Source organism: Columba livia, chromosome Z, assembly GCF_036013475.1.
Source record: "Columba livia isolate bColLiv1 breed racing homer chromosome Z, bColLiv1.pat.W.v2, whole genome shotgun sequence".
NCBI lineage: Eukaryota > Metazoa > Chordata > Aves > Columbiformes > Columbidae > Columba > Columba livia.
Window position 1 is genome coordinate 11158834 of NC_088642.1, and position 135919 is coordinate 11294752.

General features: G+C 54.5%; 8 protein-coding genes across 27 annotated transcripts; 6 read left to right on the plus strand and 2 right to left on the minus strand.

Annotated features, from left to right (window-relative positions):
• The first annotated feature begins 13964 nt into the window (after window positions 1–13964).
• Window positions 13965–15903, plus strand: LOC135577428 (avidin-like). The gene is made up of 4 exons (XM_065047184.1): window positions 13965–14172; window positions 14302–14494; window positions 15211–15319; window positions 15594–15903. The coding sequence occupies exons 1-4, from the start codon at window positions 14101–14103 to the stop codon at window positions 15799–15801; spliced, it is 582 nt and encodes a 193-aa protein (XP_064903256.1). The 5' UTR covers window positions 13965–14100; the 3' UTR covers window positions 15802–15903.
• A 7818-nt stretch (window positions 15904–23721) lies between these two features.
• Window positions 23722–25867, plus strand: LOC102083921 (avidin). The gene is made up of 4 exons (XM_005508091.3): window positions 23722–24173; window positions 24698–24911; window positions 25299–25419; window positions 25686–25867. Exons 1-4 carry the CDS (start codon window positions 23847–23849, stop codon window positions 25783–25785), a joined length of 762 nt encoding a protein of 253 aa, XP_005508148.3. The 5' UTR covers window positions 23722–23846; the 3' UTR covers window positions 25786–25867.
• A 1777-nt stretch (window positions 25868–27644) lies between these two features.
• LOC102095780 (avidin) lies at window positions 27645–29522 on the plus strand. The gene is made up of 4 exons (XM_005508071.3): window positions 27645–27845; window positions 28367–28577; window positions 28684–28816; window positions 29267–29522. Exons 1-4 carry the CDS (start codon window positions 27780–27782, stop codon window positions 29298–29300), a joined length of 444 nt encoding a protein of 147 aa, XP_005508128.1. The 5' UTR covers window positions 27645–27779; the 3' UTR covers window positions 29301–29522.
• Window positions 29523–32374: 2852 nt separating this feature from the next.
• On the minus strand, window positions 32375–40169 carry CREB3 (cAMP responsive element binding protein 3). 6 transcript variants are annotated; one of them, XM_065047183.1, is made up of 11 exons: window positions 40065–40169; window positions 38678–39055; window positions 37850–38099; window positions 37504–37768; window positions 37193–37305; window positions 36896–36988; window positions 36217–36323; window positions 34722–34790; window positions 34483–34567; window positions 34268–34349; window positions 32375–33884 (listed from the first exon to the last, which is right to left on the minus strand). In XM_065047183.1, the coding sequence occupies exons 3-11, from the start codon at window positions 37985–37987 to the stop codon at window positions 33520–33522; spliced, it is 1317 nt and encodes a 438-aa protein (XP_064903255.1). In that variant the 5' UTR covers window positions 37988–38099; window positions 38678–39055; window positions 40065–40169; the 3' UTR covers window positions 32375–33519. The 6 variants fall into 6 exon arrangements, with proteins under 6 accessions (XP_064903255.1, XP_064903253.1, XP_064903251.1 ...); XM_065047181.1 differs by having other exon boundaries at window positions 37850–37987; window positions 40065–40167; XM_065047179.1 differs by lacking the exon at window positions 40065–40169 and adding an exon at window positions 39706–39844 and having other exon boundaries at window positions 37850–37987.
• On the plus strand, window positions 40129–76944 carry TLN1 (talin 1). 4 transcript variants are annotated; one of them, XM_065047175.1, is made up of 58 exons: window positions 40129–40274; window positions 46072–46235; window positions 49014–49111; window positions 49335–49464; window positions 49695–49847; window positions 50102–50244; window positions 50653–50780; window positions 51268–51328; window positions 51607–51711; window positions 52029–52184; window positions 52423–52524; window positions 52750–52826; window positions 53008–53188; window positions 53885–53998; window positions 54334–54442; window positions 54937–55145; window positions 55263–55361; window positions 55558–55608; window positions 57800–57967; window positions 58251–58545; window positions 58647–58813; window positions 59161–59289; window positions 59641–59754; window positions 60434–60547; window positions 60695–60829; window positions 60978–61106; window positions 61215–61317; window positions 61393–61601; window positions 61696–61815; window positions 61980–62177; window positions 62514–62653; window positions 62746–62839; window positions 62993–63082; window positions 63259–63381; window positions 63565–63708; window positions 64040–64201; window positions 64290–64430; window positions 64685–64866; window positions 65577–65709; window positions 65823–65924; window positions 66049–66219; window positions 66383–66532; window positions 66656–66757; window positions 66884–67003; window positions 67303–67449; window positions 68384–68550; window positions 68791–68974; window positions 69215–69340; window positions 69614–69730; window positions 69810–69995; window positions 70094–70201; window positions 73135–73240; window positions 73380–73504; window positions 73794–73919; window positions 74452–74514; window positions 74774–74956; window positions 75612–75737; window positions 76350–76717. In XM_065047175.1, the coding sequence occupies exons 2-58, from the start codon at window positions 46106–46108 to the stop codon at window positions 76479–76481; spliced, it is 7677 nt and encodes a 2558-aa protein (XP_064903247.1). In that variant the 5' UTR covers window positions 40129–40274; window positions 46072–46105; the 3' UTR covers window positions 76482–76717. The 4 variants fall into 4 exon arrangements, with proteins under 4 accessions (XP_064903247.1, XP_064903250.1, XP_064903249.1 ...); XM_065047178.1 differs by having other exon boundaries at window positions 53008–53116; XM_065047176.1 differs by lacking the exon at window positions 40129–40274 and adding an exon at window positions 45918–45989.
• Window positions 76945–81296: 4352 nt separating this feature from the next.
• TPM2 (tropomyosin 2) lies at window positions 81297–95283 on the plus strand. 12 transcript variants are annotated; one of them, XM_065047187.1, is made up of 9 exons: window positions 81297–81549; window positions 82463–82588; window positions 89071–89204; window positions 90257–90374; window positions 90496–90566; window positions 90797–90872; window positions 91536–91598; window positions 91912–91981; window positions 92299–95283. In XM_065047187.1, exons 1-9 carry the CDS (start codon window positions 81436–81438, stop codon window positions 92379–92381), a joined length of 855 nt encoding a protein of 284 aa, XP_064903259.1. In that variant the 5' UTR covers window positions 81297–81435; the 3' UTR covers window positions 92382–95283. The 12 variants fall into 12 exon arrangements, with proteins under 12 accessions (XP_064903259.1, XP_064903258.1, XP_064903262.1 ...); XM_065047186.1 differs by having other exon boundaries at window positions 94979–95283; XM_065047190.1 differs by lacking the exon at window positions 90797–90872 and adding an exon at window positions 91329–91404 and having other exon boundaries at window positions 93770–95283.
• A 3969-nt stretch (window positions 95284–99252) lies between these two features.
• On the plus strand, window positions 99253–104862 carry LOC102096497 (gamma-secretase subunit Aph-1b). Its single transcript, XM_005508075.3, has 7 exons — window positions 99253–99498; window positions 100887–101057; window positions 102512–102585; window positions 102756–102878; window positions 103212–103339; window positions 103587–103710; window positions 103948–104862. Exons 1-7 carry the CDS (start codon window positions 99386–99388, stop codon window positions 103983–103985), a joined length of 771 nt encoding a protein of 256 aa, XP_005508132.1. The 5' UTR covers window positions 99253–99385; the 3' UTR covers window positions 103986–104862.
• Window positions 104863–105584: 722 nt separating this feature from the next.
• Window positions 105585–122878, minus strand: LOC102096687 (carbonic anhydrase 9). Its single transcript, XM_065047198.1, has 12 exons — window positions 122662–122878; window positions 115416–115445; window positions 114000–114170; window positions 111452–111594; window positions 109634–109726; window positions 109299–109365; window positions 108789–108946; window positions 108505–108646; window positions 106428–106451; window positions 106230–106250; window positions 106009–106102; window positions 105585–105878 (listed from the first exon to the last, which is right to left on the minus strand). Exons 1-12 carry the CDS (start codon window positions 122786–122788, stop codon window positions 105815–105817), a joined length of 1134 nt encoding a protein of 377 aa, XP_064903270.1. The 5' UTR covers window positions 122789–122878; the 3' UTR covers window positions 105585–105814.
• Window positions 122879–135919: the final 13041 nt, after the last annotated feature.

The window sequence follows — 135919 nt, forward strand, 5'->3', positions numbered from 1 at the left end:
GCCAAAGGCTTTACTGAAGTCAAGGTAGACCACATCCATCGCTCTGCCATCATCCATCTACCTTGTTACATTCTCATAAAAGGCTATGAGGTTGGTCAAGCATGACTTACCCTTGGTAAAGCCATGCTGACTGCCCCTAATAACCCTCTTATCCCTGATATGCCTTGAGATGGCACCAAGGATAAGCTGTTCCATTACTTTCCCATGGACAGGGGTGAGGCTGACTGGTCTATAATTACCTGGGTCCTCCTACTTGCCCTTTTTGAAGACTGGAGTGACATTTGCTTTCCTCCAATCCTTGGGCACCTCTCCCGTTTCCAAGACTTGGCAAAGATGATGGAGAGCGGTCTAGCAATTACTTCAGCCAGCTCCCTCAGCACCCACGGATGCATCCCATCTGGACTCATGGATTTATGGATGTCCAGACTACTTAATTGCTCCCTAACCCGGTCCTCATCGACTAAAGCAAACTCCTCCATTGACCTGGCTTCATCCGGGGTCTCAGGGGTACAGGGCTCCCCAGGACAGCCTCCGGCAGAGTAGACAGAGACAAAGAAGGCATTCAGTAATTCTGCCTTCTCTGTATCTTCTGCCACCAGGGCACCCACCCCATTCATCAGTGGGCCTACATTGCCTCTGGTATTAGGTTTATCTGCTATGTATTTGAAAAAGCTCTTTTTGCTGTCCTTGACCCCTTTCACCAGGTTTAATTCTAAGGAGGCCTTGGCTATCCTAGCTGACTTCCTACATCCTCTAACAGCAGCCTTATATTCTTCCCAAGTGGCCAGCCCCTGCTTCCATGACCTGTAAACTCTCCTCTTCCGCTTGAGCATACCCAACAGATCCCTATTCAACCACGCAGGCCTCCTGGCTCCCTTCCTTGACTTCCTACGTGTGGGGATGCTCTGATCCTGAGCGTGGAAGAAGCAATCGCTGAATGCCACCCAGCTATCTTGGGCCCCTTTACCTTCAAGCAGTCTTGCCCATGGGATTTCCCCCAGCAATTGCTTGAAAAGGCCAAAGTTAGCCCTGCTAAAGTCCAGGGTTGAAATTCTACTTGCTATTCTGTTCCTGCCACACAAGATCCTGAACTCCACCATCTCGTGGTCACTGCAACCCAGGCAGCCCTCAACCTTTACTGCTTCGACCAGACCCTCCTTGTTAGTGAGGACGAGATCCAGCAGTGCACCTCTCCTAGTTGGCTCCTCCACCATCCGCATGAGGAAGTTATCATCAATGCACTGGAGGAACCTCCTGGACTGTGGCTGGCTGGCTGAATGGTCCTTCCAGCAAACATCAGGGAAGTTAAAATCACCCACAACAACCAGGGCCTGTGACTGTGCGGCCACTCTCAGCTGTCTGTAGAAGGTCTCATCAACTTTCTCAGCCTGATCTGGCAGCCTGTAATAGACACCTACAACAGTATCACCCCTGCCAGCCTGCCCCTTAATTCTGACCCATACACTCTCAACTCGCTCCTCATCTGCTCCTGGGCAGAATTTGGTACATTGTAGTTGCTTTCTCACGCAGAGAGCAACTCCACCACCACCACGCCTGGCTGGCCTGTCTTTCCTGAAAAGGGCATAGCCATTCATGACCACATTCCAGTCATGTGAACTGTCCCACCATGTTTCTGTAGTTGCCACCAGATCATCATCTCCCCACCGAACACAGGATTCTAACTCCTCCTGCTTATTCCCCATGCTGCGTGCACTGGTGTACAGGCATTTCAGGGACCAAGCAGAGCACACCAATTGCTCCCTAGGAGCATAGGAGGCCACCCAGTCCTCATCAGTTTTAGAATGTTGCCCCACTGGGACAAGCCCAGCTACAACCCCATCCCCCTTCGAGCCTAGTTTAAAGCTCTCCAAATGAGCCCAGCTAATTCCTGCCCCAGCATCCTTTTGCCCCTGCAAGATAAACCTTTCCCTCATAACATTGTCCAGACTGGAGTCTTATAAAACCAGCCATTATCAAAAAATTCAAAGCCCTGCCTGTAGCACCAGTCTTGGAGTCAACCATTTAGAGATTGAATTTTCCTATTCCATCCCACATCATCACTTGAAGATGGAAGGAGTGAAGAGAAGATCACTTGAGCCCCTGTGTCTTTCACCATCCTTCCCAAGACCTTGAAATCGTTCTTCATTCCCCTCAGACTATGGGAAGCAGCTTCCTCCCCATCTGTCTGGAAGACCAGCAGCGGGTAGTAGTCTGTCGGGTGCACCAGTTTGGGGAGCTCTCTAGCGATATCCTTGATCCGGGCTCCAGGTAGACTACAAACTTCCCTAAGATGAGGGTCAACTGTGCATATTGGGCCCTCTGTTCCTTTCAGAAGGGAATTTCCTATTACAATCACCATTCTTTCTTTCTTATCAGAGGCAGTCTTAAGTTGTGAAGTCAACCGCCTCTTCCTGTGTGATCTTGTAGGCAGGCTTGGTACCACCTCCTCACCTACCTCTTCTTCAAGATCCAAGATACCAGCAAGATCTAAACACTTTCTGTAAGAAGCAGTATACCAAATAATTTATAAAGCGATGTTGAACAACAAACAGAGTATTACAAGAGTCACTACAGTCATGATAGAATGTAGCATAAATTTTGAAGCTCCAGTTGCTGGCAGAGACCACCAGGACACGACTTCCTACCATTGATATTTTCCATCTTTCTTCACACTTTCTACGATATGATGTATCTCCTCTGCATCATGATGGATGGTATCTGGGTTTTCTGTAGACTTATTTTAGCAAATGTCTTAGGTCATCATGTTGCAACACTTTTCTCCCCCATAAAGAGACTTGTTCCAGCAGTGGTGAGGACATATAGCCCTTGATCAAGACAAGAACATTTGTCCCCTAGGCAGGAACATAATGCTGGCCTGTCTACTGATCACCAGATGAGGAAAGCCAGTTCATTTCTACTCACTGCCTTTGTGATCAAAGCAACATCACTTGTAATCAAGGTGAGAACATGAAATCATCTTGTCTTGATATCACCAGGTGGCCCTGGGCCTGTCTGTAAAACTGCTTGCCATCCTGTGACTAAATTCATCCATCACCCCACAGAGTGTTGGCATGGTCACATCTTCCCTCTGTGTCTGTGTCTGGGAATGTAGTGCAAGATTGGCGAGGAGGTTGGTTAACTGTAAATACACTCAAGTGACTTGCAGCTGTCTGTTGAAAAAGCACATACATCACACTGATTATTTTACTGACCTTGTGTGCTTGATGAGTAGAACCTCTTTGTTAGATAACATGGGCCTGTGAGAAACTCTAGACAACTTATCACTATGTCTGAGATTCCTGTTTTGTTGTAGGAAAGAGTAGGAGGCTGCATCTGCCTGAAGCCTTGAAATACAGGCAAGAGGAGCAGACCCAGTGATCTTCTAGCCAGGGCTGAACTGACCAACACTTGTGTCCCCGCTTGTGTTACTTCTGCCTGGGAGCTCAGGTGCTACTTCAGAGATCCCCCAGTAGAGTGGTAACTAAAATAAAACTTGGTCTTTGCAATGCATTCATGCCCTCTGGCTCTTCTTGAGACGTACCTGTGTATGTGCACACAGTCTATAAACAGTCCATATTCCAGTTTTAGATTTAGGGAAATTTTTCACATTTGGTTAGCATATCTATATGTAAAAGAAAGAGATGTATTTCATTCTATCACATGTGGTCCAACAATATTTTACACACAGGGAGGCTTGTAATTTGTTTAGCCACTGTTCAGAAAGTTCTTTTCCCTAGGTTTCCCGTGACAGAGACTTTTGATTGGATCTCTTGGTTTTCGTCAGGAGGGCTGTCAATCAAAGACCTCACTTTCAGTTGCTTAAGTTCTAAGCAATAACTAAATCTTCCTACTGTTTCACCCCCTTTTATACACTGCTCTACTCCTTTACTTACCTCTAGGGATGAACGTCCCCTTATCTTCTGAGGCCTTTTTTGCTTAACGAGGCCTGGAATTCAGAAGTTCACAGCTTGCAGATCTTATGCTAGGCAAACTTACATTATGCTATGCAAATTGTATGTGTTCAGTTTCTAAACAAGTTCTGTAAGAACCAGTATACCAAAGAATTGAAGAAGCTAAGGTAGTCTATTCCCTTAACAGCCATTTTCCAAATTATGGTATTGTGGCTGTGCACTCCTCATGTCCTGCTCCCCTAAGCCCATCCTGAAAGCAACAGAAACTTCTACACCAATAGACCAGCATGGTCATGCAAATACCTCATGTCAACACACAAGGTCCTTGAACAAAGAAAGGCCTTGGCTGAGAGAAGTTTCTAGACCACTACTATAAATGACCACAGCTCACATTCAACCTAGGGTATAAATGGAATTTGCTGGAGACATTTGTTGAGTTGGCCTTTCTCGGACAGCCAGTCTGCAGTCAACGACTCCCCTCCTGAGACTGGGATGGCATGTAAGGCAAGTTCCTCGAGGACTGAGACACCTTGCCTTATTGGTGAGTCCTCTTCTAGGTACCCTTGAGAGTCTTTACTTTTTATGAATAGGAAGACAAACATTTTGAATCATCATTCTAGAGTTCTGGGATCTGATCCTTTGAGTCAGAATCATCTATGTAGTAACCAAACTCCTAGACAGTATCTGAATCTGTGTTTTATAATAGTGTCAGACTGTTGAATAATTCCGGATAAACCCCATTTCTAGCTGGTTCTGCATTAAACAGTTCTGGTTAGAATAAAGTCTGTTTGGAGCGTATCACCTGCTTAAATTCATTTTTGGGGAGCTCCTGCAACATTTAAATTAGCATAGTGGGCAGAGAACCAAAACTGGAGGAATTATTGTGGAGCCACAGCTGTAATTCTTCTGCCCTTGTATACAGTAGGTGGAAGAGAAATGAATCAGTTCTCAGGTCATCACAACCACGTGTGCTACCCTGTGTGCTATTCTGTGTGCCGGCCTGTGTGCCAGCTTAAAAGAGATAATTGGAGATAGACTGTATAAAGTCAGAATAGCAAAGAGAGAGCAGACACTCACATAGGAACCAAGGGCCGAGATTGTGCTGGCACAAGTGGGGCAGCCCCCCGCATTGCCTGAAGTTGAAAGTTTATGTGAGTGCAGATTCCAAGGATCAGGATGGAGAAGTCTGGGGAGACTCTGAGAAAAGTAGTTCCAATTACCTGCAACCTCTTATTAAAACAGGTGAGAAACCCTGAGCTATTGCCTGTGCAGCCCAGGGACAGGTCCTCAGCTTAGTGAATGGAAAATTCAGTTTTCACACAGAGTGGGACAGATGGAGTCTGCAGTGTTGTTAAGAGATGGTGAGACAGGTGGGTAGTGGAGACTCAGAGTGAGTCTAAGAAAAGGATTGTTAGAGTCAGCGGAGGGAATACAAAATGCCAAAGATACGTTTTTCATTATTTCCCTAAGGGAGGAAGGCAAACCCCAATTTGCCTTTCTCTGGGAAGGGAGACAATACACTTCTGCTTGGCTTTCACAAGGGATAAACACTCTCCCACTGTTGCCCACAATATCTTAGCTGTGCTCCTTGAGACTGTGAAAGTGCCATTGGACATTCACATATCTTAGTATATAGATGACATCTTGGTGGATGGACACAACAAGGAAGAGCTTGGGCAGGTAGCTGAGACTATCAGGAACCTAGTGACAAAACACTGAATTAGATATTCCACCTTCCAAATGCCAAGGTCCTAGGCAGGAAACAGAATTCCTGAGGGCTTGGTAGATCATGGGAGCTATTGCAGCACCTGCTGATGCCCTGTCGGGCATGGAGAAGTGGCAGACCCCGGAAATCAAAGCCAAGGTTCAACAGCTGTTGGGCACATTGGAGTACTGGTGAAAACACCTACCAGGACTTTTGGTGATTGCCTGCCCTCCATATGACCTGCTTTGGAAGAGGAGGAAATGCAATTGGAACTCACAGCATAAGAAGGCCTGTAACATTCTGAAAGACAAATTTAAAATCTGTCAGGGGCTGGGCCTGCTGCACCCACAGGATTCTTTCAAGGTAGAATGTGGCTTCTCAGAGCATGCTTCCTGTTGTGGCACATTGCAAAAGAGACCACAAGGGCTGGACAGACCCTTGTTGTTTTATCAAACAGTGCGAATATTGCATGAGTGGTTTAGTTCTCTACCTAACCCTGAGAATATTCAAAGTGACAACAGAATCCCTTTCATGGCCACTGTGGTTCAAGGTTGTTTTTGAGGCAAAGGTATTAAGTGGATGTTCCATACACCGTACCAACCCCAACGCAACAGGATGGCTGAGTGAACTAATGATATCATGAAAAACATACTGATATTTCATGACCCGTTTGGGCCACAGGTCTGACGCAAGCAGTCCTTATTGTTAAAATCCACTGGGGGGGGGTCATGGAAGCTCTCAGATCAGGGCATTTTGCCACAAGAAGCCACCAATAGACAGTGATTCTATGTCAAACAATTTAAAGAACCAGCCTCCACAGAAACACACCAGGGAAAACCTATCATGGTGAAGCTGCCTTCAGCTGGCGTTGTGCCCACAAGGCTGGCAAAACCCAGAGGCTTATATGCCTGAGAAGCTCTGGACGGGTGTTGGAAAATCCATTGAATTAACGCTTGGTGAATAAACCCTGATGTCTAGCCAAAAGCCCCATTTCTAAGCCTGAGATGAGTTTTGTATTCTCTTACAGCACTATGGAGAAGTTGGTTAACTGGTCACTCCTTCTAGCAGTGGTGACAGCGGCCAACTTTGAAACTCTAAAGTGTTATAGAAGCCCTGATGGTGCAGGGAAGGCTGGAAATACCAGTGTTCAAATCTAGAGATGGCATGGGTTTTGGAAAAAGTTATGGGGAGCTATGGTAGCTGTCCAGATAAAGAAACTGTCTCTGATTACCATCAAAACAAGTTCAGGTTTATTAACATGTATGATGATGGTAATGAACTCGGTTCTGCCAGAACAGAACTTACAGATACAGAATTGACTTTGTACACCTGTAAGGGGGACTCTGTATTAGGGAACCACCTCTCTTTCTCTCGCTATGTCTATGACTCAAATCTTTTCCCTTTGGAAAAGAGTGAATGTGACAAGCTGAACAAGGAATCTTTGTCTTTAAATGTATCTGTGCTGAAGAGCTATTTAATAGGTTGCAAGAGATAATGCAGAATAATACCATAAGTGTAGCAGAAAAACCACTAGTTAGCATGTGAAGTCTTGGACATGTCGATAGAGTGCTGTGTTCACATCCTGAATGTATGGATGCCACTTCAGGACCAAATCCACAAGATGAAGAAACATCAAAGGACTCAAAGGCAATTGTTGCCACACTGGGGACTAATTAGTTGGGAAAAGCTTTGATGTGTTTGGTTTTCCTTTTGTCAGGATGGTTAAGCAGGCTTATGCAAACCTAGGATAGTGCTTCCTCTTGCTGCTTGTCATTGATTAACTATTGATTGATATTGTATTATTGCTTACTGATAGTAGTTCTGATAGTTGGTAGATAACTGAGAAATGGTGGTTGGTTGACCAAAACATCACTCCCTTATAAATTTAGAGGCAGGAGGTGACTGTACCACCACTCCAGAGAGACCAGTTGAACCATGACTGTGGTCATGACTGTTGTGTGGCAGAAGCACTTCCCTCTCACCCTCGAAACATCAGCCGATGGACCACTGTGATGATATATATGCCCCTTTGCCAACAGACAGGGCCCTTGAACAATGGAAGGCCTTGGCTGAGAGAAGTTACCGGACCACTACCATAAATGACCACAGCTCAGATTCAACTAGAGTATAAATGGAGCCTGCTGCAGACATGCATTTGGGTTGGTCTTCCTTGCAGAGGGCATCTGCATCTTTTTTCCCCCTCCCTCTTCTTTTTTTTTTTTTTACTTTTTGAAGGATGGATAGCTTAGAGTTTTGCCAGTCTTGGGTGGGATGCAGTATTAGGTTACAGAAAGCTGAAAGCCAAAAAAGAATGCAACAATGCACTCTGAAATGCTGATATAATCTGTCACATAAAGTGATTTATAAGAGCAATCTCTGTCATGAGGAAAAAAAAAAGTGTGATTGAGCAAGTTCATTTGTAGTTCAAAAGCTAGGTAGCAATGAACATTATATAAACAAGAAATAAAGTTTAATAATTCATTTATAATTCTTCCATTAGACTGGGATTACATCTAGGGAGAGTTCCTTGAGGACTGAGATATCTTGCCTTATTGGTGAGTGCTCTTCTGGGTATACTTGTGAGTCCTCATTTTTGATTAGTGGAAAGACGAGCATTTTGAATCATCGTTCTAGAGTTATGGGATCTATTTAGTCTGAAGCAGTTGTGTAGGAACTGAACCCTTCACCAATATCTGAATCTGTGTTTTATAATGTGGTCATAGTGAAGAATAATTTTTGATAAACCCGATTTCTAGCTGATTCTCTGTTAAACAGTTCTGGTTAGAATAAAGTCTGTTTGGAGCTCATTGCCTGCTGAATTTCATTTCTGTGGTGGCTCCATGGTAGCATTGAAGATGAATTTGTTCAGTATATTTCCATACTGGCCACATCTTGCATCAGGCAGACCTGGCACTTCCCTGACTGGGCAATGATCCAGTTGATCAGAGTCTCAGGTACAATCATGGGGTGCCTGATTGTCCCATCTCACTCTCTGAACATGATAAGAACAATGTTGGCTTGCCTTGTAACCACTGGGTGAGGAGTGCTTAATTATCCCAACTCACTCCACCCTTCGATCAAGACAAGAACATTTGTCCCCTAGGCAGGAGCATAGTGCTGGCCTGTCTAGTGATCACCAGGTGAGGAAGACCAGTTCATTTCTGCTCACTGCCCTCATGATCAAATCAAAAACACTTGTAACCAAGGTGAGAACATGATTATGGCTTGTCTTGAGACTGCCAGGTGGCCCTGGGCTGGTCTGTACCACCACATTCTACCCTATGACTAAAGTCAATCCATCGCTCCACAGAGTGGTGGTGTGGTCGCTTCTTGCCTCTGTGCCTATAAAGAGATAATGGTGTTGTCACAGAGGCACCCTGAAGTTAGTTTAGGGGACAACCGGGTCCAAAACAAACTTTTATTTGGTAAAAAAAGGTACAGCAGATTCACCAGTGGAAGATCACAGAGTCACACAGAATCACAGAATGTCAGGGATTGGAAGGGACCTCGAAAGATCATCTAGTCCAATCCCCCTGCCGGAGCAGGAACACCCAGATGAGGTTACACAGGAATGTGTCCAGGCGGGTTTTGAATGTCTGCAGAGTAGGAGACTCCACAAGCTCCCTGGGCAGCGCTCTCCAAAGTGACTTGAATACAGGTTCAAATATCAGCTGAGGTAACTATTTAGGTGCAGCAACTAGTAGCACTAGAGATGCACAGTGTGCATACACGTGGCTTCACCAAAAACAATGCCAGAGCCGTCCCTGAGTCTGGGAAAAGTATACACTTGCCTGAATCTGGCAAAGAATTATTAAAGAAAATACACGTGCTTATATTGAAGCACAGAGTAAGCACTCACGATCCTGTGAGGAATTGAAGAAAATACACGGGCTTATATTGAAGCATGGAGTAATAATTCACCTACACGTGGAGATGAGGCAAATGGCGTCCCTGTCCCGTGAGGGCTCTCGGTGGCAGCATCTGGCTCGTGATCCAAGAGGTCCACACAAAAAGGGGGAGCCTCGATGAGAATCGCGTTTTATGTAGCCTGATCAGATCTGACTGTAGGCATTCCAGAAGCTTCTCTGCACCCCCACTCTAGCTGTGGGGTACGCCTGAAGCTTCCTAGCATCAACCACACTGGCAGTGGGTGCCCAGCGACTCCTTGGCGCCTCTGCGCTCCCTTCTCCTCTCTCTTAATGACCCTGGCCAGCAGGCTCTGGAGTCAAACAAAAGAAGCTGTTAGTCTCAAGCAGCAGAGAGAGTGCGTGATGTGTCTACACCTTCTGTATCGAAGGAAGGGAGGGGAGAGTGAGGGCGGTTTGCATTCTGTCACAGGGTTGGACTCGATGATCTCTGAGGTCTTTTCCAACCCAGTCGATTCTGTGATTCTGTGATTCTGTGATTCTGTGATTCTGTGATTCTGTGATTCTGTGATTCTGTGATTCTGTATTCCAATTATATTTTGGTTAGCAAACATATGTATCTGTATAAGAGAAAGAGACATGTCATTCTGTCAAACGTGATTCAACAGTACTATATTCATGGGGAGGTTTTGTGGATTTTTTAGCCATTGTTCAGGAAGTTTCTTTTCCCCAGGTTCCCCTTGGGAGAAGTTCAGGCATGGATTCCAGAAACTCTTCTTAAATAAATAGTTTATTCACAAAATACAGTGCAGGTCAGGTCGACCTGGCTGCTTCCCAAAGAGGGGCCTCAAATTAAAATAACCATAGGCAATTATACTCCCACAATTCAGTCCTCCCACCCCCCTTGAATCACTTTGGACCAATTGCATTATTGGACTCTAGAATCTCATAGAATCATAGAATAGAGTTGAAAGGGACCTTCAGAGCTCATCTAGTCCAACCCTCCTGCAATCAGCACAGACTTCCTCACCTAGATCAGGTTGCTCAGAGCCCCATCCAGCCTGGCCTTGAATGTTTCTGGTGCCGGGGAACTTCTCTGGGCAACCTATTCTATTTTTTCAAAGCCTTTATAATAAAAAAAATGTTTATCGTCTCTGGTCTGATCTACCCTCTTTTAGTCTAAAATGATTACCCCTTCTCCTATTGTAACATGCCCTGCTAATAAGTCTGTCGCCATCTTTCTCATAAACCCCTTTTAAAAGTCAAAAGGCTACAACAAGGTCTTCCTGGAGCCTTCTCTTCTCCAGGCTAAGCCCATCTGTCTTAGCCTGCCCTCACAGGACAGAGGTTCCAGTCCTCAGATCATTTCTGTGGCTCCTCTGGCCCCTCTCCAACAGGTCCATGTCTGTCCTGCACTGAGGACTCCAGAGCTGGACACAGGACTCCAGGTGGGGTCTCACCAGAGTGGAGCAGAGGGGCAGAATCACCTCCCTCCACCTGCTGGCCACACTCCTTGAGATGCAGCCCAAGATACGATTGGCCTTCTGGGCTGGAAGTGCACATTGCTGGCACTTGCTGTCATTGCTGTCCAGCTCTCCATTTACCAGTACCCCCAAGTCCTTCTCTGCAGGGCTGCTCTTGATCCCTTCATCTCCCAGCCTGTATTCATACCAGGGGTTGCCCTGACCCAGGTGCAGGACTTTGCACTTGGCCTTTTTGAACCTCATGAGATTCACATGTGTTCTCTTTTCATGCTTGTCTAACTCCCTCTGAACAGCATCCCATTGCCCAGGTGTGTCAAGTGTGCAACACAGCTTGGTGTTATCTACAGACTTGCAGAGGCTGCACTCGATCCCACTCCCTATTCCATGGAAGAAGACATTAAACAGTACTGATCCCAATACAGAACCTGAGGTACAGCACTTGGCATCAGTGTCCATCCAGACATTAAGCTGTTGATCACTACCCTCTGGATGTCATTCAGCCGACTCCTCGTCCACCAGACAGTCTCCCCATTCTTCATTGGATCTCTGTTTTTGTCAGGTGGGCTGCAAATCAAAGTCCTGACATTGAGGTGCTTCTACTGCAGCTGGAGAAAAATAAGTTCCTGTCACAAACCAAAACATCAAAAGTCACAGGATCATAGAATGTCCTGAGTCGGAAGGAACACACAAGGATCAAAAAGTCTAACTCAACACCCTGCATATGACAATCCCACAGTTCACATCATGGGCATCATCCAATCTCTTCTTGAATACTGAAAGGCTTGGGGCCATGACAGCTCCCTGGGAAGTGTGTTCCAGTGCTCCACCACCCTCTGGGTGAAGAATCTGCCTCTAACATCTATCCTAAACCTTCCCTGGCACATCTTCCTGCCATTCCCTTGGGTTTGATCAAGAGAGCAGTGCCTACCCTTCCTCCTCCCCTTGTGAGAATGCTGCAAACTGTGATGAGGTCTCCTCTTAGTCTTCCCTTCTACAGGCTGAACAAACCAAGTGACTTTAGCTGCTCCTCATATGGCTTCCTCTGCAAACCCTTCACCAATTTCATAGCCCTTTTCTGGACACTCTCCAGTAGCTTTATATCTCTTTTATCCTGTGGCACCCAGAACTGCACGCAGTGCTGCAGGTGAGGCCGCACCAGTGCAGAGCAGAGCGGGACAATCACCTCCCTGCCCGGCTGGCAATGCTGTGCTGGATGAACCCAGGACACAGTTGGCCCTCTTGGCTGCCAGGGCACACTGCTGGCTCATGTTCAACTTGCAATTAACCAGAGGCCCCAGATCCCCCTCTGCAGAGCTGCTTTCCAGCATCTTGTTCCCCAGTCTAAATGTACAGCCAGGGTTGCTGTGTACCATGTGTAAAATTTGGAACTTGCCCTTATTGAACTTCATGCAGTTGGTGATTGCCTGGTTCTCCAATTTGTCCAAATCCCTCTGCAGGGCCTTTCTGCCCTCGAGAATCTCAACAGCTCCTCCGAATTTTGTGTCATCGGCAAACTTACTTCGTATTCCCTCAAGTCCTTCATCTAAGTCATTTATGAAGATATCAAGAGTACTGGCCCTAAGATGGATACCTGTGGGACCCTGCTAGTGTTAGGTCACCAGGCTGACATGACCCAATTTACCAGAACCCTTTGAGCCCGGCCTGTCAGCCAATTGCTCATACACTGCATTGTGTGTTTATCCAGCTGTGTGCTGGACACCTTGTCCAGGAAGATACTGTGAGAGACGGTATCAAAGACTTTACTGAAATCCAAAAATACCATACCAACAGGCTTCCCTTGGTCAACTGAGTGGCTAACCTTGTCATAGAAAGAAATTAAGGTGGTTAAGCGGGACTTTCCCCTCATCAACCCTGCTGGCTGGGGACCAGTGACTGCACTGTCATTCAGATATTTTTCAATAACTCCCAGAACAAACTTCTCCATGATATTGCCAGGCTCAGTACATGTTCCAGATTGATTGGAAGTTTATTGTTCACACAGCCATGGTTCTTCAATCCAGGGTTATGGGGGCGCCCAAGTCCATCTTCTGTGTTGAAGACCAAGGTAAGGAAAACATTAAACATCTCAGCTTTGTGTATGTCCCTGTTAATAAAGTGGCCATGCTCATCAAGTAATGGGCCAATGTTATTTCTAGTATTCCTTTTACCATTAATATATTTTACAAAGCCTTTTTTATTGTCCTTCACAGAACTGGCCAGCTTCAATTCTAATTCTTCTCTTTTGACTTAGTTTAGATGACACTCTGTTCTTTTGCTTACCTACACCTACCCTTATCTTCCGAGGCCTTTTTTGCCTAATGAGGCAGGAAGCTCAGAAGTTCAGAGATTGCAGCAGTTATGCTAAGCAAAGTTAGTTATGCTAAACGAATCCTGGATAAGCATTTTCTAAACAAGCTCTGCAAGAAGCAGTATACCAAATAACACAATAACCTAAGGCAGCCTGCTCCCTAAACACCATTCTTCAGACTTCGATATATAAATCAAAGTTGAAAACAACCGTAGTGTAACAAGAGTCACTAAAATCACAATAGGGTATAGTATAAGGTTCAATGCTCCAGCTGCTGTCAGAGACTGTCCCAACAGGATTTCCCACCATCTGTGTTCTCCATCTTTCTTCACTCTTCCTAGGACATGACATACCCTCTCTGCATCATGATGGATAGTGATTAGGGATTTCTGTCCATTTGGTCTGAGGTTTCTTTAGCAATTGTTTCATGTCTTCATATTGCAACACTTTTCTCACCAGTGTGAGAGTCATTCCAATAGGGGTAAGGTGAGGAGCACCAGTTCATTTCTACTAGTGCCTCTGTGATCAACGCAAGAACACTTATAGCCATGCTGAGAACATGGCACTGGCTTGTCTTGAGATTGCCTGGTGGCCCCGGGGCAGGTCACCATAAGGAGGCATCATTTCAGCAGGTGGTTGTGGGAATATCTGCATGTAAACTCCCTCTCCTACAACTAGGAACTGCCAATTTGGAAACACCTAGATTGCACAACGCCCTGGCCAGAGGTGCCATCCACAGCAATAAAAAGCCGACAGATAAGACACATCGGCAGGGCCCTACGAGGAGCAGATCCCTGTGTACGCCAGCTGTCTGCCCACTACAGAGATGGTGCAAGTGACTTCCTTCCTTCTAGTGCTCAGCCTGGCCCTGGTGGCTCCCGGCTTCTCTGAGAGAAAGGTAACCAAGGGCTGGGATGCATGGGGCAGGGTGGCAGGGGTGCTGTGGCTCCTGGGGGTGCCCGCTCCTGCCACCCTGCTCAAAGCTGCGCTGTGCTGTGGCACCAACATTGAGTCACCTCCACCCCAGTGGGAGCTGGAAGGCCACTGGATCAACGGCATGGGCCACCTGCTGATCATCGGGCCTGTGGATCAACAAGGCAGATTTAATGGGACGTACATCGTTGACAAGCCATATACACTGAAAGGGTTCCAGCATAGCATGAACCAGAATAGCCAGATATTGGAATTGGAATTGGAATTCACCGTCTACTGGTCATCAGGTGCCTCTCCTTTTGCAGTTTCACTGTTGTGTTCACAGAAATCTGCTCGGATGTCCCAAATGCCTTATCTATATTGTTCCCAATGGTCCCCTGCCTTCTTGTCTTCCCTCTGATGTACCCAAAGGTCTTTTCTCTTCCCTATAATGTCTACCATGGTCCCCTGCCCTTTCTGAAATGTCCCCAGAGTTCCCCTGCCTTCCCTGTGGTGTTCTAAATGTTCCCCTGCCCTTCCTGTGATGTTCTCACAGCCCCTCTGCCCTCCTTGTGATGTCCACAGAGCTCATCTGCCTTCCCTCTCATATCCTCACTTGTCCCCTGCCCTTTCTGTCCTATTCTTAAAGTGACCCTGCTCATCTTCTGGTGTCCCCAGTGCTCCCTTGCCCCCTATGTGGTGTCCTTGATGCTCTTTTGCCATCCCCTGTGATGTCCCTGATGACCTGCTACCTCTTCTTATGGTATCCTTCACACTCCCCCATCCTTCACCCCAGAGTTCATTGGCATCACATAGGATGCCCTGGGGGCTGAAACCTGCTGCTGTCTGCCCATCTCCATGTGAGACCCCCAGCCCTCTGACCCCTCCTGCCTGCTTTCCCCATCACTGCTGTCCCCAGAAGGCAGGGACAAGCTGGGTCTACTGTCCCTGTAGCTGGGTCCTGGCTCAGCACTGACGTAGAGCCCCAGGCACGCTCACCTCCACCACCTGCTTCATCCCTCAGACAAGAAGACCATTTTCAAAAGAAACTCCTTTCTGAATTACTGGGGGAATAAGGTTCTGAAGACCACCTGGTTCCTGATGTCACACAAGCACCGCTGGATAACAATCAGGTTAACCTCTTGTCCCCGCCGCATGTCTCCTGCACATCCCTGGGGTTAGGGCTCTTCCACCCGGCACTGCTGAGCACTCAGCAATGCTGCTGCCAGTGTGGGGGTGACCAAGGATGTGGTACTCATGCAGGGGTCCTGGGGGTCCTGCCAAGGTGCAAATGCTGCTGGGGGGTGGGACAGGACTGGATTCATGTTACAGCACTGGGAGGGTGCATTTGCCCTGTGCAATGGTGTATTTCCCACCCTTACATGTCTTTCCTCTGTGTCCCCACAGGAGTGGCACATATTACTTTGGCCGCCTGTGCACATGCAAGAAGGATTGCCCCGGGGTGGATTTCAATGCTGAAGGAAGCACCTGGGATACAAACCCCATCTCCTGCTCCACCACAGGCCTGCACTCACAGGAAAAGTTTGGCAGTTTTGAGACTGGTGAGGGTGACTGGGATGCAGACCCCATCTCAGGCTCTACCACCTGCTTCTAATATACAGATTCCATCTCCTGTCCCACCACCTGTTTCTAATTAGCACACCCCATGTCTTGCCCCACTACCTGCTTCTGATAATAAAGCTTTGCTGCAAACACATACCCAGCTCTTGTCATGTCATTGCTCAGTGCCCATGTTCCTCTCTCCTCAATGGCATCCCATGGCCTCTTCCGTCACTGTTCCCAAGGCCCAGTGTGTGTCCCTGCTGTGGCATCCCTATGTCTAAGGCTCTTCCATCACAGCCCCGACCACCCCACCATGCTCTCTCAGGACTCCCACCTTGCTCTAAGAGCAGGACCCTGCTCAGCCTGACATGGTGCTTGGTGCCTCAGCTGCCACCAGGGTGGCCCTTGGCAGAAGGCCCAACATGGGCAGCTGTTGCCCAGCTGCAACCCGCTCCACTACAAAAGAGGCCAAGCAGACGTAGGGTGGCAGCATAGGCAGGGCCGGTGCACCACTCACAGCCACCACAGATGCTGTTGCTTCTGCCACAGGGAGCCCGCACTGCTGCTTACTGCTTACAGTGCCTGGCCAGGGGCTTCCCACTCCTGCTGTGCCATACTTGTGTTGTTCCCAGGGTGCAGGGTGAGTGGATGAGGGGCTGTACACCTTGGCTGTGTCGTACTGTGCCATGCAGTGCTGTGCCATCCCTAGTGTGCAGTGTGAACAGCTGAAAGGCTGCCTGTTCCTGCTCTGTTGTTCTCTGCTGTCTGGTGCCATGCTGTGCCTGCTGTGCCATGCCATACCATGCTGTGCCATACTGTGCTTTGCCACTGTGTGTTTCACAAGGCTGTGCTGTGCTGTTCTGTTCCTTGCTGTTCTGTGCCATGCTCTTCCATGCTATGCCATGCTGTTCTGAGTTGTGCTCTTTGCCATGCTGTGCCATGCCATGCCACTCCAGGGTGCAGTATTCATGACAAAGGGAGCTGCCAGCTCTGACTGTGCTGTCCCCATGGCACTGGTACAACCCCTGGTCCACAGTGTGATCTGAAGGGTCTGTGGAAGAATGACATGGGCTCCAACATGACCTTTTCAGTCCTGGATGCAGCTAGGACCTGCTTAGGCTCCTACCACACTTTGTGGTGGCCACCAAAAATCAGATCCTGGTGTTGCCCTTGCAAGGGGCCCAGAAGCACCCCAGTGACAAAGAACAACCCACCTTTGGCTTCACTGTGCATTGGCAGTTTGCAGGTACAGCGGTACCTGGCATGGCACCCCAGGGCAGCCAGAGATGCCCTGCCCATGCTCGGAGCAAGGTTCCCTACAGCTAGTCGCCCCTACTCCCTGTAGCACACAGAGAAATCCTGGCTGCAGCCAGAGACCAGCTACATATACTTGCTCATGTAATGGGATGTGATGGCGGGATGGCTGTGTCTAGGACAGCTGGCAGGGGTCTGTCTGCCTAACGAACATGGCAGGAGCAGTGCTCATCCACCTGTCCAGGCGATATAGAAACAACCAATCTGGACAATGTTGCAGGGAGATCTATCTGTCTGCCCAGGGCACGTGGCAGGTGGTGTCCGTTTGTCCGTCTGCCAGGTTCAGCTGGCTTAGGGTCCCCTGTCTGGAGATGCAGGCTCTGAACCCCTCTGCCCCCTTGGACTCCACCAGACTCCACCACAGCTTTTGTGGGTCAACACTTTGTGGATTGTCATGGCAAGGAGACACTGGAGAGCACGTGGCTCCTGTGGGAAAAGGTCCTGGAAAGACACCAGGTGAGCCCTGAACCTGCCTTCCCATCCCACAGCCCTTCCTCCCCTTCTGCTGACAGGACTTTCCTTGCAGGGTTGGCACCTTCATCTTCATCCACATCAAGTGATAGGGATGGGGATCGGAGCTGCCTGCACCCTGCTGTTCTGTCTGCATCCCCAAGGCTCTCTGTTGCACCAGTCTCAGGCTGGGCTCCCACCTGCTCCCAGCATCCTGTCAGGGAAACACACCCTGACCATGCCCAGCTTTCTCCCAGTGCCTCTCAGTGCCTCCTGGCAGCCTGCTGGCTGGGGCCACCTTCCAAAAGTTGGCATTCCCTGCATATGGTTCTTATTAAACACATCTCTGCCTGGCAGAGAGCCATAGCTCATGTGACCCTGGGGTGCAAGAAGCCACTCTGGAGCAGGGAGAGATGGGGGATGTTGTTTTGGGGGTCTGTGAGGGGCAGGGCTACAGAACAAGGGGAGGAGAGCAGCTGGGTAATTCCGTTTCCTGACCATGGCTTCAGGCCTCAACAAGTGCCTTCTTGTCCATGTACCTGTTTGGGGCACCTGCAGAGGTCCTGTGGTGGGTGGAACTGGGCAGCATCTTTAGCACAAAGCAGTACGATGCCACATGGCCAGGGGCCGGGCTGTAGGCTGCATGCAGCCAGAACACTCGCCTGGCCTCATATGGCATCTCTGCATCCCAGTCTACCTCTTCTTCCCATTAAACTTCATTTCCAGCTACCGCTCTGGCTGCAAGGCTTGGTCCTGGGTACACAATGAGGAAGAGCTGGGTAGCAGATCCCACAGAGGGGTCCATGGTCATGAGTTGGGAGCCAGGGGTGTTGGTGTGGCCCAAAGTTCAGACTAGATACTTGAAGGACCAGGGTGAGGACCTGGGCTCCAGGGACAGCTACTGGGCACACTGGATGGCTAAGTCTGGATACTGGAGGGATCCCTGTTGTATCTATGTACATATGCATGTATTTCATAGTAACTGGCTCTCACCCCATCAGGCAGAGGGTGGAACAGGATAAGGCTCATTCCAGATGCTCAAATTCACTGTAAAATATTACCATTACATTATGCTTTATTATAACAGCTCATTAGGAAAGAAACCAAACACGTCACATCAAACAAATACCTTTGCACGGACCTGTCTACTATGTGAACTCACTAACTTATCACTTCTGTAACTCATGAAGATTCTAACTCAGGAGTTTCCTAATCCATAATGTGCAGCTCCTAACTCAGGTATCCTGAGCACACTGGGGGAAATTCTGTGGTCAGGGAGAGGTGAGAAGGGCTCAAAGGAGTGTGCTGTCTGGGGTCTGCCTGGGGACTGCTGGGGAAAGATACTGGGAAGCAGCAGGGACTTGGGGCAGTGTCAAGGCCTGTCCACCATCCTCTTCCTCTCATGGTGTGCCCACCCTTCCCCAGCCTTCCTCAGCATCTGCTCCTCTCCCTCCTTCCCTGCTGGACTCTGGGACTGCTTTCATCTCCCCCAGCTCCTGGAGAGTGCCCGGACCACAGCCTGTCCAGTGTATGCTTGTACTGGCTGAGCCCAACAGGCTGTTGTGCCTGGTGGTTCAGATTTCAATAAAAAGACATCCCTGCACCCTCATCCTCACTGCTGCATCATCATCCTCACCCCTGCACCCTCATCCTCATCCCTGCATTCCACACACAGCTCCTCAGTTCAGCCCTGTTGCACAGGGGCATCCCTGGCACTGCCCTGACCACCTTGTGCTTGTTCGCATGCTTACCCTCCTGAAATGCCTGATGTGGCTGTCACCAGAAGCATGAGTGGGTCCACAAAAGCTTCTCCAAAGGGACTGTGAGGTTAAAGCCTTGGGACTCCAGTGGGTATGGGAGGATGAAGCTGAAAGCTCTGGTGGGAGGACCCCACCGGGGGGATGCAATTCCATCCAGAAGTTTGCAGGACCATATGGGACCCCTGGACAGTAAGACTTGGTTCTGTCCTTTTGTCACCCCCACAGCCTCCAATTCAATTTCTTGAGGTGTCCTAAAAAGACAGCTGATGGGATAAAAGATGATCTGAGCAGCCTGCTTGCTAAATGGGGGAACAGAAAGTAAAACAACAGAGTTTACAGGAAGCAAACACTGATGGTGTCACCACCACTTCCCCACAAACCACATTCCGCAGCTGCCTCAAACTTCCCCCATCCTGGTCCCACCTCCCAATGGCCTCATCCTTGATCCTTCTGTGGCTGTTCTGCTTCCCGAGAGCAACAGTCCACCCTGCCCTGATCCTGCCCCAGCATTTCCTGGCCTTTTGCTATTACCTGATACCTTTGACCAGGGCTGCCCACTCCAACCTGCAATGCCCTGGGGTTTTCTTGTTGCTGCTTTGTCAGCTTCACCTCTTTCACCTGTTGAATCCATGGAGCTGCTGCAGATCACTATCCATCCCTGCACACAGGCCCTCGCCCTGACCTGGTGACTCCCTGTTCTTCTGTCTGTCCCCTGCAGTGACCAGATGCCGTTTTGGTACAGGGGCTCCTGCAGGGCAGGGGCGAAGCCCAGGCACAGCCCTCAGCCAGAGGACACTGGGACTCCAGCCAGTAACACCCAGGTTGTGCTATGTCACCAGGATGCTCTAGTCAGCCCCATCTACATCCCTATCCCCATCTCCATGCCTGTACCCATCCCTGTCCCCATCCCAGCCCCCATCCCCATCCCCATCCCATCCTTCTCCCCATCTCTCTCCGTGTCTCCACACCCATCCCTCTCACCATCCCTCCTTGCCTGTACCACCCAGGACTTTCTGGGAAGGCATTGGCATAGCCAGCCAGGTCCGGGTGGGCAGACCCAACCCAGTGAGATCCAGGGTTGTTCATGTCCCTGGGAGGGATGTGTATGGGGATACCTTCCCTGGTGTTGTAGGATCCTGAGCAGCAGGGTCTCCTTCAGCCTCACTGCAAACCTCTCTCTGTGAGGAAAACCAGCCTTTCCTGCTATATGACAAACCTTCGTCGTGGTCATGGCTACTCATATCCCACAATGCCTTCAGAGGCACGGGGAGCTGGAGGAGGCAGTAGGCACCTTGCAGTCATGCAGAGCATGTGGCTGCTGCCACAGCTGTGTTGAGCGAGTGCTCACACATAGTGTTCTGGTTAATAAAAGAAAAACTCATTTATCGGGATCTTGGCATGGGGTAATGCTTACATAGGGGATCAAATCCCTCAAACAATCAGTGACTGTCAAAACGGAGAAGTATTTGCTGTTGCAGGGATCTTCCAGAATTTACATGTCTTAACCACATGTGGAAGGCTGTCCTACACAACCATTTCTGCAGAGACTGTTCTTATCGACTGTTTACAGATATCTCAACACTGAGCATGTCAGTGCTCAACACTTGTCTCAATCCAGCTGTTGTCCCACCTAAGCAGATTGAGCTAGGGAGTTTACAGGTCACTCAAGGTCTCCATGGCTTGTCAATTCAGGTGTGTGCACAGGCAAAGGCTGGTACACTGCCACACTGCAGTGATGACAAAAGAATAAATTTGATTTTCAGGCCTATAACTTCACTTAAAAGTGAAGTCCCATAGTTCCTATCCCCTCTGCTGCATCTGCGTTATCGTCACTCCTGCCAGTCCCCTTGTTGGGACCACACATCTTGCTCTTCTCCTCTACCTCTATCCTTGGCCCAGCTCTGGCTGCAGTCTTGCCAAGCATGGGTCGTCATCTGGGAGGGTGGAGAAGCTCCTTCGCCAGGTTCCCAGCTCCTCCTGGGGCTGGATGGGAGCCGGGGCACCCTCCCAGGTGCAGTCTGCCTCCCTAACCCACGACTGAGCTCATCATACTTGATGGTCCCCCTGAGTGGATGGGGGACCTATGGCTTGTCCAGCTTCCCCTCTGCAGCTGCCAGGCGTCCCTCCTCCTGCTGTCCTGACCAGGCTGTGCTGTGGCACCAAGTCCTCTCTGCTCCAGTGTGTGCTGACCAGGCACTGGATCAATGACCCGGGTTTTCCAACATGGCCATCAAGGATGTGAATGGATAAGGGAACTTCGCTGGCTCCTACCACACGACCATGAGAGACACCTCAGACAAGTTCCTTGTGTCATGGCACTAGGGTCCCAGTATCACATGATCCAGAATAGCCAGCCCACCTTTGGCTTCACCATCAACTGGAGCTTTTCAGGTGTTTCTCCTTTCCCAGCTTCCCCATTGTGTCCCCAGAGCTCCGCTACCCTCCCTGTGGTGTCACAAATGTTCTCCTGACCTCCCTGATATGTCCCCAGGCCTCCCCTGACCTCTCTGTGCTGTCACTGATGCACTTCTGCCTGCCCCTGCAGTGTCCTTGCTGATCCCCTGTCTTCCCCTTTGGTTTCCCAAACGCTCCTCCATCTCTGCAGTGTCCTCAGAACTCTTCAGCCCTCCTTGTGGTGTCCTTCATGGTCCTCTGTACTCTTATGGTGTCCCCAGTCCTCCCCTATCCCCAGCACCAGACCTGCATGGCTGATGGCACTATCCTGGTTCCCACTTCTGGCTCTTGTCCAGGCAGGTCCTACCCAGGATGAGGTGGTGCAGAGCCAGTAGCAGGCTCAGCTGGGCTCACCCCCCACTCCCTATGTAGCTGGCTCCTGTCTAGTGTCATGTCCCCAGTCCCAGCAGGATGGGAGGCTGGGGAGTGAAATATCACCCATGCACAAGCAGCCTTTCCCACTCACAAATGGGCAAGCTGTTTGCCTGAGAGGGAAAGTCCCATACCAGAGCACTCTCCCAAGTCCCACCCCCTGTAGATTCCACCACTGCCTCCAATGGCCAGTGCTCCATGGACAAGGACAGGAAGATAATACTGAGGACCACATGAATCACACAGAGGAGGCTGACAGCCTCGAAGATGACTGGAAAGCCAATGGTGAGTCCTGGGCAGAGCAGCTCTGCAAAGGACTTCTCCACCACTGCTCTGTGCTGGGGCTACATCCATGGATATGAGGAGCAACTAAGCCGTGTCAGGAGTGCTTTAAGTCACTTGGTTTGTTCAGCCCGGAGAAGAGGAGACTGAGGGCAGACCTCGTCACAGCTACAGCTTCATCACAAGGGGAGGAGAAGGGGCAGACACAAATCTCTTCTCTCTGGTGACCAGGGATAGAATCCAAGGGAATGACAGGAAGATGTGCCAGGGGACATTAGGAAAAGGTTCTTCACCCAGCTCGTGCTGGACACTGGAACAGGCTCCCCAGGGAGGTGTCAAGGCCCCAAGCCTGACAGTGTTAAAGAAGAGATTGGACAACACTCTCAGACACATGGTGTGAACTGTGGGGTTGTCATATGCAGGGACAGGAGTAGGAGTCGATGATCCTTGTGGGTCTGTTCAAACTCAGGACATTCTATGATTCTATGGAGACCCTAGGGGGAGCATTGAGCTCTGAGCGTGGGTGTTGGGAGCCAGCTGGGCAGCAAGCAAGGGAGAACAGCAGTGGGACCCCAAAGGCTTTTGGACTAAGTCCTTGGGATGGGAGCTAAAGGCAGATACTATAATCTTCTAATTAAAAACTAAGTGCAGTTCGCACACGGGCATCGCCACATCTCTGGAAAGAGGAGAGTGGTCCTTCTGGTGTCTTCAAGCCTGAGGTAGATGTGTGTCTGGTGAATGCTTGAAGCAGATGCTCATCCTCTGTGCAGGGCAGGGGCCAGAGAGATCCCTTCTGATCTGGACACAGCCAGGTGCCAGTTCTGTCTTCCCCTGAAGCATCAGCAGTGACATGTTCACCTGACTGGAGATAAATCTTGGAGGAGGTAGCTATGTCATGTCCCTGTGCAAGAGCCAGGTGGTCTTAGGACCCCCATTCACCTTCCCATCCTTCATATAGTCTTGAACCATTAATGACCCCTTGGGATGGTTCAGGCTGGTCTCTGACATGGAGCTGTACCCTGCCCAGGCTCAAAGCATCACGCACCATGCACAGGGCATCCCCTCCCATGGGGATAAGCAAATTTTAATACCTACGTATCTTCCAGAAAAGCCCTTCTGCACTGTGAAGAGGGATTAATTCCGGGGTGTCCAAGAGCTGCCCCTGCAGTAACAGTCACAGCTCCTAGAGCCAGTGAAAGCCCAACACAGCCAGGAGAAAAAACAGCTTAGAAACAACAGAAGAAACTTGCAATGCAGGAGGAGACTGACATGAGGATGAACTCGCATGGGCAGACACACCACCCTTCAGCACAGCAGAGAAGAGCTGGTCAGGCTGTGCTTGCTGCAGCATTGTGTTTGGATGGCAGCACTGGGATGGTGGCAGCAGGACAGTGCCAGGCTGTGCTGACCCCAAAGATTCTGTCACAGAGCAAAAAATGGGCTGGCAGGGCCTCTTGGATAGTGGATGTGCAGATCATCCCTGCTCCCCTTCCTCTCTCAGCAGTCATGCTCATCCCCACATTCCTGCAGCACTGCCCAGGTCACACAGACCTCCTCACCTCACTTATCCTGGGCACCTTGCCACCTGGCCACCCCCCTCATGGCTGCTAGCCTGGCACCTGCTGTGCCCACAGGACTCCAGTTACAGCCCTATAAAGGAGGCCAGGCAGGGCACAGAGCTGGGAGGGAACCGTGCTGGACAGTTCACAGCTCCACAGCCATGGGGAGCAGTGCTTTCACCCTGGTCCTTGTCCTGGCCCTGGTAACATGCGTCACCCCTGCAGAGAGAAAGGTATGGGGACAGTTGGTGGTGGGGATGTGGCAGACATGGCACTGGAAGGCAGCATGGGCAGCCAGGGGGTGGTCTCTATTAAATGTCATTTTAAGCTCGGACAAGCAGGAAAGCTTTGCAAGTACCTTCTCCAGACAATGGGGAAGGTATCTCTGAGTGACCCTCACCCAACCAGTCACCATCTCAACAAAGCTTTGCTCCCACAGGGAGACCATGCCCAGAGCATCCCCTCCCATGGAGTCTGTGCTCAGGGGCACCATTCATGGGGCATCCCTTCCCATGAGGTCTGTACCCAGGGGTACAGTGCACAGGGCACCCCTTCCTGCAGGGTCTGTGCCCAGGAGCACCACACGTACTGACAGGCTGGGATGTGCCTTGCTGCACCATCCACTCTGCAGCCAGCAGCACCTGGGGGAGCATCACCCCAAACTGGGGACAGGGAGAGCCATGGCCTGCAGTTGTACCTGGGCGGTGGGAGGGATGGGACCCACCTCTGCACTGTGTTCTGGGCCTTGTCCCTTCAGTGTCAGCTCAGTGGGCTGTGGAGGAATGAGCAGGACTCGCTGATGGAGATTTCAGCAGTGAGGGACAACGGGGACTTCCAGGGGAAATACCTGACGCGGGTCACCCTCACCGGCAGCTGCGCCTACACCTCCCCACTGAAGGGTGCCCAGCAGCAGCCCACTGATGGGGTCTGGCCCACTTTCGCCTTCACCGTGCACTGGGACAAGTTCTCCAGTAAGTGCTGGGACACCCAGGGTTAACACCAAGGGGTCAATGGGAGCCACTTGCACAGCCAGCAAGACTTTTCCTTTGCTAGAAAGTCTACTGGGTCATGCTTAGGTGCAGCTAAGCAGAGGAAAGCAGGGGTGCTTGCCCAGCATGGGAAATACTGTATTTGCAGGGGTCAGCCCCTCTGCACTCAGAGTCTCTACATACACCCCTGCTGGGCAGCACAAGGTGACCATGGTGAGTCCAGACCCCATTTGGGCATGGGGATGCGGTGCTGCAGAGCCTGGCTCCCCTGAGGGAGGCGCTGGGGAAGGGCAGGTCCTTGGGGAGGGGGAATCAGCTGGTGAGCAGAGGTGTCATCCCCATTGAACCTCCACCAAACGCTTCCCCCAGACGCCACCACCGCCTTCACGGGGCAGTGCTTTGTGGACACGGGTGGAAAGGAGACACTGACCACCATGTGGCTGCTGCGTGAAGCCGTCGGGTCCCTCGAGGAGGACTGGAAAGCCACAAGGTAGTGGGGGGACACTGGGGTCAGTGGTCCCACAGAGGGGGCCTCCCCAGGACCCCTAAGGACAAGCATCCACCTGGGTGAGGGGAGCACCCCTGGGAACCCCACAGCATAGGTTTGCAGTGGGTTTGCCAATGCCTCCTGGCTAGGGGCTTGCCCTGGCTAGGGGCATCTGGCAGCTTCTTGGGGTGAGTTGGGGGGCATTTAGGGACACCCCTGAGTGGGCTCTGTCTGTGAATTGTCCTACGGGATCTCTCTGCTTTCTGCAGGGTAGGCAGAAATGTCTTCACACGCAAACGCACCTCGAAAGGAAAGACCCTGCTGAGCTTGTCACAATCCTGTGAGCATGCAGCTTCACCCACCCCATGACAGCACCCTCCAGCTACAGACTGGCCCCACCAAGGGAAGTAAAATCAGTCTCTCACATTAAAAAAAAAAAAATTAAAAATCATGTCAGTTCTGGTGATCTTTTTTAAAAAATCTGCCCTCACTTCCCCTCTGAAGTACCTTCTGTCTCCATGGGTCCTCCTGCAGAGGGGAGGGCTCACTGCTATCTGCTGGCCACCGCTGTCCTTTCCCAGGGACATCTGGATGCCCTTTGATCCCTCTCATCTAGCTCCCTGGGCTCATTCTCCACCTCATCCTAACCCAAACTTCCACCCCGAACCACCACTCCCCGCCTGCCTGCCAGTGGCAGAGGTGGTGTCAGCATCCCAAATCCAGACGACTACCTTGCAGCATCTTCATATCCATCCCCACCAGACACATTTCCAGCCCCAGGACTCCATGCTCCATAGGGCTGGGTGATGGAGGTAATGGCATTGGTAGACGTGAGATGTCAGTAAACTGCTTCCTTTGCACAACACGGCACCCGAAGTGAGCACAGTTAAAGCCCCTGCCCCAATCCATCCCATCCCACTCGTCCTCCTGCATTAGAAACAGGGATTTTACCATTCTGTGCTGCTGCATTTTGGCAGTGCCACTCTATCTGCCTTTGTGGACACCTGCCAAGCTTAGTCAGCTCTTCCAGTGCAGGGTTTTTGGCAGGTTCATCGGTGAAGATGAAGCCTCTTGAAGTAGCGTTACAAATATAACCCAGGGCCAGGACCACCAGCACACGACTGGTACAGTCTGTCCAGCCTGGCTCATCCCCAGCAAAGTCAGTGCACAGTGTCATGTGTGATGTGGAGCAGTGGCTGCCACCTCCCTGGCACCTCAAGCAGGGCAGCTTGTCCCTGCCAAGCGGTGTGGAAAGGCAGGGGCTGGTGTCAGACTGAATGGATGGAGTATGGAATCCAAGGCAAGAGCCCTGAGGGGGGATTTCTCAGGTCGTTGTGATAAGCCAGTGAGTTTGGGACTGTATAAAAAGTGACAGTGAAGAGTCTGTGTTAGGAGAGGGGTGGTTTCCACTTGCAACAGACTTTGGGGCCATCCAGACCATAGGGAGAGGTGCTCAGCAGCAGCAGGGTCCTGGGGTGTGCTGGGCACTGAGCGGTGTGACCCCAGGGTGGGACTCCACCACCCGCAGTACCTGCATCGCAACCCTGCTGCTATTCGGTGCCCTGGACACTGCTGTCCTGGGGACGGCATGTGTTTATGCAGCTGAATCCCACCTTAATTTTCAGTTGCCCACAACACCATGCCTGCTCCAGGCACTGCAGTGAGCAGGGAGGCAGCTCAGGAATTCAGCGACAGCGCACACTCTATTTTGTACATCCAAAGCCCCTAGGAGCAGCAAACATAAGAGGTGCAAATACAAAGCTGGTCAGCATGCTGGGTGTTCAGCAAATACGTTTGCTTGGGCACCAGTGCCTCCCTGTGGTCACTTCTTCCTCTAACTCCTCTAAAAACAAAACCAGCAAAATTAGCAGCTGGTACCCAGAAGATTCTGGGGAAACGTTATTGCTGCTAAAGTAGGAGGCAGGGCGAACGTCCTGTTCCATGCAGTGCTGCAGCTGCTGCCAGGGATGCCATGGCACCAAGTAGGTGACACCCTGGTCAGGCAGTAGCACCAGTAAAGCACAGAGCTCTTAAATGTTTACACAGGTAATAATTCCCAGCCTGCATGCACTGGAGTCAAAATCATGAGGAAGACAGTTATGTTTTCCATGCTGCTATAAGGGCCTTAAAAATGGCCCAAGCCCCCACCTCTCCCCACAGCCGTGCTCATCCCCACATTCCTCCAGCACTGCCGAGGTCACCCAGACCTCCTCGCCTCGCCTGTCCTGGGCATCCTGCCACCTGTCCACCCACCCCATGGCTGCCAGCCCCGTGCCTGCGGGGCTCCAGTTACAGTCCTATAAAGGGGGCTGGGGTGTAGGGTTGAGAGGCAGCTGTGCTGTGTGCTTCACAGCCCTGTGGCCATGGGGATTGGTGCCTTTGCCCTGTTCCTCGCCCTGGCAGTGTGTGTCACCCCTGCGGAGAGGAAGGTATGGGGATGGGTGGTGATGTGGATGTTGTACAGGCACCCTGCTAGACCCCAAAGCCTGCTGCTGGGGCTGCAGTGCCCAGCAGGGAGCTAGCACTGGGATACTGGTACTGGTGGGACCAGCACTAATGCAGTGCTGAGGGAAGACACGGAGGGGCTGGGAGGGAGGAAACACTCCTGCAAGGATGCTTCTCGCTGTGGGAATCCAACCAGAAACAAAGCCATGCTCCAAAGAAACCAGATTTCCCACCAAGTGTGCTGGGAAAGCAGCGCACCCTCTGCTTTAGCATTGGGGGGGGGACCTGCTCTCCTCTGGACAGCCGCAGCAGACAGCAGATGGGCAGAAGGCAATCAGTGCACCAGGTGCAATGCCCTGGTCAAGACGGCGATGCTGGTTGCACCAGCTTTGCCCAGAGTCTGCACCACATTCCCCATCCCCGGGAAGAGCCGAGGTGGTGGGGCAGGAGCAGGGTGCCTCCTACACCTCGTGGAGCAGCCCAAGCCACAGTGCTGGCCTTGTAGTGCCTCCTCTCTGGGTCCTGGCGGAGTGACACCGGCTGCCGGATGGTCGTGTCCATCCTCAGCAAGGACGGTAGATTCTCCGGTTCCTACCTGCCGGGGTCTGCAGCCAGTGACCCCCAAATCCTCACCTCACCGCTGGAGGGGTCCCAGCAGGACACGGGACTGGTGCCACAGCCCACCTTCTCTTTCACCGTGCACTGGCGGCTCCCAGGTAGGCAGGAGGGGACTTTGGCCCTGCAGCAGGGATGCCAATGGGACCCAGAGGGGTGGCTTTGTATCTCTCCATCCTGGCTCATGATCCCCTTGGACTCTTCCAGATTCAGAGGCAGCACGGACTACTGCCTTCCTGGGCCAGTGTTACATCAGCACCAATGGGGAGGAGACCCTGCATGCCGTGTGGCTCATGCGAGAGGTGTCTGACAGCCCCACCGAGGACTGGAAAGCCACCCGGTGAGAACCAGGTCCCAGCCACCTCTGTGCCAAACTTTCTTGCACCCTGGAGCTGGAGAGGAGAGAAATCCTGTGGGATGAGGGATGGTGGGATCAGGAAGGTGAAATGGGTTTGTCACTGGTGATGAGCAGGTGCTAAGGAGCATCCCTGTGACCTGGCCAGCTCCTGCATCCCATGTGTGCCTCAGGGTGGGTGACTCCAGGACAGGATCTGGCCCCAGCCAAATCCCCCAGGCACTCTCCTGCACGCAGCAGCAAGAGAGCAGGACGTGATGCCAGCACCCAGTGCAGCCTCTACCACAGTGTGCTGGTGCCCTGGGCATCGCACTCAGCACCCAGTGAGGCAGTGGAGGACATGGTGCCCCCACTTTGGGTTTCCCCTCTGTACACAACAGCACAGTGTAGGGGAGCCTGGCTGGGTGAATGATCCCAATTTCACGTTTCCTGCAGGATTGGCACCAGCATTTTCACCCGAATAAAATAACAGCAAGCAGGAAAATCCAGGAGGCACAGGACTGCGAGGAGATGGTGGTTTTCCCAGCCAAGCTCTGCCTACACCGACATGCTGCATTTCAGCAATGCTCAGCCCACAGGTTGATGCTTTCCCAGGCAAGTTCAGCCCAGGAAGAAGGCTGGGCACCAGGTACAAAATAAAAGGTTACTGTGGGGATGCAGAGCTTGGCTCTGGTTTCTGCCCTACCTTAAACCCACTGGGTTTGTCTTGCCTCACAGTGACCCTCCTGGAGAGGCTTCATGCAGCATCACCAAGGGCAGGAGGGTCCCTGGGGATGGGAGCTATCCCATGTTCCCTCCCTGACAGCATAGAGCAGTGCTGCACCTGCAAACCTGCTGCTGTCCTGTGAGTAACTTGTCCCTCGGGGTCCCTCCCAAACATCCCCAGGGGTGTGGGGAGGCTGGGTTGTGACCAGGCAGTGGGATGATGCACAGCCTCGCTAGGACAGCATGTCCCAGGGCTGCAGGGCAGGCTCCAGGCAGAGCTCTCCCTGTGTGAGCAGAGCAGAGGAAGTTTCTTGGGGACCCGAATACGTGGGGCAGCTGCAAATAGCTTTTGCAGAGCCGGCAGCCTCCCATTCCCAGCCCCGGCGGATGCACTGAGGTGGCCAGCTGCCAACCCACCCAGGAGTGGGGAAAGCTCCCAAATGGCCTGTCCCAAGACAGCTGTGTCCCCTGAGCAATACACACACAGGGGTCTCCAGCCAAGCCCCTGCTATACAGCATGTGGCCAGGGAAAGGGAAGAGAGGATAGACACATCTGGTAACAGCTGGGTTTTTTTGAGGCATCCCAGCCCAGCCTCTCCAGTTCCTGCCTCAGACACTTTGCCATAGCAGCTCTGACATGACCAGTTCCTTTGGGGGTTCAGTAGTCCTGGGGCTAAGGTGCCAAGTTTCGAGAACTGGGGGAACGTGGTGACTCCCCTGCTGTATTTCCTGCTGCTTTTTTAACCAAGTGCTCAGATTTCTGCTAGTTTTTCTGTTTCCACCAATAACCAGCAGCTGGTGCTGGTGGATAAAAATAGGACGGATGCTGACTGTGGGATTTGGGTATGCCTGTCTTCTGCTACCGACTGAAATTCCCACCTCTCTGAGAAACCCTGGTTCCTTTAAGAAAAGGCAAAACCTGATCTCTTTAATGCCATGAGCAGGACGAGTTTTGTCCTGGCCACAGACCCCAGGCCCTTGCCAGCAACAGGAGACAAATTTCATTTCATACTTTTGTAACTTCCAATATGTTACTACCATGGAAAGGAGATGGCATTATCAACACTGGTGGAGTCACCAAACAAAACAGAGTTTCCATTTGGCAACACCCGTATGTGACCTGCTGAGGGCTGAGCAGAATATTTTGCCCTGAAAGGCTCATGTTTCTGGTCTGTCAGCATGTTCCCATGATGCTGACACGGGCACCTGCTGCAACCTGTGCAGGATACAGGTTGATCTTGGGAATGGCTGAGGCAATGCAGCGGGGAAGGCAAGCAGAGACCATAACACCCACCCAAGCCAGAGTGCAGGGCTGTGTGTGCGTGCAGACATCACCGATACACACACAGCTCGCGCTCCGATCCCTGCAACATGCAAGGGAAAGACGTCATGGATGGTCTGCAGCGAGGGTGAAAGGCATATCAGGCTCCTCTTGTTCCTCTTCCTGAGGGAAACAAGGTGCAAGCCTCCTTGGCCAAAGGACTTATTCCAGGCATTTTTATCATGGCTGCCCTCTAACCCAAGGTGTAAGGGCCCAGGCTGAGCTTCCTTCCTCTCACCAATTCAGAGCTGATCACCGTGGGACCAGCACAAGAACACAGAAAGCAATGAAAAACAGCAGCCCTGAGCCAACAGGGGCTGAGACCATTGAGCAGCCATCCTCAAAACTCCCAGCAGGAACATGCGTTCAGCTGCATTTGATGAGGAACCCGCTGCACTCACCCTGCTTGTTACCCCAGAGCTATCTATCCTCCTGACACTTGGCCAAGAAAGCCCAGCCACTGCAGAGCATGGTGCTGCCTCCATTACCCCTGGCCAAACACCAGCTCTGGTAGCTACTCCCTGCTTTTCTGGCAACACCGTGTTTTATTCCATGTGACTTATACAACATCGATTAGTGCTTGGCCAGGGACTCCAACTGATATCGGTGGCATTACACATCCCAGCCTTGCACTGCAAAAAATGAAACTGAAGTGAGGACACAGTCCTAGACCTTCACACCACACAGCTCCTGGGGAAGGGTCCAGTGTTTCCCCTGGGATGCTCATGGGCTGCCTGGCCCAGGCATGGCAGATCTGCCCCTGCTCCTGTTTCAAGTGTGCTGTTACCTGTCCTGAGACAGGGCTCATGGGTGAGCCACCCCCGTGCCTGTCTCCCCTCCCTGAGCAGAGACACAACCTTCAATTTTATATTTCATTCACCTGTACAAGTACCCTCTACTCCCCGAGTGGATTGCAAGCAGTGATGCCTGCACCCACCTCCTCGATGGGCCCTCATGCCCCCAAACTCCACACTGCGTTCTGCAGCCTGACCTCAGGCTCTGTCTGAGCCTCCCATGGACCCAGTGATCACAAACCAGCCCTGGTTTAGCAAATACCCTGCATGCAAGTCCCTCCCAGCTGCCCCTGGCCAAGGGGACGGGGCTGTTGCACCACTCTGGCTCTGCTCCACTTCCTGCGATTGTGCAGCTCCCCGTTACGAAAGCAGAGGTGGGGGCAGACACTGACTCCTCTTGCTTCCTCTGGGGGAAGCTGCTCGTTTCCGCTGCGCTGGGGGCTCGAGTACACGCAGGTCACACATGGGTGCTGCATGCTCACAACACCCACTCGCCCCCAAAAGCGGTTCAAGAGTGTTTTCACACCCTTGAAAGGTGGCGAGAGCAGAGCAACTGCCCCACAAGCTTGCGCTGTTCCTTAACAAGCCCCTCTGCACAGCCACAGGAAGGCAGCGCACGTTCCCCTTCGCTAGGCTGTGAGAGTGATCATCCACCAGCCTCCCTTTGTTTCCTTCCACAACACTCCCAGCCCCTCACCACAATAACCAGAGGACACAGTCACACACACATCATTAATATTTACTTACATGTTATTAATAAGGAAATCATTATTATCCTGATCTAGTTGAAGTCCCTGTTCATCACATGGGGGTTGGACTAGATTATCTTTAAAGGTCCCTTCCAAGACAGACTATTTTGTAAGATTCTATGAAATGTCCTGAAGCAGGACAAGGAGGGATGATCAACAGGTACCACTAAGTTGCACTCCAGGAAAGGCACCGCTCACCAGCTCAAAGTGTCCCTGCTCAGCCCTGGGGAGCAACCAGAGCCAGGTGACCACATCACTGGGCAGGGCAGCAAAGGCCAGGCACACGAGGACACAGCTTTTAAACTGTCCCGTGGCCAAGAAAACCTTCACAAGGGCAAGCAGGTCTGCGGCTCTCCGCTCCACAGCCCCTCAGCAGTCCCATCTCATGCACACCTTCTCCCTCAGGCCCAGAAGTCCTGCTCCCAGGGCTGTGGGAGATGAAAAGCCCAGCTCCTACAGATGGGGAAGAACATACACGGCTTGGGAAGGACTCCACATTACCTTCTCTAGCCAGGCCAGGAGCTGTGCCTGTGGCTCAAAAGCTAGCAGGAACAGGCGACATGCAGGGTCTGTCGCAATGGCAGGATCACTCCCTGTGAGGACACTGAAGGTCAGCTCACTATCTCACATATAGGAATCATGCAACACTGCAGGATTACAAGGAAGGGAACAAGGGACAGATGCTTGCAGCCACCAGAGGCAGCAAGAAGTGTAGGATGCAGCCTGTTCACCTCAACCTGGGCAGGGAAGAAGCAGGGCAGCAGTCTCCATCACCAACTGCATCCAGCCAGATGAAGCACAGGCACCTCAGGCCCATCTGCCTTCAGCTTTCATGCCACACCCCTTCTCTGCAGCCCCAGGCTGCAGGCCACATCAGCATCCATTGCAAAGCTCCCAGCATTTCCTACCCCATCTCAGATAGAGTCATGCTATAGATATACAGAGCATCAGAATAGGCCAACCCTAAAACAATTCCTCCCTGGTAAACCCTCTGAGCTGCCACTGATCAGGAGAGTATTCAGAAGAATCTGCTTTGATAGATTATCTGCTAACGCAGCTCTGTTTGTCCTGCCTGGCAGGGTGGCTGGAGTCACCCCAAGAGGCAGGAGGTGGCAGGGGTCACATCTCATTGGCATGGTGCTGCTGGATGACAACTCTGGCAGCACCTTCCATCCACTCCTGCCTCTTGGCTTTCCAGGCCGCCAGCATCGCTGCCTGCAAAGAGTCGCTCTGGGAAAGCTCCTCCTGAGGCTGGGGAGGGCCCAGCTCTGAGCCCGCTGTCGCTGGAGGGTCAGAAGACGAGTTGCTGTAGAAAGAAGATCTGAGATCCGGGTTAGGTGGGCTCTGCTTCTCTTCCCATGACTGACTGAGGCTGCCCAACAACGAGGGGTCCTCAGGCTCTGGAATGAGCCCCTGTAACGCAGCCTTCTCCTGCACTTCAGGTGCTGCCTGGTTCGGGAACTCGCGGATCTGCCGGGACAGCACTGCAAGAAAGGTAGAGCCAGCCCTGTCATTCCCAACCTTTCGCCATCCTGCTCTGAGCACAGGCCATTACAGAGCCCATAGAGAAGAACACACTGTTCAGCCACAGCTGCCTTCTCCCGGGTGAGATGGGGAGAGCAACGCTGCACAGCTTGGTAATTAAGACAACTAGATCCCTCCAGTTTCTGGTATTGCCCCTGCAACAGGGCTGAGGAAGAGTCCAGAGCTGGGTCGAGACAGCAAAGCCAAACCTAGTGGTCACCCCTCACAAGGGGCTGCTGGGTTGGAGGCCCCCATCCGGAATTCAGGCTGTCTCTGAGGAAGGTGCTGTGCGTCAGAGGGCAGCACATCACCTGGAGCCACATCTCAGCCCCCAGGCACTCACCTCTGAGCTCTGGCTGTGGCTCTCTGCCGCCCAATGAGCAGATGTTGGGGGAGAGAATGAAGCAGAAGGACAGAACCAGAACCTGGAAACAGGAGAACAGCAAAGACCTCAGCAAAGGACATGGATAGCATCACCAGCCTCAATAAATGCCTCTCTCCCAAACTTCTAAGTACAGTAGAGACCCCTTCCCAGACACTGGGCCCGAAGCCACTCACCATGGTGCAGCTTTTTGCTGTGGCAGTTTTGGTGGTTGACTGGATCACCAAGGCCTGCAGTTTCCGCAATTGCTTGAGCAGTGACCTGCATGAGAGCAGGCAACACCAATTAATACAGTGGCTGAATCAAGTCCTGCATGTTTCTCTCCTCCCCCTTTGCAGCCCTGGACAGGCCACAATCCCAAGAAGAGGAACAGTGTTCCCCACATCTCCTGTCACACCCAACAATAAGAACTCACATGTTCTGCTCCTGCAGCAGCTGCACCTTCTTCTCCAGCCTTTGGTTCTGAGCTGTGCAGGCTGCCACCCTTCCCAGGAAAGATGAACAGCATAGGGGAAGAACAAAGAGGTTTTGTTAGCCAACCGCAGGGACTTCACCAGAGTCTCTCCTCAGGTAATCAGCCACCTCCTCTGGGTGGCTGAGGTAGATAGAATTGCTCCTGGAGTCTACTTGGCACCACCCAGAGCAAAGCCCAGAGAGTAATATCTCACACCAGGTTTGGGGAAGGATGAGCCCCGCCCAGTCCCCCAGAGAAGCACCAGGCTAATCCCTAAGGATGCTCACTCCCAGTGACACACCAGCTCTGCAGATCCACAACATCGGGCTGTACTGCAACACATGCCTGACCTGGAGAATACACTGGAATTTGCAGGCCAACGCCTGGCTTGAACAAAGCAAGCTCTGGGCCATCTCCATGCCTAAGAGAGCAGGGCAGGCTATGCTTCAAGCTTCTGAGCCCCCTGAGGAGAGCTGCTGCCCCACAGTCAGGCTCACTTTCCCCCCAGGGTTGGCAAGACTCCAGCAGTAGCACAGCACAGCTGCTTGTGACCAGCTACTCTCTGCTACTGACAGCTGGTAATGTCGTTAGCACAACTAACAAACTTTCATCAGGAGAGCACCATTCTCTGTGATCAAGAAAGTCAAATATTCATTCCCTTCCCCTCGTTATCAGGCCCTGAAGGTCCTGTGCACCAAGTAGACAAACCAAACAGATTTCTTCCTCCCCTCCCTACCAGCCTCAAGGTTCCTGGGCGCCAGGCCGGTTACTCTCTTCCTTACCAGCCTTGAAGGTCCTAGGCACCTGGCCAGCCCGGTGTTGTTGACGACCCTGTCACAGAGCAGGGAAGCGTAACAGCACACAGAGCACTGTCCATAAAATCAAGCAGTTACAAGTCCTAAGGGGAAACTTGGACCATAACTGCTGCTGGACAATGAGACACAGGACCCCCCCAGCCAGGGACAACTCCACCATCATCAGCTTCCTCCCACGACTGAGGGAGTAACTCATATTTCTTTATATAATTTTTCAGTCTGGATTATGATCATTATGTTGATACAGCAAACCATGTATTAAGATCTAACTTCATCAGTAGAGGGTCCAGGTGATTAGAAATGATAAATTAAGTTTTATTAGGATCTAGATGATTAGGAATTATAAGTCACAGGGACATGGTTTAGAAATAGGCTTGACATTACTAGGTTAATGGTTGGACTTGATGATCTTAAAGGTCTTTTCCAATCAAAATGATTCTATAAATTCTGTATTACACTACTAATAGATTGCACTACATTAATTCTGCTTGTAGAAATTTTGTGCTGTTCTAACCATAGTATGTCAAGAACATTAAACTTAAATTGAAACTACAATTTAGTGCCCTCATCATTCTTCCAAGGATCCCTAACAGAATCTTTCTGTGTCCCCAGCGTCGGGTGACACTGTTGTGTACCCATACCGGTTTTCCAGGCCGTCCACGTAGATCTTTTTCCTGCGACGACTATTCTGGGCTGATTGCTTGTTCCGGATCTTCCGACGTACTTTCTTCAGAAGCCGCTCTTCAGTCTGCAAGGATCATTTCTCATTAGCAGCAACCCCAGGGCACTGGCAATCCAGCCCTCACAAATCCTGCACACATTTCTGTGTTCGACCCATGTGCTTTTGTCCTCTGTCCCTCCCACAGCGCTGAACAAACTGCGGGAGCTGCAAGGCAAACCCCGGCCTGCTGTTGCAGCCAGCAACTTCCCTGGTATAGAAAAGTGAGGTAAACCTAAGGGAAATGAAAAGCATGCAGCTCATAAGCCACTGAGCAAGTGGGAAAAAAAACAGCTGGAGGCATTTGTGGTGCAACTGCCTCCTGCAAGCAGCCGTGAGTGGTGAGACTGACAGCAGCCAGATCTCACCGCTCTCTGTATCCACCCAACTAGCAAAGCAGAGGCTGCTGTGCATAAGGAGTCCCCCGAGCCCTGAAAGGAGGAAAAGGACATCAAACCCTGCCACACCCTGCTTTCAACACAGCACTCGGGCACCAATGCTCTCATCAAGGCACTATCCTGTGTCTTCAAACCCTGACTCTGGTTGAAGCATTCAAGTGGTCCAAGCCTGTTTGGCAGTTACAGGTTATAGCAAGGACTCACTTTGGTTAGTGGTAGACAGGTTGGTAATGAAACACCTTCTTTCTCCAGGAGCTGCTTCTCCTCCTCTGTCAGTACCAGCTCTGGGAAGTCAGACTAGAAAACAACAAAAATACACCTGCTTAGAATGCAAAATAAAGTGAGTCCACCTCAGAGCAGAGAGGACAAGCACACAGGACCAGGACCAACGCTCCCAAATCAGCATCATGCTTCTTCAGAGATATGCCCCAGAAGAGACAAGCCAGGAGAAGAGATGTGAGCAGAGCAAAGGCTGGGGCCCACAGGTGTGGCAGTCAGTACCTGCACAATGGCTTCAGGCACAAGCTGGGGTTTGGCATCCACAGCAACAGTAGTGAGGAAACCAGAGCTCTGTTCCAGCGCCTTGTCTGAGCCTTCCAAATCTGTCCATGGCCCTGGGGAAGGAAAGGATCGTGGGCCTCAGTGAAGCGGCACCTGAGCTTTGAGTAGCATGAAATCACAATTTTACAGCGGCAGAAAGACACTAAATTCAGATCTCTCCATCACTGCCTGGCAACCACCCAAAAAACTCCACCGTCGGACTGTTTTTCTGCCTGTACCCAGGACAGAGAGAGCCCATGCACACCACTTACCAAGGTCAATGGAAACATCTCCTTCTGCCATTTCAGACCTCACACTTTCCAGCACAGGCCAGTTCTGATGGAGAGAATAGTTGTGATCAACCTGCACAATGTCTGAACTTCGAGGGCTGTCGGCAAAGTCACCGCTGGAGGTATGGGACAGCTGCTGATCCTCGTAAACACTACTGTCAGTCGTATAACCCTGCAGCGTGACTGGTTCATCTTCAAAGGGGCTCAGCAGTGAGCTGATGAAGTCATCCATCTCCTTGTCCAGCAGCTGTGGAAAAAATATGTTACTCAGCAGGGACCCAAACCTCCTGAACCACAACCCAACAGTGATTCCTCCCAAAGAACTCACCCCAGGCTCTGGCAGGCCCCAGTCTTCCAGCAGACCGTCTTCCTCCCCTGGGATTTCAAGGCAGGGAGCATCATCCTTCAGGAGGAATTCAAGCAGGTCCTCATCTGCCAGGGCAGACAGTTCCTCTGGGGACGACATCTGAGCAGGACACCCAAAGTGAGCACAGGCTCCAGGGCAGACACCAACACTCCTTTGAGATGTCCCTCAGTCCCTGCAGACTAAGCCTCCATGTGCAACAGCTGCCAGGACCCTGCAGAAACAACCAGCCCACGAGTATCTACCCAGCAAGCCTGTTGACCAGCACTGATGGCCCCACCACACCAGTTTCCCCACCAGACTATTGGGACCCAGCCACAGGATCGATGCTCCACCCAGAGTGCAAAAGCTTCAGTGAGGAGAAGGAAAGTGGAAGGGCCGCAGACCTTATGCCACGGAAAGCATGCAAGATCCTTCTGTTGCACTGAAACCCAAAGGTGTTGTACCCCCAGCATGCAGCCACTAGGACCTGCCTCCTGCCACAGGCAAATTACTAAGAGAAGTCATCACTAACTAAAAGGTTAACTAGAAGGGTTTTATTAGTGATTAAACAATGATCAAATTATAATTAATCAACAACTGAATGAAAATGAAATGGTAATCAAATGGTGATTAAACAATAATTCAATGCTAATTAAACAATTATTTAAGTGATTATTTAAACAATCACTCACGCAGCTGTCAAACACTCCACTATTCACTACACTTACAATAAAGCTATAGCTATACCTATCTATATAACTGTCACTAGCATACAATATACTTTTAGGTTGAATATAAAATGCCACCTACCTCGCTGCGGATATCAGACACCCGATGAAGGGTCGGTCAGCCTCGAGCAGTGACTCTGAGAGGGTCCCCTGCCCCAGGGGAGTTCACCGCAGTGCAGCTCACTGTCGAACCACTGAGCCTGGTGGGCTTGGTGAGGCCACAGGCATTTATAGCGTGAGGCAACAGCCTGGTTTTCAAACTCAGCCTTGTTGTTTGTGCAAAAGTGCAGCTGGGGCAGTTTTATTTTTGTCTAGTCCCAGCTCGGGACGCTGCTGTTATCTCCTGATAAGACATGGCCTCGAATCCTTGGTGCCTGAGGAGATGCTGCCTCATGGGATTTTCAGGGTTTGCAGGGCCACGGCAGGTTTGGTACCAGGGTCGCCTGCATGTTTGTGATGCCTGAACCAAAGTACTGCTGTCAGTCAGGACCTTCACGTCTCCCCATTCGCTCTGTTAACCTTTCACATCTAGCTAGCAGGTGTCACATTCAAATAAAATAAGAAAAAAAAAAGAAAAACCACAAACCCAAAACCACCCAAAAACAGGCAGCCAGGGCAGACCCCAGCCACCGGGAGCTGGAAGCTGGTGTGCAGGGCTGCCCTGCCAGGGGTCATGGCCAGCGGCAGGACACGGTGCAAGGAGGAGAAGCGGAGCTGGGCAGGGCCCGGGCAGCGCCACGGACACTGGGGACTGTCTGTGCAGGGAACGGGCGCTGGGCAGGAGAGGGAAGGCTGAGGAGGGGACAGCAGCCGGCGGGAGAGGAGCCGCTCCCCAGCCCGGACACCCACCCGAGGGACCTCTCACAGACCCAGCCCTGGGGCTGCAAGCGCGGCGCCGGCCTGGGGCACAGCGGCAGCCGGCGGGCCCCGCCGGGCAGCACAGCCCAAGGCCTGGCAGGGCCGCGGCCCCGGGCGCCCCACCGGCGGGCTGTCAGCGCCGCGCCGCCCCGGGGCAGCTCGCTCCTTGCCCAGCAGAGCCTCCCGGCCGCGGGTGGGGCGAGGGCGGCGGTCCCAGAGCAGCTGGTCCCGAAGCCCCGGGCCCGTCCTCACCTCCGCGCAACACGCCCGGCCACGCCGCTTCCACGGCACCAACAGTGACGTCACCCGCCTCCCGGCAGGTCCCGCGCGCTCGGCAGCCCCGCCCCTACCGGGGTGACGCGGCGGCGCCCGGTGCCCATTGGCCGGTGGCGTGTCGGTGGCGGGAGCGCGCGACGGGGCGGGGGCACGCGGCGGCCGGGAGCGGGGTGAGGTGGGGGCGGAGGGGTCGGGAGTGACCCGAGCTTGCGGGGGCCCGGAGGCGCCAGGGTGTTAGCAGCGGGCAGAGCGCGGCCCCGGGCAGAGCGCGGCCCCGGGCTGCGGGCGCTGAGCTGTGCCCAGCCCCGGGGCGCAGGGTGGGGCTGCGAGAGTACCGAGAGACGCGTAGCCCCGGGCTTGAGGCCGGGGTGCGGGGCGGAACCGAGCGGAGCGCAGCTCCGGGACTCCGTGCCGTGTCGCGCCGCCCGGCGGCGCCCGCTGCCCCGGCGCATGCGCGGCAGGGGGCGGTGGGGCGGGAAGCGGGCGGTGCCGCCCCGCTTTGCTCAGCCTCGGCGGGGCCGCCGCGCTGCTCCTGCCCGCGCAAGGTACGGGGACGGGGGACAGGGGAGACACGGGGTCCCGGTACCCAGGGAGGGGGTCCTGGGACACGGGGTCTTGATGACTGGCAGCGCCCTGGCTCCCGGGGGGCTACCGGAAACGGATGTCCGGGAGGAGCCCCCCCCCGTCCCGGTTACCGGGGGTACGGGGGGGAGTAGCTTTCCGGTTGCCGGAGCCTCCGTGCTTCTACCGGGGCTTGTGGCCCGGGCTGCGGTGACCCCGGGGGCTTCCGGGAGTCGGTCACGGCTTGCCCGGGCTCTGGGCCGCGCCCCGGGGCTGGCGGCACCCGGGCACTGGCGCCATCGGGAGCCGGGGCAGCGCGGTCAGGCACGGGCGGGCCGTGCCGGGCCCCGTTAACCGTGGGCCTGTCCTTGCCCTGCCCCGAAATAGCCACCCTAGGCCTTGGCCCAAAATCTCTGTTTGCCAGGCCCTGGCCAGCATCCGCACCCCAGGGGCCCCCGGGGACCAAGTGGGAGAGGCTGTGGCTACCACTCCTCGAACCGGGGTGGGGGGACGAACTTTGGTACCGGCTTGGCACGGGGGCGATGGTGTCCTCCTGCCCACCCTGCCTGTACTGGGGGGAAGTGAGTGGGAAGGGTGTCTCTGGCCCGTGGTGCGGTTTTGGGTGGGGACGCCAGAGGACATGCTCGCCACGGCTGCAGTGGAGCCGGGGCAGCTCAAGCAGGCAGCTCCCGCTGATCATCCCGGGACAGGCAGCTGGTCGTGGCCCCTGAGGATGAGGCACTGCGGTGGGACATGTGGAGCTGGGGTCTGTGCTGTGGGGCAGGACTGACCCCCATTGGCAAGAGTGTGGGTCACCACCGTGCCCTGGCTGCAGCACCTCACTGGGCAAGGGAAGCCCTGCCCCGTCCTCTGCCCGTTCCCTGCCAGATCCTGCCCGCACCCCCGTGAGCTCCCCAGCCCTTTGAATCTGCCGGCAGGATGTCTACATGCTTCTGCTGTGGCTTCATCGCTGGCTGTTAGACCCATATTTGGTAGCAATAATTGTTTACTCCCTTCTCCTCTCTCCCTGTGCCTCGCTGCTGAGAAGGGGAGGGGACATAGTTTTGGGATCTTTAGCTTTGCCAAAGCCCACAAGTTGCCCAGTGTAGGGTCCAAAACCCCCCCTGTATACCATGGGGTGAAACTCCCTAGTGCTATATGAGCAGGTGATGGTTCATGGGGACCACTGGCCATGGATGTTGCTTGCCCACCAAACAGCGGTGGTGGGAGCTTAGCGCATACTAAAGTGTCGCATCCTGGAAGATTTTGAGAAGCAGCAAGGCTGGGGAGGAGGAAACAGCATCCTCTGGGGCACCCTCCTTTTTGGAGTTGAACCTTGTTGACTGCTGGACAGAGATGCCCGCCAAAACCTGGCTCTGTTCTCCTTTCACTTTCCCGTTTCTGCCTGGCTAGTGGCTCAGCAGCAGGAGAGTCACTTCCCCTGGCAAGCGTGGGTGCCCAGTTCAGGTCACCTGGTGGTATCTAGAGGCCATGGTAGCACCCACTGCTCCCCAAGCACCACTTTTGGGGTGTGTGCTGGAGGGCTGCCTCACGAAGGACGCAGGAGAGGCCACAGGTGAAGTCACCAGCCAGGTGTCCTGCCCTTGGCCTGCCTTGGCAGTGTGCAGTCTGGGGTTGCCACCATTTTTGCCCCCCACCTTTGGAGGTGCAGTGATGCCTGTCAGGAGCAGACATGTGTGGGGAAACACTGGTGATTAACGGCCAGAGCTGCTTCACGTCAGTGTGGGTGAGCTTGCAGGCAGGATGCGGCTGTGATCCCCCAGCCCTGCTACCCGTCGCCTGCTGGTTTCCCACACCAAGCAGGGCAAGAGGATGCTCCCATCCCAGCTGTGGGCAGCAGCTGGGTGGTCGCAGGGGTGCTGTGGGACCGGGGCTGGCCTTGTGGTCTGCTATGTTCCCCAAGAACAAGCTCAGCCCCAGCTGGAAGAAACCATTTTACTGTGCAATGCGGATGCACAGCTGGGAAAGAGGAACTGGGCTGAATCAACTCAGCAGCACTCAGCACCATCCCGGGCTGCGGCTGTTGGCTCAGCCTTCCCATTGGCACGGGGCTCAGCCACCCATGCCCCAGTGCCTGCCGTGGCTGTGTGTACTGATCCCGTACTGGAAAACCTGGCTAGAGCCAGGTTTGCCTTCTTACTGTGTTAACTTGTGCCCTGTTTCATCGTGCTGTTGTGCAGATGCTGCCATGCATGGCCTGGTACCTGCCCGGCTGTGCTGGTGGCTGTGCTGGCCAGACACACAGCCTGTGGAAAACCCCACAGTGAGGCAATTTGCAGCTGATAAAGCTTCCTGCAGCCAGCTTGCAGCCTGGGGGTGGTCAGGAGTGGGGCCTTTCCCAAGTGAAATTAGGCATTACCATAAAAAAGAAACACAACACACCAAACCTAAACCTAATCCATAGTCTCCCTTAGAAAGGGCACATTTAAAAAGGCAAAATTGTTACATTTGAAGATTTGCAGCTTGTTCTGGAAACTCATCATGAGTGTGCCAACAGCCTGCTATCACTTTTTTTTTCTATTTTTTTCTTTTTTTTTTTTTCTTTTTTTTTAAGATATAAAACCTCTGTAACCGTTCTCGCAGTGCCGATGCAAATATAGCAGTTACATCACGTGACGGAAAACTTGCTCTCAGTGGTCCCGGCAAGGACACGGTGGTTCCCCAGGCCGGCGGCACTGCCTGCCCGCAGCCATCCCTGCCTGACCCTGCCTTTAAGCAGAGCCTGGAGAGCTCCATCACCTAGTGTGGGGTGGGATGGAGGAAGCCAGGACAGCTCCTGGGCTGGGTGGCACCCCATCAAAATCCCCTGCCCCTCATTTTGCTATCGATTGGCTCAGGAGCGTGCTGGTGGCTCAAAGAGTTGCACGCAGCTTGGTATAAAATGCAGAAGTGCGTTAATCTGACTGCCAGCTCACTGCTCCAGTGCCTTATCTGCCCTTGCATACCAACAACCGATTGAGAATGTGTTTGCTTGCTCTGGAGATGAGCCAGCACAGAAATTTGGTGTGTGTTCATCACAACTTGGTTTGTTTGGGTTTTTTTGTTTTGTTTTGTGTTTTTTGTTTTTATTTCCACAGGGACAGCTTGAATTTCGCTGTCCTTTTCCTTTGTTTTTCTGGTTTGCAGCACTGGGCTCCCACGCTGTCTCATCCCTTATGTCTAGTCGGCTTTTCCTCCTCCGTGTGGTACCCAGAGGGGAGAGGTCTGTGTTGGTGCCCTTGCAGGAGGCAGCAGATTTGCAAACCCGGTGTGATTAATTGTCGTGTTTGCTGACAAATCTCTCCAGGGTTTGAGGAGGTGTACTTCTTAGGCAGCAGAGAGCATTTCTACTTTAGACATTGATGTCAGCAAAATTCAGCTGCTGGAGCCAGAACTGTTTCCCTAGACTATGGGAATTAAAATGAACTGTCTCCCTTCCTTCAGAGGACTTGCTTGATACTGTGAGCAACTTCCCTACCAAGCTGTGTTGTTTTTGTAAGAGCAGGAAGGCTTGAGCAGTCAGTCATCCTCGTGTGGGGTCTTGAAAAGCACAGTGGTCCCCATGAAGGATGTCCTAAGGGGAGCCTCTGGTGCAGGGACTGCTTTCGGGTGGCTTTGGGAGGGCAGAAGGAGGCTGCAGAAATGGCAGACCATGGCCTGGCTCCTCTTGGTTCCTCTCTGCTGTCCGGTGTCCTCCCCTTCCCTTCCTCCATGGTCTCTGACCTTGTCCTGTCAGTGGTGTGTTCTCCTTTTGCTGCGAAGGGACGGAAAGTAGCTTTATGCTCAACTCAAGAATATTTTTAGATATAAAGAAGATGGCCTGGTGACCGCAGCCGCCTGCCCTTCCTGTGAAATATCCAGAAAGCCCCTTCTACAGCAGGGTGTTCCTCATCCCTTTGGCTCCACCGCTTTGCTAGGGCTTCTGGCTGGATGGCAATGGCACAGGCGGCCACCTCCGCCTCCCCCTTCCCGCTGCCGCCGGGCTCCCTCGCTCCGGACCCGAAATGCATTTCATTCCTCGTCAGCAGAGGCAGTGGGGGCCGCGGGCCTCCGCAGAAACATTGCCGAACGGCTCAGGAATGCAGAGCTGGAGCCACTCCATGTGCTGGCGGAGGCGGCACGCTCCTCCATCCCTGCCTCCCTCCCTGCACCACCAACATGGCTTTGTGGCTCTGCAGGAGCAGGACCCCTGCCCTCTGACTCTCTCCTGGCCAAAATCAGATGTAGGAGCCTGCTTTATCTATCTCAGATCCTACCACTAGCTCACTTTGGGTCTGTGGTTGGGAGCAGCCCGCCCAGGTGTAGCCGCTTCTGCGGTGGATCAGAGCTGGCAGCTTCAGGCAGGGGCACACAGGATCACCATGTGCCACTGCGGTGCTCAACAGGCAAGGGAGGCTGCCAGCAAACCTTGGCCAAGAACCTCCCTGGGCTGGGCTGAGGGTGCACGTGGCCAGCAACCTTTCACTGACAGCCATAATAGGAGGCCTGGTAGGAGAAAATCAATCTAAAAGAGAACAAGCAGATATGGTGCAACCCGCCGTTGCTCTTGCATCCTCCCACCAGCTGGGTTTAAGGACAAGGCAGCCTGGGGTGAGGCACAGCAGAGGACTCCTTCCCCATGAGCCTGCTCTTGGGGAGAGGAAAAGGGGTGTCACTGCTGGGAAGTGTTGGGTTGGGGCCAGCTGGGAACCAGGGATACTGAGAAGGATGGGGAGAAAGACCCAACGCAGAGACCCCAAGGCATGTGGCAACCTGGGAAGGCACTGAAAGCTGCTGCACAGTGTGTAAACCCAAAGGAAAAGGGGTCTGACAAGCCCTGCAAGCTGTGTCAGGCAAACAGGGCATTTATTTGCAACCTCCTTTTACTTCTGTTACTTCTTTCTGATTTTACTCTGCTATAAAGATATCACAGTTCTAATTAGGTGTTACTAAACCTGGTGTATTGGAGCCCTGTTGAGGGATACCTGCTTTGAAGCTGATGTATGCAGTCTTTCAAGCTTGACGTTAGTCCTTCAAGCTGGACCAGGCTTGGGGCCTGTTTCAGATGGCAGGGTGCATCTCTCAGTTGCCCTTGTGACACCTGCAGTGGCTGGTCCCTTGCCCTCGTGCATCATCCTGTGTGCAGTTTCCCCATCCTTGGGTTTGTACAGTAGCTGTTGCCATAGACCTTGATCTGTGAGCACTCACTTGGTGTGAGCGGTACTTACCCTAGGTAATTATTTTTAACGGGCAAGTTCAGTGCCTGGTGCCCTTATCTCATCTCCCCGAGCAGCTCCGGGCTTTTCCGTCCCTCTGGATCCATCAGTGCCCGGGCTGTGCTGGCTCAGCACCATCCGCCGACGATGTGGGGGGCCCTGATAGCCAGAGCAGACCTTGCCAGCTTCGGGTCAAAGCTTGGTTTTCCTCTTGTGGCTTCTGTGTCATGGCAGGTTTAATTATAACCCCTTCTGTTGCGCTCTCCAAGCTTATCTTGTGTGCTTCCACACACTTGTTTCCTCCGAGCTGGCAGCATCTCCGCTGGGTACCAGCTACTGTCACTCCCATGGGCAAGCAAAATTTGGCACCTCAGGAGGAGGAGATAAGGGTCCCAATGCTGGCCAGAGACCCTGGGATCAGCACGGCACTGGAAGTTGGGACCAGGGCAGGGTGCAGCCCTTACTTGCTGCTAGAAGCCATACCCCAGCTTTTGGGGAGCAGAGGTGCTGCCAGAGGGGAGGAGGAGTGACCCTGCATGCCAGAGGTGCCTGCAGTCAGAGCTAACCCGTGTGTCTCCTCTGGCAGGTGACGCAGGAGTGGGGACAGCCCAGCCGCCACCATGGTTGCACTCTCGCTGAAGATTAGCATCGGCAATGTGGTGAAGACGATGCAGTTTGAGCCCTCCACCATGGTGTACGATGCCTGCCGGATGATCCGCGAGCGGGTGCCCGAGGCCCAGATGGGACAGCGTAAGTCCACAGTGGAGCTGCCTCCCTTACCAGAGCCACCCTAGCTTAGCTTCTGGCATTTCACCAGTCTCCCTTCCCTCTACTGTCTCTCTGCCTGTCTGGTCTTTCCCAGAGCAGTGGTGGGTGGGGGGAGCAAAGTCCACTTCCTTCTGTCCGCTGAGGCATGGGGCTGAGCTCCTAGGGCTCCCTCCTTGACACTCCAGAAGGAATTTTGGGGCTTTGAAGGTAGAAAACCACATTTGGAAGTGAAACACTCATAATGCAATTTGAGCCTCCTGCCCTTTCTGTCGCTGCTCCTCTCTCCTGCTTGCAGTCATCACCTCTAGCCAGGTCTAGGTGGATTTAAACAGTTGCAGGGGTTGTAGCAAGCATTGATAAACCATATAAGTTAATTTTTCCTTTCTTGGGCGCTATATAGTCATCTATCAGGTCTGTCCTCCAAGAGCAGCTCTCTGACAGACCCACACTGGTGCTTCATTACCTTGCTAAGTCTTCTCAGCTCTAATATCTCCCTGCTGCTGCCACGCTCCAAGTTAAGTTTATGGCTCATGAGCTTATGATATGACTCACGCCCACATGGAAGTGGCCTGACCCTGTCATGGATGAGGGGGCTGGAGCTCTGGGACATCGTCTCAGGGGCTGTACTGGATCCCTGCCCCCCCAAAAAGCATCTGTGCCACAGGGGAGAGGCAGCATACAGGAGGTCAGGAGTCGTGGGAAGAGGAGGGGGAGTGCAGTGACATCTGGGAGCAGCAGATTCCGGGAGGATGGAAGGAAATGCCTTCTCACGCCGTGCCCGGGTAGCCAGTGGTCTGTCCGACCATGGCTTTCAGTTTCAGAGAGCGACTGGATGTTTGTGTGGATGCAGGGCTGTGGCGGTGTTGGAAGGAGCTTTGCATTTCCTACTCTTGGGTGTGAGCCAGCCTGTTTATAAAAAACAAGGCAAGGGGAAAGCCTTGAAGGGAACTGCTTACTCCCGAGTTCCTTTTCAGTCACTCACTGCTTTTTTTTGCCTATCAGTTCCTTGCAGCTTTTGTTTCTCTTTGCCCAATAGCACTCGGGGGTCCCTTTTTGGGGTGCCCTGGGTTTTTGTCACCTTTGGGTAGGTTTCCAGCTCTGCTTTTGCTCTGTTTCAGGAAGTACTTCTCCCTTCCCAAGCTGTGGATGTGGGGCAAGCTGCTCAGTTTTCAGTGCTTTAGAGTTATCCTCTTGGAATTTGCTTTGAAAACAGCTTTTGAAAAAAAAAAAAGAAAAAAGGGCAAGCCAAGCCTCTGTGATTTTCTGCTCCCTATTTAGTAGGATCCTAATGGCAGTGTTAGCCAGGCAAGAACAGGGCGGCTCAGGAATTTGTCCCTCCCCGCAGAGAGCTGCCAACGGAATGACGTGTTTTAAACAGAGCCAGCCAAGACAGCCTGCGGCGCAGGGTTGTTGCAAAGGTGGAGAAGAACCTTCCCCAGGATAAAGCCAGGCGTGGTCTTGGCCTCTCGCAGCAGGAAAACAGGATGAACCCTGTGGGTCTGAGCTGGGGTGCCACTGCCTGAGCTCCAGCAGCGACACTTTCACTGGGTATCCCAGCCCTGAGGGAGCAGGATTTGGTGAACAGCATTTATTCACCACCTCTGAGATCTCGTAAGCTGTTACGGAAGTTCCTTTTCCCGAGGCTTCCCGTAGCAGAGGCTCAGGCATGGATTCCAGAAATTCTTCTCAAATAAATAATTTATTCTCGAGGTACAGCGTAGCAGCTCGAGCTGGTGCCTCCTGAAGAGGGACCTCAGCAGAAAAAAAGTATGGATAGTCCAATTGCAAAATTAGAGCCTCGGGTCTCCCTGTTCTTCACAGAATCTCTTCATTTTTGTCGGGCAGGCTATCAGTCAAGGCCCTGACCTTCGCTCGCTATTTTGCATCTGCAGCTGAAGAAAAATAAGTGCTTGGCAATAGCCAAAACATTCTTCTGTTGTCATCTTTTGTTAGATGCTGTTCTTTACTTATCTCCAGGGACGCAGCTCCCCTTATCTTCTATCTTGGAGATTTGAGGCCTTTTATACTTAACAAAGCAGAAGCTTCAAAGGTTCACAGCTTACAGAAGTTATGCTAAGCAAACTTACTTATTCTAAGTGATTCTATAGAAGCAGTTTCTAATCAGGTTCTGGAAGAAGCACTGTATCTAATAGTTCAATAAGCTAAGGCAGTCTATTCCCTAACATAAGATTTTATGCCATCCCCCTTCAGCCTCCTCATCCGGAAGCAGGGGCGTCCCAGCTCCTTCAGTCCCCATACCAAAGGTCCATCATTTAAGTTGCCCCTGTCTCTATGTTTTCAAATTCCACCACGTTCTTGTGGGGAGCTGCAGACCACATCATCACAGAGTACTCAGAAGTATGGATGTGCCTAGGTTTTTTAGACCAGTTCCCAGTACCCACTGTTTTACTGACGTGCTTTGGCCACGGCTACATGTCACACCAAAGATTACAGAGAGCTCTCAACCACAACTCTAAGCTCTTCTTTCTGTTGTGACTATCAGTTCTAAGTTCAGCATTTCGTAGGCATGCTTCAGATTACTTTTTACTTTTTATTACCTTTATTACTAGGGTGAAGCATGTACCTTGAAGCTTGCTGGCCAGCTTTGTTGCCCACTCATTAGGTTTAGGCTCCAGCATTCATGGTACTGCTGTGCTTCATTCGCTGGGCTGCACCAGTGCACATCCCTGGGTACAGGCTGGCATGCTGGTGTCCCTGTTCTGCTCAGGATTACCCTGGCAGAGACTACCTGTTTTTCAGCCAATGATTTCGGGCTGTTCCTCTCGGATGAAGACCCAAAGAAAGGGATCTGGCTGGAGGCTGGGAAGGCTCTGGACTACTACATGCTTCGCAATGGGGTAAGCATCCATCCCACATCCTTCCAGCTTGGCTCCATGCTTGCACGTGCCCGCAGTGTGGAGGTGGTGTGGGTGCCTGCCCTGCTGCCTTGCATCGTGCCCTGCAGCACCCCACATCCCCCCCACAATTGCACTGAGAAAACAGGAGCTGTTGGGGTGATGGTGGGATGTGAGCACCCCACACTGGTGCCACTGCTGGAAGCTGTACTCACTGTGCTTGCAGGACACCATGGAGTACAAGAAGAAACAGCGACCTCTGAAGATCCGCATGCTGGATGGGACAGTGAAAACGGTCATGGTGGATGACTCCAAAACTGTCACAGACATGCTCATGACAATCTGTGCCCGAATCGGTGAGAGGAGTGGGCAGCAACAGGGGAAGGAAGGGTCAGGGGGAGAGATGTTAGCATCTGGTGGGGGCCTGAAGGAGCAGTCGCAGCTTTGCAGCTGTTGGCCTGGCAGTGAGGATGTACAAAGGGTGTGTGACACTGGGGAGGGAACACTGCCTTGCACCCTTGCATTGCTCCAAGCTCTATATTTGGCAGCAATGTTGTGCTGAGCTTGGTCCTCCACTCTTCTGCAGGCATCACCAACTATGATGAGTACTCACTTGTTCGGGAGATTATGGAAGAGAAGAAGGAGGAGGTTACTGGCACCCTTAAGAAGGACAAGACCCTCCTGCGAGATGAGAAGAAGATGGAGAAGCTCAAGCAGAAGTTGCACACAGATGATGAGTGTAAGTACCTGAGCATCCTGGGGATTGAGTGAGCCCATGCCAAGGTAGTGCAGAGGGGAGCAGGGGCCCCTGCAAGGGGAAGAGCTTATACGGGGAGTGGAGAGGACTGTGGTGAGGAAACATGTGCCCACACTCCTTAGAGTGTCTCCTACATGGAGGCCCAGGGCAGAGGGGAGAGAGCTGGGGTGCATCAGACAGACATAAGCTTCTTGCTCTGCATCCCATCCATGCTCATGCCCTGACCTTGCCCACAGTGAACTGGCTGGACCATGGCCGGACCCTGCGCGAGCAAGGCATCGATGACAATGAAACGCTGCTGCTGCGGCGCAAGTTCTTCTACTCCGACCAGAACGTGGACTCGCGAGATCCCGTGCAGCTCAACCTGCTCTACGTGCAGGTACAGCTCCCCGGAGCACCTGGCTCCATTGCCATGTGCCAGCCCCTTGCCAGGGCTGGTGGCTGAGGATTTTGGCCAAGAGCTACCACAGGGTTCACTTCAGGATGCCCATTTGTCCCCTGGGTAAGAGCCAATGTTGGCAGTCCCAGCCCTGCCCTCTGCGTACTCCAGAGCTCCCCTGAGGATCCCATGTCTCCTGTTTGGTAGGAACCATCTTGAAGTCCTGCTGCTGTTCCTCTCCCAGCCTTGGTGGTGGTCCCCACAGGGGACAGCTTCGTCCTAGATCCTCCTCTTTTTCAGGGCTGCTTCTTTTAAGTCTGGGAAACAGGACATACTTGATGTGGAGGAGAACGGTGAAAGGGCTGCCTTGTTGCCCAGCCCACAGTGATGTCTTCTCTTCCCACACAGGCTCGCGACGACATCCTGAACGGTTCCCACCCTGTTTCCTTTGACAAAGCCTGCGAGTTTGCCGGCTACCAGTGCCAGATCCAGTTTGGGCCGCACAACGAGCAAAAGCACAAGCCGGGCTTTCTGGAGTGAGTGTCCTGGAGAGCCCCAGGCGTCTAGGGCAGCTTGGCAGCCCCCAGCACTGCGCCAGCACACGGGGCTTGGTGACACAGATAGTTCTGGAGCAACTCTTTTCCTTGCCGCAGCACAGTGCCAAGCATGGAAGTCCATGCTGGCTGCAAGGGGTGCCAGACCCCCCATCCATTCTGTCCCTTTGGCACCCCCAGGACATGCAGCCAGCTCTCATGGGGGCACCCCAGAGCACTGTATGGTCTCCCCTGATGCCACATGAGGGTCTGCATCCTCAGTATCTCCACCCCACTGAGCAAGGCAGCTCCTGGGGCAGTTTTCATTACTACACTAACCTGTCCCTCATGCTTCCTACTCCCAAAAACTCCCAGCCTGTGCCCTGGCAGGGGTTCGTCCAAGGGTATGGGGTTTGGCCTCTCTGTAGTTGGAGACAAATGCTGGCTTTGGGCTCTGCTGCTAACAGCTGACTTGGCTGTCTCTTGGCAGACTCAAGGATTTCCTGCCCAAGGAGTACATCAAGCAGAAAGGGGAGCGCAAGATCTTTATGGTATGTGCAAGGGAGGTGTTGAAACCTGGGCTTCTTGTTCCTCGTTGCCAAAGGTTGAGGCTGCTCTAGTCTCCGAAGGCAAGACATAGCAGCTTGGTGGGTGAAAAACAGCAAGCTGTAGGTGGGTAGACAGGCAGCTCCTGAGGTCCCAGAAGTCAGAGGGATGCTGTAGCAGGGGCAGGGGATGCTGGTGAGTTGGGGAGAGCCTCAAAAGGCTGTGACAGGGCACAGCCAGGAGACTGTGGAGCTAGCGTGATGTTCTCTCTTTGCTGTTGCAGGCCCACAAGAACTGTGGGAACATGAGTGAGATTGAGGCCAAAGTTCGCTACGTGAAACTTGCCCGTTCCCTCAAGACCTACGGGGTCTCTTTCTTCTTGGTCAAGGTAGAGCAGCAGTCCCCCTGCTCCCACCTCTCACCAACCAAAACTCCTCGTCTCCAGCTGCTACACTTCAACCCACGTTGCTCCGGTTTTCCCTGAGTGTCCACTATGCACTTCTCCTTCTTCTTGCTTTTCCCTGTGAACTGCCTTCCCACTCCTTGGCTTATGCTTTTTCTCATTTTCAAGCCCCATGTTTGTGGTTGTTACCACCAGAAAGTGTGGCCTTGGGGGTGTTTGGTAGCCACAGCAGGCCTCAAAGGTCTCTGCCTGGACGGATCCATCCTGGGGACAGCCCACAACCCTTCTGTCATGGCCCGCAGGAGAAGATGAAGGGGAAGAACAAGCTGGTGCCGCGGCTCCTGGGGATCACCAAGGAGTGCGTGATGCGCGTGGACGAGAAGACCAAGGAAGTGATTCAGGAGTGGAGCCTGACCAACATCAAGCGTTGGGCAGCCTCGCCCAAGAGCTTCACCCTGGTATGGACCAGCCCTGGTCCTGCACAACCCTTCCCCAATGTTGACCTTTTCGGGGGCTGCTCTCACACCAGCCCCTCTCTTTGGTGTTGCCCCATGGCGGGACAGCCTTGCCCTCGTGTGGTGCCTCTCCTGGCTCTTGTTTTGAAGGCCGGCTCTTGGGTGCTTAGCACATACCAGAGGGGCTCAGGATGGCTGCCAGTGCCCAGCTCCGGTGCTACCCTGTGCCCTGCCATTGCAGGATTTTGGAGATTACCAGGATGGTTACTACTCAGTGCAGACAACAGAAGGAGAGCAGATCGCCCAGCTGATTGCTGGCTACATTGATATCATCCTCAAAAAGGTGAGGTGCTGCTGAGAAAGGCACTGAAAACCAGCTCCTCTCTGGACAGGGGTGCAGGGTGCCCATGCCAGCCGCCTCCAGACAGCCGTTGGCACATGGTGCTGCTGAGGGGGCTGGAGACGGGACAGAGGGACCCAGTGGCCCCAGAACGGTGCCTGGTCTGCAGGAGGAGGGCAAGGGCGGGAAGTATGTGCTGGCTGAAATGTTTTCTCCTTTCCTATACAGAAAAAGAGCAAAGACCACTTTGGACTGGAGGGAGATGAGGAATCCACCATGCTGGAAGACTCTGTGTCTCCAAAGAAGTAAGTCCTCCAGGATCAAGTTAGCTTCCAAGCAGAAGTTGAATGGAGAGTGGGCTCCAGCCAGGCTTGCAGAACAGCATATCTGGAAGAAGAGCTGCCAGTCCTTTGGTGGCAGCGGTCACACAGAGCCTGGTGCCATGGCTGTGGGTGTTCCTTAACCTGGTATTTCTCCCCATTTCAGGTCGACTGTCTTGCAGCAGCAGTTTAACCGTGTAGGCAAGGCGGAACTGGGCTCAGTGGCCCTGCCAGCCATCATGCGGACAGGGGCTGGAGGGCCAGAAAACTTCCAGGTGGGCACGATGCCGCAGCCTCAGCTGCAAATCACCAGTGGCCAGATGCACCGAGGGCACATGCCTCCCCTGGTAAGCTCTCCCTGTGCCCGCCGTAGGGCACAAACTCCAGAAGGTGCCCATCAGGCTTGTGTAGACCCATCAGTTTTGGGTCCGTGGCCAGGTGTTGGCTTGCTGTGGAGAGCAGGGGCTCAGTGCCGCTGGCCTCCTGTGCTTGCTGGCCTGGCTGAGCTGGCATCCTCCTGCACCCGCTCTGCAAACTTGAGCTACACCTTGGCATTTTCCCTTGGCCCGTAGCCTCAGCTTCTCCTTCATTTTGAGCTGCCCCAAGCTGCTGTGCCTGGCCAGCCCCACCAGTGCTGTGGTTTGCAGCAGAGCCCTGTGCCTGGCTTTGATGATCCCCATGTCCTCAGCAGCTGGAGAAGCACTTGGAAAAGGCCACGAGAAGGCTGTTTTCTTTGGCACCGCTCAGCCTGCTGTGGGGCTTGCTGTAGAAGCCTTGTGGGGTCCCACTGCATCTGCTCCCCACTCCTTGAGAGCTGGTTAACCATGAGAGTTGCTTGTACCCATGGCGGATGGGGCATTTCCAAGTGGGAGGTGCAGAGGGGAAACTCCTTTTTGCTAGGTGCACTCCCCTTTGTGGAGACACCTACCTAGAGCATGGTCATCAACAGCATGTTACGCCACGTTGCAGAAAGGCATGCGAGCCAAATATTTAAGCCCGGATTTTGAGCCTCCAGTGTGCCTCAATCTGTCTCTGTGTTGCAGACTTCAGCCCAGCAAGCCCTGACTGGCACCATCAACTCCAGCATGCAGGCTGTGCATGCAGCCCAGGCCACGCTGGATGACTTCGAGACCTTGCCACCTCTCGGGCAGGATGCTGTGAGTGCTGGCTGAAGGCGGGGTGCTCAGGGGGACCTTGCTGGAGGTTGTTGGCTGGGCTAGGAGGGGATGGTTGCATTCCCAGGAGACGTGTCAGCAGCTCCTGGGAAGATCTGCTGCCTGCAAAGAGGTGGACTTGCATCCCACCCTGGGTGCAGGGCTGGAGGGCACATTTGGTCATATTGCTTGGTCAGGGTGGGCTGGGGAGTTTTGGGTGGTTGCAGCTCTTCCTTCCCTGTTTGTTGTCTGTTCTTTCCTGTGTCTCTCTGTGTGAGCATGGGTGCAGCTACCCACCACCTCCACCACCATCTCCTGACCCTGTTCTCCCTTTCCAGGCATCCAAAGCTTGGCGCAAAAACAAGATGGATGAGTCAAAGCATGAGATCCACTCCCAAGTGGATGCCATCACTGCCGGCACAGCCTCGGTGGTCAACCTCACTGCAGGTGTGTGGAGGGTTGGAGAGGAGGGATACCCCATCTGCAGAAGGCTTGGTCTCTCTTGTCTGGCTGAAAGTCATGGCTCCTGCCCTCCATCAGAAACTGGAGGAGCCAACCTGCTCCAGCTAGAGCTAAGTCAGCCTCAAATGCTGCTAACGTACCTGTAGAGCTGGCCATGCCCCTGCACCTCACCTTGCCTTTAGATCCTTGTCTGTGCCCAGCCCAGTCCTTCCTCCCAGTCCTCAGCTGATCAGCCATCCTCTGGACCAGAAGTGTCTTGTCTTGTCCCTGCCATAGCTCCAGGTCCACCCATGGCACAGTGCAGCTCTCTTTCCCCAGGCTCTCCTGCACAAACTGAACTGATGCAACAACCTTTCAGGCTTAGGAGCCAGAGGGTCTTTTCCCCCACAAAGGAAAACCACACTAGTGACAGGTGTGGGGATGCTCTTGGAGCATCACTTGAAGTGCATCCCATCATGACTCGTCTCCTCCCTGTGCAGGGGATCCAGCAGACACAGACTACACAGCCGTGGGCTGTGCTGTCACCACCATCTCTTCCAACCTGACGGAGATGTCCAAGGGCGTGAAGCTGCTGGCTGCGCTGATGGAGGATGAGGGAGGGAACGGGCGGCAGCTTCTGCAGGCAGCTAAGAACCTGGCGAGTGCCGTCTCAGACCTGCTGAAAACAGCACAGCCTGCCAGCGCTGAGGTGAGGGGCAGGAGGGACCCAGGGACTGAGAGGAGGGTGAAATCAAGGGGAACCATTGAGTTGAGGTTTTAGGGCTTGCTCATGAGCCTGTTGTTGATTTTGCTTCATTCTTTGCAGCCTCGCCAGAACCTCCTGCAGGCTGCCGGCCTCGTGGGCCAGACCAGTGGGGAGCTGCTGCAGCAGATCGGGGAGAGTGACACTGACCCACGGTTCCAGGTGAGTGCACCTGGTGACAAACAGGGACACCCACTCCCTAAAACAGTCAGATTTTGCACCTGGCAGGACGGCTCCAGACTAAAGTTGGGCCGGCGCCTGGCAGTGACTTTGCTGAGTGAGGGGACAGGCCATTGCCCATCTCTGTCCCTAGAGCTGCTGTGATATAACACCTCTTGTCTTGTGGATTCCCATGTAGATCGCAGAAAGCCGGCGTGCTTGGATCCTGCCTGCCTCTGACCCAAAGACGGTAAAAGGGGACTGTAGGCACGGCTTGATGGACCCTGCCCTCTCCAACGTGAGGGGTGCTCCTCTGGGGACTATCAGCTGAACTCTTTGGAGAAGGGCTCTTGTCAAAAATCTGCTTTTCTGGTGGTTGGCTCTCAGAAGTCCATGCACTCGGGTCACCCTTGGGTGAGTGCTGCCCTGGGAGCCAGCTCTGCTCCTGTCTGCTGCTCTTTGCCTGTGGGAGCTGCCTGCCTGCCCCTATTGGAGATCCAGAGTGGCTGGAGCCTCATGGCGTGTTTTATTTTGACTGAGCTGACTTCCAGCCAGCTTGTTTTTTCAGAACTGTTCCTTCCAGCACAAGGGAAATAGCACACTGTGCTGAAGAGAAGGATCCAGATGTAGTATAGACCAAAAGAGACACCATAAAGAATGGGTTTCTGTTTGTGGTGGCCACACAACCTCAACAGGAGCAGAAGAGCCTGGACAGACAGACAAAGGGAGCAGAAAAGCTATGACCAGGGCAAGAAGCCATGCTTGGCCAGGTGGCAGTGCCAGGACAGGACAGCCCCAAGGGGCAGATCTAGGACGTGGAAGAGAAATTGCACATGTGCAGCAGGATGCTTTGCCTTGCAGCTGCCAGACCCGAGTGTATCTACTTCCTTCCTTGGGCTCGGATGCAGCGCTCTGGGGACTCTGGGGACTCTGGAGCTGGGTGCATGCGCTCTTTGGTCTCTCCTCCTGTCGGGAAAGGTGGCGGATCACAGCGGGAGCAGTCTTGGCTTGCAGGAGGCGAGGGGATGCTGGCACACATCTGGCTTGGTGACCAGAGGCTGAGCTGTCATAGGGTGTGGGGCCACTCACTGTGAGCACACACAGGGCAAGCAGAGAACGCTTTCGTGCCTACCAAGGTCTTTGCCCCAAGCATTTGCTGGCTCACGCTGGTGCTGCCTGTTTTTGCTGACAGTGTGCCATGGGAGCTAATCCTGAAGGCTGCAGCATGCTGTCACATCTGATGCCCCGCAGGAAAGCAGTTTGCCTTGCGCTGGTCTCTGCCTGTTGCAGGCTGGCCACGCAGCCCCCTGCCTTACCCACCACCCTCCCAGGGAAGGAGGCTGGTTGCTGTGTCCAACCTCTCCTTTAGGTGTGGGAGTTACAGCAGAGATATGACCCGTCGCTACTGAGCTAGAAAACAGCTGGTATGCCTGCAGTACAGGTGACCAGTGTGGGCAGCATCTCCCACTCACCTCTTGCTGGTGGGGTGAGCCTGTGGGCAGGTACCTGCCCCCAGTTTGGCTGTGGGGCAGCCAGCTTGTGCCTAGCATTTGGCCTGAGGGATTTGTCACTTTTTTGCTGTTTGCTCAGGCTGCAAACCCAGGCAGAGCTGGTTGTGCCTTGCAGCAGCTTGTGGCTGTGCTTCAGTCAGGGCCTCAGTGTGGATTTTTGCCTGGGGAGTGGACAATGAGCAGGTTGTGGGTGTTCACAGAATCACAGAATGGTTGGATTTGGAATGAACCTCTGGAGATCATCTAATCCAACCCAACTACTAAAGCAGGTTCACCAGAGCAGATCACACAGGAATGTGTCCAGGCGGGTTTGAATGTCTCCAGAGAAGGAGACTCCACAGCCTCTCTGGACAGCCTGTTCAGGGCTCTGGCACCCTCAGAGTAAAGAATTTTCTCCTCATGTTTAGATGGAACCTCCTATGCTTCAGTCTGTGCCCATTGCCCCTCATCCTGTGGTTGGGCACCACTGAAAAGAGTCTAGTCCCATTCTCTTCACATCCACCCTTGAGATATTTATAAGCATGAATAAGATCTCCTCTCAGCCTTCTCCAGACTGAACAGACCCAGCTTTCTCAACCTTTCATTATAAGAAAGGTGCTCCAGATGCCTTATCATCTTTGTAGCCATGATGTTGTGGTGATGCTGAGCATTGCCCAAGCTGCTCTGGGCAGTGTTTTTGGTGGTGCCATGGTGCAGGCTGCAGCACAGGGCCAGGCTACAGCCTCACCGCTGGCTGTAGCACACAGTAGAGATAGGGTCAAGGTGTTGCCAGCCAATCCAGGTGTTTGGTACTGCCAGTGCCAGGACAGAGTAGATGAAAGGACCCCGACAGCTCACGTTTCCCTGCTGAATATTTCATGAGACCCCTGTGGGCGGCTGCTGGTTCTCCTGCTGTGTGGCTCCCACACTGACCCTCTCCATCCCCCCCAGGACATGCTCATGCAGCTGGCGAAGGCGGTGGCCAGTGCGGCTGCCACTCTCGTGCTCAAGTCCAAGAACGTGGCTCAGAAAACAGAGGATGCGGCTCTGCAGACACAGGTGATCGCTGCTGCCACCCAGTGTGCCCTCTCCACCTCCCAGCTGGTGGCCTGCACCAAGGTAAGCAGCAAAGTTAACCCTTGTCTCAGTGTGGCTGTAAGTATCACCTGGTTGGTGGCAGCTCCACGGTGGGGTCATAGGTGTACTGGGACCACACATCCTTGGGCAGAACATTTGGGGTCTGACACCAGAAGTGTGGGCTGCCTCAGGCTGTGGTCGCTGCCAGTGTACCCAAGGATTGAATATCCTCTCTGGAGGAGCTGAATTTGGGGACAGTTATCTCTGCACAGCTCTGGCAAGGAGCCCACCATGCTCACTGCCCAGCGTTTCTCCTCCCCTCCAGGTAGTGGCTCCCACAATCAGCTCCCCAGTCTGCCAGGAGCAGCTGATCGAGGCTGGCAAGTTGGTGGCCAAGTCGGCGGAAGGTTGTGTGGAGGCCTCCAAGGCAGCCACCAGTGATGACCAGCTCCTGAAGCAGGTGGGGGTGGCAGCCACAGCTGTCACCCAGGCGCTGAATGACCTTCTGCAGCACATCAAGCAGCACGCCTTGGGCGGGCAGCCCATTGGGCGCTACGACCAGGCCACTGACACCATCCTCAACGTCACCGAGAACATATTCAGCTCCATGGGCGATGCTGGTGAGAGTGGCTGATGGCAGCCAGCACAGAGGGTGGTGGACAAGGAGCTATCAGGGAGCCCATGGGACTTGGTAACGGGCCACCCTTCCTTTCTCTCCCAGGGGAAATGGTGCGTCAGGCTCGTATTCTGGCCCAGGCTACCTCTGACCTCGTCAATGCCATCAAAGCTGATGCAGAGGGAGAGACGGACCTGGAGAACTCGCGCAAGCTGCTGAGCGCAGCCAAGATCCTGGCTGATGCCACTGCCAAGATGGTGGAGGCTGCAAAGGTCAGTGGTGCGGGGAGGATGGGCTCTGCTTTGACCACCAGCCCCATCCAGCACTGTTGGCTCGGTACTGCAGAGGGGACAAGCAGCCCCTGGATGGGGGACCAGTTCTCAGAGCAAGGTCCTGCACTGAGTTGAGGACCTATACAATGGAGTGGGGCTCCTCAAGCTGTGGGTGGTAGCAGAGGAGCTGCTGCTGAGCTCTCCTGGCAAGGCTTTTGGCATCTCCCCAGTAGTCAGGCTGTCTGGGGATGCTGCTCAGCATCAGGCCAATGCACAGCTGCTGCTTCATGAAGACAGTGGACTCCAATGGCCCCTGAAAGGTGTGATGGGTTTCCTGATTTCTCCAGGGAGCTGCAGCCCACCCGGACAGTGAGGAGCAGCAGCAGCGGCTCCGTGAGGCAGCAGAGGGGCTACGCATGGCGACCAATGCTGCAGCCCAGAATGCCATCAAGAAGAAGCTCGTGCACAAGCTAGAGGTGAGATGCTGGGCAAGGGGGAGGATGCTGGGCTGTGGAGGATGAGGCAGCACTGTCAGTGAGCAAGACCTGGCCAGGAGCTTCCACATCCCTGCACTTTCCAAAGGGATAAAATCATTTTCATGTACAGTGTCCATGCTGCACAGAGCCCTCGCTACTGCTCCTTTCCCATCCTGTTCCATCCCTTGCATGCACCGTGTTGCTTTGGGACACTGGGCATTGAGGATGCTGGGGTGCCTCAGTATCGCAGGTGGAGGCAGAGGAGAAAAATTTAGGGGGTGATGAGCCCTGGTGTGTGGCAGGGGGACTCCGTCAGACTGCCCAGTGCTGACCCATTCCTTCCTCTGCCAGCACGCAGCCAAACAAGCTGCCGCCTCCGCCACCCAGACCATCGCCGCCGCACAGCATGCAGCGTCCTCCAACAAGAACCCTGCCGCACAGCAGCAGCTGGTGCAGAGCTGCAAGGTAAGGGCCCAGGCCTGATCCTGGGGTCTCCTGCACCACCTTTTACCGACCCTTCTCCCGTCAGCCATGCCAGGGCTTTGTGCCTGGCTGCAGCAGGCAGGCAGGACCTTGGTGTCCTCACACAGCTCCCCTGGGAGCTGATCTTTCAGTTACTGGATCTGGACTAGATCTATCTCCTTCTGGCCTGTTGGACCTGTTGGAGAGGGTCCAGAGGAGGCCACTAAGATGATCAGAGAGCTGGAACAGCTCTGCTGTGAGGACAAGCTGAGGGAGTTGGGGTTTTTCAGCCTGGAGAACAGAAAGCTCCAGGGAGACCTTATTGCAGCCTTTCAGTACTTAAAAGGATGGGGACAGACATTTTAGCAGGACCTGCTGTGATAGAACAAGTGGTGATAGTTTTAAACTGAAGGAGGGGAGATCCAGGCTGGACATGAGGAAGAAATGTTTTACACTGAGGGTGGTGACACACTGGCACAGGTTGCCCAGAGAGGTGTTCGATGCCCCATCCCTGGGGACACTCAGTGCCAGGCTGGACGGGGCTCTGAGCAACCTGGTCTGGGTGAAAATGTCCCTGCTCATTGCAGGGGGTTGAACTAGATGAGCTTTGAACATTCCTTCCAACCCAAACTGTTCTATGATTCTATGGCCAAGGCCCTCTGGTGATCCTCCTCTCTGGCAGGTGGTGGCAGAACAGATCCCAATGCTGGTGCAAGGCGTACGAGGAAGCCAGTCCCAGCCGGACAGCCCCAGCGCCCAGCTGGCTCTCATTGCTGCCAGCCAGAACTTCCTGCAGGTACTCGTGCCCCCCAGAGCCTCCTGCCTCAGCTCGGGCATTACAGCGTTCCTACCACACCTGGGATACTGGGAAACCTATACGTGGGCAGCACAGAGATGCTGCATGTTCATCCCCTTCTCACTGCTTTTTCTTTTGGTTTGGCAGCCTGGTGGGAAGATGGTAGCTGCAGCCAAGGCCACCGTCCCTACCATCACAGACCAAGCCTCCGCCATGCAGCTCAGCCAGTGTGCCAAGAACTTGGCCGCAGCTCTGGCTGAGCTCCGCACGGCTGCCCAGAAGGTGAGAGGCTGGGTCCTGTCCTGCAGTGGGACCCTGACTGCAGAGCAGGGGGGACAGCGAGGATGGCCCAATGGTGGGTCATGGTCTCTGCTACAGCAGGGTGAGCTCAGCAGTTGCCTAGCTCACCTTCCATTCTCCTCCATCTCAGGCTCAGGAGGCGTGTGGACCCCTGGAGATAGATTCAGCACTGGGTCTGGTGCAGAGCCTGGAGAGGGACTTGCAGGAAGCCAAGGCAGCTGCCCGCGATGGCAAGCTCAAGCCTCTGCCAGGAGAGACGGTGAGGGCGTGGGGAAGGGTGATGTGTGTGATGTAGGGTGGGCGCTGTGGCAGAGGAACCCCCAGAAGGTGCAGCCCACCAGCAGTGTCCCCACTCATCCCTCTGCAGATGGAGAAATGTGCCCAGGACTTGGGGAACAGCACAAAAGCTGTCAGCTCTGCTATCGCTCACCTGCTGGGAGAGGTGGCCCAGGGCAACGAGAACTACACAGGTACTGGCTTCCACACCAGGGCTGGGAGAGGGGAAGGGACTGTGCTGGCATCCACTGACCTCTCCATCCCCTCAGGGATCGCTGCCCGAGAGGTGGCGCAGGCCCTGCGCTCGCTCAGCCAGGCTGCCCGCGGTGTGGCAGCCAGCACCCCTGACCCGCAAGCGCAGAGCGCCATGCTGGAGTGCGCCAGCGATGTCATGGATAAAGCCAACAACCTCATTGAGGAGGCGCGGAAAGCGGTGGCCAAGCCTGGTGACCCTGAGAGCCAGCAACGCCTGGCCCAGGTAGGGAGAATGGGTACCCCTATGCCCCCTGCCAGCCCTTGGGAAGGGTATGGGGCTGGCCGGGGGAAGGTGACCACATTTTGCTTCTCCACAGGTGGCCAAAGCGGTGTCACAGGCCCTGAGCCGCTGTGTTAACTGCCTGCCGGGCCAGCGGGACGTGGATGCTGCCATCCGCATGGTGGGAGAGGCCAGCAAGAGGCTGCTTGCGGATTCGGTGAGCTGGGACAGGGCGGGAGGGAAGGGGGAAGCTTTGTAGGGATGTGAGCCGGTCTGTCCACACTGGGTTCTTCTCTAGTGTGTCCCTAAGCATATGCCAGATCTTCATCCTCCATCTCCATCCTTCTCACTGTCTCTCCTAACTCCTCTTCTTGCCTCCAGTTCCCTCCCAGCACCAAGACCTTCCAGGAGGCGCAGAGCCAGCTGAACCGGGCAGCCGCAGGGCTCAACCAGTCTGCCAATGAGCTGGTGCAGGCATCACGTGGCACCCCTCAAGACCTGGCCAAGTCCTCTGGCAAATTTGGGCAGGACTTCAATGAGTTCCTGCAGGCAGGAGTGGAGATGGCCAGCCTGTCCCCGGTGAGAGCAAATACCTGTTGTGGGGTCCTGGGTATGGTGAGAGGTTTGGGATGCCTCAGAAGTTGGCTGACCACAGGTAAGGGTAGCCAGGTAGAGGTGGTTAGGGTTGCTGTTGGCCAACACAGCCGGTGAAATGGGGTCTGGAGCTGTGCAAAACTGCAGGAGCAGGGAGAAAGTGGCTTGGGTCAGTTCAGCGACCATTGCCACCATATCATCACTGTTGGCGGATGAGTTATATGAAGGGAACTGGTTCAGCTTGAAAACCACTGGAGAAGACTAACAGTGGGCATGGAGATTGGAAAACTGCTGCAGGTAACTCTTCTTGGTGCCTTGCAGAATAAGGAAGACCAGGCACAGGTGGTGTCGAACTTGAAGAGCATCTCCATGTCCTCCAGCAAGCTGCTGCTGGCTGCAAAGGCTCTCTCCGCCGACCCCACAGCCCCCAACCTCAAGAATCAGCTGGCGGCAGCAGCACGGTAGGACGAACTGCTCCCTGTGAGCTGTAGCAGTGGGGCTGGGTGGTAGGGCTGGCCTTGATCCGTGGGTCTTTCTCCCTTGTCCACGTCAGGGCTGTGACCGACAGCATTAATCAGCTGATCACCATGTGCACCCAGCAGGCACCAGGCCAGAAGGAGTGTGACAATGCCCTGCGGGAGCTGGAGGTGAGAAGCTGTGTCTTGCTGAGGGAGTGGAGGGGCTGGAATCTTGGGGAGGGGGAACCTGCATCCTACTGCAAGGGGCAAGAGGGAGCGAAGAGGAGGGGCACATGAAGAGCACGGACCCTTCCCTTGGATGTGACACTTGTGTTCCTGCAGACGGTGAAGGAGCTATTGGAGAACCCCACCCAAACCGTCAATGACATGTCCTACTTTAACTGCCTTGACAGCGTCATGGAGAACTCCAAGGTGAGCCCTGAGCCAGGAGTGGAGGTTTGAGAAGAATAAGGAAGGTTTGAGAAAGTCGTGGGGGCAAAGGGAAAGGTGATTCCTACCCTGTTGGTGAAGCACAGTGAGCTCTGAGCTTGGGAGCACTGTGGGAGCAGGAGGTGGTCTCCATAACTGATGCATGGTGTGTCCTGCAGGTGCTGGGTGAGTCCATGGCCGGCATTTCCCAGAACGCAAAGAACAGCAAACTGCCTGAGTTTGGTGAATCCATCAGTGCCGCCTCCAAAGCTCTCTGTGGGCTGACGGAGGCAGCTGCCCAGGTGAGATGTATTCATCTCTGATGATGTCTCATCCCTGAGCATTACCTCTGGTTTGTAGTTGCCATACAGACCCCTCGCCTGGCCCTTTGGGATGGTACTACCAGTCTCTTCCACAGCCTGTGCCTGTTCTGAGCCTCCCTGCCATGTGCGAGCTTGCTCTCACCACCTCTCTCATGCTCCTAGGCTGCCTACCTCGTGGGGGTCTCAGACCCCAACAGCCAGGCTGGACAGCAGGGCTTGGTAGACCCCACTCAGTTTGCCAGAGCCAACCAAGCCATCCAGATGGCCTGCCAGAACCTGGTGGACCCTGCCTGTACCCAGTCCCAAGTGAGTATGAGATGGGGCACTGTTACGGACATTTTTTTGCACAAAAGGGATGAGGCTAGTGAGGAGAGCTGTGTCCCAAGAGCTGGCCAAGGTTATGGCTAGTATCTCATCAGGCCTCATCAGCCATACTGGGCACCAGCTGACAGCTTTGGTGCAATGGTAACAGTCCAGCTGGGGGATTGTATGGGTTGTGCAGGACCTTGGTGAACTTTCTTGGGTCCCAAGAGGGAACCCTGCGGACACTGGTGCCCCACGTGGGGTTGGTGGGAAGGGAGAGCTGTGGGGATGGGAAGAGATGGTGGATCCTACCTCACCCTGCTCTTCCCTGCAGGTGCTGTCAGCAGCCACCATTGTAGCGAAGCACACCTCAGCCCTGTGCAACACGTGCCGCCTGGCCTCCTCCCGCACTGCCAACCCCGTGGCCAAGCGCCAGTTTGTCCAGTCGGCCAAGGAGGTGGCCAACAGCACCGCCAACCTAGTGAAGACCATCAAGGTGCAGTCTCCCTGCTGGGGCACGGTGGTGGGGATGGAATTTGGGGTATGGTGGGGTCTGGATAACTGCCCTGGTCTCTCCACACCAGGCTCTTGATGGCGAGTTCAACGAAGAGAACCGGGAGCGGTGCCGTGCCGCCACTGCCCCTCTCATAGAGGCCGTGGATAACCTGACAGCCTTTGCCTCCAACCCAGAGTTTGCCACCGTTCCTGCCCAGATCAGCCCAGAGGTGGGATGCCACTGGGGCCAGGGGGATGTGGCTTGGCTGTGATGGGGGCTGCTGAAAGGTGGGGAGGAACTGTGTCTCCTCCCGAGCTTGGGATGGTCCCACTATGGGTCTGGTGCCTTCAGGTGGTGTGACGGAGAGGTGGCAGCAAGTCCTGGGATTTGGGGGGCTGCTCTGCGTGAGGGTTGCAGGAGAGAGAGTAACTTCCCATGCACAATCCCTGGCACACCTCAGCGACCCATTGTCTCCCTGTGCAGGGGCGCAGAGCCATGGAGCCCATTGTCTCTTCGGCCAAGACCATGCTGGAGAGCTCTGCCGGCCTCATCCAGACTGCCCGCTCTCTGGCCGTCAACCCCAAGGATCCGCCACAGTGGTCAGTGCTGGCCGGTCACTCTCGCACCGTCTCAGACTCCATCAAGAAGCTGATCACCAACATGAGGTGAGGAGAGTCCTGCCTCCTTGGCTGTGGCCTTGTCTGTGCTGGCAGGTACCCCTGCTCTGACCAAGCATCCCTGGGGATGTTTTGGCTCATCTTCTTGACCACTACCAGTCGGGGGGAGTCAAGGGATGGGATGAAAGACACTATCCATCTTGTCCTGCATGGGAGCTGCTCCTCCAGCCTTGTTGTGGGTGGATGGGAACGCATGCCAGTATATCCAGCCTCTATGATGCTGGTTTGCCCAAGGCTGGGAGAAGGATCCTGCTCACTAGCACCAGCCAAGGCTGGAGGCAGAGGGTTGGCATAATGCCTTCTAGTACTGGGCTGAAGAGGCCTGGAGAAGAGAAGGCTCCAGGGAGACCTTATTGTGGCCTTTCAGGACTTAAATGGAGCCTGTAAGAAACATGGGGACAGACTTTTTAGCAGGGCCTGTTGTTATAGGACAAGTGGTGATAGTTTTAAACTAAAGGAGGGGAGATTCAGACTAGGCGTAAGGAAGAAATTTTTTACAATAAGGATGGTAAAATACTGGCCCAGGTTGCCCAGAGAGGTGGTTGATGCCCCATCTCTGGAGACATTCAAGGCCAGGTTGACAGGGCTCTGAGCAACCTGATCTAGTTTCAGATTGCAGGGGGGTTGGACTAGATGATCTTTGAACATCCCTTCCAAGCCAAACTATTCTGTGATTCTATGATCCATCTGTCATGCAGGGACAAAGCTCCAGGACAGCGGGAGTGTGACGAGGCCATCGAGGTGCTGAACAGATGCATGCGGGAGGTAGACCAGGCCTCCCTTGCTGCCATCAGCCAGCAGCTGGCCCCCCGAGAAGATATCTCCCAGGAGGTGGGTCAGGGATGCACTGCTGCAAACTCAACAGGGGCAGGCAGCTTTCCCCAGCAGTGTGCGGTGACCCCAGCCCTGCTGCAGCTTCACACAACATTCTCTCTTTGTAACAGGCTCTGCACAACCAGATGATCACTGCTGTCCAGGAGATCAGCAACCTGATTGAGCCCGTGGCCAGCGCAGCACGGGCTGAGGCCTCACAGCTGGGACACAAGGTAACCCAGGGATGGGGAGCTGCTGATGGGGTGCTCAGTGGATGTCAGGAGCTCACGGTTTGGGGGAAAAGGCACAAGGCAGCCAGGGCTGGAAGCTGCTGATGCTGACACTACTCTTCTTCAGGTATCCCAGATGGCTCAGTACTTTGAGCCGCTGATTATGGCAGCAATCGGCGCTGCCTCCAAAACACCCAACCACCAGCAGCAGATGAACCTCCTGGACCAGACCAAAACACTGGCTGAATCTGCACTGCAGATGCTGTACACGGCCAAGGAGGCTGGAGGGAACCCCAAGGTGAGCAGGAGGGGCACGTGTCTGTGGTGTGCACCACTTCCCGTGTGGGTGCCCTGTGGTGCACAAGAGTGTGCTGGACATGGAAAGCTGGAGTAAGTGTGCAGCATCCCTGTTGGGAGATGGGCTGCTGCCTGCATTCCCTCACTATGTCTTGCCCTTGCAGCAAGCTGCCCATACCCAGGAGGCTCTGGAGGAGGCCGTGCAGATGATGAAGGAAGCAGTGGAGGACCTGACCACCACCCTGAATGAGGCAGCCAGTGCTGCAGGTGTCGTGGGGGGCATGGTGGACTCCATCACCCAGGCCATCAACCAGGTGAGTGCAGTGAGGAGTGCACCTGGCCAGGGCTGGGGATGGGCGAGAGGAAAGCTCAGAGTCAAAACTTACAAGGAATCTGGGCTGGGCCTGGAGCCAGAGTCTCACAATGGTCTTTTACAGCTGGACGAGGTGCCGATGGGCGAGCCAGAGGGGTCCTTTGTGGACTACCAGACCACGATGGTGAAGACAGCCAAGGCCATCGCAGTGACTGTGCAGGAGATGGTGGGTGCAAGCAAGCCTGTCACTGCGGAAAACGCTGCCTGCCACCCAGGCAGGGCGGTCATCCTCCTTGCTTCCCCATTCACAGTGTAGGGTCCTTACAACTCCTGCTTCTTCTTCCATCGGCAGGTCACCAAATCCACCACCAACCCAGATGAGCTGGGCATACTCGCCAACCAGCTCACCAACGACTATGGACAGCTGGCACAAGAAGCCAAGCTGGCTGCGCTCACTGCCGAAAATGAAGAGGTACAAGCATGGAGGGCACTCCTGGAGTGTGCTGTGGGGCAGAGCAGGGTGTGATGAGCGTAAGAGCAGAGGAGAGCGACACTCAAATCTCCCATCAGAGCTGGGGACAGGCAGCATTCACACCTTCCCTGCAACACGGTGTGGAAACACGCAGCAAAGCCATGTTTCCTTTTTTCCCCTCCTGAGTGGGGGGATTGGGAGAGAGGAGCTGCGCAAGGGTTGCTGGTGTTTCCCGGAGGGTATCCTGGATGTGGAGCTTCATTCCCTGCTGGCTCTCTCATACATGTGTTCCTCTACAGATCGGCTCCCACATCAAGCGTCGGGTGCAGGAGCTGGGTCACGGCTGTGCTGCCCTGGTGACCAAGGCTGGAGCCCTGCAATGCAGCCCCAGCGATGCTTACACCAAGAAGGAGCTGATAGAGAGCGCACGCAAGGTTTCTGAGAAGGTAAATGGTCCAGAGAGAGGGGTGGTGGTGTGGTCACGTGGGAGGGATGCTGGATTGAGCCACGTGCCCTTGGAGCCACCACACTGGGTTCTTCCCTGGTTGTGTTGGGCTCTGTTGGGTCTTGCAGCCGCAGTCACCCTGCCCAGCTGGCAGGATGGAGGATGGATCCCCCTCTCCAGACACTGTAACAGCAGCTGGTGCTGTGATGGGTGGGTGTGACATCCAGGGACTGCCTGCTGATGTTCTCATGGTGACCTGCCAGGGTAGACTGATCGACAAACTGCTGGCAGCCCAGGGCTCTCCAGATCAGCTCTTGCAGTGGTGGCCATAGCCTTTGCTGTGTCTCCAGCCAAGCCAGCAGCTCCTGCTGGGTAATCAGTCTCTCCACCATCTATTGCTGGTGTGGAAAGCATCCTGTCCATCAGTCAATCTAAAGAATGTGCTTCTGAATCACGTATGAAAACATGGCTAAAAAACTCTTGTGGATAAGGGCAGCGATAGAGCAGCAAGGCTCATAAGCAAGAGTAGAAAAGCAAGAGTTGTTCATAGTGCCTGGCACATGCCTGCATGCTCAGGACCATCTGCAGGTCCTTCCTTTACATGGCTGTTTTCCATCAGGAAACTTCTATGAGCACTTGCCCAAGTACAGAAATTGAGTTTAGCAGCTAAAGGAGAAATGAGCTGCCATGTTCTAATGTCCATCGTGCAAACCTTACTCATTTGGAAACTAGCGGAGTTCAAAATCTTCTGGGCCCCCGAACACAATGGGTACAGTGTAAAAACAAATAAGTAGAAGTCAAAAAGGAGTGTCCAGACCATGTGATTCCAATTCCTTAGTGTGAAGCGTCACCATCCTGGGAGTTGCTGGAGGAATGTGCGGTGGGGGTTTCCTGAACCTGCTCTGCTCCCCAGTCACTCTGCTCGTACCCCGCAGGTGTCTCACGTGCTGGCAGCCCTGCAGGCTGGGAACCGCGGGACACAAGCTTGCATCACAGCAGCCAGCGCTGTCTCCGGCATCATTGCTGACCTAGACACCACCATCATGTTTGCCACAGCAGGAACACTCAACCGGGAGAACTCAGAGACCTTTGCTGACCACAGGTACCAGGACACTTCAGCCCCTGCTTAGTCAGAGGTGGGGTGTCAGACTGTGTCCCATGGTCTCCAGTGTTTCTGAGCTGTGGACCAGCTCCAAGGAGAGCTACAAGTTCAGATCACGCTGGCTGAGTTTCCCCTTCAGCTTGTGCATACAAAAGGCAGAGTCCACAGTATCTGTACACCCCAAGGACCACGTGTGCGTGTAGAGGTCTGTGTCCTCTCTGACTACCTTCTTGTCCCCAGGGAGGGCATCTTGAAGACAGCCAAGGCACTGGTGGAGGACACCAAGGTGTTAGTGCAAAATGCCACAGCCAGCCAGGAGAAGCTAGCCCAGGCTGCCCAGTCCTCTGTGTCCACCATCACTCGCCTGGCAGAGGTGGTGAAGCTGGGTGCTGCCAGCCTGGGATCTGAAGACCCGGAGACTCAGGTGGGATGGAGTGTGTGGGGTGAATGAAGGCTGCTCGTAGCTTGCTTGAAGGGGTTGTGGGTTGCATGTGTCATGTGGTGCCCTGGCATCCTATGTGTTGTGGACAGGGCTGGCTGGGCTTTTTCTGGTTCTGGTTGAGCTGGACTGCCTGTGTGCCCAAATTTCTCGCTGATGGGCCACACCACCCCTAGCGTGAGTGTGACTGTAGCCATGCCATTGCCCTGGTCTTGCTCTCCCCAGGTGGTCCTGATCAATGCTGTGAAGGATGTGGCCAAGGCACTTGGAGACCTGATTGGTGCCACCAAGGCAGCTGCTGGCAAAGCTGGGGATGACCCTGCTGTCTACCAGCTGAAGAACTCTGCCAAGGTCTGAGCTGAGTGTGATGGGAAGGGGGGCTGGAGAAAGAGCAGGGGGACTTCTCTGCCTGTATAGGGACAGTCAGAGCAAGGGGGAGGGAGTGATACATAAAAGGTGGGACACAAGATGCAGAGGCAGCATTGGTAGGAGAACAAGATGAGCTGGTGTGAGTGGAGCATTGGGACAGGGCTGTTTTGGACCAAGCAATGAGGGAGGGACAGGTGCCGGCAGCAGCCCAGAGCTTGTGTGGGGCTTCACCTCGCTCTCTTCTTCCTTCTACAGGTGATGGTGACAAACGTCACTTCCTTGCTGAAGACCGTGAAGGCCGTCGAGGATGAGGCCACAAAGGGAACTCGGGCACTGGAGGCCACAATCGAGCACATACGCCAGGAGCTGGCGGTGAGTACAGCCGTGGTGCTGTGACTGCTGTCCCTCCTGCCCACTGCCCCAGGACTCACTGCTGCATCTCGCCTTGCAGGTCTTCTCCTCCCCTGTGCCTCCTGCCAAGGTCTCCACCCCAGAGGACTTCATCCGTATGACGAAAGGCATCACGATGGCCACGGCCAAAGCGGTAGCCGCTGGCAACTCATGTCGGCAGGAGGACGTCATCGCCACGGCCAACCTGAGCCGCCGTGCCATCGCGGATATGCTGCGCGCCTGCAAGGTGGGGCAGGCAGGGGACGTGCATCTAGCACGGGTTTGTGGGTGCCAGCGGGGATGGTGCTGGATGTGATTTGGGGCTTCCCTGTCTCTGGGTTCCAGGAAGCTGCCTACCACCCGGAGGTGAGCGGGGATGTGCGGCAGCGGGCGCTGCGCTTTGGCAAGGAGTGTGCTGATGGCTACCTGGAGCTGCTGGAGCACGTGCTGGTGGTGAGTATCCCCGCCCCACTTCCCAGGGTGGGCAGAGGCTGCCCATGGATGCCAGGGTTGTCCCCAAATCCCCAAGGTCCTCCGGGCTCTATGTTTCCTCCTGCTGAGGTCTCTGCACGATCCCCTTCACGGTGCAGAGCGTGTGGCCAAGCCCTGCTGTGGAAGCAGATGTCAGAGAGATGAACAGGCTCTGAAGAAAGGTATTTGGCTAACAACAGATGGAGATTAAATGGACATAAACAAATAGAGGCTGGAAATTTGACAACATGGGAGCAAAATCCTGAAGCAGCTTCCAGTAAAAGTGGTGGGAGTAAGAGACTTCAGGCAGTGTGAAAACAGAGCTCATTAAGCTCATGGCAGAGTGGGAGATGGGCAATAGCAGAGGTGATGACTGCAAGCACCAGCTGCACCCTTTTGATCTGATCTTCCTCTGAGTCCTCCAGAGGACTTCAGCTGGGCTGCTTTAATTAGCTGTCCTACAAGATAAGTGCAATTCAGAAGCAAATTAGGACCATAAAGTGGTAGAAAGGATCCAGTGAGATCCTTCCAGTGGTTTGCATTCTTGGCGAGGTCACAGAAGTGGAGTAAAGGACGCTGGAGGGATGCATAGGTCCAGCCCGCAGAGCTGCAAGGGCCCTCAGACTGAGGTCAGGAAAATGTCTGAGGGCAAGTAAGCCCTGCAGCAAGGTTTCACTAACCTGGTTAGAAGTACTTTGTGAGAATCTCTTGTTCAGCTCCACCAGGTACCAGGTGGTGAGCTCTGACTGCGGTTTCCTGCAGGGAAAGACCCTTTAGGCAGAAGGTAGCCAGTGCTGGCAGCACAAAGAGAAGGCAGGAGGGAATCAATGTCTAGAAATTGAAGCTGGGCAGCGATGAAGGGTGGTTTTATCCACAGGAGTTAACCACAGGGCTACAGTTCCAAGGGGAGCAGTGAGTTTTCCATCCACTGCATCTAGATCAAATGTCTGTCTGGAAGATGCTTTAGCAACACGTAAGTCATGGCAGCCAAGGCGGGAGTGCTGAGGAGAAATTCTCTGGCTGACCTGTTGTTAACAGATGATTCGGGCTAATTAATGACTCCATGTGGCAGTGCCTGAGGTCAGCCTGCTTGCAGGAACATGCTATTCCACTGCATTTTGGGTGTAACTGTCCAGCTGCCATGTGACGTCTCTTGAATACCATATGTTGGTACATCCCATGAAATGCTCACTGGAGGTTCATCTTAGTAAGCTCGAAGCCTCCAGGGTGCCCTCAGCTCTAGACAGGAACCATTTAGCAGTTTTAAACATGTTGTCAGAGCAGAGAGCAGACTTAATAACGTGGCGTTTAGTCTGGATGCACTTAATGAGGGCAAACCAGCCATCACTGTGTGCCGCCAGCTCAGGGACTCTGAGTGCAGCTCTGGTGACTTTGCTGGGATGGCCCCACACAAGTCCAGGATAAAGCCACGACCGCCCTGCCGGCTTCCACAGCACTCTGGTCTGCGACGGCAGGAACGAAGCTCGTGGGTCTCATTTATCAGGGAGCAGCAGGTTCCTGGAAAGCGGTGAGCAGGAAGGATGTATGGGAACAGGGGTGACAGATGTGATGCTGCCTCGCTACCCAGCAGCACCAAGTTCACATCTGTACACTGGGTCCTCTGGAGAACCGCTGCCTTGCACAGAGTGTGAACAAGCATGATTAGTGTTTAAGAAAGAGGGTTATTTGGCTTGGGATGGAAAACGTGGCTCTCAGCAGAGGAGTGGGAAAGCCTGCATATTTCACTGGGGAGGGGAAGGAATTTGAACCTCCACAGGGACTTGGTATTTGGTAACAATAGGTCTCTCCCTCTAAAAGCAGAGAAGTCTGGTGGCTAAAAACTGCAGTGAAGCATTTTGTGAGGAGAAATAAGGTGCAAAGTGGGGGCAAGGAGGAGAGCAGCTCCATGGCTGCTCTGGGCGTAGGTGGCTCTTCTGGACCTGGAGCCTCGTCCAGGCGTTCCAGCTCCCCTGGCCCTGCGAGGCTGAAGTGTGAGCTAATGATGGCAGCACAGCTTTCCACCCAGGACCTCTGATCCTTCATTCCCACCTCTCCTCTCTTGGCTCCTCTTCACCCTCCACCAGAGAGCACCCACTTCCCCCTGATCCCCAGCACCCGCGTGTCCTGGCCAGGGTGTTCACTGCTTTCTTCTCTCTCTTCTCCTCCCCTCCCTGTCAGCCGGTGAGTAAGGCAACATTGGGGTGCCTGCTGGTATCTAACCTCAGCATGTGCCTTGCTCACAGTGTGTCTGCGTGCCCAGTCTGGCACTGGGGTGGTATGTGCAAGGACCCCAGGGTCCATGTGTGTGTACTCACACCTGCTCTGGCTCATGGGCAGCTGCCGCCACTGCGGTGCGAGTTGGGCCGGTGGTGAGCTCTGCTTGTGCATACGGACCCTGTGTGTGTGCACAGGTGTGTGCTGTGGTGTGTGCATGTGTGTGTCCCCCACCTCAGTGGAGGAGCCCCATGGGTATGCCAGCCACCTTGCACTGGTGGGACCAGCCCTTCTGAGCTGGGATGTGGCTCCAGGGTCCCCCGCTTTGTCCGGCTTGTTTGCAGACAAATCTCCAAAATGGGGACAGCAAGGGAGAAATACTTTTGGAGCTTGAAATGATTTGTAGGGGAAAGAAATCCTGGGGGGGTAGCTGCTGAGCACAGGAAGGTTCGCAGTGAAGGACTCGTGGCTGCAAGATGTCCCAGAAGCTGTGGATGCAGCAGTGCTAACGGGAAGTTCATCCCATCCTCAGGCAGGAAGAGACCAGCCAGGGTCACTAGAAAAAGCATCACAGACAACACCTGATGTGTACACGTGTGGGGGAGCTGGGGGATCCCACCTTCCTTCCCTGGGGAGCTCACCCTGAACAGACCTCTGAGATCCCCCTTTTCCAGGTGCTTACATCTGCTCCTTCCCCACAGATCCTGCAGAAGCCGACTCACGAGCTGAAGCAGCAGCTGGCAGGCTACTCCAAACGCGTGGCCAGCTCCGTCACTGAGCTCATCCAGGCAGCCGAGGCCATGAAAGGTAAGGGAATGTCCTGCTTGGAGGGGCAGGACTAAGGGCTGGGATTAGGGTGGAGGACTCCAGACTGATGGAGGAGGTATGGCAAGTCAGAAATGAGGCATGCACAGGTTTAACCTGCATTGCTTCCTCGTTTTACTAGGAACAGAGTGGGTTGACCCAGAAGACCCGACTGTCATCGCTGAAAACGAGCTGCTGGGGGCAGCAGCTGCAATTGAGGCAGCGGCCAAGAAGCTGGAGCAGCTGAAGCCGAGGGCTAAACCCAAGGTAGTGATGCTGAGCCCTGGCTGACCCTTGTGCTCAGCCTGTCTGTGCTTTGGCCAGGTGTGATGGGTCATGCGTGGGAAGCTCCATCTGACAGCCAGTACCTCTTCCCATGCTTCTGCTGCCTCCTACATCCCTTGGTGGACCTTCCTCAGGCAGTCCATACCCTCCTGTGCCCCACAGCCCTTCATTCAGCTCTGTGTGTGCCCTCTCAGCCCTCTGACATCATCCAGCTCTGCCCCATCTGTCCCAGCACCCCTGCCTGGGACTCACACCCCACTTTTGCCCTTAGCAAGCAGACGAGAGCCTGAACTTTGAGGAGCAGATCCTGGAAGCTGCCAAATCCATTGCTGCAGCCACGAGTGCCTTGGTGAAGGCAGCATCAGCGGCCCAGCGAGAATTAGTGGCTCAAGGAAAGGTAAGGCTGGAAGAGGAAAAGAAATAAGAAAATGTAGGATTGTGGTGGGTTCAACCTTCTCCTGGGGCTGCCCATGACCCTTGTGCCCTGAGAGTTGGGGTTGTTCAGCCCGGAGAAGAGAAGGCTCCGGGGAGACCTTCTTGCGGCCTTTCAGCACTTAAAATGGGCCTTAAATAAAGATGGGGACAGACTTTTTAGCAGGACCTGTTGCAATAGGAGAAGGGGTGATGGTTTTAAACTGAATGAAGGGAGATTCAGGCTAGACATGAGGAAGAAATCTTTTACAGTGAGGGTGGTGAAACACTGTCCCAGGTTTCCCAGAGAGCTGGTTGATGCCCCATCCCTGGGGACATTCAACGCCAGGCTGGACAGAGCTCTGAGCAACCTGATCTGGGTAAAGATGTCCCTGCTTATGGCAGGGGGATTGAACTAGTTGACCTTTGAAGTTCCCTTCCAGCCCACACTGTTCTATGATTCTATGCCCCGTGCCCAGGGGTGTGCTGGGTGATGAACTTCACTCCTCTCCTCACAGGTGGGCGCCATCCCCGCCAACGCAGTGGATGATGGACAGTGGTCCCAGGGACTCATTTCAGCCGTGAGTATCAAGGTCATGCTCAGGGAATGGGGGCGGACCCCCTTGGCTCTTGCTGCCAAGATGAGGATGGTCTGCCCTTGTGCTTCTCCCCAGTAGAAGAAGCAACCAAGCTTCTACCTCTCTCTCCTACCATCTGAGAGATGGTGTGCAAAGCTGGTTGTCACCATCCCATGCTCCACAACCTTCCCTGGGGACAGTCAGGGCATGCCCTCCCTGGGGGAGACTCCTGTACCTTCCCTGACAGCCTCTCTCGCTGCAGGCACGCATGGTGGCTGCTGCCACCAACAACCTGTGCGAAGCCGCCAATGCAGCGGTGCAGGGCCACGCCAGCGAGGAGAAGCTCATCTCCTCCGCCAAGCAGGTGGCTGCCTCCACGGCGCAGCTCCTGGTGGCCTGTAAAGTGAAGGCTGACCACGACTCAGAGGCCATGAAGCGGCTCCAGGTGAGTCCCAGGCTGCCCGAGAGGTGGGTGGGAGTGGGGTGCACAAAGGTGGGTGCTCCCCAAAGCTCACTGTCCCTGCCTGTGCGCTGCCACTGGGGACCTGACTGGGGCTCAGGCTCCAGGTGACTTGGACTTCACTGCAAACTGCATGCCAGGCGTGTGAGTGATGGGGGACTGCTGAGCCTGGCAGTGCTCAGGGATGATGAACTGGCGCAGGAATGCCTGAAACGTGTGCGCTGCGTCACTGGCATTCGAGAGGTTAATGTTTGGGGGGCACATTTTGTAGCACCCTTCGTCCTCAGACGCTGTAGCACGCAAAAGGTTAATGCCCATGCGTTGGGGGTTTAACACAGTGTCCCAGCACTGGTCCCTCAGGACCAAGGGCTGGGGAGGGTCAGCAGGGCTGCCCCCCATCCCTGTCCCGCTCAGACAGGAGCCAGAGCCCAGCTGGGAGCAGCAGCGCCTGAAATGGTCATGAGCGGGTGGCAAGGCAGTGAGCCATGTAAAGGAATCCCAGCCTGCAGCTCCCAGCACTCCTGGCTGCCTGTCCTGCCTGCCAGCCTGGCCTAGGGCAGGGATTTTTCACCCCCCCCAGGCAGCAGTTGTACCCTAGAGCTGTGACTAACGCTGCCTCTCCCTCCCTTCCCTGCTGCAGGCTGCTGGCAATGCAGTAAAGAGAGCGTCTGACAATCTGGTGAAGGCAGCACAGAAGGCTGCTGCCTTCCAGGACCATGATGAAACGGTGGTGGTGAAGGAGAAGATGGTCGGGGGTATCGCACAGGTGAGGAGCGAGGCTGCTGTGATGGGACAGAGGTGGCTGTGGCTGACACCACAACCTGTGTGTGCCCATCTCAGGAGCATATCCTAGCCCCCACCAGCATGGGGCGTGTCTCCAGAGAGCCTCACAAAAATATGGGGGTGCACCCATCCCACCCAGTGCCAATTAAACACTGTGACTTCACCCTCGTCCTGCCACGTGTGGGAGCGGGCACAGCCGGTGAGATGGTGCATGTTCCCAGGAATGTAATGCTCTGGCTTCTCCTTGGTGCAGCACCCGCACCATCCCAGTGTCCCTGACACATGTGAAGGGCAGAGGATCAGGCAGGGGTTGAGATCTGCCAATATGGGGTGCCACAGGCTCTCAGCTGAGACCCTCCCTGGCGCATATGGGGCTGAGCCCTAGTAGTGGTTCTGCTCCCCGTTATCCCCAGGGGAGCATGGTCCCACTGCAGGGACAAGAGCCTTTGTGCCCAGGGCCACACCAGCCCAGGGCGGCTGTGGCTGTGATGGGAGGAAGCCAGAGAGCCCAGCGCTGGGGTCAGCATTGCTGTGGCCAAAGGCTCCTGCCATCTCTGTCGGAGGCAGCCGTGACCCCAGGGCTTTCTCCCGGCAGATCATCGCCGCCCAGGAGGAGATGCTGCGCAAGGAGCGGGAGCTGGAGGAGGCGCGGAAGAAGCTGGCCATGATCCGGCAGCAGCAGTACAAGTTCCTGCCCTCAGAGCTGCGGGACGAGGAGCAGAACTGAGCCCCGTGCCCTCCCACCACTCACCGCACAGACTTCTGCCTGCCCGCCCGCTCCTATTTAAGTATGACCCGCCTCAAGCCAAGGGCTGCCTGGGATAGACCAGAGCTCTGCCTGCACCCAGAGCGCTCGGACTAACCCAGACGCTGCTCCAAGCCGGCGCCGCACCAGCACCTCCGCTTCGCCGCCCAGCCCACCTTCCCACGCTCACCCAGGGCATGGCCAGAGCGCCCGAAGGGACCCGGCTGGGGTGGGAGCCGGGGCTGCACCGGCTCAGGGCTCACCCGCCAGCCCCGGGGTGCGGGGCCGGAGGGCTTTCCACTGATGGGGATATTTTTCGTGTGCCTTTGTTGTTCCCACTCTTGCTCCTTTCGTCTCTCTCCTCCGCACAGGAGCTTGCCCTCTCCCGTGTGATGGGGTGCAGGAAGCAGCATGGTCCCTCGCTGAGCTCTTGCATGGAGCCTCCTTTCACCTCTTATGCCTTATTGCTGGCTGAATCTTCCTCCCCTTCTTCTTCCTCTCCTGTAGCTTTCCTGGGAAGCACTGAGCTCCCTCCATGAGCATCTTCTTCAGCCTGGGCCCCTCTGGGGAGCAGCAGGGCTGCAAGCTGCAGTGCCTCCGCTCAGAATGAGGGGAATGCGATGGGTTCATTCCCAAAGCTGCTCTTTGCCTTCCCAGGGGGCTTCCCCTCCCCATGGACCCAGCCAGCTCTGCCCTCTTTCTCCTTCCCAAGTGCCTGCGTTGTTTTCCAAGATCTGCAGTATTTTTGTAACTTTTCCATTCCTCTAGTACTGAGCCTGCAGCTTTCAAAGTTCATTTATTCCCTGCCCCAAGCTCATGTCCTGCCAACTAACACCCGGCTCTCGCCAGGGTCCTGCAGCCCAGTGTCTCACCCCTCCTCGGCTCCAGGACCCCCATCCCTCCTCTCGTGCACTCGCTGAGGCTTCTCTCACTATTTTGATACTTTAAGCATCCCATATTAAACATTGAAGGAAACCAGCTCCCCCCCCCGAGGCTCCGGGGCGGGATGGGGATACCGACACCTCCTTGGAAAGACGCATTCATCAATAAAATCTGGTTTTCCTGCTTTCTTGCTGCCTGGCTATCAACAGGACCCCCCAGGAGAAAGTGGGGGCTGGTGGGCAGGGGGGCCACAGATGCCTGCCCTGCCAGCAGAGGAGGGGGGAGTGTAGCACGGGTGCTTATACAGCATGGAAAATATTTGAGGCACGTCCAGCCCCAGGCACCCGGCAGGCTGGACCCCCGCTGCCAGCCATGTGCCGGCCCTCGCAGGTGCTCCTGGGGGGCCACCGCCACGGGCGGGGAGCCCAGGGTTTTTGTTGCTGGGGGATTTGGTCTTCAGGGGTGCTGCTAGCTGAAAATATCCCTGGGTAGGGTGCTACAAGGGTGCAGGTGGGGGACCCCTGGTCACTGGTGGCCCACCGGTGAGGAAGCAGCAGAGCTTGGCGTGCTGTGGGTCTGGGAATGTGGACAGAGCTCTCCCGGCTGCTGGCGCTGAGCTCACGCCCCGAAATAGCCCCCTGGGGCCGACCTGTGCAGGCAGCAGCTGCCCTAAGTGTGTCCACACCTGTTCCCACCCTGTCACTCAGCAGGGGCTTGGGGGGCCCAGGCGGTGGTGGGGTGGGCAGGGATGCTGCAGAGTGGAGTAAGGACACAGCCAGGCTGGCACATGTCCCCTACCTCCAGGACCTGTCCCCAGCAGCATGAGCTACAAGCATCTCAGTCGTCGAGGGCAGCATCCCACAGCCTCCTGGCTGGTGACCCCCTGTCCCCTTGTGGGCACATCCCTGAGGGTGCAGAGGGGCTGACCCCCTGGGACATTCACTCATGGCCAGGCTCCAGGGGGGATTTGTGGCTCTCACACTGGGATTTGAGGCATCCCAAGTCCTCCCAGCTGTCCCCTGACAATCTCCACTGGCCTGACCCAGCATCAGGCTCTCGCCCAGGTACCAGCCAGGCATGGGGTCCCTCTGAGCAGACGGCAAGGACAGTGAGTTGGGCACAGTGTGGCAGCAGCCCCAGCCTTGTCCTGGAACCCTGGGGCCATGGGAGCTCCAGCACCCCCATCACAGGGCTGCAAGCACCCCCAATCCCCTCTCACCATGTTCTCTGATGGGATACAGGTGAGGGGAGGTGGCTCAGACACCGGGAGAGAGAGCCCAATGAGTCTCCCCCACCAGAGTGAGACATTACTTTGGCAGGGAGGTTTGAGTGAGCACACACAGGTTTGGGCAGCAGACTCATGAGTTGCCAACCCATCCGTGGGGACACAAATCCAGTCAAGCTGGAGGCAGGCAGGGAAGCCACAGCCCAACTTCTTGGGGATCCCAGAGATGGAGTAAGAGGCTGTGGCATGGGCTGCATGCAGAAAGTTTCCATTAAACAGCAGGACAATCCTCTTCCCTGCAGGGCAGGTGGACCCTGGAGCAGGGCAAGGAGTGGGGTGCCTGTCCTTGGAGATCTTAGCCCAGGGTAGGGCTGAGCATGGGGCAGCAATGGGAGGGATGTACCCCCACACCCCTCTGCACCCTCTTCTCCCAGAAGGCAGCTTCAAGGGCAAATTCATGCGCTCAGACACCCAGATGGTCCCAGTTGTGCCTGTCGGCCCTGGCCATGATGCCTGCAGCAAAGGCGAGCTGCCAACAAGAGGGAACCGTCTCCTTTGGAGGGACATATGAGAGCTGCGGTCCCTGGGTGCCTGGCTGCTCACACCATGCACATCATCATCTTTACCCTCAGCGCTGAGCCAATGAAGTTGCTCCAGGCTGAAGTATCTCATGGAAAACCATCCATCTTTGCTCGGGAATTATGGGAGACGGACCTTCCCCCACCTCAGAAGTTGCGTACTGGCAGTTACTGACTCTCCTTGTCCAAATATGTGCCTAATTCGTCAGTATTAATAGCTGCTCTCCAGAGCCCAGCAGCAGGTCCTCTGCTGCTCTACCCATGGTGCCAGCAGGCCCTTGGTCCTCAGCTGCTCCCATCCCTACTACGTCCTAGGGCTGAGCACTCCTAGAAAGTCACTTTCTACAGCTCTCAAAAATTGTTTTGCTTCTCTCTGCTTGGAGCACTGCTGCTGAAAAGTTGCTGTGGGCAAGGGCTGGATGTGGTCCTGGGGTGTTGGACTGAGGGACCCCATCCAAGCCTCCTGTCCCCATCCCATCCAAGCCTCCCCACATGCCACATGGCTCTTGTGGCCCCTCTGCTGGCTCCTTCCAGCCCCCACCCCGGCCCGCAGCCCACCCTGCAGCTGGGAATGCGCCAGAAGCATTTACGAGCGTTATTAGAGCACGGGTTATTTTTGGAGGAGCTAGGATCTGAAGGGTTTGCATTTTTTTGCCTGTGGAATACAGTTTATCTAGAGCAGAAAGACAGAGAGGGGCAGTGGGCCGCCTGAGCGTCACCCTGAAATGCCAGCCTATGGGCTGTGCACATGCCGGGTGTCCCTGTGGGTGCCAAGGACAGCAGCACCAGGGTGCAAGGCAGCAGGGAGGTGGGTGCCAGGGAGCCCATACAGAGCTTCAGCCCTCCTACCCCACCGTCATGTGGGAGCTGGACAGGGAGGACAGGGGCTCAGCTCACTTCCCTCCCAGGGGGATCTTCCCCAGGTGGGCAGTGCCAGCCCACGGTGTCCTCAAGTACAGTCACAGCCCGTGGGTGTCCCTGAGTGCTATCACAGCCTGGGGTTGTCTCTGCAGTGCCAGCCTGTGACGTTCCTGTTCAATCGCGGCTTACGGGTATCCCCAGCTGCAAACAGAGACTGTGGGTGTCCCTGAGTGCAATCACAGCCTGAGAGTGTCCCTAAGACTGCAGTGCCAGCCCACGGGCATCCCCAGATGTTCCAACAGCCCCTGAGGCACCAGCAAGCAGGGTCATCCAGGCCCGAGGGTGCAGTGGCAGGGCATGGGGTGTCCCTAGGGCAGTGGCAACCATGCAATGTCCTCTAGCATGGGGGCAGCTCTGTGGCTGGAGCAGAGACAGGTCTAAGGCCCTGGGACTGGGTGGTGTCCCTGTGGCACAATAACAGCATAACGCCAGCCCAACAGGTGTCCCAAGTGCTACTGTGGTGTCCCCGGGGAAGTGCCACCAGAAATGCACCTACCACAGTGCCCTGGGCTGTCGATAGCATGATGCCACCAGGGTGTCCCCAGTGCAATACCAGTGGGATGTCCCTAGCACAAAGCCACCAATGTGTCCCTAGTCCACTGCCCACAAGGTGCCCGTAGCACACTGCCACTGGGGTTGTCCCTCATGCTTAGCCATCGGGGTCTCCCTAACGGTGTGTACACCCTGGGGTGTACAAAGCACAGTGCCCCCAGGGTACCCCTAGTATATTGCCACGAGGTGTCCCTTGCCCAGTGCCACCAGGATGTCTCTGGTTCCCCTAGTGCAGTGTCACTGAGATGTCCCTAGTCCAGTGCCACAGGGGCACTCCTAGAGCAGTGCCACAAGGGTGCCCCTAGCATAGTGCCACCAAGGTACCCGTGCTGTAGGGCCCCGGTGTGTCTCTCTCATAGCGTCCCGGGGTGTCCCTCGCACAGGGCTGTCCCTCTCTACAATGCCCCGGGGTGTCCCTCGCACACGGATGTCCTTCTCCCGGTGCGTTCGGGTGTCCCTCGCACACGGGCGTCCCTCTCACAGGGATATTCCTCGCCCGGTGCCTCCGTGGGTGCCCGGTGTCGGTGCCCGCCGGGGGTGCCGCCCCCCCGTCCCGCTCGGTGCGGCGGTCGGTGGCGAGCCTGTCCCTAAAAGGTGCTGGCAGGCGGCGGGGGAGGTGCCGGGGCGGCCCCCGCCCGGCGCGGCCCCTCCCCGGCTCTTAGGCAGCGCGGCGGGGCGGGGGGCGCAGTGCCGGTGCTCTCGCCGCCCCCGGTGCTCCTGCCGCCCCCGGTACTCCGCTCCCCGCCGCCGCACCGCGCCCCGCCGCACCGCCGCCACCATGGAGGCCATCAAGAAGAAGATGCAGATGCTGAAACTGGACAAGGAGAACGCCATCGACCGTGCCGAGCAGGCGGAGGCTGACAAGAAGCAGGCGGAGGACCGCTGCAAGCAGGTGGGTGTCCCATGGATTTGCCCAGCATTGCTTGCAGAACCCCTGCCTTAAGGGTCTCCAGCCCTGGGGACCCCGACCTACTGGGTGTCCAGCCTGGGGACCCTCCAACCTAGGGGTGTCCAGCCCTGAGAACCACGTCTCACTGAGGGTCCAGCCTGGGAACTTTCCACCCTTGGGGTGCTTAGGCTGGGGACCTCCTCATGCCATCTGCCCTGTCTTGGGACCCTTGTCCTAGGATTTTCCTGCCCTGAGGACCCTGTCCTATTGGGTGTCCAGACTGAGGATCCCAGTTCTAGGGGTGCCCAGCCCTTTAGACCTCACCCCACTGTGTCCCAAGGGACCTTGACCCTGCTGTGCGCTTGTCCCTGGGGCCCTCTCCCTGCTGCATGCCAATCTTTTAAGACGTCACCCAGCTGGGTTCCTGTCTCTGGGGATCTCAGCCTGCTGGGTGCCTGTTTCTGGGACCAGCGCTACAGCCTGTTGCCACTGACCACTCACATTAGTTCCCCAAAACATGCCTTATCTTGGTGGGATGCCCCAGCACCACCTCCCTATCCCTCTGCCAGGGAGACTCTTGGGGACAGCCTACTCCTGCCACAGCCACACAGAGATGGAGGACTTTCTTGAGTGTCTCCTGAAGCTGTGTCCCCACGTTAGGACCTCTCTTGTCCCCTACACAGGGAGGGAGCCCACCACCCCCATATCCCCACTGGGCTCAGGGATGCTGGGGGCTGCTCTGGCCCTGGGGACCAAGGGCTCCCTGGAGATGTGTGGCCCTAAAGTTGAGAGGGGAAATGTGTCTGTGTACTCCAGCTGTGGCTGGAGCCTGGGCCTTCCCAGGAGGATGGTCATGCCCCAAAACCTTGTGGGTACCACCATCCCCCCTGACCCCTGCCCTCTGTCCATTCCCCAGCTGGAGGAAGAACAGCAGGGCCTGCAGAAGAAGCTGAAGGGCACAGAGGATGAGGTGGAGAAGTACTCCGAGTCCGTCAAGGAGGCCCAGGAGAAGCTGGAGCAGGCAGAGAAGAAAGCTACAGACGTACGTAGGCACGCCAGCAACTCCTCCCCTGTGCGAGCGCTGGGCTTCGGGATGGGAGGGTGCAGATAGAGGGGGGGGCCTTATATGGAAAGCGTCTTTGGGAAAGGCTGTCAGGATCCCATTCCTGCGATGCTGACGCTGAACCAGGCTGAGATGCAGGGCAGTGACCAGATGGATCCTGCTCAAGGTACAGGGGCCAAGCCAGCTGTGGTGGGCACTGCTCGGGCAGCCAGTCCTGCCTGGAGCTTTGTGGGCAGCCACCTGCCCAACTCCCCAGAGCTAATAGGGACGAGTGTCCCAAGCTGTGTCACCAGTCCCCAGCCATGCTCTTCTGCAATGCCTGTGGCACTTATTAAGCTGTGGCAGGAAAGTGAAAAAGAGTAGAGAAATGGAAAAAGCTCTTTTCCATGGCCAGCTGCTGAGTACTGGCTGCAAGAAAGGATGCTTGAGGGGCATGTGGGGGAGCTCAATCATTTTGGGGACCAATGAGCTACTCTGTACCCTAGGAAGGGCAATGTCAGGAAGAGTTTTATTTATTGCCATGACTGATGTTTCTCCTGGGAAATGGATCCCACCAGGGAGATGTTAGGAAGGTGTTGAAATTGGCTTGTGCCTGGCCAGGATGAAGGGTGGAACAGCTGTGTGCGGCCACAGAGCCACTTGGGAACAGGGTATAACGACCTGTGGTGCCACACAGGGTATTTGACACCCTATAAATAAATCCTCCTTTTGATAGCCAGTCCTTCTTTGATGAAAACCAATGCTGGAAACTAGAGGAGAAGTTAAAGGGGACCAGGCTGGAGCACGGCCAGCAGGGCACAGCCAGACTTTTTCGGATTGAGAACAAAAAATTTAATCCCAGCTGGTTTATGGAGCTAAATGGGGGAGCTGTGTCAAATCTCTGAGGTGGCTGCCAAGGTCAGGGTGAAGAGACAAGGACAAGCAGCAACAGCACAAGTGCCCAGAGCAGCACAGAGTCCCCAGGGAGTGCCTGGGTGGCTCCTCAGCCTTGTTTGCTGAATCTACAGAACTTTCCTGGCTTAGATACTAAACAAAGTAGTTAAAACATTGAAAATCCTCTGGAAGGGCACATTTATCCTGGTGTGTGGCAGGCATGTTGAGCTGGGCAGGGTGGCTCTTGTGTGTAGTGGGGTTCACACTGTCTTGACTGGACACACCATGCTGGTGTGGGACATGGCAAACTCAGTGTGGGGTCTGGCTGAGCATGGACATGATGTCCCCAGTGTGGGGCTCACAAGAGGGCTAAACAGTGGAGCTGAGCAGGTGTCAGCCATGGGGCGCACAGGAGTGGTTTGCTGCTGGCAGTGGGCTGCCTCCCTGTGCGCAGTCTTGAGGGTGCTCTTGGCACCTAGAGCATTCATATTCCTGCTCTTGGTCCACAGCAGCTCTTCATGTCTGTGTGCTTCAGCACAGAGTGCCTGCCCAGCAGATAGGGGGACAAAGGGCTGGAGGGGTGGCATGGTGAAGGAGCAGCATCAGGGAGGGCAGGCTGGCTGTGATGGGTGCTGTGAGCCCATCACCAGCCCAGCAGCCCCAGCTCCATGCAGAAGCCTGAACAGGCTGTGCCATGTGCAGGGCTCTGGGAGTCACCAGGTCCCTGCGCCAGGGACCTGAATGTGCTGACAGCGCTAAGTGCCAGGGCTGGTGTCACCTTCTCCCCAGGGCGAGGTGCAGCACAGCATGGGTCCAGCAGAAGTGCAGGTTAGACACCCAGAGCTCACCCGCCCCCCTTCCTGGGAACCCGTGTGCCCCCTTCACTGCCAGGACAGCATGTGCCTGTGAGCACTGAGCATCCCCATCACTCAGCCAGGTCAGGACCCATCACAGTGATCCAGGCAGGGTCCTCTTGTTATCAAAAATGTCAACAAATGCCTTAATAGAATAAATCTTCCCCTGCTCAGCCACCACCTTGCCTCCAGCACTGGGTGGCAGTGCACAAAGCCCACAGGAACTGCACTAACAGATACAAATTCGACCCCCCCATGCACTTGGTGGGGGGTCAGATGCTGGCACAGACCCGAGAGCAACTGATCCTTGCTCGGCAGCTCCACGGTGCTGGCAGTTCCTTCCCAGCAGCTTTGCAATGCTAATGCAGCACCACGACCTCTTGTCACCAGGAGGGACATTCCGCTGTGCCCAGGGCAGGATGCGGGCAGGGGCTGCTGGGCACGGTGCAGCCAGGATAGCACGTTTAACCAGCACAGGCCCCTCCAGCCGCCCGTGTTCCCTGCTGGTGGCCTGTCCCTTGCCACTTGAGCAGAGCCCAGGGAGCCTCTGCATTTCCCAGGCCATGATCCCAAAGGCTTCACCCAAGTTCCCGCCCTAGCTGCTCTCCCCAGCCGAGACTTTGCTCTTATTTGGCGATTCCCCGAGCCGGTGGGAGGGAACGGGGCTCTGCTGGGAAGTGACTGTATCCCTGGGTGGGGCCAGAGCAGGAGGCACCCAGCCTGGCTGCCACAGGGCAGGGATGGCTGCCCCCCAGCCTGCCCCCCAACCTGCCCCCTGCCTGCCTGCAGCCAGCTCACCCCTGCCCTATTACTGACGGGGGGCCCCATTTCTGCTCCAGGCCTTGTGCGCAGTCTTGGGGGTGCTCTTGGCATGCAGGCGTTGGGCTGGGAGTTGGGCAGATCTGGCTAGGACCAAGGCCAAGATCAAGGCATGTGGCCCCAGGGGACCTTCAGTGCCGCCTGTTCCACCACTGCTTAGCAGGTAGACATGGGGCTGCAGGGCTGTGCTGGCAGTGCAGCCAGGTCTCTCCAGGACCCTTGGCGCTGGAACTGAGTGCAGCCAATGGGGTCAGCCCAGGAATTTACGTCCCTGGAGGCAGGTGTAAAGTGCTGCTGGGGCTGCCTGGAAGCTGTCAGAGCTACTTAAAGGAGGATTGAGTGTCACCAGCATCAACTTCTCCTGATGGATCAGAGCATGTGACCCAGCCAGGATGCAGAGCCGGGAGCTGGGGACTGACCTCCCCAATAGGGCAGAGCCCCCAGAGCAACTGGGGTGTGCCAGAGGCTCCATAGGCTCTATATGCCCCTGTGGTGCTGCCAGCCAGGTCCCTGTTTGGGGGAGCGGATGCTAAGAGGCTGAGCAGGATGGCCACTGGAGACCTGGCTGTGCCGCGGGGCTCCACTCCCAGGTCATCTGGTGAGATGCTTGGGAGCAGGCTCTGCCCCACGCCTCTCCTTGACTTACCCATGGAGCAAAAGTCCATGACTCTCTACAGCTCTGCAACAGTGGGGGATAAGGGGTAGATCTTGGGGAGCACCTGCTTCCATGGGGACTCACAGGGGGCAGACTGTGGGCTCCTTTTTCCCCAGGGAAAAGGACTCCTTGGGCTCCTCTCTATCTCTCTGGGGCATTTCAGTGGACTGTGCACACCTGCCTGGGGGGCACCACATGCCCTGTCCTGAGGGGATTGTGTCCCATATCATGGGGGGCACTGTGTACCCTGTCTGGGGTGCCACGTGCCCTGGCAATGGAGACCATGCATTTGCCTGGGTGTGCGGCATGCACCGTGCCCCGCGTTGGGGGGGTCAGTGTGCCCTGTCCTGAAGCCATTGTGCATCTTTCCTTCGGGGTAGGGACAGTAACCCTGCGTGCCGAGGACCATGCCTCCTGCCCAGGGGAGCAGCCTGTGTTCCATTTGGGGTGGGGGGGACCGTGCACCCCCCCTGCCTGGGGGTCCGTGTGCGCTGCCCGGCGGAGCGGCGGCCCAGGTCGGTGGATGGCAGCAGGAGGAGGAGGAGGAGGAGGAGGAGGAGCAGGAAGGGATGGAGGCAGGGCGGGCGGCGGGAGCGGCCCCTGCCTGAGCGCTTCCTGCCCGAGCCGGGCGGATCCCACAAAGGGCTCGGCGGCGCGGCCTCCCCGCCGGCAGCCCCCGCCATGGCCAGCATCAGCTCCATCGACGCCGTCAAGAGGAAGATCCTGAGCCTGCAGCAGGTGGCCGATGAGGCGGAGGAGCGCGCCGAGCACCTGCAGCGGGAGGCCGATGCCGAGCGGCAGGCCCGGGAGCGGGTAAGGGCCGCCGGGGCGGAGGGGGTGGCGCATGGGTCGGCGGGGTGGGGGCCGCCCCGGCAGCTCCCCGGGATGACCCACCGGCTCCGGCCCCGCTGCCGGCATCCTTCAGTGCCGCCTGTTCCACCACTGCTTAGCAGGTAGACATGGGGCTGCAGGGCTGTGCTGGCAGTGCAGCCAGGTCTCTCCGGGCCCCTTGGCGCTGGAACTTGGCGGGCTGGCCCCGGCTACCCTCCCGCCGCCCCGGCAGCCGGGCTGGCTGCCCCCGGGGCAGAGCACCGGGAGGTCCCGGGGGTGCTGGAAGGCGCTGCCATCCAGGTACCGCAGCACCTGGCGACAGTCACCGGGGCAGGGGTCTTCGGGCAGCGTTCCTGCCTCCGGGCTGCCTCCTCCAGCTGCCTCCTCCATGGGTCTTTTGAGGGATGCTCCATGCGGCGGGGCTCCCCAGGGCTTGCGGGGCACGGCGGAGCAGTGAGCAGCCAGCTCTGCCTTGGCTCTGCTTGGGGTCGGGCAGATCCTGAGAAAGGATCCCCTCCCTCGGAGGCTGGCCGTGTGCGCGGCTAAAAATCCCACGCCCCGGCTCTTGTCTGGCTTCCAAGGGGCTCTGCGGTCCGGGCAACAGCAGTCACAGAGCCTCCAGCTCTCCAGCGTGTCCCTTTGCGGGGACAAGCCACCCCTTTGCGCTGCCACAGGCCAAAATTTCCACTCTAGCAGTAGGACAGCATTTCCAAGCTGCAGCTTGTTCCCAGTTTGTTTTTTTTTAATGTTGTTGGAGCTGGTTTTTCGTTTTGTTTGTTTTGTTTTGTTTTGTTTTTTTCCTGTGCCCACTCCTTTGACATCCTCACCATATCAGAAGCGGCAGAGCTGGGTGCGGTACCCGGGCTGTTGTCACTTGGGCTGTGTGCGAAGGAAATGGCCCTTTCCTGCAGCTGCAGATCGGGTTCCCTGGTCACTGGGAGCTGCCGGAGAGCTCATATTCCCAAGTACCCATCCAGGCAGCTCTGACCCACTTTGAGGGTGATTCCCTGGGAAAAAATCTCCCGCTGGGGTGAGATAGATGCCACAGGTGGAGCTGCCCTGCAGGAGCCAGACCCAGCTCCCTTTTGGGCTGTCTGGCTACAGACAAGCTCTTGGTGAGCACAGAAAAAGGGTGTTCACAGGACGGAGGCAGCTGTTGTGCCAGCTGCAGGGCTGGCCACCCTCCCAACATGTCAACAGGCTGTCCTGCTGGGAGAGATGCTATCTGCATCTGTCCCCAGCCTGCCACCTTGCAGTGGGGGACCACTGATGCCCAGTGGGGCCACACAAGGTGACAGCCCCTCACTGCTCCCCTGGACTCCCAGCTTGGCTTATGTACTCCGAGGCATTTCCAGTGCTGGAGCATCAGGCCAGATGGGGTCAGGCACTGCAGCTGGCCAGGCCTGCTACAGCCTGTGAATAAGCAGGAGACGTTATCCCCTGGGTTGGTGCATATCTCCCTGCCTTTTGGTGCATGGGGCTGCTGCCTGCAGTGAGGTCTAATTGCCACCCATCCCTTTGCACCCAGGGCCTGTCCTCCCCGCAGCCCCTCGGGTGGGGAGCAGGGCCGGGAGCTGCTGAGGCAGTGTTTCCCGGTGGTGGCAATGGAGCAGGAGGTGTTTACCAAATGGAAAGAGCACAAGGCCAGGCGTCAAGGGACTGGCAGGAGGCCAGGGCCACCGCTCCTGGCCAGCCCCAGCTCCTGGCCCCATGCACGAGGAGCCTGGGAAAGCGGGGGGCCTCGGTCCCATGGGCCCCGGGGGCTGCAGTTTGGCCAGGCGCCAGCCGGCCGAGGGCGACTCGCTCCATTGCCCCCGACATTGCCCCCGGCACTGCGCTGTACATCATGGGGGGTGGGGGCTGCGCTCGGCTCCAGGCTGCCCCATTGCGCAGTGCGGGGGGGGTTCCCGCAGGAGAGGCTCCTGGCTCGCTCTGCCGCCTCCGTAAACAGGAAATCCACAAGTGGCTCCTATCTCCTTTTCGGGAGTGAAGCTGTACAGGGCATTCCTCCCCCTTTGCTCACTGCTCTGCAAACCCCAAATACCATCCCTGTGACGGCACGGCTGCTCTGGCCACCCTACCCTGGTGAACGCTCCTTGTGTCTCTGTGGGGTGGGAGCCAGAGGTGTGAGGATGCAGTGGAGAGGCTGCATGTGCTGGGCTGGGGTTGTGTGGCTGGGAGGAGCCAGCATCAAACAGGATGCAAGGGATGGAGAAAACCCCTTTGTCCCTACAGAAAGATGAGGGGATGCATGGTCAAGCATCCCATGCCAGCAAGCACTGGCCTGTTGCACAGTGCCAAGAGGTGTTCTGGGTAGCGAATGTAGAAGTAACCGCTGAAAATGCTTTTTCATATATACAAATATATATATATGTATATGATATATGTATATGAGACATGGGGTGACCAAGGAGTTTCTGTTCCCACAGGCTGAGGCAGAAGTGGCTTCTCTGAACCGCCGTATCCAGCTGGTAGAAGAGGAGCTGGACCGAGCCCAGGAACGCCTGGCCACTGCCCTGCAGAAGCTGGAGGAGGCTGAGAAGGCGGCTGATGAGAGTGAGAGGTGTGATGCGGAGTGACAGCGGGGGTGGCATCAGGTTACCATTGATTGCAGGCAGCCCCCTAGGTTTCACAGTGGGGTCCCTCTGAAGTGACCTTATGGGGTTTGTGTTGGTTGTGCTGCAGATCCTGAAGGGAGAGAGCAAAGACACAAAGCAGAGGAGTTCCCCAGGTCCAGCTGTTCTTAAAAAGGCTTTGAAATTTCCAGGGCACTCATAAAATCCTTAAAAATGTCACCTGTTGTTTACAGAAATATCAGGTTGTAACCAAAGCGAGAGAGTGCTTGGAGCCTGTTTTCTGCCCCAGGGCAGGCTCCTCTACTCAAGAGCTGAACAACAGTCCAGGAGGGGACATGTGTACCAAGGTCATCTTTTGAGAGTGAACCCACCTCATTGAAAAAAGCAGTCCTGCAAAGTGTCTTGCCCCATCCTCACGGCAAGGAGGTGTCCCGGGCAGGAGCTGTGCAGGCGAGGGCACTCACGTTGTACAGGAATGCCCAGACATGTCACAGCATTCCTGACAGTTACGTGAGCTCTTCCCTCCATTGGCAAAGACAGTTTGAGCAACAGCATCTGAGGGAGAGGAGAAGAATCTGCAGGAGTCCTTGCCGTGGGGCTTGTGTGGGTTTGGTGACCTCTTGCTTGTAAGCATCAACCCTGACTAAGAAAAGGCTTTGCCACAGAATGTTTCTAGCATTTTGTAAAGGTTTCTGGCCTGTTGGGCTCCTTTTGTGAAAGTTGCAGCTGTCTCGTCCTGGGCTGCTACATTTTTTCCCCACCAGATGGTGGGTTCAGGACCTGCCTGGTTGAGAGGCACCGTGGCCACATCTCCTCATTCTGAGACATGGCCCTGGGGTCAGCTCTGCTGCTGTGAGCATCCTTGTGGTACTGATGGTGTGACCCTACTGCTTGGGGTGGCCAGCAAGTGCCAGCATCCCCAGGCAATGTCCCATGTCTTTGATCTGGAGGGTGTGTTTAGGGTACAGTGGGTAGGCAGGAGGTGCAGGTGCCACCTCAACCCATGGCAGTAACGTCTTCTGGCTTGGGCTTTCCTCAGAGGCATGAAGGTCATCGAAAACAGGGCCATGAAGGATGAGGAGAAGATGGAGCTCCAGGAAATGCAGCTGAAGGAGGCGAAGCACATAGCGGAGGAGGCCGACCGCAAATATGAGGAGGTGCGTGCCCCCTTCCCCCAGTCCTGGCCCCCTGGCAGGACCCAAGGCTGCCTCCTCACAGCTCTGTGCCCCAGCCTGGGCAAGCGCAGGGCTGACACATGCCTCTTGCTGCTGTTGACAGGTCGCCCGCAAGCTGGTTGTCCTTGAGGGAGAGCTGGAGCGCTCAGAGGAGAGGGCAGAGGTGGCAGAGAGGTGAGCAGGGTTCTCTGTGGGCAGCACACGACAGTCCCATGCTGCCCTTGCCCCTGGTCTCTGGCAGCTGTGGGGATGGGGATGTCCTTCTTTGGGAGCGGCAGGTTCTGCCATTGGGATGGTCCCTGGGCGCGCAGGCTGGGGGCAGGAGGATACCAGTCTGCTAGCAGCCCATCCTTGACCCTGTTCTCTGCTGTCTGCACCCCCGGGGTGCCCCTTTTCAACCCCAGCCGAGTGAGACAGTTGGAAGAAGAGCTGCGGACCATGGACCAGAGTCTCAAATCCCTCATTGCCTCAGAGGAAGAGGTACTGGGGCAGGGGCGTGGGGCGACGTGCAGCAGCCCCCCCTCTCTCTGTCGCTGTCTCTCGAACTGTGCGAGCCACCTCTCTCCTCTCTGCACCGCTGCCTCTGCCACCGACCTCCCCTCGCCTCCTGCTCCGGCAGGCGCAGGCTGGGCATGCTCCTCCATCCCTCCATGCCTGCGCTCCTCCTCAGTGGGGCTGGCAAGAGCCCAGCTGGCAGTGATGCACAGGGCATCCATGTGAGGAGGCACAAGGAACGGATGAACGGATGTGTCCCAGCACCTCCCGCTCGTAGCGGCTCCACTCCTTCTACACCTGTGCTGAGTTTTCTCCTCTCTCAACTTGTTCTTTTTCTTTCCTCCTTCCCCACACCCTGCTCTTTCTGCTCCCTCACCCCCTCTCTCCACTACCTGCCCCTTGGCCCTGCCCCCTTCCTGGTGGCCCCTGCTTGGGATGTAGTAAATGTGGTGACCTAGAGGAGGAGCTGAAAATTGTCACCAACAACTTGAAGTCCCTGGAGGCCCAGGCTGACAAGGTAGGACCCAGCGGGGCTGCTGGGGCTGGGCAGAGTGCTTGGGGTCTGGGGGTGCTGGGGTCTCCTGCTGGGGTGAAAGACAGTTGGAGTTGTCCCATGGTGCTTATGGGCACCCGTCTCTATCTCTGCAGTATTCTACCAAGGAGGACAAGTACGAGGAGGAAATCAAGCTTCTAGGGGAAAAACTGAAGGAGGTAAGGGGTTTGGGGCCAGCACTGCATCAGTGCAGGCAGGAGTTTGTCATCCCATGTTGGTTTTGACCCCGTGATGCCCATGTCCTCTCACCCTTCCCAAAACTGCAGCCCTGCAGCATGGCAAGTGCCTGGGTTTGCGATGCCCTCGTGGTTTATGGTTTGGGCGTCCACGAGGCCCTTTGTCCCTTGCCTTTCCCAGGGGAGGGCTTGTGGAGTGCGGTATGGGAGAAGCAGATGGGGCAGATTCGGGGTGCAGCCTGCACCGTCCCCATCGTGCCTCTCTGCTCACCCTCTCCCCATAATGTTTCCACAGGCTGAAACCCGAGCAGAGTTTGCAGAGAGGTCTGTGGCAAAGCTGGAGAAAACCATTGATGATCTAGAAGGTAAAGTGTCCCCACCAGATGTGTCCCTCTTTCCCAGGTAGCGCTTGCCGGGATGTGTACCCGACAGGGCTGGCCAGGGCTTGTCCGTGGTGATGGGTTGGGCAGGGGTCCCGGGAGGAGGGAGGCTGGATGTTGTGGTGACTGGTGTGGGAGCACAGAACTGCTGGGATCTGGGCTCTGTCCTCAGTTAGAGAATAAGGCCACATCCACACCACCTGTGCCCGCACGCTCCCACTGCCCTTGGCACCCCACTCACAGCCACTCTCTCTCTGCTGCCTGTCCCCTACCTTGCTCCACCACCTGGCCCCCACCTGCAGATGAAGTGTATGCGCAGAAGATGAAGTACAAAGCCATCAGCGAGGAGCTGGACAATGCACTTAATGACATCACCTCCCTCTGAGACCCCCATCGGGCACCAGCATTGCACCCCCTGCCTGCCTCACCCCCTCCCCAGCTCGGCTGCTTGCCTGCCTGGCTGCCCCACCATTCTCCCTGCCCGCTCTGTCCTCCTCTTCCCTTCCTAGCCTGTGCCTGTCTGTCGGTTCCTTTGGGACAGGAGCCGGCCTGGGTGCTCTTGTAATACCCCTCTTTGGGGGCAGACAAGGTTTAGGCACTTAGGGGTGCTTGGTGGGGCAGGGGAGCTGCCCCTGGGACCCCCATGGGCTGGGTAGACAGTGCCCATGCAGTTGCAGGTCCATGTCCCCGTATTGCCCAGTGGGGAACAGGGCTGTGCCTAGCAGCCCTTCACTCCAGCAGCTCCCTCTTTGGCTCCCCAGCACCATAAACACCAGGGACCCCACAGCTCCAGGGCTGGGGGGACCACCTGCCCACTATGTGCCCCCAGCAAAACCACCCAGTGCTGTTTGCTGGGCCCAGGGTGGGGAGGGGCTGCAGAGGGGAAGCAGCAGCTCCACCGCCAAAGCTCAGGCCCTGGGGATAGAAGGTTGGGTCTGGCAGCTCCTTCCCAGCCAGGCAGCCCCTAGACCCCATCTCCTCCCTTGCCCCTGCCTGCCTTCTGTCCTTTGCACATTGCTCTTCAGTTTGCATTACATGACTTTTCTTTTATGTTCTGTCCCTCTACTGAGTTGGTCTCAATAAAGCGTTTTCTTTCCTTGGTTTCTCCTTTTGTTTTCTTCATGCCGCTCTGTCCCTCATCTCGTGCCTGTCTCAAGCGGGTGCTGGCAATGGGGTGGTAGGAGGTGATCATGGGCAGCTTGCAGCTGCGGGACCCTCGGGATGGCCCTGGCTGAGCCTCCCAAGCAGCTCCTGTGCTGCCAGGCTGAGCAGGACAGGGCTCTTTGTGCCTCGCCCCAGGGGATGACTCCCGCCACCCCACTGGCTCTCGTACACAGCTTTCCTCATCTTGTACCATCTTCTCCATGACTGTTTTGGCCTGAAATAGCAGGGTTAGACCTGGTCCTGTCCATTCCACATCCCCACTCCCAGCCATTGCCTGCAAGCAGCAGTCTCGGCCCTGGCATCTCTCTTGCATCACCCTCCCTCGACGAAGGTGCTGACCCTACCATTCAGCAGTGATCCCTATATAGGTCTCTGCTCCTCTTCCTCCTTCCTCAGCATCCTACCTTGCCCCACAACCCACTTCCCAAATTGATGGACCCACAGTCCAGGACTAGCTGCCTCCTCCTGCCAGCCCGGCTCATCCCTGCTGCTGCGGGCTGGACAGCTGTAGGATTTCCAGCGAGGGCTTTGGGGAATGCTGTCTCTTTTCACTAACTCACATTTCTCTCTCTCTTCCCTCTGCTGCGCTGACGTCTCTGTTCTCTCTAGAGCGCTCCCGGCAGGAGGCTGAGAAAAACCGCGTTCTCACTAACGAGCTGCGGGTCATCCTTACAGAACTTAACAACTGACCTGCCCAGAGTTCCCAGCCCCAGCCCAGCCTCCGCACCCACCCCCTTTCAGCCAGGCTGGCTTGGGGCTAGGAGCCCCTGCCCGCTCTCCGCTGGGGCTAGGCGGGGTGTGGAGCCTTGGGGATAGCTGCCCTGCTTGACGGGGACAGGCAGACCCTCTGGAGCTGATTAGTTTTCATTTGGAGATGAGTGGGGATTTTTGTGATGTTCTGGGAAGCCCACGCAGTGACGGCTGTCCCTTGGCATCAGCCTGGCCTTGCTGGGGAGGGGTGCAGTGTTTTGTATCACTGCTTTCCTCCCCTTGTTCCAGGAGTTGGCAGCCAGGCTCCTCTTCCTCAGTCTGGTCACCCCAAACTGTGCAGGGGATGATCTCCTCAGAGTGGAATCCCTGCAGGCTTGGGATAGCAGCTGGGGACCTGACAGCACCCACTGCCTCAAACTTGGGGCAGGGGATCGGGAAGGGACAGGGAAGAGCCTAGCAGGGAGTTCTGGGAGATGGGGCTGAGTAGGCAGAGCTCTTGTCCCATCCCCTTCAACTCCAGAGGAAAGGAGGATGCCACTTGGAAGCGACCACTGGAGCTCGTCTCTGCAGCCTCATTAGCTCTGCTCCTTCTGTCTCTGCTGTCCTCTCTGCCTGGGCTGCTGTCTGACTCCTTTTCTTCACGGAGCACTGCTGGGTCACACAGCAGGCACTGGCTCTCCTCTTTCACTGCCCAAGGGTTTGTGGAAATACCCACAACCACCCTGGGGCTGAATGTGCTGGTGGCTGGCCAGAGAGTGGTACCCACCAGTGGTACCCACACTGTGGAGGGCCCAGCATGGGGCCAGGGGCACCATGGGAAGATGGAAATGATGAAGAGCGAGGACTGCCAGGCCCCAGGGACCGGCTTGGCTGGCCTGGCTGCGCCGGCAGGTCCCGGAGTGGCTGGGCTCATCCCTGCTGGTGGTGGGGCTGCCTGCATGGACTCAGCTCCACAGGGATGCCCTGCTCAGCTGGAGACTGGCACTGTACTGAAATGTCCATCTGTGTGTGTGTGTCTCTGCTTGGCGTGGTGTGCATGGTCCGGCTGCACCTGGGTACACTTGGGATGTGTCTGTGTGTGTGGTTGGGTGTCCCTTGTATCCACAGAGAGTCTGGCCAGTGCCAAAGAGGAGAACGTGGGCATCCACCAGGTCCTGGACCAGACCTTGTTGGAGCTGAACAACCTCTGAGCTGCCCTGGGGAGTCCCCATCCCTCATCCCTACCCCACACGTGCACCCCGCTGGCATGCTCAGGACGTCATCAGCTGAACTGCGTCTTGGCCAAATCCACACATCCATTGAGAAGGGAAGCCCTGAAGCCTTACACTGTGGCTTGGGGGCGTCTTGTCTGTGCACAGCCTGACTGGCTCTGTCCTGTCTTCATGTCCAGTTATTAAAGCAGTTTGACAAAACAGATGGGTGCACTTGGTCCTTGAGGGTGGATGGAGGCTCTGGGCAGTGCAGTGGGGGTCTCCCTGCCTGGTTCATGCAAGGAGGTTCTGCAGGGGCTTGGGTCCAGGTGGGTATGGCCACCATAAGGATGTCCTCTGCAGCCATGGGGGCTGGCAGTAATAACCACATGGTTCAGGTTGCATCTTTATCACTCCCTTGGGATGCCCAGGAAACTTCCCCATCTAAAGCTCAGTTCAAACTGACCATCCTCTTCAAGCACACAGTGACAGACCTATGTCACTGTGTGTCCCCTTCCATAGCCAGCATATTACTTACTTGGGGAAGCCACAAGGTCTTTGATCTTTCCATAGGAAAGATCATGGTTCATGTTGCCATCTGAGCATGTGTGTGACCATGGCATGCACACACACATCATTATGAGGATCAACTGAGGGAACTGGGGCTGTTTAGCCTGGAGAAAAGGAGGCTGAGGGGAGACCTTCTCACTCTCTACAACTATCTGGAAAAGAGGTTTTAGAGAGGAGGGTGTTGGTCTCTTCCTCCAAGTAACAAGTGATAAGACAAGAGGAAATGGCCTCAAGTTGTACCAGGGGAGGTTTAGGTTGGATATAAAGAAAAATCTCTTCACAGAAGGGGTTGTCAGGCATCAGAACAGGCTGACCAGGGAAGTGGTTGAGTCACCATCCCTGGAGGGGTTTGAAAGACACGTATTAATAGATGAGGTTCTTAGGGACATGGTTTAGTGCCAGTGTTGGGTTAATGGTTGGACTCTGATCTTGAGGGTCCCTTTCAACCAAAATGATTCCATGATTCTATGATTATTAGTTATCAGGGTCTTTTCCAGGTCTGTGGTTAGCTGCTTACCCTGCATACTAGTTGCATTCTCTATTACCAGTTGCTGAATGCCTGCCTGAGGGACAGCTGTATGAACTAGCAAATATTAATGCAATAGGCAGCCACTTCCCAAAGCATTCAGGAAGTCTGCTCCTGACTTGCTGTATTTTTTCCAACACAAAGAGAAGAGCAGCAGGATGTGCCTCATCGCTGTCACCAAAATGGGCTGGATTCCCTGGAGATGCCCAAAGTCATGATCTAGTCCCTGCCCTGCGCTTCGGGGCCCGCCGTGATGTGCCCCGAGCACTGCTGTCCCACGCTACCCAGCGGATATCCCTCTAGAAGCGCAGCCTCACGCTGCCAGGAAACACAATTCATGCTGACCTCTTGCTGAGCTGGGACATTGCCCCAGTGAGCGGCAGCAGCGACAGCTTTCATTATCTGTCTTCCTTTATTTGCTGCACCTCTCAGCTCAGGAAAGGAGGGTGGCGAGATTGCATCTCTTTCCTGCCCAGGTGCTGCCGGCCTCCTGCCATCCTCTGGCCATGCACCTCTGGTTTGTGGCTCCGAGACCTTGTCCTACAGGGAGAGGGGCTCCCCTTGCACGGGGTGCTCATTTTCCAGTTGGCCTCCCAGGCTGCAAGTCCCTCTGGGAGCTGCAGCCTCCCTCCCTGGGATGTGCCGGAGGGAAGGAGAGTACGTGCTGTCCCGGCCCGTGGAGCAGGCCCTGAGCAAGGGCTGGAGCTCCTCCTTGGGTCCGCCTTGCTTCTCCACAGCACATCAGCTGAGCCCTTCTGTTGTTTGGTCAAAGCACCTTCCAGGCAGGGGTTAGTCTGGCTGCAAAATGTATAAGAACACAAACCCACCTCTGCTGCGGGAGCCTGCACCCTGTGCTGCAAACCAGCCCGCCCTGCGCTGCTGTCAGACTGCATCCCCAGGCTCTGGGTGCCCTTCATCTTCCTGTGGGGACAAAGAGCCCTTTCACACACAGACTTTTCCCCCATTTGCTGCTCCTGCCTCCTGGTTTGGACCTGTCCATTTCACTTAACCATTTATACCCTGCTGCAAGGGCCTTTTTTTTTCTTTTTATTCCCTCTGAACTTTCTGTGGTTTGGCAGTGAGATCCTGGCTGCCACTCCAGTGTGATGCTCTGCCCCAAAAACCGGAGGTGATAATGTCACAGTTCAGCAGAGCTTCACATTTCATCCATCATCTCACCTATCCCCTTCCTCTGGTGACCCTGAAGAAAGATGGAGCTGGGAGAAGCTCCAAGAGACCAGGCACAGTGGAGCCACTGGCAGAGGGTTCAACTTGGAGACACATCTCCCACATGCATCAATTGGACCCACGCTGAGGACGTCTGAGCCTGCCCCCTCCTCCCTCCCTCCCCTTGCACATCTCCTGTTGAATTTCAACCTTTGGATTTGTTTTTCTTGGCCTGACAGACCGAAGATCTCCCCAATGAGCTTTTAGCCCCGGCATTGGCTGCCGACCCATTGATAAACCACATTAACCTCCATCAGCCTCTCACCTCTGCTCTCTTCTCCAGCCTTCCCGTCACTCTGGTATCTCATCTACGAATCCTTCCTGTTCAATGCCCTTAAGCTACATGCCTGAGAGGAAGGACCACACAAAGAGCATGGCAGAGATACTTAGATGAGACAGACACAGACCACCACCATCCTGCAGTCCCTGCCTGCATTTACAGTCTCATGCATTTGGGTGGGGATGGGAAGAGCCACCGTGCCAAGCTGTGTGGGTTTTGCAGGGCTCTGGGTGATTTCAGAACAGGTCAGGCCACCTAAAACCGAGTGCCGCACAAAGCTCCCAGTCTCCAAATCAATATTACTGATGTGTCCATCCCACCAGAAAACAAGGCAGCTGGAGGAAAATGTGCATGGTCATAAACACGTGGTGCTGCCCCATTTCTGCACAAGTTATGTACACAGCCCCTGGTGCTGTGCCTCACATCAGGGCTGCGCTACCTGAGCTAGGAGTGCGGAGCAGACACTGCAAGGGAGTGGGGCAAGGGGGGCAGTGGAAACGAGGCCCTCTGCAGTGATACTGGGTTGGTGGGTTGACAAGCAGCTGGGGACCCTCAGAGACGGCCACTACATCGAATCACAGAATAGTCTGGGTTGGAAAGGACCTTCAAAGCTCATCTACTCCAACCCCCTGCAATGAGCAGGGACATCTTCAATCAGATCAAGTTGCTCAGAGCCCCATCCAGCCTGGTCTTGAATGTCTCCATGGATGGGGCATTGACCACCTCTCTGGGCAACCTGGGCCAGTGTGTCACCACCCTCAGTGTAAAAAATTTCTTCCTAATGTCAATCTGAATTTCCCCTCTTTTAGTTTAAAACCATCATCCCTCATCCTATCACAACAGGCCCTGCTAAAAAGTCTGTTCCCATCTTTCTTATAGGCCCCTTTTGAGCACTAACAGGCCACAATAAGGTCTCCCTGGAGCCTTCTCTTCTCCATGCTGAACAACCCCAACTCTCTCAGCCTGTCCTCACAGCAGAGCTGTTCCAGCCCTCAGATCATTCCTGTGGCTCCTCTGGCCCCTCTCCAACAGGTCCATGTCTGTCCTGTGCCGAGGGCTCCATAGCTGGACACAGGACTCCAGGTGGGGTCTCACCAGAGTGGAGCAGAGGGGCAGAATCACCTCCCTCCACCTGCTGGACACGCTACTTGTGATGCAGCCCAAGATACAATTGGCTTTTGGGTTGTGAGTGCACGTTGCCGGCTCCTGTCCAATCCTTCATCCACCAGTACCCCTAAGTCTTTCTCGGCAGGGCAGCTCTCCATCCCTTCATCCCCCAGCCTGTGCTGACACCGGGGTTTGCCCTGATGCAGGACCAGGACCCTGCACTCGAGTCTCGCCCGAGCCCCGGCAGCGCCAGGCTCCCGGCAGCGCAGGCTGCGCTCCCCCGCTGCAGGGCTCGCCCCGCGGCTGAGGGGACGGGCCCCGCGGCTGAGGGGACGGGCCCCGCGGCTGAGGGGACGGGCCCCGCACCCCAGCGCCGCCCCGTCCCGGAAACAGACCGGACCCTCCCGTCACACGGCCGAGACCCCGCACTGGCCACGCCCCTTTCCGCGGCACGCCCAGCCCCCCCCGCCCTCGCGCCACTTCCGGCGGCGCGCGCAGGCGGCCCGTGACGTCAGGCGGCCCCGGAAGGGCGGGGAGGGGGAGGGGGGACGCGGGGCCGGTCCGGCCGAGTCTGCGGGTCCGGTGCCCGCTCCCGTGTCCCGGGCCCCGCCGCCATGACGCTCGCCGTCTTCTTCGGGTGCACATTCATCGCCTTCGGGCCGGCCTTCGGCCTCTTCGTCTTCACCATCGCCCGCGACCCCCTCCGCATCATCATCCTCATCGCCGGGTCGGTCCCGCGCCGGCACCGGGAGGGGCACGGGTGTGGGCGTGGAGGGGGTACCGGGACTGGTATCGGTGCTGGTGTTGCGCCAGTATTGCTGCTCGTACCAGTATGGACGTGACAGGCGCTGGTACCAGTGCTGCTAGTACCAGCTTCAGTACTGGTACCAGTATGGGTGGGACAAGGGCACTGGTACCAGTGCTGGTACTGGTGCCGGTATAGGCGTAACAGGTGCTGGTACCAGTGCTGGTACTGGTACCAGTATCGGCGTGATGGGACTGTGGTAACGGGGCTCGTGGTGATATCACTATGGACACGATGGGGACACTGGTACCAGTGGTGGTTGTGGTACCAGTGTGGGTGTGACAGGAATGCTGGTAGCAGCTTCAGTACTGGTACCAGTATGGGTGTGATCGGGTGCTGGTACCGGTGTTGGTACTGGTACCGGTATGGGTGTGACAGGGTGCTGGTACCAGCCTCAGTACTGGTACCAATATGAGTATGATGGGGCACTGGCACCAGCCTCAGTAATTGTACCAGTATGGGCATGATGGGGCACTGGTACTAGGCCCGGAACTGGTACCAGTATGTGTATGATGGGGGCTTTGGTACCAGCTTCAGTATTTGTATGATAGGTGTGATAGGGCACTAGTACCAGTGCTGGTACTGGTGCCAGTATGGACAGGATTGGGGCACTAGTACCAGTGCTGGTGCTGGTACCAGTATGGGTATTACAAGGATACTGGTACGAGTGCTAGTACCAGTATGGGTGTGACAGAGGCACTGGTGTGAGTGTTGGTGCTGGTGCCAGTAAGGGTGTGATGAGGGCACTGGTACGAGTGCTGGTACCAGTATGGGTGTGACGGCCCTGGTGCCAGCATGGGTGTGACAGGGACATTACTGGTACTGGCAGAGGCACGATGGTGGGACCAGTACTGGTGCTGCTGTGTGTATGACAGCAGGACCAGTACCTGTACCGGTACTCACACTGGTGGCTGCAGTTGTGACAGCAGTGCCAGTACTGGTGCTCACACCTGGGTGAGTGTGGCGGGGGTGCCGGTACCCATGCTTGTACTGGTACCATAGTGGGCACGACAGGGGTGCCAGTACTGGTGTCATTCTTTACACTGGTGTCATTATGGTCGCTGCACAGAGTGGGCACAAGAGAGAGGACACTGATACCAGAAATGGCATGGGATCAGTGGATCACTGGTACCAGTACAGAACTGATAGTGGTACTAGTGCATGCATACAGGAGGGGCACTGGTACCAGTATCAGTGTGGGATCATTAGAGTATGGTACCAAAACTGGCCTGCTGCCATAGTGTGATGGGCATGGTACCGGTACCAGTCCTGGCACAGCACTGGTGCCAGCAGCGCTCTCTCACTTGCAGGGCTTTCTTCTGGCTTGTGTCGCTGCTGCTCTCTTCCCTCATCTGGTTCATCGCAGTCAAAGCCAGTGACCCCCGGGATGAGCCCTTGCAGAAGGGGCTCCTGATATTCGGGGTGATGTTCTCTGTGCTGCTGCAGGAGGCCTTCCGCTTCCTCTACTACAAGCTCCTCAGGTAAGGGCGTCTCCCACCCTGCTCCAGCACTGCCAGATGGTCCTCCAGGCTGTGGTGGGGGCTGGATTTTGGCTGGGAGCCCCTGGGCTTTGGGGGATGCCAGGTGTGGCACCAAGCCACCTCAGTCCTCACTGGGAGCACACGGGTGGTACCTGTGTTGGGATGTTGACCTTGAGTGGATCCTAGGTGGTGGAGCAGAAGGACTGGAGGACCCATGGCTGAAGTGGCTGGTAGCATCTCCCTGAATTTGGGACAGGTAGACTGTGGGTTGGAGCTGCTGCAAGTCGTGCCACATCCTGTCTACCACAGTGAATAGCACCAGCAGTGCCCCCGCAGTTTGGGGGGACACCAGGGGGATGCTGGAAATGCCCACTTTGCTGCATGTGGGACAGAGAAGGGTTAGGGATCTGCCCTTGCCTCCTGGCAGGTCTTGTTCCTTTCTGAGGGAGGGCTTTGTGTGAATGGGGACAGCCTGAAGGTGGTTTTGGCACTCCCGGGGGTGGCACATCACTGCTGGCACCATGCTTGGTGCCCTGGCCAGCCCAGGGCAAAGTCTGGGTGCAGCCTCAACAGCTCCCAGTCGCCCTGGCACCGCCGGCCTGGAGCGCAGGTCTTGTGCCGCCTGCAGGTGAGCACACGCTGCACACTGTCCTGCGATCGGACAGACAGACAGACAGACACTGTGCCGGGGCTGGGCAGTGCAGGCAAACGAGGGAAGGTGATGCAGGGGTCGGCCTCCCTCATACCCCCAAACTGGGCGCTGGCAAGGGGCTGGAGGGAGACTGGGTGGCCAGGTCCAGGGCTCGCACCACTCCCTGCAGCTGGGCACTGCCAGGGGCAGGCAGGCAGGGGGTAGCAGAGCTCCACTGAGCAGCCTCTAACACCAGCCACTGAGCTTCCTTTCACCCTGTGGATCTCTGGCTGCAAGCTTTGCTCTCCTCCCCGGGTCCAGGAGCCATCTGGTGTCCTCCTCACCACCACAGCTCTATCTGATAAGAATTATCAAGACCACATCTCCCACTTTCTGCAGGCAAATAATTTTTCTAGCTCTTTGAGCTCTTCTCTGCACTTTCTCCATTTTTCTTCCAACATCTTCTAAGAGTTTAAATGTGAAGATCATGTACGCCCTCATGTCACACACCTCCCACACTGGTGCTGGGGCTGTTTTCCCTGCAAGGGTGCTGCTTTTTTTGCTCCTGATGTCCCGTTCGCCCCAGCGAGGGCCTGGCTGGCACTCATGTCTCTGTGGAAAATCTTTCTATGTGGCTTTGTGTGGTTTTCACATGCACAGTTTGTCTGGTAGTGCAGGCCAGTTGTGGTTTCATGATGGGGAGGTTACCAGGAGGGTGGGATGGTGCAGAGACCCTAGTTCCTGTCTGCTGGATCCCAGTGCTGCGCTGTGCCCTGGGAGGTGGCCGGGCTGTGTCAGGCTCCAGCATGCTCTCACCCCACAGGAAGGCTATCGAGGGGCTGGTGGCCCTCAGCGAGGATGGCTGCTCCCCCATTTCCATCCAGCAAATGGCGTATGGTGAGTTCCTTGCAGAGCAGGACACCCCAACTGCAGGGTTAGGGGTGAGCCTGGGCAGGCCTGGGCATGGTGCTGTGGGGAAGGGGAGGTTTCTCACCCTGAAGCTGTCTGGAAGATGCCTGGGGTGTCCCTGGGTGGCTCATGGCCTGACGGTGTCCCTCTCCTGGCAGTGGCTGGTGTGGGCTTTGGGCTCATGAGTGGCGCCTTCTCCATGATCAATCTCCTGGCTGACGCGTTGGGGCCCGGCACTGTGGGGATCTATGGGGACTCGCAGCTCTACTTCCTGACCTCAGGTGAGTGACTGGCACCCTCTGCCCCGCCAAGGAAGCACGCTGGAGAGGCTGTGGTCTCCTCTCCATGCCATCCCCTCCATGCTGCTCTTGTACCCATCCAAGCCTCTTACAGTACCCTGTCACAAGTCTCTGTGCCAAACCCTTCTCTCTGTCCCCTGTGACCCTACCTGCTCCTCTCCCACACCCATCACATGCTTGGGGTCTGTCCCAGTGCCTCCCAGTCCAGCCCAGCAGTGTTCTTACTCCCCCAGCTCCTCTACATCCCTCCCTGAGCCTCTGGACCAGGTCAGGGCGGGTGGTTCTCTGGTGACACTCCTCTGCCACTCCCTGCAGCTTTTATGACCATGGTGCTGATTTTCCTTCACACCTTCTGGGGGATCCTCTTCTTCCATGGCTGTGAGCATCGGCGCTGGTGGGAGATCACAGCAGTTGTTGTCATGCACCTTGCTGTTTCGGGGTCGGTGAGTATCTGGGAGCAGAGCTCTGCACTGGGACCTATATTTGGGGACAGCAGTGGTGTGTGCTGGTCCATGTGCTGGGTGTAGGGAAACAGCCTTCAGCACTAGCAAAGCAGTTGGCTTTGGGGGTTTTGCACCTTGCCCTTTACAAACTGAATCCCAGAGCTGGTGCCCCCTGTCTGGCTCTACTTGTTGAGCTAGTGACGCTGTCACCCATCCTGTCCCTGTCCTCTCCTTCCTCTCTCCCCAGACATTTTTCAACCCCCTGTACGTGGGCAGCCTGGTGCCTTCCTACCTGCTGATGGCTGCTGCTGCCACCTGGGCTTACATGCTCTCAGGGGGATCTGCCCAGAACCTGCGACGCTTCCTGCTCTGTAAGTCCTGCTGCATAAAAGGGATGGGGGACCCTGTGGGTTCTTCTGGGTACCAGGACTGTTGCCAGGGTGGGGTGAGGGTGTCCCTGGGTCTGGAGCATGGGCATCATCCCCTTTGCCAGAATGGAGGAGATGCTGGGTTTTTGGGCTGTGGTCAGGTTGTTGCCTCTCCTGGGAGAAGTGGGTGGAGTAAGGAGTCTAGTGAAAACTAACGCGCTCTCCTCTTGGTTTCTGCAGGTCTACGTAGTGGAGCCAGCCCCCAGCCAGGATCCTGAGGCCCTGCGGGATGCTCATGTCCCCACCACCCTTGCCCTCCCCTCCATCCTGGCAGCAAGAGTGGCTGTCACCTTCTCTGCAATATCTTTTCTCCTGCACTGGGGGACCCTGGCCAGTCCCAGTACAGCACATACTGGGGTCTGGCTGTGGCAGCCAGCTGACAAGTGTGACTGGGGCTGGCTCGCTCTGATGCCCCTTTGGGAGCCCCCGGAAAACGGCCTAGTTTTGGGGGACTCGGCTTTGCTGGCCTCACTGTGAGCGGAGCCCCAGTTTTCCTGCCTGGGAAGGATGCTACCTTGGACTGCCAGAGGCCTGAGCCCAAAGAAACCCATCGCTTCTCCCACCGCTGCATAAGATGCACCATCCCCTGTGCCGGGGAGGGGAACCCGCATTGCCTCCTCACCGCAGGTGGAGGAATCAGCTTTGTGAAGTGCCTGCCATGCTCTGAGTGAGGGCTGACCTCTGTGATGTTACTTTCACCACCTCTTTGCCCAGCCTGGCTGCTCTGGGAGCTGTAGTCCTGGCGCTGGACTGTGGTGGCTGCAGCTAGCTGGCACCCTGATGCAGGGACGATGGTGCTGGGGAACTGGGATGGGAGGAGGGTGGGCCCTAAGGGCCAAGCAGACATAGATGGTGGTGGAGGGCTCAGGAGATGCAACCTTGCAGCAGATGCCAGCACAGCTTGGGGAGGAGGTTCAAGGGACCATTCCAGGGGATTATTGCTCTTTCCTGCACTCAGATGGGGATTTTTAGGCAGGCACTGGCCCTGATGCCCAGCCACATGGCTCAGAGGGAGAAGCTGCCATTGGGCTCAGGGCTGAGAAAGCTGTTTTATCCACAGCGGGCTTTTATACCAATAAAAAGTACCACAGACAAGTGGGGCTGTATGTGGCCAGAGCACTGCCTTCACTGCGAGAGTGTGAGCACCCTGCAGCAGTGGTGACAGTGGCTTGTGCTGTTGTGACTGGGGAAGGGTCTGGCAGTTGTAGACCCCAGCTGCCTGTAGGCCTCGCTCCTGCTTTGTCCCTCCTAGCAAAGGCTGGGCTCTAGTTTTACTACTTTAGGGTGGAGGCTGCTGGGAGCTGGAGAACTCTGGGTTCTTTCACTCTCTCAGACCTGGCATGTTTGTCTCTGTTTTCATGTGGCCATAGAGCTCCCTGGGGCTTGTCTCCAGTAGCACAGGCGCCACCAGGAAAGGTGGGAGGCAGCTGTGGGTCTGGGACTGCTCCAGCTGTGGGAGAAGTGGAAGGGTGCTGGGAGGAGGGCATCCAGCGAGGCAGCAGTGGCTTTGCCACCTTTAGTTCTGCCTTTCTCAAGCTCTGCCAAGCCACGGCTTATGTTTTTCCAACACTTTGCACAAATAAGAGGAGGAAGAAATCCCATGGCGATGGAGGGCAGGGCTGGGCTGTGCGAGGAGCCCTGTGCTGCTTGCTCTGGAGCTCTGCCCAACACATGGAGGCCAATGCTGTATCTATGAGTTGGGTAGGGGTCCCTGAGCACCCCGCTCCACTGTGGGTCCAGCTCCACTGGTGCCCTTTCCTGCCCCACAGCTTTGTACATGGATGGCAGAGAGGGCTGGCACCATGGAAGGCTTTTGCTTTTACTTTTTTAAAAAAACTTTATTTTTTAAATACATTTTTAACCTTTTTTTATAACAAAAATACCTGCTGAGGCCAGATGCTGCCCCAGGAAAACAGTCCATGTGGGCAGCCCATGCAGTCAAGGGATGCTGGAGCTGCTGGCTGTCCCTCGGCTCAGGGTGGGAGTGAGGGGAGAGGGGGTGACAGGCTCAGTCGTTGAGGCTGGGACCACCACAGAGGCATGGGGCTTAGGCAGTGTTCTCAGTGGCAGCTGCTGTGTAGATGACCTTGGATTTGGTTGGTGAGTCGAGCCTGGTCAGGGAGGAAGAGGGCAGAGTGTTAGAGCAGCCAGGGGAACCCACTAACCCATCTTGCTGCCCAAAAGACCCCCCTTAACTCTCATTCTTAAGCCCCAGACCTGTATTACTCCCACATTGCTCACCGTGCGTTCTGGCTGCGGTGCTTGTAGATGTACAGCAGGAAGGCCAGAGCCGTGGCAGCAAAGAGCACCCCGAAGAGTACAGCCAGCACATCCCCTGCAAGCCAAGCACAGGCATGTTACACTGGAGATTGTCCCTATGGCTACTGGGCAAGGCTGGAGCAGGCCCATAGCCCAAAGACAGAGGGGACATGAAGGCAGCAGCCTTGTCTGAGCATGCTTACCGGGGTGAAATGAAGAGCGTCCTGCAACAAAGACAAAGAGGAGAAGATGAGAGCTGGCTGCAGGGATGCTAAGGCAGCACTGCAGACCCCTATGGCTACCAGCCCCCTAGCTCAGCACACAGCTGTTGGGACCCTCCTTCCCAGGGAGGAACACCCACCCAGCCACCTTGCCTTCCCCCGGGCCAGCCCCTCACCTACCTGCTGCTGCAGAGTCGTCACTACCTGGAAGAGAGACAGCAGAGTCAAGAGGTTGCCCGAGGTGTTTGGGAAGTGTCCAACATACAGGGCTTCAAGCCACAGCAGGGCTGCCCACAAGAATCCCCATCAGCAGGCAAGCGAGACCTGCCTGCTTGATCCCCAGCAGCTCACAACATCTTGCTGCAGGAAGACCAGCCCTGACACCCTGCCATAAGCATCGAGGGAAGGGGTAAAAACATAATTTTATAAAAGGATCCCTAAAACAGAGCCCAGTCAGAAACTCCCTCAGCACTGCTGCCACCACTGGGGAAGCAGGCAGGCAAGGTGCCAAGCACTGCAGCATCCCACGACTGCACCAAACCCTGCAGGAGACCCCGGATAGGGGCATGGGGTGAGCCCAGCAGGCAGTGATGGTGGGGACAGCTGCCTGCAGGGAGATGGTGAGCAGCTCCTCAGGAGGCCATTGCTGGCAGGGCACCTTGCATGGGGATGGCTTGGCGGCCTTATATGCTGGGAAGGGGCTGTACCAGGCAAATATTTACCGGGTGTGACAGCATTGCTTTTAGACAGCTGCATTATCTTCTGTACACGGTTCAGTTATTGCTCACAGAGTGGCGCTATCTGCAGACCATATCCAGCTGCATGGCTGCTGCGGGGAAGTTGCCGCCTTCAACCAGCAGCCGGGGTCAGGAATGGCCCTCCTCAACTGGGGGTGACTCGGGAAAGATCAACAAGCGTGGAAACAAGAGGTGCAGCTGCAAGCAAAGCGAGAGGTGACCCCACAACACTCCATCTCAGCTGCCCCAGGGCTAAATACGCCCTTATCAGCGTCAAGGTGGGGAGAAAACCCCAACAAGCCCAGGCACACAAGTCAGGGGACCAGTAACCACATCCGGGAGTCCTGGGACGTGATCCTGGCTCTCCAGGAACAAGGGCTTCATGGCTTTGTTAGAGTGGGGGTTGTTGAACAGAAATGGCAAATAGAGAAAATCAAAAGGTGAGCTGGATAACTCCCCCTTCACCCCAGCCTCGGCAACTGGAAGCTTTGGAACAGCTTCTGCAAGAAAGTGGTAAAAGAAAAGCTTAGAGGTAAATGGAAAATATGATAAAGTATCTAACAGGTTTACCAAAGATAGAGCATGCCAGCCTAACCCGATATCCTTCTTTGATAAGTGATATTCTAGACAAAGAAAATGTGGTAGATTTTATCTCTCCTGACTTCAGCAAAGCATTTGATGCGGTGCCTCATGGGAAAGTGCTAGCCAGGTTGAAGACCACGGTGATTAAAAGCTTGCAGCCGCTAACAAACTGGTTGCAGGTGGGAATGGTGAAGGGAAGTGCCTTGCACCGTGGTGTGTAGTTACCAAGGCACTGCCCAAGGGCCTGGGACCAAGCCCATGTGCTGTCTCTGTTAGTCACCTTGACACAAGGTATAAGGCATGCCATCAAAATAGAAAAGGAACAGGATGTAGGACAGAAAAACCCCAGTGATCTCAGAGAGCAGCAACAGGCAAGAATTCCATGATGCAGAGCGATAGTCACACCTGAGAATTAACAGGAATTTCTACTCATTGCTGGAAGCCACCAATGCAAGAAAGGTTTTCAAGGACGAACTGAGGACGGGCAGGTAGGGATGTGCTGGGCAGGGGACCACACACCCAGCCACAATGGCAGCACAGCCCCACTGGCAGAGCACAGCCTTGGGGAGGGGGGTTTGTCAGTGGGGTGCTCACTGCAGCTCCTACCAATTTTAGCTATTATGTTTGGGGATGGAGAGGCTATTTGGGGTGCTACGACCTGGCTGTTTGCCCTTGAACATATATTCCGTAGTCCCACTACTGTTATCTCTGCAAGACCAAGAATAAAATAGTTCCTAGAAACTAATATTCCCCATGTAAGGCAAGGCAAGTACAGAAATGGTGGAGAGCAGGACCCCAAGACCAGTGTTGCTGGGCAGGGCTAACCCATGCAATCGCTGTATTTCCAGAAGAGACATGAAGCCTTGACTCCTGCTCTTTGTCCCCTCCCTGCATCCCCACAGCTGGGTGCAGCCCAAACGCGCTCACAAGTGCCTTACCAGAAGGCAGGTGCTTTGTTGAAGGGAGGGTGGTCTGGAAACTCGCCAGCACTCGTCGCCCATACAGGTCCTGGGCCAGCCGGTAATTGTTCTGCAGAGGTTCGCTGTCATCATGTCTCAGGCTTGTCACCAGCATTGACATCTGGAAGGAGAATGGTGTGAGCAGAGTGGGGTGCATCCCATGTTTGGGAGCCAGATGAGCTCCAGGGAACCAGCACGGATGGTGCAGGCTTGCAGTGAGAGGCTGGGCAAGACAGAACACAGAACTCATTGCCTTGACAGACCTGGGCATGAGAGATCATCATGGTCTGGTTGAAGACCGTCCACTTCACCGACTGGTAACAGGGAGGGGTGGTCAGAGAGCCATTGTAGTGGAAGTAGAGTTTCAGGTTGGCAGGCAGCAGACCTGCAATGTTAAATCCAGGCACCAAGACTTCCTTGCCTGGCAGAAAAAAAAAAAACAAAACACCACAGGTGTGAGACTGGGCAACACCTTGGAGGGCAATAGACAGGCCTGCCATGGAGATCACGGGCAGCCTGGCACTGCATGTGCCAGGGTCCACACTGCTGCTGCTGATGAGCTGGAGGCAGAGCAGTGGGTTTGATCTGGAGAAAGGGCAAAGCATGTGCAAGCAGGAGGCAGCTTAGAGAGCTCTTTTCTGTACAAGCCATGCAATGCTCCCCTACTCTCACACATATGGCAAATGCCTGCTGCAGCCTCTTTCTGCCATGCAGCAGGTTTCTCAGCTGGGCTGTGACCTCTGAGACAAGTACTAGGTGGGAAAGGACCTTACCTTCTCTTTGGATTTTGTACAGATGCTCAAGTATTTCCTGATAGTATGGGTTCTCCCTTGGCCCAACCTGCAACACAGAGACTGCACAGTAATGACGAGCACAGGGCCAAACAGAGACTGACCAGCAGAGAGGAATCACTCCCTGTGAGGGCACCCTGTCCTAGTGACACCTTCCTCCCTTTGGGGCTGCCCTGCCTTCTCTCTCCCCTTCTCCCCAGGAGCACTTGTGCCTTTGCCTGTCCCCAAAAACTTCGCCCAGCTCTGCTCACCCCAAACCCCTCCCCCTGCCTCCTGCTCCTACCCCTTTTCGCTCAGGGCTGAGCCATGGGACTTACCTCCAGGAAGGCTCCCAGTACAGCCAGGCCATCTGGCTGTTTCATTGCCTCCTGAATGCTGGCATACTTGGTGTTGTAGTGGACAACATGGATCTGGAAGGAAAATATGCAATCTTGATGCAAGAAAGTCACCTCCAGGAGGTACTCACCCCCATGGGGCTCCAGCCCGCTGGAGCAATGGCCGGAAGAGACGTGCACCAGTGCTGAGCACCCCTCCAAGGAGGGGAATCATGGAATCATTTTGACTGAAAGAGACCCTCAAAATCATAAGCTAACACTGGCTCCTAAGCATGTCCCTAAGAACCTCATCTATATGTATTTTAAACACCTCCAGAGATGATTACTCAAGCACTACCATAGACAGCCTGTTCTAATGCCTGACAACCCTTCCCGTGAAGACACTTTTTACCTAATATCCAATCTGAACCTCCCTTGGTACAACTTGAGACAATTTCCTCTCATCCTGTCATTTGTTACTGGGAGAAGAGACAAACACCCTTCATACTACAACCCCCTTTCAAGTATTTGTAGAGAGCCATAAGGTCTCCCCTCAGGCTCCTTTTCTTCAGGCTGAACAGCCCCAGTTCCCTCAGCTGCTCCTCATCAGATTTGTGCTCCAGACCCCTCACCAGCTCCATTCCCTTCTCTGAACTCTCTCCAGCACCTCAATGTCTTTCTTGTAGTGAGGGACCCAACACTGAACACAGGATTCGGGGTGCAGTGTCACCAGTGCTGAGTACAGAGGAACAATCACTGCCCTGGTCCTTCTGGCCACACTATTCCTGATACAAGCCAGGATGCCAAGGGCCTTTTTGGCCACCTGGGCACACTTCTGGCTCATGTTCAGCATGAACATGTGTTCCATGCTGATGGGACTGAGAAAGCATAGTAGGAAGCATGAAGGTGTGCCCACAGGAACTTCCCTGGTCAGACTCAGCACACCACCACTGCCCCAGATACCAGGGGTTTGCACTGCAGAGCTGGGCTCGCTTTGAGGACAGCAGCTAGAGAAGGAGAGATAAAACCAGATGGGAGCTGGCAGAGCCAGAGGATGGTGTGTACAGAGTAAACAGTCCCTGCAGCTCCCAAAGCAGGCTGCTCACAGCCACCCAGGGAGCTGGCTCCCTCAACCCAGACACTGCCATGAATCCTGCTCCATCAGCCCAGGACTGGCCTGCAATGCGAGGACAGGCTGCACCACTTGCACCTGGCCAGCCCCAGTCCACAGAATAGTTGGGGCTGGAAGGGACGTCTAGAAATCATCTTGTTCAGGTTCACCAGAGCAGATCACACAGGAATGTGTCCAGGCAGGTTCTGAATGTCTCCAGAGAAGGAGACTCCACAACCTCTCTGGGCAGCCTGTTCCAGGGCTCTGGCACCCTCAGAGTAAAGAATTTTCTCCTCATGTTCAGATGGAACCTCCTGTGTTCCAGTTTATGTCCATTGCCCCTCATCCTGTCATTGGGCACCACTGAAAAGAGCCTGCTCCCATTCTCTTGACACCCACCCTTGAGATATTTACAAGCATAAATAAGATCCACCTATGGACAGAGCATCCTGGAGGGTGGTCTCCTCCTCACCTCTGCACTGCAGGTTGTGGCATGAGCCTGGCTCTTGTTTTAGGTGCTCAGCACTGAAGCATAGGCTCCTACAGTGAACTCTGCTGCTGCAGAGCTGCTTGGGGAATGGGGATCATGGCCAGCATTCATCCAGTGACAACCAAGGCCAGGAGTTAGGAGCAAGACAGCACTGCAGCACCTTCCCTGCCCAGCACTGGGAGAAGAGAGGATGCATCTATCATCACAAGGGTCTCCTTACCTCTGCAGCAAAGCGGTGCCCATTGACCGTGTGCTCCGAGCCAGGTCCTGATAGGGACCCCCAGTGCAGGTGCAGCTGCACGGCTCGATACTGCTGGGCATAGCCCCCGGTGATGGCCAGGGACTCAGGCAGCTCCAGGAGAACTGCAGGGGCAGAAGGAAGAGGTCAGTCAGTAGAACACAGAGCCCAGTCCATCACACATGTACACAGAGGAGGTGTCTCAGGGGAATGAGTCAGCCCAGGCTTGTGGAAATGGACCACTACAAACTTGCTTTCCATCTTTAGTGGCACTATGGGTGGGTTGATGCCCAGAGCTATGCCAACGCAGCAGGGTTCGACTTCAATTTCAGGTAATAGGACATCCAGCAGATAAGTCAGCTTCAAAAACAGCTGCTATGAAAAGGCTGAAAAGTGAAGACCCCATCTGCAGAGGCTCCCAGGGGCCAGCTCTGAGCTAAATGTTATCCAACAATTTCTTCAGTAAGTGAGAGTAATATAAAGAGGCTGTGGACAAAGTTCATGGAGAAAGATTGGCAGAGTGGTGAATACCTACAAGAGCAGGGCAGCTGGACGGAATGAGCTGCAGCACTTGGTGAGCTGGGACCTTTCAAGTAAAGCAGCCTGTGAGTGTCTGACAGCACTGGAGCTGGTGGCATGGAAGCATTAAACCTTTTGAAAGCACTTAGAGCTAAAATTTTGCCTCTTTGGGCATGGTAAACCCATACTTGGCTTTTCCTTTTACTTTAATGTAGTTTAGCTATCTAGCTTGGACTCATGCAGCAGCGTGGCAAATCTAAGAGCTGAGTTACCTAGACACATGGCAAAAATATCAGCAGCAACCCTGGACCCTGAGAAATGCTGTCCTAGCCTTCTAAGTACCTTTTCTTAATTTTTAAAATCAACTCTTTTCCTTCCTCCTTCTCTGTAGGTGAAGTGTCCCTTCACCACATCAGGGAGCTAGTGTACATACTGAGGATTAACCACGTAACAGGGCTGTAATGAGTCATTTGTCCTCTCCCGTGTTCCCTGACACTGGGTTCAGAGATACAAAACTCAAACATGGGAAGTGGGAGACCGCTCCCTCCCCGTGAATTTATCTGCTTTTACATTTCTTTTGTATATCTTGATATCTATATCTTCTGCTAGTTACCTGAGTAATTTTCAGGACCTTGCAAATGCTTATACAGTGTATACACTTTATACTACAAAAGTGAGTAACCGTACAAATATCTTACTGGACTTGCAACTTTTTATTTATTTATGGCTTTTCATAAAGCAGACCTGTAGTTGCCAGAAAAAAAAAAAAAGAGTCACCTTATATGCATGTGAGAACCTACCACCCCCCCAAATGAAAATGCTCTAACTGCTTTTCTGAACACCAAGCAACACTAGATGCCAGGGTGTCCAAAATAGCAACTACTGAGCTCAACTAGTTTAACTCTACAGGCATGCTAGGGCAGAAGGCCATAATATAAAGCTCTGTACATGCACTGCGCGGTTGTTCTGACCATGCATGGCAAGTCTGACCTGTTGAGTTTGCTGTATACATAGGTCAGCTCCATCTCATTAGCTACCAGGGCAAAGAGGTGCCTTATCACACCGTGAACAAGTTTTAAAGTCCCTTTCTACGCCACCTTTTCTTAACTCAGGGACTGGCAGACACCAGCATGCACAAAACACTTGGCTTGCTCCCAGAAAAAGCTGGTAACAACCAGGACTCACCATCCCCAGCTGTAGAGTGTTGACCAGGAAGAAAACAGGTTTTTCCTCCATATCTGGCATGGTGAGGCTAATACTAAAATAGTAAGTTGTGTCCAGACTTTCTAAAAATATTATAAAATTGGAGAAGGGAAACCAAAGACCTATAAAATTTTCTTAAGTTCTTGAGATACCCTGTTTCCCCAAAAGTAAGACAGGGTCTTAGATTAATTTTTGCTCCAAAACGTATTACATTTTTACACATTAGCTGCATGGACACTATTTGAATTGACTTTTTAAAAAATGAACTGTAACTAGCGCTTATTTTTTGAGTAGAGATTGTATTTTGAGCATCCTCAAAAATCCTGAAAAATCATGCTATGGCTTATTTTTGGGGTAGGTCTTATTTTCTGGAAAACATCTGGTAGCATGCCAAAACACAGACTTAAAGAAGCTGACCACTGCTTTGTTCTGAAAGACTTGAAAGGTAGGTACCTTAAAGGCTAAGTCATATCAGAGACTGACTAGTCCTTTGAAAGTGAAATGCAGGAGAGAAACCAGTGGCTGCAAACCTGCATCAGAAATACCAGGGACACATGGATTATAATAAATTCCTGGAGCCAGCTACCAAAGGCAGTAAGTGTGTAGGCAGTTCTCCATCTCCTGGTTTCTCCCCTCCAGCCACAAAAACCTGTAAAGGCTCAACAGCTCAATGCTTCCCTTTTGGTCTTGAAGGCAACACAACTGCAACCTGCAGGAGAATCCCCTTTCTAGAGCCCAGGGGAAGGGCATCAGAGACTGGTCCTGCTGGGAGAGGCAGATTGGGCTCTGTCTGTGCCTTTGCACCCACCTGTGTGCCCATTGTTCCTCAGCCTGAGATTCTCGTTGGCGGGCAGGCTGTAGCCGGAGAGCTGGATTGGCCGCAGCTGGGGGCTGAAGATGGTCTTGGACGTGTCAATGTTGATGGGTGACTGTGCAGTACCATCACAGTTCGCGTAGTCCATGCCCCAGTGATCTTTGTCTGGTATGAGGAGGAAGGGATGGAGTGCCAGTGAGACCACCTGGGCTAGGACCCCTCCAGAAAGGAGGTTTGGTGGATGGTGGGGAAGGGGATGGACACTGGCCAGGGAATAAACCATGCATGCAGGGTTAGTTTCCATCATGTTAGCTTGGGAGCAGCTCTGTGCCACTATGTGACCACATGCAGCTGTATCAGGAAAGGTCTTGGAGCGTGGTGAGCTGCCAGGAAAGTCTATTTTTGGGGTGTTTGGGAAGAGTGCGAGAAGATCATTTACAAGTGGACTTGGCAAGCCAAGAAGCTGCTGCTCTGCAGCTCATCAAACGCTTGCTGCCTTGCACAGCCTGGCCTCTGGCAGGTATCGACCCACCACTTTGCCCGTGCTGCTCAAGTGAGGTACAACAGTGCTGCTGGGATCACATGAGACCACAGCCACAGGTCTGACGGGTTCCCGACTGTTAAACTGCACCGGTACAGCCCTGCAGTGGGCCACCTCACATGGCTGGGGTCGCGGCTGAAACTGCCACCTCTCCCCAAGGCCATTGCTGGGATAAGCATGGCTGATGCCCCAGAAACCTCCCCTTGCACTGCTTCCGTGCAAACCAAGGCTTGTCCCCAGCTCAGCCCCTCACAGGACCCCTGTAAAGATGGACCTGGGCACTAGCAGGTCCAAAACAGCCTCTGGACCTGAACAGAGTGGTGGTGCTGGGGCTCGGCCTGCCACAGCAGCAGGAAGGGATGTGTTGGTGCTAGCACTGTAGCAATGCCCTTCATGGGTGCTATGGAGAAGCCCCCCAAGCCATGATGGGAGGGCAGGGCAAGGCAGGATGGGGAGGGAAGGTGACAGAGCACAGGGATGAGAACACAAGCTAATCCCTGGGCAGGTCAAAGTTCCAGATGGGCTGCAAGTTGAGCCTGGAGAGACCAGCCTGTTTCCCTTGCTTGGCACAGGATAAGGGGAGCTCCAGCTCAGGGAGGAGCCCTGCCCCCAGGGCATCCCCCCCCCCCCCACGGGTTGGGGGAACCCTCAGCAGAGCTGCTGTTTCCTACTCAAATCAGAACCACCCCTGGCTATTCAGCCCATCCATGCCCAGGTCTGGGCACTGCTGGAGCATCAGGGTCAGGCAGGAGGGAAGGGTGAGCTGAGGAGTGCGCACAGGAGCCCTGTAATCATTAACCACTGCTGGCTCCAGCCCAGGCTCTGCTGGGTGGTAGGAAAAAAAGCAGGAGTAAGTGCAGGGTATTTACCTTCATAGCTCCAGTGACTGTGGCCAGGACCTTGAAAAAAGAGAAAAAAAACCTACGTGAATGGAAGGGAAAGGTTGTCAGCAAACACACCTCTGCCAGGCAGCGCTCACAGCCCCAGCAGCGCGTCTCTGGGCTCCCCACTGCCTTCAGTCTTTCTCCCTGCCTTTGCTTTCCCACTTCTCCCCCTGCCCTGGTGAAGGGGATGCTCCCAGATGGCACTTCCCCCTCTGAGCAGGGCCAGGTCTCCTGCACACATCGTCCAGAGAGAAAACCCCAGAGCTTGACATTTCGTCATCATCTTTATAATGGAAAAATCAGAGATATTGGCCTCCGTCACTGATCAGCTGTACCAGCGCTCTTGCAGTTACTCTGGCATAGCCAAAACCTTCCTCAGTCCCAAGACAAAGTACTTAAGGAGGCAGGTCTGCAGCTTCCCTGATCAGGCTCTGGAAGCAAGAGCAGCCAGGGAAGCAGCTGTCCTGACGGCACTCCTGCAATGCCAAAATGCTGGAGGGGATGTGTGGAAGAGCAGCTTTCACACCACGAAGATTTTGGGCAGCAAGCTGCACTGCACAAATGCCCTCCTCCCATCAGGGAAAGCAGTCCCAGCACTCACAGCAGAAGAAGCAAATGAGCTCCATAACCTCATCTTCCTCAGTAGCAAGTGCCCCTACCATGGGAGCAGAATGCCACAGAAAAATGTGCCAGATCAAACACACACCCCCACTCCCATGCTGGCAGCCCCCTGCCCCAGCTCACCTGACCACCCAAATTCCCATGCAGAGCTGCATAAGAGTCATACCACAGACAAACCCTTTCCCTAGGAAAAGCGGGAGAGAGGATGGTAGAGCCCATGCCAGGACCTCTGCATGCCCCATGTCACCCATAGGGCACACATGTCCCCATGACAGGGCAGGGTGCACCATGGTGTGGGACACCTTGGCATGCCCTGAGCCTCCCATGGCTGGGTCCTCAGTCTGCAGACCTAGAGGGAGCAAAGCCCTCCTGGGGCAGGTCCTGAGGGTAAGGCAGTGCTCCACACACCAGCCCTCACACCATCGCTCTCCTCCAGAGCTGCCTGCAAAGCCCATGCTCCTGGCACACCACTGGAGCTGGATTTAGAGCTGCTCCAGAGCCTGTTCTCAGATGCCCCCAACCAAATACCTTGTCTATCACCAGCTCTTCTGCATGCAGCCAGCTCCAGGCAAAGGGATGCAGGGCCTGGATTTGCCCCAAGCAGAGAAGCATGGCCCACAAGGATTATTCTCCTGCCCTGACTGGTACAACAGGTAATTAGTGGGTTCCTCCTCTGACTTGTCCTTTCCAGTGTGCTTGTCAGTGCAGACAGGCTGTTGACACATCCCAGCCCACAAGGGCAGGAGCAGAGGGTGATGGGGTGCAACAGGCTTGGGTTGAAGGTGCTGCATGCACCCAGCAGCGAGGAGCAGCATCTGCGCTCACTTCCATTAGCTCCCCCAGGTGCAAGGACACGGAGGAGCATTTAGCAGGTGTAGTCCATCCCTGAGACCATCTCTGTCCCCTGGCATGGGGAAACACCTGCCAGGCTGACCGGTACACAGGAGGGGCTCAGCAGGCACTGCTCTGGTCTCCATCCCTGCTGCTAACAGCTATCGGCAGACACTTGCTATTAATAGGAGCAGATTCCAGCTCAGGGGTGAGAAAGGAAAAGGCACGATTTCCCAGGCCCAGATGTCCTATGCAAAGCCCCAAGCCCAGCAGGATCCTGCCCTCTTCTCAGTGAGGATCCAAGCATGGGTGCTGCTGGGGACCTTTGGTGCAGCTGCTGCCCTGGTGAGTGGATGGTCACGGCAAAACTGGGCTGGGAAGGGCTGGAGGGTGCTTGGGGGCACCGAGAGTCACAGAGATAGGGACAGCCCACAAGGCTCCCTCCAGCATCACCAGTGACTCATCTCTGCAGTGATTCTGATGCTCAGGAGTCACTTGCCTAGGCATGGGGTACTCCTGAAGGCATATGAAGAAGCAGAGAGTTAGGCAAGCCAAAAAACTTGTGCCCCAGGACAGGCTGCAGTGCCCTCTCCATGCCTGCCTTCATGCCACTACCCTGGGATGCACCCAGCTCTGCTGCAGCAAGCTGAGATTCATCCTGCCAGCCTTGCTGACACAAAAGTTACCTGCTCACTGAACACTGATTATGCACCAAAATCAACAGTACACCCACCCTTCTCTGGAAACACCATATATCTTTCCCCATCCTGTCTCTGTTGTCCTGTCCCACCTGACTCTACCATCTGCATGAGGCGGTCACGGCTTGCATGTTTGCTGCTTCCAAGGCAGGATTCCCCTCCTGCAGTGCGAGGGTACCTGTCTGCATGGGGATGCCTTGTGAGGGGTACTCGTGTTGGGGTAGTACCACCACAGCTAAGGAATAGCAGCCCAAGGTTGGCACGTGGTGCTTCAGTTCGCTTCGCATGCCTCAACCAGCATGGCCTGCGCTGGCACCCTGCTTTCTGCTCACCTCCAGGGACTCTGCCTCGACAGAAAGCAACCCAAACATCCTATTGTAGATTGAGAAATAGCACCATGCTGGCACTTGCCCTGCTGTGTCATTACCGTGCCACTCACCCCAGACTCCCATGTGCCCCACACACCTGTCTGTTCCCACAGCTCTGGACCCTCCTTGCAGCCTCCTGCCAGATCAGTTCAGCAGCTTTGAACACCCTGAAGGCATCAGCCACATCCAAGAATCAGTCTGATCCATCCCAACACATTCCCTGGGTGTCTTTTGGTATCTGAGCCAAGAGGACACACAAACACTTATCCACATACTGAAACTGCCTGACTGTATTTCCCTATCCCATGGATCTGGGCGCAGCCACGGCACAGCCGGGCCACCCACTCTGGGAGGCATCTCACAAGCCCAGCTGTGCAGGGATGGGCTGCAAGCTCACCATGAACTGCAAACGAGCACCAAGGTGAGCCCAGCCCAGGCACTGGATCTGGGTCTCGGCATCTGCCCTGGCCTCAGAGTGGCTCAGAGGAGCCCTGCAATACTCCGATCCCTTCCACATGGGGGCATTTGCAATCTCGCAGCCCTTTGCCATGAACATTAACCCATTGCCCTGCCCAAATGTTGATTTGCATAATTTCAGCTCACCTCCCATGCTCCCCGCCAGAGCATGTCTTCTTCCAAAAGCTGCATGGTGCCAGGTCTCCTTTCTGCTGAACCGCTGCCACTCACCACAACAGACGTGGCTGCACCTCAGCAGTGGGTGCTGCGGTTCTTTTTATGCCCTGCCCTAACTCTGAGCACCCACAGCCCCAGCAGGGACTGCAAAGCACTCCAAAAGAATGTGGAGGGAAACAACCTTGCTGCTGCAATGAGCACACAGGGAGATAACATGCAAGAAGAAGACTCCGTGCTGGAGTCCCTGCAGGGAAACATAGTAGGGTACCAACAGGAGCTGCCTGTCCTTACAGGCATGGAAGCCTCTGTGCTCAGCCCTACAGAGCCCCTCCGGTCCAGCTGAGCACTAAGTACCACCCCCGTCCCCCCAGCAGACTGCGATCCAGCAGTTTCCCCCTCTCAAGTGCTCTCTCCTTTGTGCTTTCTCCCAGTTGCTCACTCCCTCTTGGCCCTCCCATTTTGGGTTATTGCCGCTGCTGTAAGCTCCCGCTCCCTTCCCTCCTTGACATCCAACACCATCCAACAACACTTTCCTGCCGAGTTCAGGCAGACGCTGCCATTAGCGGCGTGCTGCTCGGCATGTCCCGCAGCCCGCGAGGAAGGGTAGGAGCAGCTTTTGGCAGCACAGCCATGGGCCGCTGCTAATCCCACATGGGAAAAGCACCATTGCAGGAGGCTGCTCCCAGGAGACCTCACCACAGGCACATCAGGATGGACCGTGAACCTGAGGGACTTAGGATCATTTGCACAGAGGAAGAGGCACCGCTCAGCAAAGCCAAGCAACGAGAGAGACCAGAGAGGGCCCTGTATGTCTGCCCCCTCCATCCTTAGCTTTTCACATTTTAGAGGCTACGCAGCCTGAAGCTGCTGCAAGGCACCCAACAACACGTGTGCCATTCACAGCATGGATGCTGCCTGGCAGCAACATGGCCATCAGTGCTGCCTGCTTGCCTTGAACTCCAGCAATGAGTTCAATGGCTTGAGTGAGGCAGGTAGGGCAGTGGGCTCACTTCTAGCCTGGACATCCTGCTCTCTTACCAGCTGGGCACACGATGCCCTGTGCTCAGCCACAGGGAGCACTGGGATCCTGCCAGACCCTTCTTTCCCCACTGGGACCCAGCCCTGGGCCACACCTGGGTCAAAGCCCTCTGGGACATGGCGCATTTTCAGGGCATGCCAAAGCAGGACCACCTCACTGTGGCCTTGAGGAAGAAGCTCCTCCCTGCAGATCAGTCCCAGGCTGTGGGGGAATCAGTGGAGCTCATGGCCCAGGGAAGGGAGGAAGCCGGGTCTTAATCCTGATGCTCAGTGAACCAGCAGGTACCAGGTTATGCAAAGATCCACAGAGTGCAGATCCCAAAGCAGGGACCAGCCACAATAGCCTTCTATTAGCCACAATAGCCACTCCTAGCCTACAAAACACATATGAGCACCATGTCCCCTGAAATCAGTAACCTGACCACAGTGTCCATGCTGTGCCACTGTGCTCACGCTGCCCACAGTGAGCTCTCTAGGCCAGTCTTTGGCAAGCATGGCACAGGCAGGGGATCTGGGAAGTGGGGCACACGACCCCAGAATGGTTCTGCCAAGCCCCACAAGGAACCTCTCTACAGGAGGACTGTGCCATTCTAGCCCTGCCTCTGCCAGCACAGACCTGGTTTCTCCATCCAGACACAAATCCTGTGCAGCACCCACGTCTTTTCAGCCCAGGACACCACCCCGTGCCCTGCCTATGCGGGCACTGTTTCCCCCCCAGCCCAGCTGCATTAAAGCCCCTTTGTGTTTATAAAATCTGACCCACTGCAAGCCTTTGGGATCAGCCTTTAATCTGTAACTGGTAGCACAGGTCACCACAGGGATTGTTCTTTGTGCTCCTGGGGGAGGACTGCTCAGGCCAGCTCCCCCCTGAGAGGGGCAAGGGTTTGGGTGGAGGGAGGCATAGGGCAAGCTTTACTCCAGGGCACATTCCTGCTCCCTCTGAACCCAACTGCTCTGGCAAGTGCCAGGATAAAGAGGAAATAATCGCAGAGTGCTGCAGAGAAAGGGCATCACAGCAGAAGGGATAAAAATGGGGAAATCCCAGGGGACAGATCAGTGCTTGGAGCTCGGGAAAGAGATGAATAAGGGATATTAAGAAAAAAAATGGGCTCAGCTGGAGGGAAAGGGCATTGGGGAATGAACAAGAAGAAGACTTAGAGAGCAGGACATGTCTGAATAAGAAGGAGAGACGAAACAGGCTGCAGTGGGAAGGGGAGTTACTGTTTCCCAAAGACACCCATAATACAGCACTCTGGTCTCTGGGCAAACCAGAGGCTTCTCAGAGAACAACCCCGTAACAAAGCCTCAGTGACAATCCTCCAGCTTGTGCCAAGTCCCCAGGCCTGGGGGACCACCAGCCCTACATCAGGCACAAGCCTTGATGAAAAGGGAGCCAGCACATTGCCCAGCAGCGGTGCTGAGACACGCAGCATCCAACACCTGGCAAGAGGCTTGTTGAGTCCCAGCTGAAACCTGCTCCCTTATGGGACTCCAGCTACATCTTCAGCCTCCAACCCTCATGCAGCATAGGTCAGGCTGGCTGCTCTCAACCTACCTCCATGCCACCTCTCACCTCCTTTTCCCATCTCCATCCAAATCTCCCCACCCACTCATCCCAAACCCCAAGCTGTGCCAAGCCGCTTGCTGCCAGCACACCATACCAGTACGCTGAATGCCTGACACCATCCCACCCTGTGGCCTCAGTTACTTCATCTCTGTGGCAAGGACCATGTGTGTCCTCATCTCTGTCCAGTGCTCAGCCCAGCAAGAGCAGCTCTGGTAAAAAATGTGATTCATTGCAATAACAAAAGCAGCTCCTGGCACCAAACAATTGCTGGTCCATACCACAGGGCAGCTGTCCTGGCACAGGTCAGGACAACTTCTTACCAGAGGCAAAACCAAGGACACACTGTTAAGCTGAGCCCAAGAAACAAATCTGTGGGAAAAGCCTGGACAGAAGAGTGTAGCCAGGGGCATGAACATCCCAGTGCAGCACTCAGCCACATGCGAGAAAATGCATGGCACTGCCCCAAAAATCCCTGCTGAGCACTGGCTGCACCACAGTCCCCTGTCAGAAAAGTCACCAAGAGCAAAGACCCAGGACTTTTCCCCCAAAACAGTGAGCCAAAAATCTGAAAGCCCACTCACTACCATTAAGACAGTTCTTGGGATGGGGGGCACACAATACCACCCAGCCCTGAGTTCAGGCGTGTCCCCTGTTTCCCATCGTCAGTCGTGGGGCAGATACCCACAGCATGGTTGGACCCCATCCTTGCCAGACTGCGAAGGGACAACGTGAATGCAGGGCCAAGCACAGCGGACCCTGCTGTGGAGAGACCACGCTGCAGGACAAAGGGGACGGGCTGCCGTCCTGCCATGCTGGGGTCCATGGCTGGACCCTCCATGGGGTCCTAGTAAGGCACTGCTTATTGCACAGCCCTGCCTACCCCAACACCAGCAGCCGTGAGGCCCTCAAAAGTGACTTAGTGGGGGGAAAAGGGCTGCACACAAAGCAGGGGCCCCCAGCCTGTGGGCAGGGGTCGGGCTGCACAGGAGTTGGCGGGAGCAAGGACAAAGGCAGGGAAGTGCTGGGGAGAGGGGGCGGGGGGGCAGCTCCTGCAGCTTGGCGATGCTGGGAGCAGCACAGCCCCACAGGGGCACCCCACACTTGGGAACACCTGGGCCCCTAACAGGGGTGCAGCAGGAGACACAGTAGCCCCGCCAAGCCAAGAAAAGAGAGAGCTCCCCAGCATTGGGGACTCCCCAAAACATTAGGCATCCCAAATTCAGCACCCCATGCATCAGAGTGCCCCATGCATCCAGGATCCCAAAACAGTTAAGCGAGGATCCCTGTGCTAACAGGGACCCCAAACTCTGAGTTGGGGTACATCCTGCATCGGGGTGCCAAGGCACCAGGGACCCCAAACCCAGCACCTGGTTGTACCGTGCATCAGAGTGCCCCGTGCACAAGGCATGCCAAACCCAGCAGCTGGGTGCCCCATGCATCGGGGACGTTCCACGCACGGGGGACCCCCTGCTCACCTTTCTGCCCGGGGTGCGGGGAGTCCTCGTCGCCGTGCTCCTGGTCCTGGTCCTGCTCGCCACCGGCGCCGGCGCGGCCCAGGGCGGCCAGGAGCAGGAGGGAGACCCGCAGCACGGCGCGGCTCATCTTCGGCAAGTGCGCGGGTGCGGGACGGCCGGCAGCGGCTCCGTGCCTGCCTGCCCGCCCGGCCGCGCGTACGTGAGAGCGGGCGGGGAGGAGGCGGTGGCTCTGACTCACGCCGCCGTTACCTTTTATAGAGGCGGGAGGCAAAGTCTGCCGCCGCACAGCCCGGCCCGGCCCGGCCAGGTGAGCCGTCCGACGCGGGACTCGAACCCGTCACAACCACGGGAGCTGCCCGTACCCCATGCCAGCCTCCCGCTGGCACGTGCGTGAGGTCCCTGTGTGGAATACAGGGGACACCGTTGGCTCCTCGGGCCTTTCAGAGATGGGTGTTCTCTCTCCTCAGCGATGGGTGAGGGACCCCTTAGTGGTGGGTGTTTGCTCTCCTCAGTGGTGCGTGAGGGACTCTCAACCATGAGCGTCCCCTCTTCTCAGTAGTGGGTGAGGGACCTTGAGTGTCCCCTCAGTGTTGGATGAGGGACCCCTCAGCAATGGCTGTCCCCTCTCCTCAGTAATGGGTGAAGGATCCCTCACTGGTGGGTGTCCTGTCTTCTCAGTGTTGTGTGAGGGACCCCTCAGCAGTGGGTGTCCACCCCCACTCAGTGATGGGATGACCCCTCTCTTTAGAAATGGGGGAAGGATCCCGCAGAGGAGGATGTCACCGCTAATCCTCAGTGTTGGGTGAGGGACCTCTCAGCTGTTGGTGTCCCCTTTCCTCAGCAATGGGTGAAGGACCGTCTGTGGTGAGTGTCCCCTCTTCTTAGTGATGTACAGTTAAGAAAAGCATTTCTTCCTGCTGAGGCTAGAGGATGACACACCTCTACTCTGGGCAGAAGTCTTGCCTTTCTGCTGCTTCTCAGAGGTGTTGGGAAGCGTGTGGGTGCAGCTCAGTTTATGTATATAGAATAACTGGTTCCCAAAAAGCTTTGAACAAAGTCCTGCACCAAATCTCCTTAGTCCATCTTGTGCTAGAAGATGCCGGTCTTCATGGTTAAGCAGACAAGCAATGGAAGGTACGATGGCAGGTCAGTTTTCAAGGAAGTGGGAGGTACCAGAGATGCCTTCCCCAAAGCTGTACTGGGGCTTGTGATTTTCAGTGCTTATGCTTTTTGGCATCTTTATAAACGGCCTGGAAAAGCACATAAGCAGTGATGGGACAGAATTAGCCATGACACTAATTTAGGGCAGTAAAGGACTGAGGCTTCCTTGAAGAGTTCAAGGGGGCGATATTGATGCTGAGTGACCGAGCACATCAACAGCAGATTGGGGTTCATGTTGGTAGATGCACAGCAATGCACAGGTGGTGTAAACAAGGATGCACGGCACAAGGTTGGACTTAAATTAGCTAATGCAATTCGCAGAAGAGATCAGAGAGCTGTGGTGATGTCAGCTCACTTCTTGCCAAGAAAAAAGTGAAGTAAACATCAAGTGTTATCAAGAAAGAAACAAGGAACAAAACAACAAAATCTTGTCCTGCTGTTGCATAAACCTTGGGTGAAATCTCCTATCAAGGTTTTGTTTCTCCTTGCCCACGGTTTTGTTTCTCCCATGACAAAATTGTCAGAATCAGAAACAGCAAGGATGGGGCCCCAGGGCTCTTTGGGGGTGGGGGGTGGTTTCTGTGCAAGGAGGGAGCAAAGCAGGCACTGCTGCCCATCCTGGTGAAGTGTAGTCTGCACCCACAGCATCCCAGCTTGTACGGGATCATGGAGCAGGGAATGAACACTTACTCTTTCGGGACAAAGCATTTATGGCAGTCAACTGAAATCATCATTAGGAAGTTTGAGTCCAATCAGCAAAAATATTTTTTCATGCGTTGCAGAAGGGAATGGGGGAACTCCTTTCCCCAAACCTGCAATTTGTTCACACGCAAGAAGATACCGGACAGCTTAATGGACTCTTAACTCTGCAGCACTTCCACAGTCCCAGCTCTGTGCTGTGCCCCATGGGTTCCACACCTCTGCTAAACCAGTTTGCCCAGCTGTTTCCCAGCCCAAATCACTGGCTATCCCAGCACCTTCCTTTTATGAATGTGGTTGGTGTAGCGCATGTGAATACATCCACATCCATAGACTTGCCATCATTGCAAGAGGGCTTGAGACCTCTGGAGATCTGTAGAGGAGATCCTGCTGAATCTGGGGCTGGATTTTGTGCTGAGCAGAAGAAATGTCTCCCAAAAAGCTGGCAGCTGGGAACACAAGCGGCTGACCCTTTGCAACCTGGCATGGTGGGCCCCTGCTGCTTGCTGTGCTAGACACGTTCCCTCACACCTGGCTTTTCCAGAGAGCCCTGTCTCGGGTGGTGACCTGCAGGTAGGATCAATGCACTCCCAAACTTCAGACTTGATCCTGATTCACCTTGTTTATCTCAACACCAGATAAACTGAAACATCAGATAAGAAGACATTAGTTTATCAAGGCTCAAGGAAACAGGACTGTAGGGTGAAAACAAACCATAAACCACAATCTCAGTGCTCTTTCCTTCTCATGTTCCCGTGGCTTATCTTGTTAATGGTCTTTATCTTGAATGAAGAGGAAGAAGAAGGGTGGATATGACAGAGGAAGGACAGGTTTAGTCTATCCACTTTTCAGGAAAAGCCCCATGCTGTTTCCACCTCACACCTGGGTATATTCCTTCTGTTTGCTTCCTCAGATAGATAATCCTGCATTCCCTGCTTTGACTATGTGCAAATGGAGTAATCGTGGAGCCATCACCTTTGCTGCCCTTTCTTAGGTTTCATTGTGCTCCCTCTTCATTACTCTTCGAGGCTGCATATATCGTATCACAGAAGCTGTAATCGCACGTGTCTTCTTTCCACCCATGACCTTTTACACTTTGTCAGCTTTTCTGTAGAGATGCTGCCTGGCAGCTCAGGACACGGTTAGAATGAAGGGTGACTCGATCACCAGGGCACTTTGTCTGGATGAGCCTTCTGGGAATGCCAGGGGTTGTGGATCATGAACCTTGCAGGCCAGGTGGAAAAGCACAGCATTTGTCGTCCTTTACAAGGTCGTACCAATGTACTATCCTCATGAAGAGCTGTTCCCTGGGATTCTCTGGTGGACTTAGGTCAGAGGAAATGTGGTTGGCTGGATTCAGGTTCCCGTAAGCAGCTCAGCTCTGTGCCATCTTTGCTATGAGGTGTCTCAAAATACACAACATCAAACCTCTGCTCAGTTCAGCACAGATCCAGTCTGAAGCACAAAGCACTGGTGTACCAGGAACCTCCTCTGATCCTCAGCAGCAGAAGGTGCACTGGGCTGAGCTAGAATGGATGTACTTCTGGAAACACTGCCTGATCTTGTTTTAACTCCAGTGCTGTGGGGAGGGATAAACTCTAAATGCTTGTAAAAGGGTTTATTCTCATGGAAAAGACATCATTCCCAGGAAAATTAACTCATGCTAAGGAAAGGCTTGGACGTCTCAAAGACTTTGGGACTCTGGGGCTGATTCAAATTTGTACCAGTAATCCTTTCCCACGGGATATACTAGTGAATTCCTGAGCTCTTTTGCAGGCTTATTGTCTGTTACTTTTAATGTAACAGCAGCGGGCACTAGTTTGTCAATGCAGTTGTTGTGCATATTCATGATTTAGAAGTTCCCTAGTTGACTTCCATATGAAACCAGCCTGATCTACGCTCTTCACCAAGGTGAATCCCATACCCTGGCACCTATACTTTGTATCTCATTACTCGATTTGGTTAGAATTCCCTAAATAATAATCTTTCCTTCAAGGTGATATTAGACTCTGCTTTGCAATTGCAAAAGTTGCATAAAATATCTCCTACCAATTGTTTTTGGTTTTGCCTCTATAGCTGTACACTGATTGTGCTGGTACCATTGGACACCCGAGCCCTCCACCACCATAGTGCATAGCTTATCTTCAGCACATGGCCACCTTGTAGTGCCTAAGAATAGGTCGGCAATTAATTTTGGGAGGTGAGAATGTAAATTAGCTTGTTTCTATCCCTTGATTTTCTAGGATAATAATTCCTAATTTCATAATAATCCCAGCACTGATGTTATGGGGCTTTAGACTCAGTCTTGCCAGATCCTCACCTGCTTTACTCTGTAACCAAACTGTAGGAGATAGGTAGCCAGTGGAACTAGTTGGCCTGGGAGTTCCTGGACCAGGACCACCCCTGTGGAATGGCAGCTGCTTTGGAGCTATGAGTTTTAGCAGGTCTAGTAGGGCTGATTTTAAAATACACTTTTTTTAATATTTCTATGTGCAATTATAACATATAATAGTTACACATCCATTTTTACCTGTTGATAAACTGATTTTTATTTTAATTTTAAGAGATTTGCTTCCAAAACTGAGTTTCAAAATAACAAACCTCCTGGGAACTAGAAAGTCTGACCTTAAGCAAGGTCTATATAGGAGCCTCTGGATGCCTGTCAGTCTGTTAAAGGTGGGCAAGCAACCTCCCCAGCAGCTGCTGGCAAACACCAGCTATAGCGTTGTCCCAGCAGGATAAAAATGTGGAGAGTCAGAGCTGGCAAACACTTCCAAGGGCACTGAGCTGCGCCATGATCTCTCTCAAGCGGTGAATAAGTCAATCTTTTTAATTACAGAAAACAGAACAAGATTTTACCCATAGCTATGTGCAAATTGGGACTGACAGCCCTTGCCTGGGCATCGAGTCTGACCCCCTTTGTTAAAAAGCAACTACATGGTTTTCCTCACGACTTGATCAAGCTGTATGTGGAAAGCAGTGGTCCTCCTCCTGCTCTGTATTTCCTTGGGCTTATTGTAAAACCACAGTGTTTATGAACCTTCTTTCATTTCTCCATTAAAATGTATTTATTTGTTTCTACGTGAAGTCTGCCCTTTTGGTGGCATTTGTGATGTATTTATAGGCAGCAACTCTATCCCTTCTCAAACAGTATTTTGAAAGGTTAGACAGAAGTTCAAAAGAGCTTAGCTTATCAGAAAAAAAATGCCCCTTCTTCTGATAATTTTAACCCTCTGTACCACTTCAAGTTTTAATTAATCTTTTCTGAATGTACACATGCTAAATTATACATTTAACCTGTAAGGAAAATACTTCTGCAACAGGTGAAACTGCTCATAGTAAGAACACAATCAGGTGTATTGCCTGCTCTTCTTTTTGTTTTCTTACAGTTCATACCAGGAGTTCTCATTAGCAGCTCATCACGCTGGGATATGAGGTTTTGTGCTGCTACAGACAGCCTTCACAACCCACAGAATCACAGAATGTCAGGGATTGGAAGGGACCTCGAAAGCTCATCCAGTCCAATCCCCCTGCTGGAGCAGGAACACCCAGATGAGGTTACACAGGAAGGTGTCCAGGCGGGTTTGAATGTCTCCAGAGAAGGAGACTCCACAACCTCCCTGGGCAGCCTGTTCCAGTGTCTGTCACCCTCACTGAGAAGAAGTTTCTTCTCAAATTTAAGTGGAACCTCTTGTGTTCCTGTTTGTACCCATTACCCCTTGTCCTATCACTGGTTGTCACCAAGAAGAGCCTGGCTCCATCCTCGTGACACTCACCCTTTATATATTTATAAGCATTAATGAGGTCATGCCTCAGTCTCCTCTTCTCCAAGCTAAAGAAACCCAGTTCCCTCAGCCTTTCCTCATAAGGGACATGCTCCACTCCCTGCTGCAATAGTTTGATTTTCAACTGCAATAGCAGTGTTTCCCAGCTTCATGTCATGGGCACATTCTTGCACTTATTGAAGGACCCTAATGACACCGTTGATGAAAATGGGTCCTACAACTCTCTTCAGTGGGTTTCAGTAACATATTCTTTGCTGCACAGTGCCTCTTTTCTTGAGATGACATATTCGTTTTCCTTGCTTTATTGAATCTTTACGGTCCTTATCCTGTGCACTTTAATTAGTGCTCACATCTGAAATTACATTAAACAACTTACTGAAAGTAGCCAAAAACACTTCCTTTGTCCAGAGAGATATTAGATTAATTTGGAACAAAAAAAAATTAGCAAGTATGTATTCCATTTTATCCTTCTCCCTGCTTTTTCTATAACTTTCCTTCTTCTGAAGATATCTAGATCCTTTTTCTCCACTGAAAGTGAGGTGCATATTTTTTCATCTCTCATGTGGCACCACCTCCAGCTGGACACCAGACCTGCAAGCTGGTTGTTACTTCTTTCAGCTCTCAGGTTGTGAATTCCAACCCATTCAAATACCTTTATCTCTGAGCTTTATTCTGGATGAGATGGCCTGTCCTTACGCTTGATTTTTATTGGGTCCTCTGTTCCTATGTCTAGCAACATAGAGGTAAATACTTGCTCAGTTGTGGGGTTACACCTAAAGTTTAACTTTAAATTTTTACATAGGAGCCATGTCCCCTCTATTGTTCCCCCAATCTCCCTCAAATACTATTAAAGACCCTTTTGTGGAGTATTGGAGTTTCATCTGGAGGTTCTCAACTGGAAACAATTCTCAGGTTTTCCACGCACATCTTCACCTCCAAGACACAGCATCCTTTGCTGATTGACCACTTTTACTACTAACAGATTCTTTGTTCATTCTCAGTATCATTCTCTGTAGCTATACAACTACTGAGGGCTGGAGTCACCTCCTGAAGTATTTACACATTATTCAGGATGCAAGTTTCAGATGGCTTTTGTACTGAGTGAACAAAAGATGCCATGCCACTCTTTATCCCATGCCATGTCCTTGTGCTTCTCAATCCAGGCAACTTCATTAACTAGTTTTTGTAATTTATGTCTCTAACTGCTGACCTTGAAAGTAAGAATAATTATTTGAAACATTTTTAACTTTCTATGTTGTGTAATTGAAATATATCACTCAATATATGGTTATTTTATGTAACCAGCTTGTATACAATATATCCCCATATCTAAGAGACACTGATCATCGACTCAGGCCAGTTCCCTGGATGTTTAAATTGAGCAAGTCGTGGCTGATGGAAGTGGCTCATGCTAGAAGCCACTAGCAAAATCTGATTGTGTTATAGTCACAGGAAACTACTAAGTTACCCCCCCGTCTGTTGCTGCAGTGTGAACTGGCACTAAGGAAAGAGAAATGACATCTCAATGAATAAGAAATGAGCAGAGTTGAGGATCTTGTCTGTAATTTACAGAAAGTTGTGAAATGCTTCCTGGTAAAGATTTCCACAGAACTGCAAACTGCATACTCCTGTAAACCAAACATGTTTCACTACTTAGAAGGTATTTGGTGCTGGTTAGAGCTACTCACACAGATTGCTGGCACAAGGAGTGACCTGCATGATGACTTTTTCTTTCTTAAGAATTTCCGCAAAAAGGGCAATGGACTACCCAAGCCTCTGTTGTGGCCAGAGGACCACAAGCCAGATATCTGGAGGGAGGGGAATTAATGGGACAGCAAGATAAAAATAACCGTTCTGAATCCTTGTCACCGTGTCTTACTGACCTAAAGTGGTCAAAACAAAATAGAAAGTACGTGGGATGGGGGGTAGGATACCCCTGTGGCAGAGGAAGCATAGGAGTTTGCAATTACAGACTTAGAGCTGTGAAAAGATTCACTAGACCATTCTGCCTGGCTCTGCATCACCTTACCACATCATCCCTGGCACTGAGCCCAGTAGCTTGTGCGTGATTCAGCCTTTGCTTTCTGGGAAACACATGGTTTGGTCAGAAACCTTCTAACAGCAGGCATTCAAAAACTTAGGGGGACTTAGTATTTCCCTTAGAAATCTCCTCCCATAGGTGCTGAAAGGACACATTTCGTACCTGTATTTTCCCATATCCTACTCAAAGAATCTTTCAATAGCCATCTTGATAAATTAGTCAAGTGAAGCCCTCTAACTTTTTCTCTGGAAGGCATTTTCCCAGCTTTAGAGCAGTCTGCAATTTTTTCCTGTGCCCTCTCCAGTTTTCCATCGAAGTCATTTCAAAGATGAGGACATCAGAAGACGACCCCTTACATCAGTTGCAACCTCACCAAAACTGCTCATGAAGGAAGAATCTCTTTCCTGTTCCCTCTTGCTGGTCCAAGGTTTTTGGCTGGAAAAACATTAGCTCCTTCTGGCACAGCATCCTGGTGAGAATACATACCATTCTGCATATAGGACTTGAAGACCATTTTTCAGCATGCGGGTTTCCAGGAAAAACTCCTTCATTTCCTGAACCTGCCCTGCTCCCAGCCTGCCTGCTTGGCTTTCATGGGCTGTGCTTTCCAAGAGATCCAGGCCACTCACCCTCACAGTAAATCCTCACTTTACCAGCCTTTAGGCACAGCTGGGATTTTACCAGAGACCCCTTCTCTGAAGCTCCAAAACAGAGACTAATTACCCCCACCTAGAACCAGTCCCTGCAGGATTCCTGACAGTCAGCCTGGCAGGGAGTTTCGCAAAGGAAGGGAACTATTCATCTGTCAAACATCTTGAGAAACTGAGTTCTGGAGCTCAGATGCCCTGAGAATCTCTGGTGCTGCTTGTGTGGAAGACAGCAAACAGAAAACAGGAGGTCTTTTTAATACATAGCATGGCAGGGTACCACAGGGTCAAGGGAGATCCAGTGAACTCTTTAATCTCTGTTCTCAGTCTTTATCTTCTTCAGAGATGAGCTGGCAAAATAGGCTGAAGAAAAGGAAGTTGGATTCACAAATGATACTCGCAGAGTTGTGACACAGGAGAGGAGAGCCAAGAGCAGAGTCAGAAAGCCGCATGGAAATGCTGAGGCTCTGCCATATGCCAAATAGACTTCTTCAGGGCTAGCACAACCAGCACTCACCCCCTGGGGTGCTCGGCTCCAGCCTGCCAGTCCCCGTCCTCTCCGTGCCTTGGTGCTGGCTGCAGATGCACAGCCATGGAGCAGGGGCTGCACCGAGGGAGCAGCCACTGGAAAGCTACATCTTCTTAAATCTAGACAAGAACTCACCTTTTAAGGTCCACTCTGCTGAAAACAAAGATGCAGGGTTCCATCTGTCCAAGGTATATGTATAAGGGTTATATTGCTTTCAGTGCACACACAAGTTTCAGTTAAAATAACTAAATAGAAGAAAAAGGAAGGGAGAGATGGAGGCAAAGCAAAATTAAGTTAATGGCTTTAAACTGAAAGCGGGTAGATTTAGATTAGGTGTAAGAAAGAAATTCTTCACCATGAGGGTGCTGAGACACTGGAACAGGCTGCCCAGAGAAGCTGTGTTTGCCCCATCCCTGGAAGTGTTCAAGGCCAGGTTGGATGGGGCTCTGAGCAACTGGTCTAGTGGAAGGTGTCCCTGCCCATGGCAGGGGGTTTGGAACTAGGTGATCTTTAAGGTCCCTTCCAACCCAAACCATTCTGTGATTCTATAATTCTATGGTTCTATGATTCAGTGATCTTTCATAGAAGGGCACAAGTCAGACGCAGAGAGATGCAGCACACAAACAGAAGAGTTTTTACTCATAGCTACCTGGCTTAATTGCCCAAATCAGGCTTATAATAAGTTAATGTGCATCAAGTCCCGTCAGCACATGCTAGCCTTGATCTTCTGCAGCCTGTGCCTGGCGGCCGGGCCCTCCTGCGAGCAGGGGCAAGCAGCAGGAGAGCAGACAGCCAAGGATCTCAGAGGAGATTTGTAGCCAGAGCTCCCACTGGCAAGATTAACTGCAACACAGTGGTTACTGGGTGAAGCCCACACTCACGACTGTGGCAGGATAGTGCAGGCATAAAACAGCTTTAGACAAAACAAGCAAAATGGGTCTGTCCAGCCCCGTGGAGCTGCTGAGGCAGAGCATGTCACCCATCACAATGGACTGAAGATTTATTCCTCTTGCCAGATTCAGGGGCAAAGAGAAGGGGGAGGTGACCCTGCTGAACACAACCATAAAGCATTGCTTTCTACCATGCAACTTGGTGTGAGCACCACGGGTCTGCCCTGCGCATATGTGGCCAGTGTGCCCATGCACATTTTACTGCAGCTGGAAACAAAACCGCACTGGAGAAGGGCTGGGGTAGTGCTCCCACTAGGCAGCGCTGCCAGGGCCAGCGCTGCCTCCAGAGCAGCCCCGGTAATATTGCCAGATGACAAAGGCAGCTGCAAGGGGCCATCACAGAAACTGATTTATTAGAACACAAGCAGTACAGCCATAAAACACTCTTTGGAGCTGAAAGGACCAGTGCCTTGCTTTGCAAATACTGCACCCTTGCTCACCTCCTCTTCAGACCATTCAAGACTTTACAAACCCCAGGCCAGACCTGACCAAGGCTCTGTGGAAGCCTTATAACACTGTGAAAAGCTCCCAGATGTTTCTGTTTTCTCTGTTTTCTGTTTGTTGCTAACTTCTGACACATGGCAATGCTTTGCTTCTCATCTGAAGCGACGTAGTTCTTCAGGAGACAGGAGAGCCCAGAGGCTTTGGACGAGGGGGAGCCTGTGCAAACCATGCCCCCAGCATGAAGGCAGTGGCTGAAGTTTGCTGGGAGCAGAGCAGACAGCACAGCACCTCTGGGGTGAAGCCCCTGGGGGGCCGGCAGGACTGCACAGCCAGACCATGTCTGCATCAGTTGCGTGACACTGGGGCACTGTTTTAATTTAAAATGGATTAGGCTTTGTTTTCTTTTTAGCACAATAACATTGCACGCATTGTTGGGCGATAAAACCCACAGATAACTATGCCAGCAGAGTGTTGGGATGGACGTGATCAGCAGCACAGTATGAGCTGAGATGGCGAAGAGCTGGTAGGAAAGCCTATGGAAGTGTGCTGCTGCTTCCAGCAAAGACAGCAGCTCCTGGAGAGGACCTTGCACAACCTCTGACTAGCTCCTTGCTGAAAGAGGGCGGAGGGGCCTGCCACCCAGAATTTGGATGACAGCTGGAGCAGGACAGGGGGTGCAAGGCAGTAGGGATGTGTGTGAGCCAGCAATGCCTTGTGTCACTCCTACTCACAGCCATGCGACAGTGATGGCACTGATGACTCCTGGGAGGACACCGGGAAGAGGAGGTGAGGATGTCTCAATTCACCACAGCATCTATCAGTAAATTGCTGTTTTTCTCAAACTGGTTCTGCCTGTCCCTGCCTGCTCTCCTCCTGATTTTCCTGGGCTCGGGCTCTGCATTTAGTGCTGACAAACAAGGGAAGCACTGCCTGACCAAGGTGCTCTGGGCAAAATCATTTTGTTTCCCAGGTTTCTTGGCAGGACCTTGGTATCACATGCACCAGGTTCCTTTTCTACCCTAATCCGTGCCTTTTGGCTGCCAGCAGCACAAGGCAGAAGGGTTATTATTCAGCAGCGCTGACCTCGAGCTGTAGGAAAGCACTCCCTGAGCACCAGGGCTTTGGGGTGTCCCAGGGCCACACAGCTCAGTTTGGGGACACCCACCTTTATGCCACCATTGTGTCAGAGACCAGACAGTATTTCCACCTCCTGCAGAATCAGAGGACTCCTCAACAAATCCTCCTACAACCTCTTTAGCTCGCCACACGAGCGTTGTCAACCAAGCCAGCCCTTGCAGGTCTGTGACCCAGTTGTGCCTGGATCTCCTCTTCAGTCACGTTGACTCCTGGCACATGTGATGCCCGAGGAAGCTAATGCTGCCAGCAAAATGCAGTAAGAGTGTTCCTGCAATGCTCACATAGCAGCTGGGGACCTGACCCCATGCAGCTCTCTGCACAGTGTTCTCCCAGTACTTTCTTAGCTGAAACACTTCTTAACATCTCACGGCTTTTTTCAGCATCAGTTTGGCTGCTGACGTGCTCCAGACCAGGCATTCCTTGCTTCAAATGCTAACAGAAGGCACCAGGCTCCACTGGGATGCTTTGTCACTGCTAGAGGGACTGCATTTCCATGCAGGCAAAGACAACAGGAGCTGCTGTGGACACAGTGTGGGTTGGGGCTCAGAGCGTGCTGTAACATACTGCGGTACACATAACCAACACTGCTGCCCCAAGCAGAGGTGCAAGATGGAGGGAATCAGGAGCAGCATGGTAAAAGCCACATCCCCACACAACACCAGTGTCCATCTGTCCTGACCTGCCATGCAATTAAAGGCCCAAACCAGCAGCACTTCAAGTCTGTGCAGGCACTGTAGAAATATTCTCCCAGGAGAGAGAGGTGCACAGGTGGTATCAGCAGGCAGCTGCAGCTGGTAGGAACACAGCTGACCAAGAGAGCAGAAGTAGGGCATATGCTATATGCTCTGCACAGAGCACATGGGGGCAATCAGTTCCCACTGCTGCTCAAGGGATGCCAGGACAGCTGAGGGCTACCAAGGCAGGAGACTGTCCCTGAGTGGGGAAGGTAGCCCAGGGCACTTGTCATAAGCTGCTGCACCACCGAAGGCTCAAGTGAGCACTGTGAGAAGACAGAAAACAAGCTGGCAAAAGCCATCAGTCAGCAGCAGAGCCAACATGGACCTTGGGACCTCCTGTGCCCCCGAGGAGGCCTTTCACAATGTGGTGAGGGCTGCATGGAAGCCTTCCCCCCAGGCCATTTCAGAGGTCTGGCCAGGTGATCCTGTGGCCTCTTATGGGCTTAATACACTGTGAATCAACAAGTCCTTTCCTCATGGAAATTTTAATAGACTTTCTTGTTATGAAGAGCCTCTTCTCTAGCAGGTATAATTACAACAGGAATGTGGAGAGTACAGTTTTAATTCCATCAGATGCTGGTAATTCCCTCCTCCCACAATCAGTCTTCGAGCATTTTATTTGTATGACACATCAGATCCCATTTTCTTGGAGGGGAAAAAAGTAAGCAAAATACACAGCAAAACTAAATTGTCATTAAGTCAGATAATCACAGGACTGAGACTTAATGCCCTAATGCATCTAGGTCTTCCGGCAGAAGAGCTCCTTGGTGCTATACCCAGCTGTTACTGCTGACAGGCGTTATATGCATCCAACACTTCAGAGCAATGGAAGCCCTTTGCATTTGATCTGTATTGACATTTTCCTTTCCAAGAAGCTCCAGACTTTCAGCTCCTATCAGGACAACAGAGATAGGACTCCGCTAAGCCAAGGCTCATGTTAGAAATTCAAACCTAAAGACAGTTCCCAGCTGGTGAAGAAAAACTCTCTGCAAACAGTAGATTCTCCTCTCCTACTCAAGTCCAACTAGATCAGCCATCTCCTTTGGCAGCAGTGCCTAGAGAAAGGCACACGGTTTACACAAAGGGGACAAAGGAAGAGCAACCTGACTTTTTGGACTAGGGAGAGGC

Excerpts from the sequence above, each read along its gene's own strand:
- LOC135577428 (XM_065047184.1), top strand. The coding sequence starts at position 14,101 with ATGGTGCAAGTGACTTCCTTCCTTCTAGTGCTCAGCCTGGCCCTGGTG. Across the intron at positions 14,173-14,301 it reads CCGGCTTCTCTGAGAGAAAG|TGGGAGCTGGAAGGCCACTG; the intron begins GTAACCAAGGGC and ends CCTCCACCCCAG. Across the intron at positions 14,495-15,210 it reads CACCGTCTACTGGTCATCAG|ACAAGAAGACCATTTTCAAA; the intron begins GTGCCTCTCCTT and ends TTCATCCCTCAG.
- LOC102083921 (XM_005508091.3), top strand. The coding sequence starts at position 23,847 with ATGTGCAGATCATCCCTGCTCCCCTTCCTCTCTCAGCAGTCATGCTCA. Across the intron at positions 24,174-24,697 it reads TCACCCCTGCAGAGAGAAAG|TGTCAGCTCAGTGGGCTGTG; the intron begins GTATGGGGACAG and ends TTGTCCCTTCAG. Across the intron at positions 24,912-25,298 it reads GCACTGGGACAAGTTCTCCA|ACGCCACCACCGCCTTCACG; the intron begins GTAAGTGCTGGG and ends CGCTTCCCCCAG.
- LOC102095780 (XM_005508071.3), top strand. The coding sequence starts at position 27,780 with ATGGGGATTGGTGCCTTTGCCCTGTTCCTCGCCCTGGCAGTGTGTGTC. Across the intron at positions 28,578-28,683 it reads CGTGCACTGGCGGCTCCCAG|ATTCAGAGGCAGCACGGACT; the intron begins GTAGGCAGGAGG and ends GGACTCTTCCAG. Across the intron at positions 28,817-29,266 it reads GAGGACTGGAAAGCCACCCG|GATTGGCACCAGCATTTTCA; the intron begins GTGAGAACCAGG and ends CGTTTCCTGCAG.
- CREB3 (XM_065047183.1), bottom strand. The coding sequence starts at position 37,987 with ATGTCGTCCCCAGAGGAACTGTCTGCCCTGGCAGATGAGGACCTGCTT. Across the intron at positions 36,989-37,192 it reads TGCCTGAAGCCATTGTGCAG|TCTGACTTCCCAGAGCTGGT; the intron begins GTACTGACTGCC and ends GTTGTTTTCTAG. Across the intron at positions 34,791-36,216 it reads GTGGACGGCCTGGAAAACCG|GGTGGCAGCCTGCACAGCTC; the intron begins GTATGGGTACAC and ends TTTCCTGGGAAG.
- TLN1 (XM_065047175.1), top strand. The coding sequence starts at position 46,106 with ATGGTTGCACTCTCGCTGAAGATTAGCATCGGCAATGTGGTGAAGACG. Across the intron at positions 58,546-58,646 it reads CAGCTCCATGGGCGATGCTG|GGGAAATGGTGCGTCAGGCT; the intron begins GTGAGAGTGGCT and ends TTTCTCTCCCAG. Across the intron at positions 68,975-69,214 it reads CTGAAGACCCGGAGACTCAG|GTGGTCCTGATCAATGCTGT; the intron begins GTGGGATGGAGT and ends TGCTCTCCCCAG.
- TPM2 (XM_065047187.1), top strand. The coding sequence starts at position 81,436 with ATGGAGGCCATCAAGAAGAAGATGCAGATGCTGAAACTGGACAAGGAG. Across the intron at positions 89,205-90,256 it reads GCGGCTGATGAGAGTGAGAG|AGGCATGAAGGTCATCGAAA; the intron begins GTGTGATGCGGA and ends GGCTTTCCTCAG. Across the intron at positions 90,375-90,495 it reads CCGACCGCAAATATGAGGAG|GTCGCCCGCAAGCTGGTTGT; the intron begins GTGCGTGCCCCC and ends TGCTGTTGACAG.
- LOC102096497 (XM_005508075.3), top strand. The coding sequence starts at position 99,386 with ATGACGCTCGCCGTCTTCTTCGGGTGCACATTCATCGCCTTCGGGCCG. Across the intron at positions 101,058-102,511 it reads CTCTACTACAAGCTCCTCAG|GAAGGCTATCGAGGGGCTGG; the intron begins GTAAGGGCGTCT and ends CTCACCCCACAG. Across the intron at positions 103,340-103,586 it reads ACCTTGCTGTTTCGGGGTCG|ACATTTTTCAACCCCCTGTA; the intron begins GTGAGTATCTGG and ends CTCTCTCCCCAG.
- LOC102096687 (XM_065047198.1), bottom strand. The coding sequence starts at position 122,788 with ATGAGCCGCGCCGTGCTGCGGGTCTCCCTCCTGCTCCTGGCCGCCCTG. Across the intron at positions 115,446-122,661 it reads CCCGCACCCCGGGCAGAAAG|GTCCTGGCCACAGTCACTGG; the intron begins GTGAGCAGGGGG and ends TCTTTTTTCAAG. Across the intron at positions 106,103-106,229 it reads ACGCTCTTCATTTCACCCCG|GGGATGTGCTGGCTGTACTC; the intron begins GTAAGCATGCTC and ends CTTGGCTTGCAG.